The sequence below is a fragment of the Barbus barbus genome (genome assembly GCF_936440315.1).
Source record: "Barbus barbus genome assembly, chromosome: 3".
In the NCBI taxonomy this organism is placed as follows: Eukaryota; Metazoa; Chordata; class Actinopteri; order Cypriniformes; family Cyprinidae; genus Barbus; species Barbus barbus.
In genome coordinates, this window is record NC_136731.1 from 22,417,286 (window position 1) to 22,561,464 (window position 144,179).

At 40.8% G+C, this 144,179-nt stretch overlaps 6 protein-coding genes and 1 pseudogene across 9 annotated transcripts in view; 3 read left to right on the forward strand and 4 right to left on the reverse strand.

Moving 5' to 3' along the window:
- Positions 1-5,739: 5,739 nt before the first annotated feature.
- LOC306848132 (Fc receptor-like protein 5) lies at positions 5,740-27,560 on the forward strand. 2 transcript variants are annotated; one of them, XM_079382499.1, is made up of 10 exons: positions 5,740-5,948; positions 6,935-6,970; positions 20,743-21,015; positions 21,088-21,216; positions 22,246-22,422; positions 22,511-22,792; positions 24,967-25,230; positions 25,884-26,153; positions 26,230-26,343; positions 26,516-27,560. In XM_079382499.1, the coding sequence occupies exons 1-10, from the start codon at positions 5,918-5,920 to the stop codon at positions 26,551-26,553; spliced, it is 1,614 nt and encodes a 537-aa protein (XP_079238625.1). In that variant the 5' UTR covers positions 5,740-5,917; the 3' UTR covers positions 26,554-27,560. The 2 variants fall into 2 exon arrangements, with proteins under 2 accessions (XP_079238625.1, XP_079238626.1); XM_079382500.1 differs by lacking the exon at positions 25,884-26,153 and having other exon boundaries at positions 5,809-5,948; positions 24,967-25,236.
- A 6,818-nt stretch (positions 27,561-34,378) lies between these two features.
- On the forward strand, positions 34,379-68,443 carry LOC306858457 (uncharacterized protein; the record flags this gene model as incomplete). Its single annotated transcript, XM_079399017.1, has 13 exons — positions 34,379-34,421; positions 34,549-34,650; positions 36,709-37,427; positions 37,518-37,692; positions 39,876-40,187; positions 40,260-40,394; positions 41,293-41,463; positions 57,862-58,143; positions 58,386-58,655; positions 59,303-59,545; positions 59,625-59,738; positions 68,051-68,137; positions 68,370-68,443. 13 exons carry the CDS (start codon positions 34,379-34,381, stop codon positions 68,441-68,443), a joined length of 2,727 nt encoding a protein of 908 aa, XP_079255143.1.
- A 4,928-nt stretch (positions 68,444-73,371) lies between these two features.
- On the forward strand, positions 73,372-74,781 carry LOC306858464 (inward rectifier potassium channel 2-like; the record flags this gene model as incomplete). The annotated part of the gene is made up of 1 exon (XM_079399029.1): positions 73,372-74,781. Exon 1 carries the CDS (start codon positions 73,450-73,452, stop codon positions 74,779-74,781), a length of 1,332 nt encoding a protein of 443 aa, XP_079255155.1. The 5' UTR covers positions 73,372-73,449.
- A 5,071-nt stretch (positions 74,782-79,852) lies between these two features.
- Positions 79,853-85,358, reverse strand: btbd17b (BTB (POZ) domain containing 17b). The gene is made up of 3 exons (XM_079378227.1): positions 85,213-85,358; positions 83,198-83,483; positions 79,853-81,495 (listed from the first exon to the last, which is right to left on the reverse strand). The coding sequence occupies exons 1-3, from the start codon at positions 85,283-85,285 to the stop codon at positions 80,421-80,423; spliced, it is 1,434 nt and encodes a 477-aa protein (XP_079234353.1). The 5' UTR covers positions 85,286-85,358; the 3' UTR covers positions 79,853-80,420.
- A 1,151-nt stretch (positions 85,359-86,509) lies between these two features.
- Positions 86,510-97,386, reverse strand: LOC306858472 (coiled-coil domain-containing protein 137-like; annotated as a pseudogene). The gene is made up of 6 exons: positions 97,309-97,386; positions 95,195-95,312; positions 94,615-94,729; positions 86,926-87,020; positions 86,771-86,850; positions 86,510-86,687 (listed from the first exon to the last, which is right to left on the reverse strand). The product of its transcript is annotated as a coiled-coil domain-containing protein 137-like (transcript).
- Positions 97,387-104,873: 7,487 nt separating this feature from the next.
- Positions 104,874-128,227, reverse strand: LOC306853570 (platelet-derived growth factor subunit A-like). The gene is made up of 6 exons (XM_079391076.1): positions 127,582-128,227; positions 126,444-126,543; positions 120,593-120,718; positions 117,736-117,926; positions 107,777-107,906; positions 104,874-106,082 (listed from the first exon to the last, which is right to left on the reverse strand). Exons 1-6 carry the CDS (start codon positions 127,642-127,644, stop codon positions 106,069-106,071), a joined length of 624 nt encoding a protein of 207 aa, XP_079247202.1. The 5' UTR covers positions 127,645-128,227; the 3' UTR covers positions 104,874-106,068.
- Positions 128,228-142,640: 14,413 nt separating this feature from the next.
- Positions 142,641-144,179, reverse strand: part of prkar1b (protein kinase, cAMP-dependent, regulatory, type I, beta) — an 80,395-nt gene continuing 78,856 nt past the window's right edge. For both annotated transcript variants that reach the window (XM_079383253.1, XM_079383254.1), the window contains exon 11: positions 142,641-144,179. This exon is cut by the window's right edge and continues 847 nt beyond it. The gene's annotated coding sequence lies outside the window, so the exon portion shown is untranslated.

Here is a 144,179-nt window from a genome sequence, read left to right on the forward strand (position 1 = left end):
GACATAAGACAAGACTCATAACATTTACTGCTCCACTCCGATACTGTTCTCTGCTGCCAATCGATTCTGGGGTTGTGCTTGGTGAGCCAGGGGTGACCTAAAACAATGGGTGCGAGGGGGGAGTCCAGAATGTAGAAGGAGATGGTTTCAGAGTGGTTGCCAGATACAATGAGTGTGACGGGTCCGGTGGTGAAGGAAATGATGGGAAGGGCTTGGCCATTGAGGGCGTGAACTGCGATGGTCTGTGTGAGGGGTCGAAGGGGAACTTGAGTCCTATGTGCAAAAGCAGAGTCCATGAAATTACCCTCAGCCCCAGAATCCAGCAGTGCGTGACAGTCCTGAGTGTGGGCTGACCATCGTAGTCTTACCGGGAGGAGTGTAGATGTCGATGAGGTCTTCTCAGCGGAGATCCCACCCGACAGTAGCCTCAGACTTACTGCCGGGTTTGCCCTTTTTACTGGACAGTTGTAGGCGAAATGTCCTGCCGTGCCGCAGTACAGGCACAAGCCCTGGGATCTTTGCCTCTCCTTCTCCTCCCGGGAAAGCCGAGCTCGCCCGACCTGCATGGGCTCGTGATCGTAGACGGGACTGACCGCGTCCCTGCCGCTGGCTCGTGGTGTAGACGTCTCCCCAGGAAGCCGAGCGGGTAACCTCCGCCGCTCGACTCGAGAGAGTCGGGAGTCTACACGCAACGCCAGATCGACAAGCCCATTGAGTGTGGGGGGTAGGTCCAGGGCATAGATCTCCTTCTGGACGCGATCAGCCAGCCCATGCAGGAACATATCCCACTGCGCCTCCTCGTTCCACTGACACTCTGCCGCCAAGGTCCTGAACTCGATGGAGTAGTCAGAGACGGATCTCTCCCCCTGTTTGAGATCCGCCAGAATCCGCGCGGCTTCTCTCCCAGCGACCGCGCGGTCAAACACTCTCTTCATCTCGGCGGAGAGTGTCTGAAACGAGGCGCAGCATGGATCCTGGTTCTCCCACACCGCTGTTCCCCATAGTGCTGCTCTCCCAGTCAGCAGCGTGAGCACGAACGCCACCTTGGTCTGCTCGCTGGCAAAGGTCTTGGGCTGCAGGGAGAAATGCATAGCACAGCGAGTCAGAAAGGCACGGCAAAAGTTCGGCTCACCGCTGTAAAGTTCCGGAGTTGGTAGGCGGGGCTCTGACTGGGAGACGCTCTCCGGTGGTACGAAGGGAGCTGGCGGTGTGGGTGGCGCAGCGGGATTTAGCAGATGTTGCATTTGCTGGGTGAGCTCAGACACCTGCGCCACAAGAGCACGAATCGCCTGTCCCGACTCCTTCATGCTCTTTTCCTGGACATCCATCCGAGAGACGCTGGATCTTAGAAAATCCTCCCGCGAAGAAGTAGTTCCACCTGCTGCTTCCATTGTAGGTCAGATCGTTCTGTCACGATAAGAAGGAGGAAGCAGAGATGCAGGTGAAACAATGGCAAGTATTTATTGATATAGTCACATGACACGAACACAGCACAGTCTCTCGGATGGGTTGGTGGCGCAGGGACACGATGAACAGCGTGCTGGTGACGAGTGACGACGGTGAATCCAGTGCCAGACGAGACGAAACCCACGAAGACTCCAGACAGACGATGACCAGGAACACTGAAGCAGACGGCACACGGGGAATGACACAGAGGACATCAACAACGATCTGACAAGGAGAGGAAAGTGCGGTGAGACTTTATAGGGGAGTAGATTGGCAGCAGCTGGTGCAGGAATTGAGATCAGCTGCCACGCTGATGACTGGAGTGAGCGGTCACGCCCACTCACACACACAGAGAACAACAATACACGAGACATGAAGAAACCAGTGAATTCATGAACCGTGACATCCTCTTACAGCACAGTAAACTTGACCGGAAATGACTGAGCTGGCTTATCTACAACCAGGAAGTAACCGTGCATAAGGTCACCGGAAACTATAGGTTATAGTTGTCATTTTCCTTTTGTAAATATTTTTCTAGATGTCATCCATGTTTTCTATCTAAATGACATGCAAGCAAAGAACCAAATAAAGGATTTCAAGAGGTAAAAAAAAACTGTGATATGAGGCTGTCAACTTCCTACTTCCAATTTCTTTCTTGAGGGTGACTAAGAAGTCAAGATAGTCAAGCACACCAACACCATGGTCATTTAACCAACTTTTGGTGCTTTTGGCAGTGTGGGCAGGTGCCAAATCCTGCTGGAAAATGAAGTCAGCATCTTTAAAAAGCTGGTCAGCAGAAGGAAGCATGGAGTGCTCTAAAACTACTTGGTAAACGGATGCAGTGACGTGGGTTTTCAAAAAACACAATGGACCAACACCAGCAGATGCACCCCAAATCTCACAGACTGTGGAAACTTAACACTGGACTTCATGCAACTTGGGCTATGAGCTTCTCTACCCTTCCTCCCGACTCTAGGACCTTGTTTTCCAAATGAAATACAAAACTTGCTCTCATCTGAAAAGAGGACGTTGGACCACTGTGCAACAGTCCAGTTCTTCTCCTTAGCCCAGGTAAGATGCCTCTGACGTTGTCTGTGGTTCAGGAGTGGCTTAACAAGAGGAACACGACAACTGTAGCCAAATTCCTTGACACGTCTGTGTGTAGTGGCTCTTGATGCCTTAACCCCAGCCTCAGTCCATTTCTCGTGAAATTCACCCAAATTCTTGAATCGATTTTGCTTGACAATCCTCATAAGGCTGTGGTTCTCTCGGTTGGTTGTGCATCTTTTTTTTTTCCCCACTTTTTTTTTCCTTCCGTTCAACTTTCTTTTAACATGCTTGGATACAGCACTCTGTGAACAGCCAGCTTCTTTGGCAATGAATGTATGTGGCTTACCCTCCTTGTACAAGGTGTCAATGATTGTCTTCTGGACAACAGTCAGATCAGCAGTCTTGCCCATGATTGTGTAGCCTAGTAAACCAAACTAAGAGACCATTTTGAAGGCTCAGGAAACCTTTGCAGGTGTTTTGAGTTGATTAGCTGATTGGCATGTCACCATTTTCTAATTTGTTGAGATAGTGAATTGGTGGGTTTTTGTTAAATGTGAGCCTAAATCATCACAATTAAAAGAACCAAAGACTTAAACTACTTCAGTCTGTGTGCATTGAATTTATTTAATACACAAGTTTCACAATTTGAGTTGAATTACTGAAATAAATTAACTTTTCCACGATATTCTAATTTGAGATGCACCACACTTCACACATTCTTTGAAGGCATCTATAATATGATAGTGTAAAAGGTTTATCTGTAGCCCTGTATGAATTTAGCCTTGACAGACATGAATCAGGAAATTAGTTTGCTTCTCTTAGTCACCCTCAAGATCCTCCAAGTATTCACTCTTTTCAGCTGACCATAAAGAGACAGAGCAGTGCAAAATCAATAGGCATCAGCCAGCAAAAGCTTTAGCATAGATGCTAAGGCTAACAGGTATGCATGCATGTTTTTCTTAACATTTGATCTGTCTGTGTAATAATTTATATATAATAAATAATTTTACTAGTCTTAAATTGTCACTTGTATTGTTGTCATGTTTAATCAGATTGTCCAAGACAAGTTTTTTTGTTTTGATGAAAGGGTTAATTTACTGAAATCCAAGTAGTCATGTACTCACCCTCGTGTCATTCCTAACATTTCTGTCGCTGCATTGACAGTCTACACAAATACCACTATGATGGTTCAGAAAGTTCATAAAAAGATTGTAAAACTAATCCATATGAATGGAGTAATTTATTCTATATTTTCTGAAGAGACTTGATCGCTTTGTATGATGAACATATTGAATTTAGGCTTTTTATTCACATAAACATTTATCAACACACATCAGATATGGTAAATGGAAGGAACTGTTTTGAATGAAGAAGGACCTTTCACAGGAACTGTTTGTTTGCTGATCACAGTTTGTGAATAGAAGCCTAATTTCAATAAGACAACCATGTCTCATCAGAAAATTTGAGCAAAACTGCTCAATTCCTATAGATGAATTTTACACTCTCTTTATGAACTTTTTGAAGCATCAAAGTGGTAGCTGTGTGGACTCAATGGATGGACCTAAATCTCTGTTTTCACTAAAGTATATTCACTTTTGTTTCAAAGATGAGCAAAAGACTTACGTGCGTGGAACACAATGAGGGTGAATAAATGATGTCAGAATTTTCATTTTGGGTGAACTAACCCTTTAAAGTACATTTCATCATCAAAGTTTATACATTCATCATTGCACAGAGTAATTAACTTTTTCCATTTTTTTTTTCTTTAAACAAATTTTTGTTTTTGCTGTTTACAGTCCCGCACCTGCACCAGTATTGAAACCCATCTCAGTCAGAGGGAGGACCTGCCATACCTACTGCTACTGAGAAGGATCAAGGGCAGGATCACCATGTGGTCGGACAAGCTTCTCGTCCCTTCTGAAGGAACCAGCTCCTTGAGTACTATTGAACTCTAAGTCCACTATGTTTTCAACCTGTTGAGCAGGTCCTTTTCAATGTCTTTATTTTCCTGCTACACTAGTCTACAACATTGATGTTGGTCATACCAGTGAGTTGCCAAGAGTAAAGGAATTGCATACAAAGCATTGATAAACTTTTGACACATTTTTCAGAGCATCATGTATTTTAATTACAAATATATTTTAAGTTGAGTACTTCTAACAGCCAGCATTTTTAAGTTTTACAGGTCTTTTGACCTGCAGACTTCACGTGTGATATGAAGTTGTATCTTTGTTTTAAGTGTTCTTAAGTTTTTGAAAATAAAGGTTCAAACTGATACAATATACACATGCATTTGTAGTTGAACTGAATGCAGATCACATTTAATGACAAATCAGGGTTAATATGAACACTATATTAGTCTGGAAATAACTCCCTTGGTGTTATTGACACACCTAGTGTAGTTTTGACACTATTAGTGTTTTCCCTCCTTTTTTACACCAAATTAGTGTTGTTTTAACTGTATGAAGTGTTAAAAAAAGTAGCATTATTTCAAGTGTTAGTTTAACTAAATTTAGTGTGGACCTATATAAACACTGAAAAAGTGTTAATTTATACACTGCGAGTGTGAATTTGCTGTGTACTGCATCTTTAATTTCCTCTTTTTGTGTAATTTAGATGGAACATGCATGCCTTTTTATTGTTTGAGTCACTTATCAAAAGTTGCTAAAAGTTTCCAAATATAAAAAAATAGCTAAACTTGTTGCTAAGTGCTTTTGGAAGAAAAAGTTGCTAGGGTAGTCTGAAAAGTTGCTAAATTTAGCAACAAAATTGAGAAGTTGGCAACACTGTTTTTCACTGCGCGGGAACATGAGTGTAGTGTGAAAGCGACATTGCTCTACCCCTGATCCATCTCATCACCGGACCCAGAGCCCAGCCCACTGCCAACCTGGCTGCAACAGAATACAAGCCAAAGCCCACTGCAGACGGGGTGCATGAATGAGTGATTAGTGAATGAGTGAATGAATGAGCAATTTCCGACACAGCTTTAGTTTGTTTCATTTCCTGTTGCCTTTATTCTAGTTTCCTGCTCTCTTTAGTTAATGTGGCGATTAATTTGATCATCACTCCTTTTAGTATTTTAGTTTGTTATTAGTGTATACTTAAGTTTCCTTGTTTGGCTGTGACAGTACTGTGACAATATAAGGGTGAAACTCAGGTCAGAGGACTGATTAACACTAAAAGAGATGAGCTAAAACTTGTGGTTAGGAGGGGCAGCAGTTTTCACTAGTTTCTGCTTTCATTACTTCCCTAACGTTATAAATAAAAGCAGTAGCTTACCATGAAACCATCAAAAATACTGTTTCTGTATTCTTTAGACATGTATTCTTGTAGAGTATACGGTGTTTGACACCTCGGGTGCAGAAGACGTTCTGAGGTTTTAACAGTCTCTCTTCAACCATCTATGATCATTTAGTCAGTTATGGAGCTCTGGCAACTTCCATTTGTGTTCTGTGAGTATTATTTTCTTCCTAAGTATTTAATTAAATATAACATTAAATTATATTTATGCACTTTAGAGACACTTTTATCCAATCTTCGCTAAGGCACTGGATTCCAAAATTAAGTCCCTGAGTGCTGCCTAAAGAAATGGACTGATGTCATATAGAACGGTTGGGGCAATGCAACACAATTTCTTCCTCTCATTATTATTTTTATTCAGAAATCTTGTTCAGTGCCCCGTAATTCAGTATGGTCCTATGATTGAGAGTAATGGCAAATACAGTGATATCAACATTCAGTTGCAGTGCTTATGTGTATCATTGGTTAAAACAATATATAACTTTTCATTCAACTTTTTCATATTCAACTTTTCAAAATATAACTTTTCATTGTAAACAATAATGTGGCATAAGTCCATTTTGCCACCTAACGAAATCATCATAAAGCTCTGTCTTTCCCATGTATGTCAATTACAAACTCATCTGTGCTTTTTAATGTATATATTACACATTGATATAAACAGACCTTCCATATACATGAAATAATGTGCATGAAGAAAAACACCAGGACACTTAAAATTAGTCTTATGCTTGTGATCAGACTGCTGACTTGAGGTTCCATAAACAGTTCTCTGCTATGCCAAAATTTGTAAAATATCAGTCATTTTAAGGACACATATTCTTTCCCAAAAAAATATCTAAATAAGAATTATTTTCAATATTTGTCTCTGCTTTTTCAGACTCTGGAAGGCCTTCGGAAAACTTCCAGGTTCCTTAAATGTTTTCTACATCCGCAAATAATCATCTGCACTCATATAGACGCCTAGTTATATACAAATTAGACAAATCTTCTGCAAATTAAAAACAAATAATTTTCTTGTGGTCAAACTGAAAAACATTGGAGCATAAAATGATGGTGTTTTACATGGAAGGAAGAATATACATCAGTTGATCAGCTCCATGTTCACGCTGTAATGTTTGTCACTTTTTGTTTTTAGTGCTGATTTTAAACATCCACTCTGGACACACTGATGGTGAGTCAATTTGATTTATGTATTTCATAAGATATAGGTGATTCTGCAATGTTACAAATCAGCAATGAAAATGAGTCTTGCAGAGAAAAAGGTACTGCTAGGCTCTGGTTCTTGAATGTATACACCCTGGGTGTTGGTCAAGACACAAAGGACCAACACCCAGATCCTAATAGATCCTCTTCTGAATAATATTAACTCATCATTGCCATTAGGATATGTCCCAAAAACCTTCAAACTGGCTGTTATTAAGCCTCTCATTAAAAAAACAAAACTTGACCCCAAAGAACTAATCAATTACAGACCAATCTTCAATCTTCAAAATGCAGCAGCTAGAGTTCTGACTAGAACCAGGAAGTATGACGTATGAAGTCAGTATGAAGGAAGTATGAAGCTCTCAATGGTCTGTAGGCCAAAGTGAAAGCAATAGGCCCCAGTGCAATGTTTGTGCATTGCTATGCACACAGACTGAATCTGCTGCTGTCACAGGGGGCTAAGTGCTTGCCTGAGTGCAGAATTTGTTTTTGCATCACTCTCTGGGTTTGCCACATTTTTTTCAAAATCCACAAAGAAGATGTCTTTTCCGGAGTCTGCAGGCTGTTCAAGGTTGCCCAGAAACTCTTCTACTTGATGGAATTTCACATCACGGATAGTGAGCACTGTGGCAAACAATTATGATGGCCTCCTGCAGACATTTGATAACATCATTGCAGACACGACAATGGATGATGATACACTGGATTGTGCCAAAGGCTTTGTGAGGAAACTGGAGGTTTTGAGTTTGTGTTCATGTTGTACACATATGAACAAATCTTCTCTGAGGGTGCTTTCAGACCTGTAGATCGTTTGCGTTGTTCCGAAACAGGGATTCACACGGCAACATTGCAAAGCGTACCAAACTGTGTTTATGCAAGTCACATGTGAGTAAAGCTGTCCTCTTATTGGTCAGAGTTCACTTGCTTACGTTCCTCTGCGTCATTTATCAAGATGGATTGACAAGTTTGCTCCGCGGGCTTATTGCGGCTTTATAGCTGTCCTGGCAAATGCAAAACGAATGTAGCTGTCATTCCTCTCTAATATATCTCTCTCTATATAATTATATTTTCACTATATATAATCTGTGAATGCAATTTATATATATATATATATATATATATATAGCAGTTACAGCCAGAGGGAATCGAGGCTTCGTCAGGACAGCATTCTTGTAATGCACGGAGAAGAGTAATTAATTAATTAGAATTGGTTTGTTCGTCCGTTGGGTCGGATTGCTTTCTTACCACAAACGAACCGCTCCAGGATTCGTTTGAAAGCGTGCCGAGACCACCTCTTCAAGGAGGTCTCGGTACGCTTGTTTGGTCCGCTTTTGGTGCGCACCCGAGTGCGATTGCTGCTTTCTCACCTGCCCAAACGAACTGCTCCAGGGTTCGTTTGAAAGCGTGCCGAGACCACCTCTTCAAGGAGGTCTCGGTACGCTTGTTTGGTCCGCTTTTGGTGCGCACCCGAGTGCGATTGCTGCTTTCTTACCTGCCCAAACGAACCGCACCAAGAGGGAAACCGAACTAAATGAGCCAGGTGTGAAAGCACCCTGAGACTGATGTGGTCTTTGATATTGTCCAGCAGAGGGTGATGGATGTTCTGTACTGCAAGAAAAGAATTGAATCTCTTCTTGCATTTGTCAAAGAGAAGAGGTCAGAGGGGGCTTTCCAAGCTGTTTATGCCAAAGCAGCAGATCTCACATCAGACCCACGAGATGAGCCCATAAGAAAGCACCGTCTGACCCAATTGCAGGATCCCCAAGAGCGCTACAGAAATCTGTACATGGCCATCCTTGATAACATCTTGGAGCATATTCCTCGACGGTTTTCAAATTTTGAAAGTATGCTCTTAGAATTAGTCAATCCAGGGAAATTTGATGACACGAGACAAGTATTTCCCGAGGATGCCTTCCAGAATGTCTTGAAAAGTTATGGCCATCACTTTGATTCAGGGAGACTGAGGTCTGAACCTCAAGTCCTGTATTCAGATCAGGACTTGCAGGGTAACAGTGGAAAGCTGTGTGATTACTTGGTGTTCCTTAAAGACATGGAGTTGGACAGTGTAATGCCTCAGCTTTACAAACTGTTCTCATTAGTGGCAACAATTGGAGCTACATCTGCAGGTGTAGAAAGGAGCGTCTCAGGTTACGTATGTAACCCTTGTTCCCTGAAGGGAAGGCTGCGTCGAAAACGCTAGGGGAACGCCTTCAGCGTGACCGCGCTCTGAATCACATGTGTAATCTGTCTAATGGAAGGGTGAGACGTCACGGATGGGTGACGTAATCGACCAGGAAGCATAAAAGCACATGCGGTGGAACCGGCGTCAGCTTCTAGGAATGAAGCAACCGCCGGCAGGGATGCTGGAAGTATGGCCTTGAGATGCAGCGTCTCGTTCCCTTCAGGGAACCAGAGTTACATACGTAACCTGAGACGTTCCCTTCCAGGAACTCTAGCTGCGTCGAAAATGCTAGGGGAGCGAGATGCCCACGCCTCCAGACTTCCAAGTACCTGCCCTGTGTGTATCCCTCAGGAGCACAGCGAGGGCGAGAGAAAAAGGGCCATGAGTGGCTAAAGTGGTCGGGCCTATGTCCCAAAGGCCAACTTCTGAGAAGGTGAAGCATCGGAGTAAAGCATCCATTCCCCAGGCCTCGGCCCCTGTCTCGACAGGATGTCTGCTCCCATATTGAGATACCCAGGAATGTAGACGGCTCTCAGCGAGCAAAGTCTGCCCTGGGACCACACAAGGATCTGGTGCGCCAGCATGTACAAGGGGCGCGAACGCAGACCTCCCTGGTGGTTGATGTAAGAGACCACCGCTGTGTTGTCGGTGTGCATTAACACATGGTGATCTCTTAGGTCTGGAAGAAAGTGTTTGAGGGCTCGAAGCACGGCCAGCATCTCCAGGCAGTTGATGTGCCATGTGAGATGGCGACCACTCCACAGACCGCGGACAGGGTGGCCACTCATGACTGCCCCCCAACCGGTGAGGGATGCGTCCGTCGCTAGAATTATGCTAGAAGGTACATGCATGGTAATTAGTTTGTACATACAGACACGTGTGGGTAAGAACGGACACTTAATTATGAATTGCCTCAGAAATGCGGAAATGCTGTAGGTGACGTCAGACGCTGGAGACTTGGCAGAAAAACTGAATGAACAGCGAGGACAACGAGGAAAATTTGGAAACTCTTCAGGAATACATCGACTGGTGCTTCGACGTTATAGTCATGAAGAAAAACCAAAATGCATGTTCCCCAGCCAAAAGCGAGACGCCGTCTTCCAAAAGAAGTCGCCCGACAGACTCGCCTGAAACAACATCGCCGACAGGTAAAAGCTTTACCGACATCCTGGATTCAATCGACAAGCGGTTATCCAGCTTCGACGCGAGGTTGTCCCTGGTCGAGATCCTGCACCGTGAATTCAAATCCCTGAGGGAATCACTGGAATTCAGCCAGCAGCAGGTGGAAACACTTGCTGCTGAAAACGCATCACTACGGGACTCGGTCAAGTCTCTAACTGAGAATGTGACCCGTATAAGTGAAGAAAATAAAAAAATAAAAGAGACTATTATCGATCTCCAGGCCCGTAGCATGAGAGATAACCTGGTGTTTTCGGGCATCTCGGAATCTGCCGAAGAGGACGTAGAAACTACGGTTAAAACCTTTATCAAGACATACCTGAAGCTTCCGGAAGACACCGTGGAAAACATCTGCTTCGAAAGAGTCCATCGGATGGGAGCGAAGAAACCTGGAGCCCCGAGGCCGCGTCCTATTGTGGCCAAATTTGGATACTTCAAGCAGAAAGAGCAGGTGAAGAGTCGCGGCAGGGAGCTGAAAGGAACCGACTTCAGCGTAAACGACCAGTTCCCCAAAGAAATCCTGGAGCGACGCAAAATTCTGTTCCCAATCCGACGCAGTCTTATCCAAAAGGGCTCCCGAGCTGTCATCGCCGTGGACCGGCTCTACGTGGACGGGCAGCTCTACCGTAACCTCAGTACCACTCCGTGGTTATATTAACACCACTCCAGATAAGAATCCGTTATATTTTTCTTTTTTTTTTTCTTTCCTCTTTCCTCGCTTGTTCTTCCATTTACCTCTAACTATTTATGTCAATTCGCTAATTTAATATGATATCATAACAAACACGATACCGTCAGTCTCCGCAGCGTTTAAATGTTGTTGCAATGTTTTTGTTTCTTTCAAGTTTTTACTTGCATCCCTCTCTGCTTGCTTCTTTGTATATCTTTCTTACTTCTAACTCCTTTCACTGCACCGATCACCTGCTTTACTACACATACACACACAACACCCTATATCACACATCTGCACGGCACGACCATGTACATATACATTCAGCGTCAACGCAACCACTCCGACCTTACAGCGCACACAGACATGAAGGACATACTCGCATACAAGCGCGTACGCCCGCTCATATCTTATTCATTTGAGCATCACACGCAGCGAACAGCATTAGCTACACACACACATCTATGGGCGCACTGAGGTTTGTCACATGGAATGTGAATGGAGCTGGCTCCAGAGAAAAGAAGTTAAAAATATTTAGCCAGCTTAAAAAACTACAGGCAGACGTTGTTTTATTACAAGAGACTCATAGATCTGCCACAGCTACAGATCAACTTAAAACAACTGAGTTTCCTAATGTGTTCTCAGCCTGCTATAACTCTAGGCAAAGGGGGGTAGCAATTTTAATACATAAAAATGTTAATTTCACAGTACTCAACACAGTTATAGATCCAGAAGGTAGATTTCTAATCATTAAATTATCTATATTTGACAAAAAGTTATGTATTGTTAGTATATATGGTCCAAATGTTGATGACCCCTCTTTTTTTCACGGTTTTTTTACCGCACTCTCTGAACACCTAGATTGTGCATTTGTTCTTGGGGGAGACCTCAACTTTGGACTAAATAAAGAAATGGACAGGCTGAGTACAGCTGGAACTCAGCGCAATTGGGAATCCACAAATATAGTTAAACAGTACATGAGCGACTATGGACTTTGCGATGCATGGCGTTCTTTTCACCCCAACCGTAGGGAATATACTTTCTTCTCACATGTCCATCACTCTTACTCTCGTCTGGATTATTTCCTAGTCAGCAGCTCTCTGCTGAGTGACATTTCAGACACAGAGATAAACCCTATAGCTGTCAGCGATCATGCTGCTGTTTCTTTAACTCTAGTAAATAAGAAGGCCACTCCACCAAGTAATAACTGGAGATTCAATACATCATTGCTTAAAGACGATGATTTTATTAAATATTTTAAAGAAGAGTGGGCTTTATATTTAGACTATAATGACCTGCCTGGAACATCAGCATCTGTTCTCTGGGAAGCAGGCAAAGCTGTGATGAGAGGTAGAATAATCTCATTCTCATCGCATAAAAAGAAAAGAGAAAATAAATATATTCAGGAATTAGAAGAAACTATAAAAACTTTAGAAGAAGCCTACGTATCCTCCCAGGAACAGGAAATGCTGAAAAAAATACGTAAAGCAAAACTAGAATTAAATGAAATTATTAATAAAAAAACCCAATTCTTAGCACAAAGACTTCGCTGGCAAGAATTTGAATATGGTAACAAATCAGGTCAATTCCTAGCGAACCAGTTAAAAATAAATAAAGAAAAAACAACTATATGTGCTGTTAAAGATTTAACTGGGGATACAGTATATGACCCTGAAAGAATAAACAACACTTTCAGGGACTTTTACAAATCTTTATATTCTCCACAGATAAACCCATCTAAAGACGAAATTGACCAATTTCTTGACAATATAACTCTTCCGAAATTATCAGAAAATCAAGCGATGACATTGGATTCTCCACTGACATCAGATGAACTTCAGGAAGCCTTGAACAGTATGCCCAATAAAAAGGCTCCAGGTCCAGATGGCTTTCCAGCAGAATTCTATAAAGAATTCTGGGTAATTCTGTCACCAACATTCTACAGAATGTTGCAGGAAACCAAGGAAAATGGTAGACTTCCACCAAATATGAATTCTGCCAACATTAGTCTCTTGCTAAAACCAGGCAAAGACCCTGTATTGCCTACCAGCTATCGTCCAATATCCCTTATTAATGTGGACACTAAAATAATCTGCAAAGCTATCTCAAAAAGAATAGAGAAGATAACCCCTCTCATAATTCATTCCGACCAAACTGGTTTCATAAAAGGGAGGCACTCCTCAACAAATACACATAGGTTACTTAACTTGATAGACTATTCATGCAATAGAAACCTTCAAATTACAATATTGTCTCTAGATGCAGAAAAAGCTTTTGATAGGGTTAACTGGAATTTTCTATTTGCAACTTTACACAAATTTGGTTTTGGAAACTCTTTCATAAACTGGTTAAAAATATTATATAACTCTCCAACAGCATGTGTCAGGACAAATGGCCAAACATCCTCTAGCTTCTATCTTAAGAGGGGCACCAGGCAGGGATGCCCCCTCTCCCCCTCACTGTTTGCAGTTTTTATTGAACCACTAGCAGCAGCAATTAGACAGGCTACAGTGATTAAAGGCATTAAATGCAAGAATGTAGAACATAAAGTTAGTCTTTACGCAGATGATGTGTTACTTTTTCTTCAGCATTCACAAACCACTCTCTCTGAGGTAATTACATTAATAAACTCTTTCTCAAGAGTCTCAGATTATTCAATAAACTGGTTAAAATCAACAGTTCTTCCAATTAATTGCTCCTTCCAGAATTCCTCCACTCCACTGCAATCTGGAAATATTAAATATTTAGGTATTAATGTTTCTCCTAGGCTGACAGATTTGATTAAATTAAACCACATCCCACTTTTAAAGACGGTAGAAGATGATCTAACCAGATGGAAGTCTCTACCCATATCACTCATGGGAAGAGTCGCCTCAATAAAAATGATGGTTTTGCCAAGAATTAATTATTTATTTGCAATGATCCCGAGCAAACCATCACCTGACTGGTTTAGATCTCTGGACTCCTCCATCTCTAAATTCCTTTGGAAAGGTAAACCCCCGCGTATTAGCTTAAAAACGCTACAAAAGACCAAGGATAAAGGAGGACTAGATCTACCTAACTTTCACCACTATTTCTTAGCCAACAGGCTTCAACACATTTCAGGGTGGTTAAAACACACCCTCTTAGATGAGCCTTGGCTAGATGTAGAACAGGCATTATGCAATAATATAGAGATTTCGGATCTGCCATTCATTAGCTTGATCATCAAACGACACGTATGCTTCAAAAGCATCAGTATCAGCTCTTCTCTGACAGCATGGTGGGAGTTTCTAAAAATGACTGAGTCTTCACTAATCCCATGCAAACGTACCCCCATCTGGAACAATCCTGACATATTACTAAACAATAATATGATGAACCTCACAGATTGGAGTTGTAAAGGTATTAAATACCTGGAACATATATTAGAAGGGACAGACTTTATTCCCTTTGACAAATTAGTTAAACAATATGGGATTAACAAAAACAGATTTTTAGAATATCAACAAATTAAATCTATTGTAAAAGGGAAATTTAAATCTAATCATATCAAATTACAAATACCACCAAGTGTGGCAGATTTTCTTAATCTCAAAACCCCCAAATTAATGTCTAAAATATACAGGACACTTTCCAAAATAGATGAATCAGTATCACTTCCTATTGCAAAATGGGAGGCAGATCTAGCAGTAAACTGGGACCATAATTTCTGGTCTCAGATATGTTTAAAAACCTTTGAACTGATTAGAAATCCTGGTTTACAATTAATACAATACAAAATCCTGCATAGAGTGCACTACACAGGTCATCGGATGTTCAGGATGGGTCTTACAGCTTCTAACAACTGCTCACACTGTCAAGGCAATACACCTGACAATTACATCCACGCTCTATGGTTCTGTCCACCTGTTCAGAGGTACTGGTACAGGATTTGTGAAGATTTATCAAAGTGTCTTAAATGCTCTATTCCAGCCTCTCCTTCAGTCTGCTTGTTGGGCGACCTAGATGGTGTCACTACAGAAGGTAACACAATCCACATGGCTTTCACTGCCCTATGCATTGCTAAGAAGACTGTCCTCATGAACTGGAAAAATAAAAATAATCTTAATATCAACCAATATAGAAATTATTTGTGGGATTATATTAGTCTTGACACAGCTTTTGCTGCCACATTAGATCAATCTCTCTGGACTCCTTTGATCAGCTCCATCACCTAGTGTGAGTGGGGGTCCTGATTCTGTCCGGCTGTGGTTTTTGCTGTTGGGGTGGCCATATGGGCTTGGGGCATCTGGGAGTTCCCTGGGGGTGGGTTTCTTGGGGGGTTCGGCGCTGGGGCTGCAATCTTGGCCTGGATGGGGTATTGGTGACTCTTGGGTGCTGTTTTTCTGGCGGCTGCATGCGGCGCTACTGGGGATGCCTGTGCCGGCGGACGTAGGTTGCCGGCCTGGCGGCTGCACTATTCCAGGGTTGGTCCGGGGGGGGCTTGGGGTTCTGGGGGCGCTCTGCCTCCCGGTTGGGGTTACGGCTGGGCCTGGGGGGCTTGGGTCCTGGTTGGTGTGCCGCCGGGAGCATGGGTTGGTGCATGCGCTTGGGCCCGGCCCTGGTGTGGGGGTCTTCGATGCATCGGTGCCTCCGCGGGGGGGATCCAATAGAGGCAGGGAAAACGGGCCTAACCTGGGTGTCTTATTGTCTTATGTAGTCTGGGAGTTGAATGAGTGATGGGGTGGGGTAGTTTTTCCTCTGCTGTGGGGTCTGGTGGGCCGCCCCGGGCTGCCATGGGCCCTGGTCTGGATGGGCCTGGGCCCCCCGCCCTGGGCAGATTTGGGGTAACGGGGGTGCCTATGGGGGTCAGCGGGGGAGCTGGCTCCGAAGGGGGGGGTATTTTGCCCCCTCTGATGCTTTCCTCCCCATCCCTAAGGCTTCACTTCTCCCGCTCCATCACACCAACACATAGGTAGGGTTTTGAGGTGCGGGTGTGTCGCTGGGATGCGGGGGAGGTGGTACTCCTCTGTCTCCTCGTGGCCACCTGCATCTCAATCACACATTACAGCTTAGACATTCTCATTACTTACTGTCACATGACACATACATATAGGGCCTTGGGGGTGGGCACACTGAATGGCATCCGGAGGGCGGTCTGTTCATTCAGCCTTCCCTCTGGTGCCAGTGCCCACTTCTCAATTTTAAGTTGCACATAGACATTGAGGGCTCTAGGGAGGGGACGAGCTGACACAAGCTTGTGGAGGGTGCCCCTCCCCTGTTTTAAAGCACCCCTGTTTTAAAGCACCTTAGAACAACACACACCAACACTACATTTGAGCGGGTGAGGTGAAGCATGGGGTCTCTTTTTTTTTTTTTTTTTTTTTTTTATCTCAAACCCCTGTTCTCTGTTCTCTGTCCGGGGCCGGGGGCTGCGAGGATGAGCTGGCCGCCCGGTCGGGGTCTGGGCTGGTGGTCTTCTCTGCTGCTGCGGGGACCGGGGTGGTCTTCCTGTCCCCACGCCAGAGCGAAGGGGGTTCAGCTCCGGGATCGGGCGCTGATTACCCCTCTGGGGGTGGTGGTGCCTGGATCTAGGAGTATAGAGTGCATATAGGGAGTGTGAGTGTGGGTACCATGTCCATTTTTGTGTGTCTACATGTGGGGCGAGGGTGAGAATATTCGTTGCGTGCATGAGGGTGGGAACGTATGCTTGTGTATATGTGTGCTTGTTCGTCTACGTCTATGTGTCAGGTCGGGCCTTAGACTCCACCTCACTCATCATCTCAGTCGACCCCCACCCCACCACCATGCCCTGCCGGTGGAGGATGCCGCCGGTGCATTGGTGGTTTCTCGCGCCGGGGCAGGATGCTCGGGTGAGCGCTGGCCCACTCTCGGCGGTCGCTTGGCGGGGCCTGGCCCTACTGGCCTTGCTGGGCCCCGGTTGGGGGGTGGGGGGCCCTTGGATCTCCGGGCCCAGGGCTCGGTCTGCCCTGGTGTGGTCGGCTGCCGGCGGAGCCTGCGGGCTTGCCGCCACGGCACCCTGGGGTGTCTACACTGTGGCTGTCGGATGTCCCACCTTCGGGCTCTCCTCTGCCCTTTTCTGGGTGGGGGCCGCAGTTGTCCCTGCGGTGGTTCCCCTGGGGGTCCCGTGCCCTGGGGGGCCTCCGGATGTTTGGGGCCTGGGTCTCTTCCATGCCTGCTTCATGCCTTGCGGGATGGGGCTGTTGTTCCCCACACACACACTATTAAACATTTACATGGAGGAACCTTATGAACACAAGCGCGCTCACACACACAGGTGTACACTCAAGCATTCACATTGGTGTAAAAACGGGTGCTCACAGACACACATTGTTCTGATCTGCTGTTGCTTCAAAACTTATTTTGTAATATTAGTTATGCGTGTTGCTCAATAACATTTAACATTTAGAATTTATTGTGATTCATACAGATGTTGGTTGTTGCTGCAGTTTCTCTGATGTTGTGTCTTCTGTTGTGTCTTCTGTTGTTTTCTCTTTTTGTCAGCAGGTATCGAAGCAAATTGTCTGTTTTTTTTTTTTTGTTTTGTTTTTTCCTCTCTCTCTCTATCCCCCATTCTCTTTTTTTTCCTCTCTCTCTCTCCCCCTTCTCTGTTGACTTTATCCACAATTTTTTTTTTTTTTTTTTTTTTTTTTTTTTTTTTCTAATTCCTTTTTTTTTTATTTTTTTTTTATTATTATTATTTTTATTATTATCATTATAATTATAATTATTATTTTTTTATTATTATTATTATTATTTTTTTTTATTTTTTATTTTTTTTTTTTTTCTCTCTCTTGTTTTCTCTGTCCCCTGGTCTTGTCGGTCATAGTATGGTTAAATAAAAGGGTATATAAAATTTAATTAATTAATTAATAAAAAAAAAATAATATAAAAAAAAAAAAAAAAAAGGCTGTGAATGATGATAGCATAACTACACATACGTACTGTCATGTGTTATCTGTGTTACTGACAGGCCAAAAAAAAAAAAAAAAAAAAAAAAAAAAAGAATTATGCGACCGGGCCCTGAGACGAGAACCAAGAACGTCTCCACATGTCTAAGGCAAGTAGGCATCGCCGCGTGACCTTGAATGTGAAGTGGGTTTCCCCTCGGGGAGAACCCCTTGGTTCTGACCCACCACTGTATGGCTCTCATGTACAGCAGGCCAATAGGTATCACGTCGGACGCAGCTGCAATCAGACCCAGCAGTTTTTGAAACTGCTTGACAGTGAGCGACTGGCCTTCTCTCACTCTTTTGACTGACGTGAGGATCGACTCAAACTGAGCAGGGGACACGCGTGCTTGCATCGTGGTCGGATCCCACACCACGCCTAGATAAGTGGTTCTCTGAACTGGAGACAGCACACTTTTCTTGGCGTTCAGTCTCAACCCCAGCACTTTCATGTGCGCGAGAACGACATCTCGATGAGCCTTCCGAGAGCAAGCATACGCATTACACATGTGATTCAGAGCGCGGTCACGCTGAAGGCGTTCCCCTAGCGTTTTCGACGCAGCTCGAGTTCCTGGAAGGGAACTTCTCCTGTTTAAAGCGGCTCAAGTCCTACACCCGTAACACAATGGGCCAAGGCAGTTTAAGCAGCTTAGCTCTGCTGGCCATTGAAAGGACACTGGTCAAGTCACTGGAAAAAACGCCTAGTTGGTACGACAGGGTCACAGAGCATTTTCTTGAAAAGGAACATAGGGCAGAATTAATAACGTATAAATAAATGGACAATTTTTATGATGTAGGCCAAAAATGAGCTTCCCCTCTTTGAAAGACCAGCAGCTGCCATTGGTGTCCTCCCAGCGGGTCCATGCTCCTTGTTTGCCCTGGGAAACAGCCTTGATGAGGTAACGGTCCTGTTCCACTCGTGAGACCTCTTCCACCACCATGGACTTCCTCTGCTCCCTTGTGGCTTTGGACCAAAACTGGACTGGTTCTCCCCAGCCCAACCCTGGTTCTTCCCACTACCTCCTTATGTTGTAGCCTGTTAACGGCTTGGTCGAGCTCCTGCTGGCCCTCCATCTACGCCCAGTGCAGCTGGTCACCCCTGCACTCTTCACTGCTTCGTCCCTGGATTCCCTCAGCTCGAATACAAGACGGGTCTTCTCCTGCTTGTATCCGAGGTTAATGGACTTCAAAGGAAGCTGAAGGGCATTCTTGCTGAAGAGGCCTGCATCAGAGAAGCAGCGTGGGAGGACCAACCACTTCCTGATGTAGGTGTTGGAGATGGTGTCCATCCTGCTAGCCAGCTATGATGGTATTTCGGACACCTTCCAGGGTTTCTGCAGGATTTTTAAGCTCAAATTTAAGACTTTTTAAGACCTGGCCAAATAAAATTAATACCATATAAGCAGGGTAGGGCAATGTCTATAGTAGCATATTAAACTGTAAAATGACTGCCAAAAGCATTCAGATACAAGCTTTCACAAAAACAAAAAGTTTTATAAAATGATAAACTTTACATTTCAGACTTTAAACCATTTTTAAGAAAATTGATAAGTCAAAAGTATTAATTGTTTTGATTTTAACAATTATTATCAATAAATTACACAGAATGCTAACATTCAGTTACAAATGCATAAATAATGTTTTGATATTTGAAACCTAAAACATTGAAAACTGATGTTTGAAATTATTTTAAAAAATGAAGATACTTTAAATGTGAAATTAAAACCACCAGCAGGTGGCAGCGAGCCATCGTTAATAAGTGAGTCATTGCGATTGAACCGAATCATTTAAAAGGTTGATTCATTCAGGAAGGAATCACCGTCATGTTGCTCAGAGACGCCAAACAGTGCTGAATTATTTTAGTTGGAGAAATAGAGCAAAAGCAGGAAATATGGTGTCTAAAACGTAAGTCTCTTAATATTAACTTTTAAATTATGTGATCATTCTAAATGTATTTTAATAGCCTGAATCGTGCAGTGAAACTCGTACGCGCACTAGTTTAACCTCTGTTAACGGATTCATTCTCTGCCAGCAGGTGTCGCGTTTGGCTGAAATAAAACGGTTTTCCGGTAAAGACAGCAGGCTACACGAAGCAGCGCAGCACCAGACTTTGAACGTGCAGCAGTCATGTTTATTTCATGAAATCATAGCCTTTTGAAGTTTAATCGTCACATTCAGCCTTATCGCAATTCTGGACTTTCCGTCTCCAAATTTAAGACCTCTAGATCATAATTAAGACTTTCTTGTACAATTTAAGACTTTTTAAGGCCTTAAATTTGATACAACTAAATTTAAGACTTTTTAAGACCCCACGGAAAGCCAGACCTTCAGAGGCCACATCACACGCTGGAAAAGTGTGACTCGGTAGCACCATTGCTTCAACTTCCCAGGAAGCTGGCTGCTGTCCAGTTTTCCGAGCCCCTCTCTCAGCTGCATTTGTTCACATTTCCAGTGAACAAAAATTCTTCAGAAATATGTTCATACCTCTGAAGTCTTGAGATTGGACAAGATGATTTCAGTTTCTATCTCGATCATCAGTCATTGTAAAATGTGTTAACTCTTTTGAATTGTCCTCTCAATTTACACAACCATTAGCCATTTACAGCCTTGTTGATGAGTAAATAATAAGATGCTGCATTTTATGATGCAGAAGTCATGATATATTTCTGCAGCACATTTTCCTATAGAAATAAAACGTTGTAATCCAAAATCAAGTAACTGCAGTCATGCAGTAAACCAGCAGATTATTGTCATTGTGAATTGTTGTCATTTTACAGAAAAAACAAAAGCCAAAGTGAGCATCAAACCTGATCAACATGTATTCAGAGGAGACACGGTCACACTCAGATGTGACATTGATGGTGGAGGAGTCACTAGCTGGCAGTACAGCTGGTATAAAGATGGTTCAGTCAGTGCTTTCAGTGAACTACAGGAACACACATTGAGTTGTGTTACTGAGTCTGATGCAGGTAAATACTCCTGTTATGGAGCAGAAAGAGGAGGATCACGAACATCAAACATCAGTGATGAAGTTACACTGACAGTATCAGGTGAGTTTGATCATCTCTTCATAAATACATACAGGTTTAACATGTTATTAATGAGTCATTTGTCAATTCCAGATCTCAGAGCAGTTTTAAGTGTTTCTCCACAGAAGTGGATGACTGAAGGAGATCCAGTGACTCTGATCTGTGAAGTTTACTGCTCTACTGGATGGACATTCAGCTGGTTTACTGAAACGGTTTCATCAGGTATAAGTAATAATGTGCTTCATGTGGTAACATCTGAATGAACTGGTTTTATTCAAGCAAATTACTGCTTAAAGGGAAAGTTCAACCCATTTCATTTAAATGCATGTATGCATTCTTTCTTTCTTTTTCGGACCATATGTGCACACTCATCCACACTGTATAATGGCAGTGGGTATGATCAGCATCGAGCTTTTGAATAAAGACACAAATGAATCAGAGAATGGTACCATGCGACACGTGCTGTATATTTCAGGTTTTCTTGGGGTAGATGATATAGTTTGGTGAAAAACAATGCATTATTTAACAAAAATCCTAATGTGATTATTCTCTATAAATGACGTGAAGCAGCCAAAAACAAACCAAATCCACAAGAGATGAGGCTAACTTGTGACACATCAGTTCACCTTTACAATTGCGTCTTGAAGTTTATTTTATCCACTGAAAACTTTACAAACACTGAGGCATTACTTGATTGGATCAGAAGATTATTTAAATCAAGAACAAAATTCGAATGAATAAAAAAAAAAAAAAAAGTGTGCTCCCACACTCACCCCCTTCTTTCCTAATGGATTAATAAATCATGACATGAAATACAGTGCCTTGAAATCCCAGAAAGTATCCATGTACTTTCATCACAGCTGAACATCTCCAGAACTCTTGTTATGACAGTCAAAATGACAGTTGAAAGATGAAAGCGATAACTTGTTGCGACGAGCACAACATATATTCACCTCAGAAAAGAAAGTGCATGGATTTTGTGTCCGTTTTTTTCACAGTATTTTTAATGTAAACTATCCCTTTAATGTGACTGAATCAACCTGACTGTGGGTTACATCAATAACATTCTACCCCAAACTCTTACAATTTCTGTGACTGATCTGGATTTTCAAACAAACAGCAATGTTTTGATGACTACAGATGACTTCCGTCTCTGCATATTAGGCTGAGCTAGGAGACATTAACATTTAAAGCAATTACATTCACTTTAAAGGTCAGAATACTTAAGTTGCACATTCTCACTTTATACAGAAAGCAGCAATCATTATCAGCTGCTCTCAGACAGCAGCAGAGGAGCTGGAGGAAACTACACCATCAGTTCTGCTGCACTAAAACACACAGGAGTTTATGTGTGCAGAGCAAAGAGAGAAAACCCTACCTATAAAACAATCGACAGCAACAAACAACCACTTTGGGTCACCAGTCAGGGTCAGTATTTATTTATTTATTTTTTAATTTTTTAATGCACAAATTTAAAACATTTCTAAATTGTAGCTGTAATTTCCTTCTCCTCCAGCTGTTTCTCCTCCAGTCTCTCTGATCATCAGTCCCAGCAGAACTCAACACTTCACATATGTCTCTCTCTCTCTGAGCTGTGAGGACCAGAGTAACTCTGATAGATGGAGAGTGAGAAGATACACAGACCGTGGGCAGCTGGAAGATTGTTTACTATCACCCTGGGCGTCACAAACAGGATCTACATGTAAAATCAGCTCCATTGACCCAACAGAAACTGGAGTGTACTGGTGTCAGTCTGAATCCGGAGATAGCTATAATCTTGTTAATATCACCGTACACAGTGAGTATATGTTTCTGTATTTATTAATTTCACAGGCAGTTTACAGTCAGTGCATAAAGCTGGTTAGTACAGGAAGCAGGGGTTCTTATCATTTTTAAAGACACCAGTATTAGTTTTTTTAAGCATAAATAGTGTGATTAGTGTGTTCACACTGAAAATTCCAAAAAGAAAAAATGCACATCAAATACCCAAATGATGCACTTAACAAAAATAAGTGTGGGAATGTTGCTCACTTTATGTACTGTTGTACAGGTCATGTACTGTCACAGCTTTAATTACATACTGGAGGGGGTGTGGCTATGAGATTCTGATGTTAGATGACACAATAACCTTATAGGCTATAATTCATACACTAGACAGTTGAGTGCATAGTGCACAGACTAATAGTGAATAGTGTATTGTGCATCATTTGGGACACAACTTATATTAGTGGTATAAGTTTAGAGGTGTATTTTTACCTGGGATCTATACTCTTAAAGGGGACATATCATGAAAATCTCACTTTTTCCATGTTTAAGTGCTTTAATCGGGTGCCTGGTGCATCTACTAAGCCAGAAAACGTGAAAAAGGACAACCCAGTAACTATGTTTTGGTAAGAATTTCTCAGCAAGCATGTGAAAAATGAGCTGTTCAGATTTTGCTGCCCCCATGACATAGAAAGGGGATCTTATTATAATATTAACACCCCTTAACGATTCCACCCACGGAGCTACCATTTTGTTTTCGCAAGCGATAACGGTGTAGACATGAAAGAGAACTTAGTTTAGTAATTACATTCCGTGTGACTGCTGCTTTCTGTGCATGTGTTTCGGATGTGTGCGCTCAGAAAACCCTATATCAAAACTTTAAATATGGCTTTAAAAGACATGATTTCAGCAAGATAGACATGATAATCAAAACCATATAGGTCTCCTTTAAAAATAACTTGTGCAGCGCTTGGTGGGAACAAACATACTCTATTTATTATGGTGGCTGAGAGAGCTCAACGCGCTGCAAATAGAAAAAACACCTGCAAATTAAGAAAACAACTTCTTCAATTTTACAGCACACACGCTGCAAATGCTCACAACACAACCAAATAAAGAAAAACATTGCAAATACTCACAACACAACCAAAAAAAAGAAACGCGCTGCAAATAAAATTGTGTTGTGAGCATTTGCAGCACCTGCTGTCAAATTGATGAAGCTGTTTTCTTGATTTGCTGGTGACTTTTCTAATTGCATGTGTTTTCTGAAGTTGCAGCGCGTTGAGCTCTCTTGGTCACCGTCATTAATTAACTTTAAAGGGTTAGTTAACCCAAAAATTAAAATTCGGTCATTAATTACTCATAATTGCTGCCGACATAGAACACCAGCCCAGTCTCACGACAATTCATACATATTTTACAAGGGGGCTAATTCGTATGAATTCGTAGGACCGCACTCGTACAAATTCATATGATTTTTTTCTAAATCGTACCTATTTTACGAGTTGCCAATTCGTCTGAATTTGTACGAATGACCTAGACCTAAACCTACCCGTCACTGGGGTTTAGACAAATCAAACAAAATCGTACGAATTAGCCACCTCATAAAATACGTACGAATTGGTCGTGAGATAGTGTTGAGAACAAGCATGTGCTGCACCTTGTTTACGAGCAGGAAAATGCATACGCATGCATACTTTCGATAATGGAGGAGGACGGTTACTTGGAGGAGAATAATTGTTGAATAAAGTTGTCATTTGTTTTCTTTGCACACAAAGATTATTCTCATAGCTTCGTGAAATTCAGGACTAGTCTGCATGGCCTGAATAAATCAAACCAGTATCTTACCAGTAAAGTTTTGATGGAAGACAATTATAATAGAGGGAAAGATGATTACAATATCAGTTTAAGGCAACTGGTAATGGTCTGTTGCTGTGTTTCTGTGACTGTTTAAAGCACATGAATGAGACGTGATTGGGTGTTTGTTGCTAAGCATCTAACTGTAACATTTTAACACGGCATCATTTCACACTGTACAACTTTGGCACAGCAAAGCGGGGTTAGCGAGCTATTCACACAGAACACGTTTCTGCTTTAAAAAAGTTGAGACAAGGGCAGTGGACTGGGTATTTAACCATAACAGTGGTAGCTATACAGTGCAGTAAACTACTATGTTTACATAAAGTTTGTGTTTTCTCTGTTATGTAGTTGGTGTTATTCTGGAGAGTCCTGTTCATCCTGTGACTGAAGGAGATATTATGACTCTACGCTGTTTATATCCGTATACAAGCCCACCAAACCTCACAGCTGATTTCTATAAAGATGGATCACTCATCCAGAGTCAAACTACAGAGATGATCATCTCTAATGTCTTAAAGTCACATGAGGGCTTCTACTACTGCAAACACCCAGAACGAGGAGAGTCACCCAAGAGCTGGGTCTCAGTCAGAGGAGTCTCAAATGAATCCTGCTGTATACGTGAGCTGATTTATTTCTTCATATGCTCTTGTTCGGATATAGTGCTTAATAAATTTAATAAAGTCGTGAGATAGTGTTGAGAACAAGCATGTGCTGCACCTTGTTTACGAGCAGGAAAATGCACACGCATGCGTACTTTCGATAATGGAGGAGGACGGTTACTTGGAGGAGAATAATTGTTGAATAAAGTCGTCATTTGTTTTCTTTGCACACAAAGATTATTCTCATAGCTTCGTGAAATTCAGGACTAGTCTGCATGGCCTGAATAAATCAAACCAGTATCTTACCAGTAAAGTTTTGATGGAAGACAATTATAATAGAGGGAAAGATGATTACAATATCAGTTTAAGGCAACTGGTAATGGTCTGTTGCTGTGTTTCTGTGACTGTTTAAAGCACATGAATGAGACGTGATTGGGTGTTTGTTGCTAAGCATCTAACTGTAACATTTTAACACGGCATCATTTCACACTGTACAACTTTGGCACAGCAAAGCGGGGTTAGCGAGCTATTCACTCAGAACACGTTTCTGCTTTAAAAAAGTTGAGACAAGGGCAGTGGACTGGGTATTTAACCATAACAGTGGTAGCTATACAGTGCAGTAAACTACTATGTTTACATAAAGTTTGTGTTTTCTCTGTTATGTAGTTGGTGTTATTCTGGAGAGTCCTGTTCATCCTGTGACTGAAGGAGATATTATGACTCTACGCTGTTTATATCCGTATACAAGCCCACCAAACCTCAGAGCTGATTTCTATAAAGATGGATCACTCATCCAGAGTCAAACTACAGAGATGATCATCTCTAATGTCTTAAAGTCACATGAGGGCTTCTACTACTGCAAACACCCAGAACGAGGAGAGTCACCCAAGAGCTGGGTCTCAGTCAGAGGAGTCTCAAATGAATCCTGCTGTATACGTGAGCTGATTTATTTCTTCATATGCTCTTGTTCGGATATAGTGCTTAATAAAGTTCATTTGTGTCTCTTTTTCAGTGTCTCAGTCAGAATCTCAGATCTCTGTCCTCCACACACTCAGTTCTGTACTGGCAGTTTGCCCATATCTGCTAGTGACAGTCGTGCTGATCTTCAAATGCTACAAGATAAGAGGTAAAAAGTCTGACTGATTTATTTGAAGCCACTGCAATCATATTTTTATTGATAAACAGCTACCTCTTTTGTAGCTTTTAAATTAGCTTTAAAAGTTAAAAGATGACTGTAGCAATTAACACAGGAAAAAAAAACAAGTGAATGTTGAGATGTTTGTGAATTTAATTAACAGTTACATCATCTGTTGAAGAGGAAGAAACTTCTGTTTGACATTCTGTTGAGTGAGAAATGTCAACTTCATCCTGAATTTCTCTTTATTTCTCATTTCCATATCACAAGCTTTTACTTGCCCACTGGCAGTTTACTCACTGTAATGAACCAGTTTTGAGGGTGATAACTGAATTTAAATGCAAGAATGAATCCCATTAGTTATTGTAATCACTGTGTAAGGAATACAGAAGTCACTCTGTATCACAATGGCTAAACTTTTGCTGTTTCTGTGTATGCCTGCTTCACATTATAACCACATGAGCACAACAATGTAATTTGTATAAGCATGTATATTCCTTATTTTAGCACAAGATTCCTAACTTATATCGCTGCTATGCCCTGTAGGTCTTTGAGATTTACCTGTCCATGTTTCCTTGTTTTATATAAAGTGTTTTATTTTTTGTTTTTTTACAGTAATATTGAAGCATACGCTTTGTTAGTTTTTTGAAGTGTGACCTTGTTACTTGAACAGTAAAAGAAAAGGAACAATAGCCTCTTATTACAATGAATCATCTTTTACATGTCAATCTCTAAATATTTGTTGATAAGTTTGTTGTTTCCAGAGCCAGTGAATTCACATGCTTATTGTGCTTATAAAATCTTATACTGTTTTGACTGGTGTGTAAAAATGCATGCTAGTGTTCACATGGTGAGAGCTGCCTGTTGTGGTAACATTGTAATGTTTTTTAAATGCAACTGAACAGGAACACATGGTGTCAAATACTGAATTTGTGTTTAAATTTGTGAAACACAAGGATAGTGTTAATAGTTCTGAGAAATCTTCTAGAAAATGCTGTTATGTTTGTGACACTTGGCCTTTACAACAGATTTTAATGTCTAAGCAATTGAGAAAACTGTATTAAGGTTAGAGATTTATTAAAAACCTTAACCTCAAGAATGAGCAACAAGAAATGTTGCTTAGCAAGCACCATTAATGAAAATTGTTAAATGTTACTAACATTTCTCATTCTCTGCATGAATCGCTAATAAATCAAAATATGAAACCCACCTTTGAGCTTCACACACACACGTGTGTTTGTATGTAGGCATCAGTGGCGGCTGCTGGTCTTTCAAAGAGGGGAAGCTCATTTTCGGCCTTTCATTTTCAATTTTCATAAAAATTGTCCATTTATTTATACGTAAATTATTTTCAAGAAAATGCACTGTGACCCTGCCGTACCAACTAGGCATCTTTTCCAGTGACTTGACCAGTGTCCTCTCAATGGCCAGCAGAGCTAGGCTGCTTAAATGGCCTTGGCCCATTGTGTTACGGGTGTAGGACTTGAGCCGCTTTAAACAGGAGAAGCTCCTTTTTACACCTGCAGATGTAGCTCCAATTGTTGCCACTAATGAGAACAATTTGTAAAGAACACTGTCCAGCTCCATGTCTTTAACCCCCTGGGCTCTGAGGGTGTTTTGGGGGCCTGGAGAAGTTTTGACATGCCCTGACATTTGTGCTTTTTTCAGTTGCTTATAAATTGTAAGGTCCACACATTTGGCCCAAAGAAGGTATCCGATGGTGGAGAAGGTTTCCTGCGTGTTCGGTCTTTCCAGTGTGCAAAGTTCTTCAATTTAAGTTAAACTCTATAATCTGACTCCATTTTATTATTTAATCTGACTCCATTTTATTATGACCTCGTATTTAACTTGAAATACAAATTGATTGCTTGTCTATTTCTAATTAGTATTCTTCTGATATTTGATTATTCTAGTTAACTCTTGACTTTATATTTACTCGTTCATTCGGTTGCTCATGTCTCTAACAAGGATGCAACGTAATCTACTAGAGTCAATAATTACAGAGTAAAACAGAATAAGGTCAAATGTAACAATTTATTATCAGTCAGGTAAATACTGTATGTGCTATGTCAATTACACAGCAATTCAAAGAGATCAAATCATATCAATACAAAACATTGAATTCTCAAAGATAAATCTACGAGTAAAGGATGCATACCTGACTTTATAGAAATACATAGTGTGAGTATTGAGACACCACACTACGGGCTTCTGGCTACAGAATTTGCGCCGATCCTTTTGCAACATTTCCTTAAGTATACTTCAGACCAAGACCAATACCCCCGAGATGGAGACAGGAGCTAACAATTGTAATTTGCTTTAATCAAGTCGAGTTAACACCTTTAGGGACAGAAGGTAATTTGCATGAAAGGTACTGGGAACTGACCCACCCTCTACGGTGTGCAATACATCTCTAAACTCTTAGGATCTGTATTACCTTTTAGTTTACTTCTTGTAAGAATGAGACCATTGTACCAGACACCCTGAGACAATTCAAATGATATCAAACATGACTGTAAATATCACTTGCATTCACGTAGAACATTATATTCTACTATCGACCATTCTGAGTGAGCTGAGTGAAGGGAAGGATGGGTGAGGGGAAGAGGGGATGAAAAGGAACTGATGCATATGTGAGAGAGGCATTTTCCCACATTTTCTCTCAGTGGGATGTGGAGACAGATGTCTGTATGTTAATGCACTGTGTGTGTGTTGTCCATCTCAGGAGTTCAAAGTGTCTGAGGTTCTGTAATTCTTACAAAATATATAAATGGCTAAAGTCTAATAACACTGTAAACAGCAAAAGCAGGGCTACAATAATATGTTAGCAGCACTTATGTACTTGATTTTGTTTTTGAGAAAACGTTTATGCGTGGTTAGTGAAAAACTAACATTTTGAAGTCACTGAAATAAGGCCATAAAAAAAACATACAAAACATTTGTTCACAAGACTTCTGAGAACTGGATCTTGTAGCCTAGAATTTTTGCTTCAAAATAATGTGAAAATCATCTTGTTTATTTGCTCACAAAAAACAATATATTGATTTTTTGAGTAAAAAGGGTCTATGCGAGAAGGCGTCAACCTTCACATTCAGACCTGAGAAGACAGGCCTGCATAATGAGCTGCATAATGAGCTGCATAATGAGCTTCATAATGAGCTTCATAATGAGCTTCATAATGAGCCATTTAGTCAAGCATGTGACTGAGAGGAGGAGTTACAAGAAAGAATATGAGGACAAAATACATTTAAATATTTTTGTTGTTTGTAGTTTATTAAGTATATATTTAGCTATCACACAAAATAACTTGAGATTCACTTGTGAGTGCAGTTAAACATTTTATTAGGAACAATCAAAGCTGTCTTTCAAAGCTGACTTTTTAGCATCATTACTCCAGTCACATGATCCTTCAGAAATCATTCTAATATTGTGATTTACTGCTAAAAAAACATTTATTATTATGTTGAAAAGAGCTAAGAAGAATTTTTTTATTTTTTTGATTAATAGAAAGTTCAGAAGAACAGCATAGTTTGTAACATGATACGTGTCTTTATCATCACCTGTGTGCTAAATAAAAGTTTTAATTTCTATATGCTGACTACAAGCTTTTGCTCCTGGCATTTTGAGTGTATATTGTTTATGTGCTCTGAAGGAGAAAAAACAACAACACATTTAGAAATTCTGGGTTATTTCTCTCAGCAGATCTTCTTCCAGAAACAGAAAGTATCCGGGATGAACTTGTTTGTTTCCGCTGACAGCATTAGATATAATGAGTTGACATTGGTTTCATACGGATTACTTTAACATAGAATATTTGTTTTTGTATTCATGTTGTTTTATTTATGTGTCTGTGAAGAGGTGACAGAGACAGAGCACACTGTTTATTTTCTCTATTTTTTTAAAAGCACATTGTTTTGTTGTTATTATGACTATACACAAATAAAAGTAGACCCTTTGCAGTTTCAAATGATAACTTGCTCTTATCTATACGATCAAAACTCGTGGAGTATTTTTAGTTTGTTTCGCTTCATAAAGAAAAACGAGACAGCCCGCACCGGTGGGTTAAGGAACACCAAGTAATCACAGCTTTCTCCTGTTATGTTGAAAACTGGCCAGCAATTTCGCCAAGCAAATACCAAGAAATAGGTTGCAGCAGTTTGTCAATCCGCTATGGGACTGAGCTCGAATAGCTTCAGCATCAGCGACTTCTTATAGTACACAATCGCTGTCAATCAAAAGGAGATGCAGTCTTTCGACAGACCCTCCAATCATCACACAGAATCCCGGAGACATAATCGCAGCATTTATCCAATGACCGTCTAGTTTCGAAGCACTGAAAAAAACTGTTCAAAGCAGCCCCATACAAGTCAATGGACGCTAGGCTTCAACAGGGAAATACACTGTGACGCTACGGGAATATATGAGAAGGAAATCAAGTCACCTGCTATATGTAGCTGATTCTGAACGAACTTGTCTTCGAGATGAACGTGTTCTAATGCATTTTTAATCAATAAATGTTAACACAATAGTACATATTTGACCATTAATTTTTTGACATTATAGGGGAAGCCGAGCTTCCCTTGCAGTCTTAAAGAAATCCCCACTGGTAGGCATCATGGCACTATCAACTAGAAATTCTTAGTAACTTTTTTTATAGTACTTCCTCTTTCACCCTAAATTTCAGTAGACATTGTCTAGTGCAGCCTACATTTTTCTTTTCTGAGGAAAACAACTCATTTGCTACAGTTTTTACTGACTGTGTAGCTACTCAGTTTACAATGTGAAACAAACGAATTAACCATTATGAGACGGTTCTTTTTAGTGAATCAAAAACACGTATAAATCAGTGTAGTGATAACATTGTTAGAACATTACTCCCTCATGTTCTTCTACAGTTTTCAGCAGATAGATTTATTCTTATTCTCAGAATGTTCTCTTAAAGATAGGATAATGTTTTCTAAAATCATTCTCAAAATGTTTAGTGAAAACGTTCGAACATGATACCTTAATATTATTATAAAGTTTTCAGTTGGTAGTTTGAAGTTCCCAGAATGTTTTCCTGAAATGCTTCAGTCATAACACTGTTGGAACATTATGCACTAACAATCCTATAAAGCCCCCCTTTTTTTTTTTAAGATTAGAATCATAGTACATGCTTTACTAACATGAAAAATGTTTAAATGAATAACATGGAAATTTTATTAGCCTGCTCAAACATTTAAACATTTGTAACAGGATATAATAACTTTAAAAAATAGGGATATAAAAACAGGATATAAAAACTTTAAAACACAAATAAAATAAAAGCCTCTTAAGAAGCAACCGAATAAACAACATTCTGAAAAATTGTAAACTTTTGAATTTCAGCATTTAATAAGAGCCAGAAGATTCAAACAAGTCATCACCCTTTCATCCAGAGACGGTCCTTCATTATGCACCTGCATAGACAATATTATTTAAAATCTGAATTATTTAAAGAATTATGAAAAATAATATATAAAAAAAGTCTAAATAAGGATATATGATATAATGAATAAATAACGAAGATAAATACAATGTGAAAATTTATTTTTTTAAAAAGTACAAATAAAGTAAAAAAAGTTTCCAAAATTTAGAACTAAATTTAATTTAAAAATGTATTGTTTTGACAAACCATTTATTCCTTTAATTTATTCATATTACATTATTTATTTAAATTTTTGCAGGTTTGGTCTTTCATAAATAACAGAATATACAAATTACTTTATATTTACAAAAAAATATATACAATGCTTACAAAAAAAATTAAATCTAAATTATATACCACAGGGAACAATTGACACATCATTAAGGGCATAAAATTGGAAACGTATCTAAGTTAATTTAACTTTGAAATTCTTGCTTATTAACTGAACCATAGATTCTTCAGGTCTGATAGCTCTGAGAGGGATTATATTATAACTACAATGTCATAAAATATAAGAAATATATTGATATTGCAATACAAACGGCAGTGTAAAATATTTACAGTGCAAAATTTCAGAAGTAAATCCAAAACTGCTAAAATTATTAAATAATTAGTTATCTTACAAGAGTTAAACCCTGATATACTGTCAAATAATGCACATAAATGTGACTGGTGCTGGCAAAATGAGTCACAATTTTCAAAAATGAGTTATTTTTCATGTCACATTATCCATTAAAGGACCTTCAAAACAGAGTCAGTCGACAGAGTCAGCAAACTCAATTATGAGAAAAAAAAAAATTAGTTTCTGAAGGTGCCAAAGAAAAATCAACTAGCGACGTTGCATCTTTTCCTCCAATTCCTTTCTTATAATAAATAATAATTACTGCATTAATAACCACAATAGCCATTTTTATTTTATCTTTGTTATAAATAAGAACACATACAAAAAGCAACACATAAGAAAGAAACAAGTGATAGGTGTACATTAACGTTTCCATTTTACATCTAAAAAGCATTCAAGTAAAAAAACAAATGTAAAAAATCCCTTTAGTGTATTCCTTACAAATAAACTGATTATTAAAACTACAAAAGTAGTCCAATAAAGAGCAGCCTGTGAATCCCTCTTCTCTTTTATTGTTAGATTAACATTAATGCAACAGTTGGGAAGCCCTTTTGGGGCAAAAGACGTCGCTGAAGGAGGTATAATCTTAGGGGATGTCTACTGATTGCTTCTCAATTGGGCTTTCGATGGAGGTGGCTTGGAGTGGTATGGGTGTAGGGACTCAGTGTACAGGACGAGGCAGAATGGGGAAGCACCGAGGGAAGCAATTGTTAGCCCACTTCAGGACGTCTCCTGACTTCCAGGACAGTGTGGGATCATGGTTCACCAGCCAGGGACGGCCCAAGATGACATCCACTGTGGAGCCCTCCAGAACCAGCAAATGGATCGATTCATGATGAAGTTGGCCTATTCGGAGCTGTAAGGGTCCAACACAGAATTTAACCAGGCGACGAGTAAGGGGTGTACCTGTTATGGTTTGGATCTGGTAGGTGGTTTCTGTGGCGATGGTCGAAAGGTGGAGCTCTTTGCAGAGATTCCCGGAAATGAAGTTCCCCGCGGAGCCGGAGTCGAGGAGTACGGTAACTGTCAGAGCAGTGGTATCCGTGATCAGTTGGGCATGAGTGGTTAAGGGGTTCATTTTGGGAATAAAAGGCCGAATTCCACTCACCATCAGCCGTGTAGGACGAAGGGGACATGCCAGGATCATATGACCGTTACCACCGCAATACAGACACAAACCATTCATTATTCGTCGCTGTCTCTCTGCAGGCTCTAGACGATGCATATCAGTTTGCCTGGTTTCTGGAGGGTCTCTGACCGCTGGCTGGGAGGAGTGGCAATGGCAGTGAAGGTCGCTGGATCTGGTGGGCAAGCTCACATCCGATTCGAGCAGCGGATCACTAACTGGATGAATTTTGAGCCCATAGGTGTCATCAAATGCCGTTAGCTGTAACTTTAACCGGGGATTCAGCCCTTGGCGGAAAGTGGTCAATAATGAGGGCTCATTCCAACTGCTCGCGGCCGCGAGGGTGTGGAATTTTAGGGAATATTGGTGGATGGTCATTGAGCCCTGTCGCAGCTGATACAGTTGTTCGCCCACTGAAGAATCCCCCGGAGAACTACTGAACACTTCACGGAAATGGGCCAGAAATAGGGCGAAGGATTGGGTAGCGGGACCAGCTTGATTCAAGATTGTCTCTGCCCACTTAAGTGCGGGACCCATGAGTGAGGTTATAACAAATGCAATTTTGGCTTGATCAGTGGTGAACATCTGTGGATGTAAGTCAATGGTGAGCGAGCATTGCAAAAGGAAGCCATTGCACTCCTCCGGAGCACCTGAGTAGGGCGCTGGTCGGGCCATGGGACTGGCGTACATTACCGGAGAAGAAGAGCTGGTGATGTTGTTGACATGAGTGGATGTGGGTGCCGCTGCTGGAGGTGAAGAAGGATTGGTGAGGATTCTCTTGAGGGTGTCGACGAGTTCCTGAAAGAGGTCAGTGGCACTCATCCTGTATCCAATGTCGGTCCGATCTTCTGTAACAGTAACTTCTCAACACGGAGGTAGGTGTAACAGAGGTGATGTTTATTTTTACAGGATGAGTGGGGACTGTGAATGGTGAGGGGAGTCGTGAACTTGAGATGTCTTGCAGGTGATGATTCATGCTTCTAAAGTGTCTTATGTCTTCAGGTGCTGGCCGAGGCGGTGATGTGGAACACAGGAGAGCGGGGTTATCCAAGGACACACAGGACGGTCTGGAGACGGGGAAGACAACGAGAAAGAGAACAGGAGGTAAGTTTCAACAGGTAAGGATTGCAGAGATAATACTCAACGTCTGGAGATTGTCGGGGAAGAGTCCACGTTGCGATAACGAGATCGGACACTGAGTGAATGGAGGTGAGTGCTTTTATGTGGTTCTGGGTGATGATGGTGATGGGGTGCAGGTGCGTGTGATCAGAACTCAGGTGACGTGGATCGTGGTAATTGGCTGACGGGAGAGCCTGGCCGTTCTGTGACAAATGCATGGATCTAATACAATTGTAAGAGGGGCTGTAGACCATAGGAGGAAACTCCAGTCTCTTTAGAATGGGTCCGTCGAAATAATGCAGGCATACACATAAATGGGAACTTGACTGCCTTTTATTTTCAGAACTCAGGTATGAATTCAGCTCACAGCTTGCATCACATGTCTTTTTCCACTGACACACTCCCCGCGAATGCCCCGATTCACATGAGAACCACTGCGCATGTCATCGCGCCAACCTGTCCCTTATGTCACATATATAAACAAACCAGATTATCCCCCTTATATAACAATTTACACACAATATAAAATAATCAAAATAAATCTCACATTATGTTACACAGCAGAGGTTTTTTCCCCAAACGTTCACTTAAACAAGCTTTTAACATGTTGTTGCTCACACCATGAGTGTTACCGCGTATCAAGACTGCGCCAAGTTACCCATTTATATATGCATAAAAGAGATCAGATGTCAGTTGTGTTTTGTTTCTGACCACCTATTTCCTCAAGATGTGTACATTAAAATTGTTTGTTTGACTCGGTGGAAGATCTCAGTCTCCCTCTAGAACAGCAGTCAGACATCGGAGCAGAACCAGAGTGAAGCAGGAAACAACACACTGCTGTCTGATCAGTCTTTACCATAAATAAATACTTAGCCTCTAGTTCATTGTATTTTCAGTGTCAACAATATTTTCTGTTGGGCAGAATGAATTCATAGTTTTCACACCCCATTTTGTTGTGTTTTCTGTCCCCATGTGCTCCCCGTGACCCAGTTTCTCCCTTATTTGATTGTGATCACTTGGTTCAGGTGTGTCTCGTCAATTACCCTCGTTTAGTCCAGGGGTCATCAAACTTGATCCTGGAGGGCTGGTGTCCTGCAGAGTTTAGCTCCAGCTTGCCTCAACACACCTGCCTGGAAGTTTCAAGTATACCTAGTAAGACCTTGATTAGCTACTTCAGGTGTGTTTGATTAGGGTTGGAGCTAAATTCTGCAGGAACACTGGCCCTCCAGGACTGAACTTGGTGACCCCTGGTTTAGTCTGTAAGGCAGCGGTTCTCAATTCCAGTCCTCATGTCCCCCCGCTCTGCACATTTTGTATGTTTCTCTTATCGGGTCAGGCGTTTGTTCTATTCGAAAGTAAGTGCCCTGCGAAGTGGACATAACAACATATTCTGCCATGATTCCAGTTCGAAGTGAACGTATATGTTCCATTCAAAGTGCATTGAAGTGTGCGAGACGTGAATTTAAATTGTATATATTTACGGAGGTATATTATGTCACACTCGTCCGTGTGTGAAGACGTTGCACAGCGCAAATCCATTAATGAATGTTCCGAAGTGAAGTAAACTTCAACGGATTTCCCCTGCTCAGGGAGTAGGGAGCAGTGAACACTGGGTAGGGTCCATGTCAATCGGAACACAGCTCATGCACGAAGCTCACTTCTAACGAGAAGATTATCTGAATCAGGTGTGTTAACTAAGAGAGACATGCTAAATATGCAGAGAGGGGGGACTGGAATTGAGAACCGCTGATTTAAGGTGTAGTCTGTCCTGTGATTCCTTTGTCCGGTGTCCTCCATGCTATGTGCTACGTGTGTGTTTCTGCTTGCCTTGTGTTACCCCTTGTTTTGGATTATTAAAGATTGTAATTCATATTTCTCCTTCATCTCTGTGCTCCTTGAACTTCTCACAGTAGCACCGTGACAGAACACCGGACCCACAAAAAGCATAACTGCGTGTTTCCTCTCCGTTTGTTTTCCGTGTTTCGTACAGTATTTTTGTTTTGTTTTCTTCCACGGACCCCTTCAACTCCTTATCCCGCCCAGGTTACCTCCTCCTCCTGCTGGAGCAGGGGGAAAGGTCACTCAAGGGACATGCCAGACTGTCTCTGGACATCGCTTGCGAGTCCGCCGCAACCGACGAGCTATCTCCTGAGAGAGCGACAGGGCTGAGTATTGCCCCAGAGCCCAAGCTTGTGCCGTCAGACCAGGCGCGAGAGCCGGCAACGGAGCACGCGACGGTGGATGATGCAAGGGAGCATGAGGGCTTAGAGAAAAGCCCTGTCCACTGCACCACTACTGAGGGTGAGTGTACCCTGGACTCTGGGGACCAAACAGACTGGGAGGCAGATATTTATGCGGACATGCCTATTCTCCTCCCACATTCCTCGGACTTACCAGTGTGCCCTGAACTGTCTACTAGCCCTGTCGTTCCCCTGTCTGATGTGTTCCCGGTGCTGGGAGTTCCAGTTTGGTGTGTGTGGGCAGCGCACACCAGCCCTGAAAGCCTGGAGGCTCACAAATTCCACTCTGCTCACCCTAAGCCCACCATCTGTGTGGTGGGATCACCACGGTTCTGCCAGTCTTCATCGGCGTCATGGCTGGAAAATCCCTTGTCTATGCCTCCAGCCACTGAGTACCGTACTCAGTCAGCCTCGACCCTTCGACCCATTGGCTCCACCATGGCTCCTAGCTCCCTCCTCTCCACCGTGGGCTGTCAATCCAATAGCTCCGCCGGGCTCCCTCGTCCCTCCGGCTCCGCCTTGGTCTATCGTTGACCCTCCGTCGCCTCGGGACTCCACTTCTCTGGCTGCGCCTTGTACCTCCGGCTCTGTCAGGCTCCTCCTTCTCTTCAGCTCCATCTCGGTACTCTGTCTCTACGGCACCACCCCGGCCTTCCAGATGCCCGCCTCCGCCTTGGTCACCTGAGCCATCTGCTCCGCATCGGCCCTCTAGATCCTCCCCGTCGCCCTGGCTCATCGGCTCTCCGCCTCGGGCTCCTCCATCACCGTCGGTCTGCCCCCTGGAGTCGTCAGCCCTGAAAACGAGGCTGAAGGATAGAATTACAGTATTTACAGTGGCCCACATTTTATAAAGGTCCCCTAGATAATGTAATTTTCGCAACTTTCAAAAGTGTTCTATGGTTTTGTTTACTGAGAGCGTTTTCTGTCCTCAGAAAGAAGTTTTGTCAGCTGAATTTTGACATCTTACACTGTATCAGTTATAGGGAAAATGAAATCGGAGGAACTTATAGTAGTATTGTCGTTACTGTAATTTTGTTCCAATGAATGTACATAGACTACGTTTTTAAGTGTGTGATCTGTAAAAATGACAATAAAAGACTTACAATCTTTTGAGTTGAGTAAAATAAGGACTGCATTTCTTTTTCCCCAAAAAGAACAAAAATAAGTCAAGTCAAGTTGAGATTTATTGTCATTCCGCTACATGTGGGGACATACAGTGGAACGAAATGTCGTGTCTCGCAGGACCACGGTGCAACATAAATACAGACATACAACAATGAAGTAAAAAAACACTATAAACCTATACACTACTAACAGATTTAACTATAAGTATACTATATATAAGTATTTACCCTATACAAACTAAAAGAATAAAGGATAAAAAATGCAACTATACGAATGCTTCACATAAATATTACCCTATACAAACTAAAAAATAGAAGATAAAAAATACAAACTATACGAATGCTTCACAAATACTGTACATGTGCAAAGAGAGACATTTGAGTCAGCAGCTGGTTGGGGAACAGTGCAGGATGATTTGTAGTGCATGAGCATGTAAACATACATATATTGCGGAGTCTTTTGTGAGATTGTGCACACGCAGCAGTGTGTGTAAGTGTAAGTGTCCATAGTGCACATAGTGTAAAGTGTAAGTGTCCGTAGTGCACATAGTGTAAAGTGTAAGTGTCCATAGTGTAAAGTGTCCATAGTGCACATAGAGAGTGTCCATAGTGTAAAGAAAAATAAGAATAAAATAAATAAAAAAAATAATTAAAAGAGGAACTCAAAACAGAATTGTTACATTACATTTCATGATTCCCATCCTTTGTCTTGGTGTATGGATATTAAACTGTGTTCACACCTACAGATAACCTGTAAAGAGGTCTAATAGAAGTAGATGAGCTCATAATTGTGCTTTGGTTTGTTCTATTTCAGTTCAGTGGCATTAACTAGTGTGAGACAAGCAGCAGTTGTTCACTAGTTTTTGCTGCTTCCATAAAGTTATGAATGCAGAAAGTACATTACATTAATGAGCCATCAAAATATTGTTTGATTTTCCTTGTTCTTTAAACACACCAAAATATTATTTATTCTCATGATGCCAAATCTGAATTTATCAAATTGATAAAATGTGATTCATGGCAAAAATTCTGTAGAAACTTGCATGATAGTCATTGTGAACTTTTTTGAAAACATGTTAACACAAGATTCTCAACATCACCAAACAATTTTCTGCAAGATATGAGGTATCTTGTCATGATGCTCCTAAAGATCAGACTGCAGGTTTGGGGAAGTCTTGAGGCTTTAACACTGTCTGTGTCTTTAACCATCTGTCATCATTCAGTCAGGATGAAGCTCAGTCAACTTCCTCTTGTGCTCTGTGAGTATTATTCTCTCTTTGTATTTCAGTTGATGAAAAATGCTTTTATAATATGAATTAGATCAAGTGATTCAGTGTTCCATTAATTTTTTTTCAAGTTTCAAATCCACAATATACTGTTTGAATCAACAATTAACTTTAGAGAGCAAGTGTGCTGTTGTGCTATTTGTGGTAGAGAAATGTTCTGTTGTGTTTACTGTAGGTCAGTCTGTTTTTCAGTCATTCGGTTTTGAGCTTTGTAATGGTGTTGGTTGAATCAGTTCTGTAGTTTTGTTTTGCGTAGTCTGTTGCCTTAGATGTTCACTAGTACTTTATATTTAGTAAGAACACATTTTAGTCCACTGCTTGTTTTTAGAAATTCCCCATAAACAGTTTTCAGAAAATAAACAGAAAATATAATTGTTTATCTAGATACGTATATTTATATATGCAGCCCTCCACAAAACAAACTATAGCATGAAACACTTCAGAATGAAAATGGTGTTTCGCACCATTCTCTGTGAAATCTAAAAGCACTAAGGATGAGAATGAGATATTCTGCTGAAACCCCTTCACAACTCATGCTACTAGTGATTTTCTACTGACAGATTTTACCACACCGATTCTGACTGTGCTGCCAAAGAGTTCAAGAGTTCATGCCAAAGTGAGCATCAAACCTGATCAACATGTATTCAGAGGAGAGACAGTCACTCTCAGATGTGACATTGATGGTGGAGGAGTCACTAGCTGGCAGTACAGCTGGTATAAAGATGGTTCAGTAAGTGCTTTCAATGAACTACAGGAACACACATTCAGTCCTGTTAATGAGTCTGACGCAGGTAAATACTCCTGTTATGGAGCAGAAAGAGGAGGATCACGAACATCAAACATCAGTGATGAAGTTACACTGACAGTATCAGGTGAGTTTGATCATTGCTTCATAAACACATACAGGTTTAACATGTTATTAATTAGTGATTTCTCTATTTCAGATAGACCCCAGGCAGTTTTAAGTGTTTCTCCACAGAAGTGGTCGACTGAAGGAGATCCAGTGACTCTGATCTGTGAGGTTTATGGCTCCTCTACAGACTGGACATTCAGCTGGTACACTCTAACTGCTTCATCGGGTAAAATATAATGTGCTTCATGTGGTAACTTAAAATTAAAGGGATAGTTCATCCAAAAATTGACCCATGTTGTTCCAAACCATTGACTTTCATAGTATTTGGCTACCAGCAACTGTTTGGTGAGAACTTGAGGGTAAGTAGCCTAAATGAAAAGAAAATTTTAGTTTTTGTGTGAACCATCCCTTTAAGAGATTTTTTTTTTTTTTCAAATCAAAATTATTATTGAATATAACTAAGTCAAGCTGATCTAATTACATCCCGACCCAAGCTGATTTTGATGCTCAAACAGAAGCAGGATTGTTTTGATATTGCTACAGTGTTTACACATCCCTGAGAAGTCAGCCTACAGTATGAATGGCTAACCAGGCCCCACCAGTCCCACTAAAGAAGCCTTGAAGGCCGATGAACGTAAAAACTATAAGCAGCCTACGTATGAAATGAAACTGCACTTGTAAATATGAAGGCACATTTCTGCAGCTCTGTTTGATTTTAAATTGTAATTTTGACAGCCCTTGAAATGGGTCGTACTGATATTAGCTAAGCAGTTGAACTAATACACTATAGCACTCATTCAAGAATGAGCATTTATTGTTTGGAAGGAGCAAGAAAACACAAGTGTCTAAAATGAGTTCAACTGAGTGAAAAAGTTCACCCTCTTTAAGTTAATGCTGTTGAACTGAATGTATGAAGTAAACTATTTGCTAAAATTGCTGAGCTGCAGACAAAGCAGACATAACCCCAAATATCTATATATCTGAATATCTATTATATGATTCTATCAAAAGTATTACTGAGATTAAAAGTATTGAATTAATACATCAGATTAAAGTGGAAGTCATTCATAAAGTGCATTTGGTAGTTCCTTTAGTGAACATTTGCACATTCTCACTTTATACAGAAAGCAGCAATCATTATCAGCTGCTCTCAGACAGCAGCAGAGGAGCTGGAGGAAACTACACCATCAGTTCTGCTGCACTAAATCACACAGGAGTTTATGTGTGCAGAGCAGAGAGAGGAAAAACAACATATAAAACAACCTACAGCAACAAACAACCACTGTGGGTCACTGGTGAGTTCAAACACTTAAAGGGGTGATGAACTGCCTCTGATTTTATTTTTCTGTTCTCTGAGGTCAGCTTAATGTTATCAAGATTTTTACACCAAAAAAAAAAAAAAACATAATTTAGAATGTAATAGGCTACTTTCTGTCCTGTTTTGACCCTCCTCTTCAGAACACTGATTGAATAGCTGTGGTGGATTGTAGACTCAGAAGTAAACACCTGCTATGATTGTCTTACACACATATCTTTGACAGTTTACACAGATGGATGGACGCTGCTGTGATTTAGGTTAAAAATTAATAATATCTATCTGTTTAACAGACAAAGCAGTAGTGATCATATAATAAAACAGTTATTCACACTTGTGTGTTGCGACATTAATGTTGTATCCAATATTTTCGGCACAGCATCATCTTTTAGTTTTAATCTTTCTGAAAATCCCACATCAAATCGTGCCTTGTTTGTAAACAAATCTGTGGTAAAATGAAGTGAACAAAGGACAGAGTTGTTAATGACACAATCTGGAACTTCATTAAAAATAAAGTTGATCCACTCTTTCCTAACGCTGGGATAAGAAAGAAGGCAATGCAAACACTTTTTTTTCACAACTTGGAACTGCACAGATTCTTGTTGTCTTCTGAGCATCTTTATCATTTGGTTTCTGCGTAGACCTGCGTTCATCTCTATTTCTAATTATTTACATTACATGCATGAATCAGTGGGCAGGGCTAAATGGGCAGTGATGTAGAAGCAGGCGTTGATCTTCTTCTGCGGAGGCAATGTTTACCCACACTATTACATTATAGATTAGGCCTCTGGTGCTCCTTATTTGGGAGTCACACTTGTGATCTTCACGGTCAAAAGTGACCGGACAATGGTCACTATAAAATTTTACTTTTTTTTTCGCCCCAGTAAAATCAATGTAATATATTTTTGTTCAATAATATTTTTTCTTATTTCTTTTGTATTTTGAGATAATTTCATGGCACTAATTCATATTTACGCAATTATGATCAATTTCTGCCCATTGAAAATAATAGTTTTTTTTTTATATATATATATTTATATTACTTTTCAATGAATGCAGTATTTCATGTTAAAATAGAGTCTATGCCTTTAAAATCCAATTTTTGAAGCCAGATTAGTGTCATCTGGTGGGAGTAAAATAAGAAAAACATCTGCAATTCCATGGTGTAGCCCATAGATTCCCATATAGCTCTATATAAAAGGCCTATAAATTCTCTAATTGTTTTTAGACATAAATACTTATTTTTATTAAGTTGTGGATTTGGATATATATTTAGACTTTCTCAAAGACAACTTTTTGTATAGGTTTATATTTTGGTTTGAAATTTTGATTTGAAGCATCAGTTTTTGAATTATTATTACTACAGTCAAACCTGAACACAGAGAAAGCATTTTGTTACACAAAACATTAAAATTCTATAAAAATGTAACAAAAATTAGTAGGAATGTTTTATCATAGCTTAATTCTTCTGGGTCTGATCTGATTTCAACCTCTTATTTCAGTTTTCTAACTCGTTTTGGCTATATGGTTATAGCATACCAATTCATTTGAGTGTGTATAATTGTGTATGTTTGTGTGCGTCTGTGAGTGTGTGTTTGAGTGTTTGTGCCTGTTTTGCACTCTTGATGTTTTAGAGTGTAACCTCTTTCTTGCTGTCCACTTTTACTGCATTGTAGTTTAATTATTGCTTTTATTTTACATATTTCCTGTGTTGCAGTCACACCAGTTCATAGGTGTGTGTGTGTGCGCGTGTGTGTGGATGTGTTGGTTTTGCACTCTTGATGTTTTAGAGTTTCACACCATCATTGCTGTGTACTTTTTTTCTGCATTGTGTCAGATTTGTAGATTGTACACACAAAAATTCTCAACATTTTTGTGTTTTTGTTTCCCATTTCCCATTAATTTCCTATGGTAAGACCACAAGTGTGAATTTTTTTTTTTTTTTTTACAACCACTTAGCCTGCTCCAAACATGCCCTCAATGTTTTGTGTGTTCACATTCCAAATGCCATAAAAGTCACCAAATGAAGCTGTGATTTTTAAAAATTAAAAACAGAAAAATTTCTGAAGAGCAGCAGAGGGCTTAGAACATTCAAGCTGTCGTTTTGGCAGACTGCCTTCATTATAAGCTGTTTTTAGACTATGAGAAACTTTTGAGTTCTGAAACTTTCACACCTTAGATCTGAAAAAGGCTCCAGAAATGGGCATGCAACTGTGGAAAAGAGGATGTGAAAAGGGGGGTGTTTTGGAGCTGATCTAGGATTGTATTCTAAGGTGGTTCTGATTTCTCTAGCCTTCCTCTTAGTGTGTCGATTAGAACACAGGAGTGGATCAAGCGGTTAACTTCAATCAAAGGAGTTTATTGAACACTGAAGATGGATTTGGGGGGTGTATGTGGATGTGTGTATGGTGTGGTTCTACAATAAAACAGAAATATAGAAATAATCAGCATAACAATATTTGACTTCTGTATCAAAGCAAATCACATTAATGTATACAAGGTAGTAGTGTGTAAATACAATATACAGTATCGACTTTCAGTGGTAATATACACACAATCTTGCGTTGTGCTCTTTTATGCAAACATAATTGGCACGTTAAACTGACAGTGCCCAAATACTTGTAATAAACCTCACAAGTCAGAACAATTAAGTACTCTTATATAAACTTCACCGTAATAATTACCAATGTAGCAGCATGAAACCGGATAATACTAATAGTGATAGCGTATTTGTAAGCACAACTCGTGCGTGCGCTGAATGCGCTAGCATAGCCTTACATTCATTTCACACGTTCAATCGCGAACAGTGGACAAATACCAAAATGTCTCAGATATGATTATTAGAATAAACAAGAACAGTCCCTAGAGCTGAGCAGATACTCACAATTAGTCACCGACGCACACAATAACACACAAAAGGAGATTATTTCTCTCGCCCTCGGGACAAGTCTCTCTCTCGCTCTATTCTGCTGCGTCCTGGCGATGATTGACAGGTGCACTAAGCCCCGCCTTTCCAACACTGCCGCCCCCAAATTTAGTTGTAAATAATTTGCTCCGTGGGAAAGTGATCGTCTCGGTTACGTATGTAACCCCGGTTCCCTGAAGGGAACGAGACGCTGCGTCGAAGCGCTAGGGGAACGCCCACAGCGTGACCGCGCTCTGAACCAGAGTGTAACGTGTCCAATGGAAGGGCGAGACGTCATAGGCGGGTGACGTCACTGACCGGAAAGCATATAAGCACGTGCGGTGGAGCCGGCGTTTGCTTCCAGGAATGAAGCAACCGCCCGCAGGGATACAGGAAGTATGGCTTCGAGACGCAGCGTCTCGTTCCCTTCAGGGAACCGGGGTTACATACGTAACCGAGACGTTCCCTTCCAGGAACTCGAGCTGCGTCGAAGCGCTAGGGGAACGAGATGCCCACGCCTCCAGACTTCCAAAATACCTGCCCTGTGTGTATCACTGGGAGCACAGCGAGGGCGAGAAAGAGGAGAGCCGGGAGTGGCCGTAAGATCAAGGTGATAGAACCGAACAAAGGTGAGGGGCGTGGACCAACCCGCAGCATTGCAGATATCCTGCATCGAAACCCCTGCCAGAAAGGCCTTGGAGGCCGCCATACTCCTAGTTGAATGGGCCTTAAGCCCCAGAGGCGAAGGGATGCCTGGAGTTTCATAGGCCAAGGAAATAGTATCCACAATCCACCTGCTAAGGGTCTGCTTGGAAGCAGGCAGACCCCGCTTAGGAGGACCGAAGCAAACCAGCAATTGGTCCGTCCTTCTCCACAGGGCAGCTCTGTGGACGTATGCGTCCAGTGCTCGCACTGGACACACACAGTTATGCTTTCGCTGGTCAGGCTCCCGAAAGGGAGGAGGACTGAGGGCCTGCAGCACGACAGGCCGTAGTATAGAAGAGGGGATCTAGGAAATAACCCGCTCGAGGGTAGAAAAACGCTTTGGCCAGACTAGGGGCAAAGACGAGATAAGAAGGGGCCATGAAGGGCCTACAAATCCCCACTCTCTTAAGAGACCACAGCCAGGTCCCCGTAGGGACACGTCGTACAGGAGGCCTCAGCCTCAGCGCACCGTGGAGGAAACATGTAACCAGGGGGTGTCGACCCACTGTAAGGCCACCGAGAAGGGCGTGGTAGGCCGATAAAGCCGCCACGTAAACCTTCAGGGTGGAGTGAGTTACCCCTGCGGAGAAACAGGCCTGCGGGACCTGCAGCACTGTACCAAACGGGCAGTTAACTGGGTCAAGGTGGCGGTCTCCACACCAAGAAGTGAAATATTTTCACTTCAGGGCATAGTTTCCTCGTAGAGGGAGCTCTGGATTGGAAGATGGTCTCAGCAACCTCGGTTGAGAGACCGGAAGCTATGAGCTGCGCCCCCTCAGAGGCCAGAACTTCCACACGTAATGCGCGCATCGCCTCGGCAACGTGCGCTGCAACAGCGAGCACTCACTCAGAGGGGGAAGTACCGCACACGCGGGCTTCCACGAGCGAGAGCGCTAGATCTGGGGAATGTAGGAGGAGATAGGGCGAACCCGTCTCCAACCTGTTCACCAGATCCCTGTTGCCATCCAGAACTCCCGGGAGCAGAGCAATCGGGGAAAAACCGTACAGACGAAGCCTCGGCCAGGTCTGTACCAAGCGTCCAGTCCAAAGGAGCTGGAGGAACTAGAGGGGCATAGCGCTGACTCTCGAGTCGCACAGCCAAAAACCTCCATATCTGCTTATCCATATCCATTCCCCGGGCCTCGGCCCCTGCCTCGACAGGATGTCTGCTCCCACATTGAGATACCCAGGGATATCGATGGCTCTGAGCGAGCGAAGTTTGCCCTGGGACCACACAAGGATCTGGTGCGCCAGCTTGTACAAGGGGCGCGAACGCAGACCTCCCTGGTGGTTGATGTAAGAGACCACCGCTGTGCTGTCGGTGCGCACCAACACATGGTGATCTCTTAGGTCTGGGAGAAAGTGCTTGGGTGCACGAAACACGGCCAACATTTCCAAACAATTGATATGCCACGTTAGATGGCGACCGCTCCACAGACCGCGGGCAGGGTGGCCACTCATGACCGCTCCCCAACCGGTGAGGGATGCGTCCGTCGCTAGCATTACGCGGCGACAAGAGGCTCCCAGCACCGGGCCCTGAGACAAGAACCAAGCTTGGCTCCACATGTCTAAGGCACGTAGGCATCGCCGCGTGACCTTGATCATGCGAAGCGGGTTTCCCCTCGGGGAGAACCCCTTGGTCTTGAGCCACCACTGTAGGGGTCTCATGTACAGGAGGCCAAAAGTAATCACGTTGGACGCAGCTGCCATGAGCCCCAGCAGTTTCTGAAACTGCCTGACAGTGAGTGACTGGCCCTCTTTCACTCTCTTGACTGAGGTGAGAATCGACTCGCTCCGAGCGGGAGACATACGTGCCTGCATCGTGGTCGAATCCCACACCACGCCTAGATAAGTGGTTCTCTATACTGGAGAAATCACACTTTCTTGGCGTTCAGTCTCAACCCCTTCATGTGCGCGAGAACGACATCTCGATGCCGAGTCGCCACCTGCTCTGATCGAGCTAGAATCAACCAATCGTTGATGTAAAAATGCGGGGTACGAGTGCAGGGCCAACGGGAAGAACCCGAGATCGGTAAGCTTTGCCCCTAAAAGCAAACCTGAGGGACTTCCCGTGAGAGGGAAGGATGGAGACGTGAAATATGCGTCCTTAGATCCATCGTGACAAACCAGTCCTCGGACTTGGTCTGAGACACAACTGATGAGTGTAAGCACCCTGAACTTCAGTCACATGACTGAGCGGTTCAACTGACGCAGATCTACCATCCTTCCTTGGAACAATGAAGTACCGGCTGTAGAACCCGGACTCTCTTCCGTGAGGAGGGACCACCTCGATGGCCTCCTTCCCCAAGAGAGTGTCTACTTCCTGTTCCATGATCAGAGCCTGCTGGGGGCCCACGCACGTGGGAATCACCCCGTTGAAAGGCGGTGGCGGAGCGCCGAACTGAATACAAAAGGCCTTTCTCTACAGTACGCAGGACCCATTGAGATCCATTTGGCAGTAGTTTCCACGCTGCCTAAATGGTCTACTAAGGGAACCAGTCTCTCGAGACTGGCCTCTGATGTACCCAGAGCTGCTGGCACGGTGCCCTGAAGCGGAGGACCGGCAGGAGACGGCCGAACCAGGAGCTCTAGGGACCCCCGCAGGGGTGGCGAGCTTCTTAGCTCCGCTACACTTCGGGGCGGAAGAAACTGAGAACACCGCTCGCTGGAGCCAGCTGCGCCCTGGAACTCTGGCAGGGTTGGCAGACTGTTCTCCCGAGGGCGCTGGGGGAGACGGACACCCGATCTACCCCAGAGGGGTCTGCCCTCGTAAGTCCTGGGCACAGCACCAGGACTGCCTCAGCCTCAGCCTCCTAATGAACGACGGTCCTCAGACCCGCGTCATTCCTAGGAAGACCAAGCTGAAGAACCAGACCCTGCAAGGCAGGACCCAAAGAGACACATCGGCAGTAGTTCCCACGCTGCCCGATGGTCTCCTAAGGGAACCAGTCTCTCGAGACTGGCCTCTGGCGTGCCTAGAGCTGCTGGCTCGGTGCCCTGAAGCGGAGGACCGGCAGGAGACGGCCGAACCAGAAGCTCTAGAGACCCCCGCAGGGGTGGCGAGCTTCTCAGCTCCGCTACACTTCGGGGCGGAAGAACTGAGAACGTCGCTCGCTGGAGCCAGCTGCGCCCTGGAACTCTGGCAGGGTTGGCAGACTGATCTCCCACGCCCGTAGGCTTCTTGGCCGAGAACCCCCTTAGACTTAAGAACGGTCCGCAGATCCGGCTTAGCCTTAGAGGTCCCCGACCCAGAGCGTTAGCCGCCACGGCCCCACCTCGGTGGGGTGCGAGTAGCCACGCTCTGTTTTGCGCCTCTCTAAAGAGGGGCTGGCACGCGGCGAGGGCTGCTCCCGCCCAGCAGCCCCCTGAGCTAGAGACAGGTGAGGGAGAAACCGCTGAAACGCCGCCACTTGTCTACGAGCCTCCTGGTACCGGTTGACGACATAATTGACGGCGTCGCCGAACAGGCCAGAAGGCGCAAGCGGGGCGTCCATGAGGAAAACCCTATCTTCTCCTTCATGTCAGATAGGGTCGACCACAGACAGCGTTTCTAGGGAGCTCAGAGATCAACTTATATTTCAATCAAGTTGAGCCCCAATCCCTCATCCAGCTCTCTAAGCAGGTACGTCAGCTTGGTGCGCCTGCAACACTCTCTTTCTTTCTTTTTTTTTCGGTGTGCAGACACGCACCAGCCTGACCTGCAGCCGCGAGCCTTCAGAGACAACGCCACGCAAGTGGACAGATAGCTCGCGAGCGTCTGTTCCACCCGGGGCATCGCTCTGATATGAATGAGAATACGTAACGCACGCGTCGCCTCGGCAACGCGCGCTGCGATCCCCGCACTCACACTCGCCGCCGTGCCTCAGCAGCGGCGGGAATGCGAGATGTACAGCGGAGAGAAACACAATCAGCCCCCTTTCTCCTTTTTTTGAGCTGACTGCGCGCCGTTCTCATTCATAATATGCTTGTGCAAACACTGTTTCATTGACGCGTCCACCTCCTCGGAGGAAGACAGGTCTAGGAGGAAGAAGACACGGGCTCGCCCGTCTTCATTCAAGGCTAGTGAAACTCACTCCTCTCTTTTTCAAAGAGAGCCTTCAGAGAGCAGGCGTAGAAAAGAAAAAGCTCACAAACGAGCAGTCAGCTCCCTCGAGAGCTGAATCTGCGCGCTCTGCTCTCAAGCAGACCACACACAGACTGCGTGTATCCCAAGCAGTGATATAATGTGTGCAGGGAGGAACACACAGCCCGAATGCGATCTGCTATCGCCCCAGTGCTTGCACATATTGCTGGAGCCTATTCAAGTGATTGTGCAGGACAAACAACACTAAATAAGACTCACAACATGCAAAGACAATACACACAGACAGAGAAGCGGTTGCTGAATGACGAAAAGCAAACGCCGGCTCCACCGCACGTGCTTATATGCTTTCCGGTCAGTGACGTCACCCGCCTATGACGTCTCGCCCTTCCATTAGACACGTTACACTCTGGTTCAGAGCGCGGTCACGCTGTGGGCGTTCCCCTAGCGCTTCGACGCAGCTCGAGTTCCTGGAAGGGAATCAGGTTTCCTGTTGTTTGTCTTTACTTCCAGGGAGCTCATCCTCCTCAGGGATTTCAGGAAGCACAATCAGCCGAGCAATAGGCCGGGTATACGTCTTGTCCTTTATCTGGATCTCCACTGTTCTGACATGTCCATCTGCTCCCGGTTAGACTTTTATTACTCTTCCAATCTGCCACAAGGACCGAGGTAGTTGTGGGTCAACTAACATGGCGACAGTGCCAGGTTCAATGTCAGGAGAGGATCTTTGCCACTTGCCTCTTGTCTGCATTGTTGGTAGGTATTGCCTTATGAACGCAGTCCAGAATCTGTCGGCTAATACCTAGGAGTGCCTCCAGCTCCGCTTTGTGAGGAGTTCAGACTCTGGGAACACCACTTGAGGTAAGGAACCATCTGGCCGCCCCATCAGTAGGCAACTTGGTGTAACAGCATCTGGATCGGCCAGATCTGCTGAAACATATCCTAGAGGCTTTGAATTTAGGATGGCTTCGACCTCGATCAAAACTGTCAGGAGTACTTCCTCAGACACGGTTTCTGAGCCTAAAGTGGCACGAAGAGCAGCTTTTATCGACCGGATCTCCCTCTCCCACACACCTCCAAAGTGTGGAGATGCCGGAGGATTGAAGTGGAACCTTATCCTTTGCTTGGCTAACAGCTGTTGTAGGTTTGGACTGAGTTTGCTGAAAGCTTCTCGGAGTTCAGTATCTCCACCTCGGAAATTTGTGCCTTGGTCGGAGTACAGTTCTGCAGGCTGGCCACGTCTCCCAATGAACCTTCTCAGTGCCATCAGGAAGGCGTCACTGTCCATAGAGGTTAGCAATTCTAGGTGCACAGCCCGAGTGGTGAGACACTTAAACAGGAGACCCCACCTTTTTTCCGTCCTGCATTCCAGTCTTACTATGAAAGGTCCGAAACAGTCCATTCCTGCGGAATAGAACGGAGGCTTAAATAATCTGAGTCTTGGAGGGGGAAGATCGACCATCTTCTGAGTTGCTGGTTTTGACCTCCACTTACAACACTCGATGCATGACCTTTTGTGTTTCTTAATGGCCTCTCTGCCTCTCAGAAGCCACACTCTCCTCCGGAGCTCAGCAAACACCCGCTCAGGTCCTGGGTGATGAAGTCTCGTGTCACAGTCCTTAATAAGCAGTTGGGTGTTAGGATGATGAGGGTCGAGTACGATAGGGTGCACTGTATGTGGGTCAAGGTCTTCTGCTCGCCTCAGTCGTCCTCCGACTCGTATGAGTTGATTTTCTGCGTCAAACTCTGGAGAAAGAAATAGTAGCCGACTATCTGAGCGAACTGGCTTGTTGTTTTTCAGCAGACGATAATCCTCAGGGAAACTGTCCATCTGGATCCTTCTCAGAACAACAGTCTCTGCCTCTCTATAAGTACTAGCTGGAGGGGAATTATCCTGGGCGGCCGCCCCATGCAGTTCCTGTGCGACTGCCTCCACCAAATCTTTCCAGCTACTGTATTTCTTTCCATCAGGAATCACTGGCGTGGTGATAGTTATCCCACAGAATGTTCCTCCTTTAAGTTCAGTGGTGTCTTCAGTCTCAGAAATGCGTGAGGTGGGATGAGAGGGACACTTCTCCTGAGGTTGTAGTAGGAACTCTGGACCCTGAAGCCATCTGTTGGGGGCAATAAGATCTTGCAGGTGCTTGCCACGAGTCAGATCGTCGGCAGGGTTTCTTTCCGAATTGATGTAATGCCATTTTGCCTGGTTGGTCAACTCCTGAATCTCCGCTACCCGGGTGCCTACAAAGACCTTGTATCGGCAGGACTCGGAATGGAGCCAGTGCAGCCCAATGGTGGAGTCAGTCCAAAAGGTGATTTTGTTCAAATTTAAAGTGAGCTCATTTGCAAGCAGCTTTGCCAACTGTGCACCTATCAGAGCGGCGCAGAGCTCAAGCCTCGGTATTGACTGTTGCTTTCGCGGGGCCACTCTGGATCGCGCTAGAAGAAAGGCAAGGTGGGGTTCCCCTTGGTGACCTTCTGAAAGCAGGTAAGCCACAGCCCCATATGCCTTCTCCGAGGCGTCACTGAAGATGTGGATTTCCCGTCCTATGTCAGGCTGATCCATGTATGAGGGGTTATAGCATCTGGGGATCGTTACTTGGGGAAGATATTTAAGCTCCTCCTCCCAGGTTATCCATGCTTGCCGGAGCTCACCAGGGAGTTGTGGATCATCCCAGTCCCGGTGGGTGGCCCAAAGCTGCTGCACGATCACCTTGGCTCGGGTGGTATATGGAAGGATGACTCCAAGGGGATCGTACTGACTCGCCATCACGCGGTAAATGCTCCGCATTGTCAAAGCATTGTATGTGATAGGTCTATGTTTGAACCCTAGCTGGTCTGACTCACAGTGCCAGCTCAGGCCCAAGGTTGACTCTCTGGGGTCAGCTTTATCTTGAGAGAGCCACAACTCCAGCTTAGTGGACCTGGCTTCAGGAGGTAGGTGACTGACAACTTCCACGACATTACTGGCCCATTGGCGGATATCGAAACCACCAGAGGATAAGAGGGCCCGTAACTTATCCACTAGCTGACGTTCTTCTCCTGCAGAAGGTAAACTTTGTAGACAGTTGTCCACATAGAAGCATTTATCGACTGAGAATCTCACATCCTCTTCAGGAGTACTGTGCTGAGCCACGTGTCGCTGGAGGGCGAAGGTTGCACAGCAGGGGCTGGATGTAGTCCCGAAGGGAAGGACTCGCCACTCATAGGTATCTGGTGGCTCATTTCGTCGCAGGTCACGCCATAGGAAACGTAACAGTGGTCTGTCCTCAGGTAGTAGTAGGACCTGATGAAACATCCCCGTATATCTCCACTTATGGCTACACAATGCTCCCTGAACCGCAGGAGGATGCCCAGGAGAGAGGGGCTTAAAACTGGACCAGGTAGCAAGAAGTCATTAAGGCTCAGCCCCTCGTATTCAAAGGAACAGTTGAACACTAGGCGGTTTTTACCGTTGTGAGTGATCAAATGGTGTGGAATATACCAGTTCTCTCCTGCAGGTCCCTGTCCCTCCTCTCGCAGTTTAACGGTAGCACCAGTCAACTCCAGCTTCTTTATCTCAGACCTATACACCTCTGCCTTCGCTGGTGTCCGAGCGAGCTGACGCTCCATTCCTCTGAGATTAGGCATGACTGCTTCCTTTGGAGCACAAAAGAAGGGAAAATCCCTCCTGCGCAATAACGGTGTTGCGTAGCGGAAGATTCCGTTGACATCGACCCGCGTAGTCTTGGCCTCCAAGAGACTGATAGCCTCTCGATCCTCCTTGGATCGGGTAGCTTGCTTCTCACAGCGGTATGGCAAGACATCGATCTGCCAAAGCCTTTCGACATCCCTCTTCAACTGTAGTTCGGAGGGGGTAAGGGACAAGAAGAGACACTGTTGTCTTGATAACTGATCTTTCAAGAGTCTTACAGGTCCCTGCAATGTCCATCCGAGCCTTGTCTGAATAGCTGCAGGTCCTCCAGCAGGGCCTAGACGAACAGGTGATATAGGGGTAATGAGGTGAGTATTGTCAGCTCCGATTAGCAGCAGTGGGCGTACTCCCTCGAAATCCTGTAGGGGTAGGTTCTTCAGGTGCTGATACTTCTCCAGGATACTCAAAGAGTAGGAATGGTCTGCAAGTCCGAGGCATTCAGCGGTGAAGGCAGACGAAATTCCGTATAGCTTCTGTGGTTGAGTCACTGGAGAAATCTGGAAGGAGACTGAGGCTCCAGTCACAGTTTGTACATCCTGCCGGATAGTCCGCAGAGCTAGGCTTTCTTCAGGACCATAGATTCCGAGTTTAGTTGCTGCAGGGGAAAGGAGAATTGTCCTCTCCGAACCATCATCAAGGACGGCATAGGTATCCAGGGTTTTGTCTTCGTTACGAAGCAGAATTCTAACAACTTTTAGGAGAACTTTCCTACATCCCGTAGGTCTATCTAAATACAGAGTCTCGGTCGCTGAATTAACCAGACAAGAACCTTCAGTCACGGGTTTGGAGTTGACTTCATGAAGGATCTGCAAATGCCGGCCTTTACAGATACTACATGGCTTCTTGAAGGTACACTTGGCTGCTTGGTGTGCACGCCCACAACGCCAGCAGCGGTGATTCGTTTGAATCCAATCTGTGATTTGCTGTTTATTGAAGGTCTTGAAAGTAGGGCATTGACTGAGGTAATGATCGGTCTTGTCACAATACGGACAGAAAGCTTTGGCCTGTACTTTGAGGACCCCTGAACTGGTTAATGGGATCGGAGCTGGTCCAGATGGTGGTTTAGCAGGGCCCTCGTCTGATCCATGGAGTACAGTAGTGGAACGGCTAGCAGGGTTCCCGGTTCTCCCCCAGACTGTCTTCTGCTCTACCCTCCGTTTGCGGTCTGATATCTGACTCTCCCTGCTCTGACACCAGGCCTCGTATTGTAACCATTCTGAGAAGTCCAGGAGGTTATACACCGCACCGGGACGACGAAACATATGTCTTCTGAACTCCGACCTCATTTCAGGAGGAAGTTTGCTTAGCAGCCTCTCCACATGCGAACCACACCTCAATTCAGCCTGACCTTCATGGCCCAAAGTCTCCAGCATACCAACCAAGGATCTGATTTGCAAGACGAACTTGTCAAAGCCTGTTGTGTCACCTCGTCGAATGTCAGGCGCATCCATCACTTTCGCTATCCTTCTGAGGGCTAGCTTGTACGGTTGTCCAAACCGCTCAGTCAGAGCTGCCATAGTATCCCTGTAAGAGAAAGGTGAGTTAAGATAGGAGTCAGCTACTAGACGAGCTTCATCTAATCTCAAATGATCCATCAAGATCTGATAGCGGAAGAGCTCAGTAGCATCAGGAGGTAGAAGGTTCTCAAGAGCAATCTTTAGTCTGGTAAACTCACTAGCGTCCCCTGTGGTGAAGTCTGGAATGGTTGGAGTAGGTCCGCGATAAGTGCTCTCTCTCTCAACTGGATGTAAGGTAGAAGCTCTGTGCCTAGGCGTCTGATACCCAGGTCTCCTTCGCTCATTGCTTTCATGAAGGGGAGGCAGGTGGGCAGCTCTAACAGGCTCAAACTTCTGCTCCGGATACCAGCTTGGATCATGAGTATAGTTACTGTAGTCGGTAGGTGGCGGCGCTAATCGGCGGGTAGTTGGTCGGACAGAGTCATCGGGATAGTTAGCAGGAATGGAATCAGGATAATTAGGAGGCTGAACTGACTGTGTGACTTCCCGTTTGGCTGGCAGTTCCGTCTGTATGTGGTCTCTCATCACTTGCAGCTCACTGAGCATCTTACCCAGGAAATCTACCAGCACATGCTCTCTCTGCGACTCCTCAGCATTCTTCTCTGGTCGTCGGGGCAAAACAGAATGATCTCTATAACTCACAATCTGCTTGGGGTTAGGTAATGAGCTACAATCATCTTCATGGGATGAAAGAACTGAAGTTACTGGTGCAGCGATTGTACTGGCCAACGGCAATGCCTGACTGATGGCAGATGAATGAGGAAGTGGCATGGGAAGAGACTCGGAGCACACCAGAGATTGATTAGGCCTGTGTGAGGTATTAACGACAGTTTGTGGAGATGACTGACACCCAGTCTCTTCCCAAGGCCGGTGAAATGGTGAAGACTGAGCAGGTTGAGTAGATGGCATGGAAGCTCTAGACTGTGACGCTTGCTGTCTTTCATAAGAACGCTCTCCGTCATAGGCAGCCAGGGGCCACTCATCGACCACTTGCCATGAATACTGACTCACCGGACTGGAAGCTCTGTCAGATGGGGAGGGAGAAATCCTGGCAGCATCTGAGGTGCCACCTCTCCATGACTCCTCTGCAGCGTGAGGCAGTGTAGGCGTACTGACTGGTCTACGACGTGTGGCTGTGAGATCGTAGTCCTCAAGGTAAACGGGAGGATGAACATGACGTTTAGGTCTGGCACCTTCAGGATTCACCCCTTCTGGTTGCATATTAGGGCTGATAGATCCTCTAGGTCCAAGAGCAATGGCTGAGATCCGGCTCGAAGGACCAATTTTGTTTTGGAGCTGATCTAGGATTGTATTCTAAGGTGGTTCTGATTTCTCTAGCCTTCCTCTTAGTGTGTCGATTAGAACACAGGAGTGGATCAAGCGGTTAACTTCAATCAAAGGAGTTTATTGAACACTGAAGATGGATTTGGGGGGTGTATGTGGATGTGTGTATGGTGTGGTTCTACAATAAAACAGAAATATAGAAATAATCAGCATAACAATATTTGACTTCTGTATCAAAGCAAATCACATTAATGTATACAAGGTAGTAGTGTGTAAATACAATATACAGTATCGACTTTCAGTGGTAATATACACACAATCTTGCGTTGTGCTCTTTTATGCAAACATAATTGGCACGTTAAACTGACAGTGCCCAAATACTTGCAATAAACCTCACAAGTCAGAACAATTAAGTACTCTTATATAAACTTCACCGTAATAATTACCAATGTAGCAGCATAAAACCGGATAATACTAATAGTGATAGCGTATTTGTAAACACAACTCGTGCATGCGCTGAATGCGCTAGCATAGCCTTACATTAATTTCACACGTTCAATCGCGAACAGTGGACAAATACCAAAATGTCTCAGATATGATTATTAGAATAAACAAGAACAGTCCCTAGAGCTGAGCAGATACTCACAATTAGTCACCGACGCACACAATAACACACAAAAGGAGATTATTTCTCTCGCCCTCGGGATAAGTCTCTGGGTGCTTCTCAATATCCCTCCTCGCTTCCTCACTCCTCCGTCCTCCATCCTATGACCCGGAAACCGATCGAGCTTAGCCATCTTGAAGGACATCTCAATTCTCTAATTGCACCGTGAGGAGGTGAGGAACGAGGAGTGAGGAGCCTTCCAAAGGAGCTATGAGCGAGGATACACAGGTGTATCCTATGCGGAAGTCTTTTTCATCGAAAAACCTGACGCACGTGTAAATTCTCCTCCCCCTTCTCATCTGTTGTAATAATTTTTAATTTATATTTTACCTTTGCAATTTAAATAAACCATACATGTCATATATTTCAACAGGGCATCTTGCTTTATTAATGTTTATTTTGAAAGTCTTAAAAAACAAACTTTAACAACATAAGGGCAGATCCATTTTGCGCAGCTGATGATACTCTAAAGTGATGCTAAAGGGAGTGAGGATATATCATTTCACTTGATTCAATTCCTCCATCCTCGCGTCTTTTATGTGCATCCTTCCCTCGTATCCTGAAGGGGTGGAGCTAAGATGCGAGGAAAGGAAACGAGGATGCACAAATAAGAATTGAGAAGCACCCTCTCTCTCGCTCTATTCTGCTGCGTCCTGGCGATGATTGACAGGTGCAGCCCCGCCTTTCCAACAGGGAGAAAGCAAAAAATAAAACAACACTCGTGATACAGACAAATGCATATTAAAATATATTTAAAACAGAAAGAATAAAAGCATATTTACTTTTTGTTTACGCTTCTTTGAATTCTCGGTGTATCGAATTTGGTGTGTACCACAATAATCCGTTATGTCATGGCGTACATGATCAGATGTACCGCTGTATCAGTGCCCTTATTTGTGCATATTTCATTTGAAAAAGACATATGTACGCATACATGGTGCTGGTTCACGTTTGGTGCACGAGAGAATATGAAGTATATTCACAAAACTTCAAACGCACTTGCTCCTGTCCAGATATGATCCGCGCAGCAAGTGTTAAACTCATTGTCGCGTTTAGCGCAGAAACCGCTCTTTCGTGCGCGCTCCACGTGTTGCTACATAGGCCTATTAAATATTGTTATGGTCGTGTTTACAGAAATTAACTGACAGCGCGGAAGCTCTTTCATGAGATTTGAATTCTCTGTAATACGACCTCATGCACAGCGCAGTGATTGGATCAAGAGTTCATTCTCATGAATAAGACTTAGAAAAGCTAGGAAAACTGATCACTCCAAATTAACGCATATACATAATTTTCCCATGACGTTGGTTCAACTTTGCTTTTTGAAGAACAAAATTGCTCCAAAAAATGAAAAAAAAAAAAATCACTTTTCCCTTAATAATAGACATAATGAGTGCTATTGTTGTTTTCACTGATGTGCAACCTGTTTGTGTTAACATCTCAATAAATGTGTTTTAGGGTTTCATGACACTTTAACATTTATTTAAAAAAATAATTTCTAAATGCTTAACTCTAATTGTCTTCTCAGGTGTTTCTCCTCCAGTCTCTCTGATCATCAGTCCCAGCAGGACTCAACACTTCACATCTGTCTCTCTCTCTCTGAGCTGTGAGGACCAGAGTAACTCTGATAGATGGAGAGTGAGAAGATACACAGACAGTTGGGGGCTGGAAGATTGTTCATCATCACTGTGGGGATCACAAACAGGATCTACATGTACAATCAGCTCCACTATCGCATCAGATACTGGAGTGTACTGCTGTCAGTCTGAATCTGGAGAGAACAATCATCCTGTTAATATGACTGTACACTGTGAGTGCTTCTGAATATATTTATTTCACTGACAGTTTACTATGAATGTATAAAACGAGTTGATTAAACTAGTGCAGCAAGCATCAATGGGCAAAAAAGAAGAAGAAGAAGAGAAAAATATAAGTATGCAGGCTGTACAAAAAATTTAGTTTTGTCATAAAATATAAAAACAATTTTTGTTATCATATTTATCATATCGTCTAGCTATTTACAATCAGCTCACGCTTCCTCTGTTTCTGTAGCTGGTGTGATTCTGGAGAGTCCTGTTCATCCTGTGACTGAAAGAGAAACTCTGACTCTACGCTGTTTATATCCGTATACACGCCCACCAAACCTCAGAGCTGATTTCTATAAAGATGGATCACTCATCCAGAATCAAACTACAGAGATAATCATCTCTAATGTCTCAAAGTCACATGAGGGTTTCTACTACTGCAAACACCCAGAACGAGGAGAGTCACCCAAGAGCTGGGTCTCAGTCAGAGGAGTCTCAAATGAATCCTGCTGTATACGTGAGCTGATTTATTTCTTCATATGCTCTTGTTCGGATATAGTGCTTAATAAAGTTAATAAAGTCGTGAGATAGTGTTGAGAACAAGCATGTGCTGCACCTTGTTTACGAGCAGGAAAATGCATACGCATGCATACTTTCGATAATGGAGGAGGATGGTTACTTGGAGGAGAATAATTGTTGAATAAAGTCGTCATTTGTTTTCTTTGCACACAAAGATTATTCTCATAGCTTCGTGAAATTCAGGACTAGTCTGCATGGCCTGAATAAATCAAACCAGTATCTTACCAGTAAAGTTTTGATGGAAGACAATTATAATAGAGGGAAAGATGATTACAATATCAGTTTAAGGCAACTGGTAATGGTCTGTTGCTGTGTTTCTGTGACTGTTTAAAGCACATGAATGAGACGTGATTGGGTGTTTGTTGCTAAGCATCTAACTGTAACATTTTAACACGGCATCATTTCACACTGTACAACTTTGGCACAGCAAAGCGGGGTTAGCGAGCTATTCACTCAGAACACGTTTCTGCTTTAAAAAAGTTGAGACAAGGGCAGTGGACTGGGTATTTAACCATAACAGTGGTAGCTATACAGTGCAGTAAACTACTATGTTTACATAAAGTTTGTGTTTTCTCTGTTATGTAGTTGGTGTTATTCTGGAGAGTCCTGTTCATCCTGTGACTGAAGGAGATATTATGACTCTACGCTGTTTATATCCGTATACAAGCCCACCAAACCTCACAGCTGATTTCTATAAAGATGGATCACTCATCCAGAATCAAACTACAGAGATAATCATCTCTAATGTCTCAAAGTCACATGAGGGCTTCTACTACTGCAAACACCCAGAACGAGGAGAGTCACCCAAGAGCTGGGTCTCAGTCACAGGTGAGAACGATTAAACACTATTAAAGTATACCTGTATCAATTACAGCACTAATCTAAATGTAAAATGTATGCATCTCAGCTTCCTCCAGAACATCAAGATCTGGTCACCTCTGTCTCATGATAACTGGAGTGACTGTCATATTTTTGATCATTGTCTTCTTGGTCCAGCTGTGGCTCTACAAAAACAACAAAGGTTCGTCATCTGCCATATTGACATTCAGTAGCACATTTGCAGACACTAACTCTGTTCTTAAACCTTTTGATCTGTCTCTCCTGCTCAAAATAAGCATTTTAAACCATCCTAAACTGGATTTATATACAAGTAAGCTTTGTAGTATAATTTATTCATTGCTGAAAAGTATTGGTAAAAAGAGTTCTAAATATTCACATAGTCTGTGTTGAAATCAAAAGTCAAACCCTCCATCAAGTTCACCATTTATATGATGCATATTTAGGTTGCTTTAAATTAACTATTTGTGTGTGTGTGAAGTGACATACTGCCAAGTATGGTGACCCATACTCGGAATTCGTGCTCTGCATTTAACCCATCCAACGTGCACACACACAGCAGTGAACACACACACACCGTGAACACACACCCGGAGCAGTGGGCAGCCATTTATGCTGTGGCGCCCGGGGAGCAGTTGGGGGTTCGGTGCCTTGCTCAAGGGCACCTCAGTCATGGTATTGAGGGTGGAGAGAGCGCTGGACATTCACTCCCCCCACCTACAATCCCTGCTGGCCCGAGACTCGAACCCACAACCTTTGGATTACGAGTCCGACTCTAACCATTAGGCCATGACTTCATTTCAATAATCTTCTGCAATGTCACAACATTTATTCCCATACAGAGTTGCATAAATTTTTCGCCAAAATCTTGTATTGATGATGGGAGAGTCGGACCGCTGCGCAAAGTCTTCTCCAGCACATCCCAAAGATTCTCAACGGGGTTAAGGTCTGACTCTGGACTCTGTGGTGGCCAATCCATGTGTGAAAATGATGTCTCATGCTCCCTGAATCACTCTTTAACAATTTGAGCCCGATGAATCCTGGCATTGTCATCTTGGAATATACCCGTGCCATCGGGGAAGAAAAAATTAATTGATGAAATAACCTGATCATTCAGTATATTCAGGTAGTCAGCTGACCTCATTCTTTTGGCACATAACATAATCATCCATGCAGTAATTATCCAATGGGAGGATCTTACCTATTTGCTTAGTTAAATCCACTCTCTTTGTCAGTCTAGCTTTGCATTTAGTTCTCTTGAAGTTTATTAGGATTTCTTTGCTTTTGCTATTTTGCTCTAGTCTAGTTCCTGTCTTTATTTTTGCTTTAGTTTCACACCGCTCACGGGTTGTGTGTGTGTGGTGAAGAGCAAGCGCGTTCAGCTCTCGAGGGAGTTGAATGCACTCGTGTGCTCATCGTGATGCATTTGCAGGACTACTGAGAAAAAGGGAAGGTGAGTGCTTCACTTTTTACCCAAATTGTAATACCCGTTTCTGCATGAGTGTGTTTGCCTCTCGCTGGAATAGCGACGCATTCATGGGCGGCTCCGTTCTCGCTTTATTCATAGGTAATCTTGCGCATGGGTGGAGCATGTTTAGCTCCCGTGGGAACTGAATACATGCTGCACGTTGCTAGTGCAGTGAGAATTATCTGACCATTGCCCACAATTCGCGGTTCATGGGCAGAACAGGGAAAGGACCTGACAGGAAATCTTCCCTATCAGTAAGGAATTATGATGTGGGTATCTGTCTGCAGTTATTGGGCAGGTGATTTATAACATGTTCTAACCACATTATACTGCACTCCGAGAGCCCTCTCGATCCTGTGGATATGGTCTCACCTGTCAGTACTAGATCCAGCCTGGATGATGGCCTATATCTTCGGCCTCATGCTTGCTGGATCATGCAGCCAAGTCGCTAGGCTTCTGCGGGTGCCTCCTTGGCCTTCAGGTCCCAGTATAGCACTGCAACCCAGGACTTGCGGGTCCTCCATTCAGGCTGAGCCTTTTTCGGATATTATTGCTTCGTGATGTGCTCCCTGAGCTCCTGGCTGAGTGTTTGCTTTGAGAAGCTGCCCCAGCCAGGATGCGCTACTCGTGTCTCGCATCGAGAGGCTTCCTGAGATTTAAATCACACTGTCCTTATTGGCGAACCAGTGAATCGCCCCTCCGTGGAGTGGGCTTGAGTACACTGCTTTCCCGGAGGTACGAGTGAGAGATGTTTCTGCGGAAACCCTTCCTGAGTGCTTTAGCTCTGAGGAGCGATAGCTCTTCAGACATGTATGGTTTTTGGCTATCCCGTTGGTCTATGCTCTCTATCAAGATGGAGAGCGTAGGACTACGTTTACCTACTAACAGATGATAGTCTCCCTTTGGGTGCTGCTGGACTGTCCTTTTATTCTGGCACTGCCTTCTGGTCGAGCTAGGGTGTGCTCCCCTCATTGCGAGAGCTAGCTATGCACCTCCTGTTCCCAGTTTGATTCGTAAGGACCGCCTCAGGACCGCTTCTTTATGAGCTCTGTGGCAGTGACACCAGGATGTTGGTTGCTTGCTGCCTCCCTGTTGAGTTACCCTGTTGGTCAGGCCTGGCAATGCTCTCCTCACCTAGAGGTTACTTTTGAGCTTGCCACTCCCGTTCGAGGGTCTGTGGACTCCTCTCACTGGATGCTGTTCCCCCTGGAGCTCCGTTGAGCAGCAACTTCAGGTTGTTAGGCTCCTCTCTGCCTCCCTGTCAGGTTGCTGTCCCTGTCAGATGAGCTCAGCAGTGCTCCCCTCACCCTAGAGGGTCACCTATAAGCATGCCACTCCCAAAACTGAGTGTCTGAGTCCCTCTCCTATTTTGAGAGTTAGGCCTCCGCTCTCTAGAGCTCCGGTTAACAGTCATGCCAGGTTGTTAGGCCACCTTCTGCCTCCCTGGCAGGCTGTTTTTTGGTCGAGCTAGCATTGCTCCCCTTACCGTAGAGGGTTACATATGAGCATGCCGCTCCTTTCTGAGCATCTGAGTTCCCTCTCATACTGAGAGTTGAGTTCTCCACTCCCCAGAGCTCTGTGAGTTAGCAACTTCAGGTTGTTGGGCCACCTTCTGCCTCCCTGGCAGGCTGTTTTTTGGTCGAGCTAGCATTGCTCTCCTCACTATAGAGGGTCACCTATGAGCATGCTGCTCCCTGCCGAGCTCTCCTTGTTGGTCGAGCTGGCATTGCTCTCCTCAACTTAGAGGGTCACCTATGAGCATGCTGCTCCCTTCTGAATGTCTGAGTTCCCTCTCATGCTGATAGTTAAGTTCTCCGCTCTCCAGAGCTCTGCCTTGGTAGAGCTAGCATTGCTCCCCTCACTATAGAAGGTCACCAATGAGCATGCTGCTCCCTCCCGAGCTCTCCTTGTTGGTTGAGCTGGGATTGCTCTCCTTAACTTAGAGGGTCACCTATGAGCATGCTGCTCCCTTCTGAGCATCTGAGTTACTCTCCAGAGCTCTGCCTTGGTAGAGCTAGCGTTGCTCCCCTCACTATAGAGGGCCACCTGTTGAGACAGTTCCTTCAGCGAGCTCTTGCATAGCAAGCAGTAGCCCCTGGATGACAGGCCAAGACTTAGTTACTAACCTAAGCGCTTGGTCGTATCCCCTTAAAGGAATCTCTTCTTCTGATTCCAAGCCTTTGAGCTCTATCCTGGGTCCAGGAGGCCCGGCCCTAACAGGTAAGTTCTGGGGTATGCAACTCAGGCCTTTGGCCGAAGGGGATAATGTCACTGACAGCCATCGTACAGTCCCAGGGGCAACTCCCTTAGCCCGGTAGAGTTGGTACTTAGTGCTTGGCTTTTGTGCTTGGCTTGCACTCCCCTCAGCATGGTGGCGTGGGTATTCCGTTCCCCATAGCGACCCCTAGAGGACGCAGTTCGAAGTTCCCTCGAAAGGGAACGTCTCCGGTTACGTATGTAACCATGGTTCCCTGAGAGTAGGGAATGAGACACTGCGTCCTCTAGGTTCGGTGCCATGCTTCGGACGCAAGCTTCAGACGAAGAAGTGAATGACGTATTTTCCCGGCGCCCCTTTATACTGCGGCCGCGCAGGTAGTAACGTCATAGGCTGTCGCCGGCCAATGTTATTGTCGTGATTAGATATATGCTTCAAGACACCGGCCATGCCAAGGCGTTCTCCATAGCGACCCCTAGAGGACGCAGTGTCTCGTTCCCAACTCTCAGGGAACCATGGTTACATGCATAACCTGAGACATTCTTTCTTGTGGTCTTGTCTTGTGTGTTGTGTTTTGTCAAGTGTTTGTTTCTGTTCTGTGTCCTGATTCCCCCTCGCTGCTGTTCTCAAGACCTGGCTATCTGACTGGACTGGTTTCACTACAGCTCAATGTATCAAGCCCTGTTTGCTCAAACTGCTGCCTGATCTCCAGTGTTCTCATTGACTGGTAATGCTATCATTTGTTCTCCAGCCAAACTTTGTCCATGTCTGACTTCGGCCATCCTCCTGTTCTCCAGCAGACTGCCCTTTCCTTCTGTTTGGACTCTCACATCAGCCCTGTTAATCCTAGTCTTGTCAATAAATCTCACTCCCTTGATCATTCTGCATCTGGGTCACTCTCTAAACTGCTGTGACAAAACCCTGTCAAGATACAACCCGGATTCCAGAAATGTGACTTTTTTTTTTTATTATTTGAATTAAATGAGAACTAAAAGAATTTCAAATCATAAGAGACAATGTTTTATTCACAATAGAACATAGATAAATTAACATGTTTAAACTGAGAAAGTTTACAATTTTATGCACAAAATGAGCTCATTTCAAATTTGATGCCTGCTACAGGTCTCAAACTTGTTGGGACGGGGGCATGTTTACAATGGTGTAGCATCTCTTCTTTTCAAAACAGTCTGAAGACATCTGGGAATTGAGATTATGAGTTTAAGGAGTTTTGGCGTTGGAATTTGGTTCCATTCTTGCCTGATATAGGTTTACAGCTGCTAAAGAGTTTGTGGTCATCTTTGACGTATTTTTCGTTTAATGATGCACCAAATGTTCTCTATAGGTGAAAGATCTGGACTGTAGGCAGGCCAATTCAGCACCCGGACTCTTCTACTATGAAGCCATGCTGTTGTAATATATGTCCTGCTTTGTAGGGGAATTTACTATGTATTCTTGGAAGATTTAAGAAGGAAAGGTTCTTGGTCCCCCACCCCAGTGCTTTGAGTCTCGGAATACACTATGTGTGTATATGTTTTAGCTTGCACTATTGTAAAACAACAGAAATAGGAAAAATAGGCTTCAGGCAAGCAAGTGTCAGTACGGTGGCTCCCTGAAGTGTGTTCATGTGAGGTAAAACAAATCATTCACAATCCAACACTCCTAAACCTAATAGTGTAAGTGAGACGCCCCTACTCCAAGTAAACTTGCACAAATAACTGTAGACTGAATGATCCGTTAACAATTAGTAATTTATTATTTTTCCCTTTTTTTAGGAAACTGAACTTTGCTTTGAAAGAATTGGCTTTGATTAAATGAAAGAAAGAAATAAAACAAGTAATTGATGACAAGTTCTCTGAAGTTTTCTTTTAGTTTTGGTAAACCGTTCAACACTTTAAACCTTCATATACACAAGTTTCCTAGAATTAAATTCAATACCAGAGCACACAAAATGATTTTCAAACAGCATTGGGAATCTCAAATGAAACTCTGAAACATGTAAATGACTCTTGCAGTTGAATTCAAATAATTCACTTCAAATGAACACTGAAATAATTTGACTCAATTCAAAGGAACTCTGGAATAATTATTGACTCAGTTCAATTGTTTGAACTCTTATGAATCAATGTACGATTAAATTCTCACACCAACCCAGTTCATTTGCTTAGTTCAAGTTCACAGTACAGTTCAATTTACATCAGTGAAGAGTTCATGCGTGTGTATGTGCAAATAACATTTTTACCAGTCCTTAGCAACGAAGAATTTGATGAGATGACTTGAAATGACGTGCAAGGATGAAACGAACAGCTGGGGCAGCACAGCGACGAGATGTCGTCAGGATGGCAGGGTAATAAGAATAAAAAAACAGGAGCAAAAACTCAGCGTGGTCCAAGAAAAACTTGAAATGGCGCAGATCAGCCACAGGATGCACACGGCACACCTGAACAGGGTCTGACTTGCGGTGTTCTCAACCGCAAAATGTAATCGTAGACGATTGTCAGTCTCTCCAAAAATGCAAAAATCCAGAAACAAATGTGAAAAAATTAAACACTCCGTGAAAATCTCACTTTCATTTTATACACGTATTCTCGTACACTGACAAATGCACTTGGATGACATGTAGGAAGAAATTACTCTCTTTACAATTACAAATTACAACTCTCTCTCGTGCTCTCAGCCAGTCTCTCACACCGTTCTCTGTTCGATGACGCAATCAGCCGAACTTCTGCAACAACTCCGTCTCCAGTCTCACACGATAGCGTTAGTGTTCACTGGACTCAGTTGGGAACACTTAATTTCTAGCGATTATCGTCGATTTGATTGCACAGATACTATTTAAACTAAACTGAGCTTGACAATGGCAATTGAAAGGTTACTAGGTAATAGGCTTTAACTACTTATTTTATTAAGTATAATTGTTAGGTTAACATTTGTATTCCTTTATCTATATCAGTGGCATTAAAATTTTATTTTTGTAAGAAAATGTAAAAATCTATTTATTGTTTTCCTGCTTTTTTCATAATTGGTAGACAACAACATCAACACTTAACTAAACTGAATCATACTGAACTGACTTAAATAATGAGCTGAATAATGACACTATCTTTTTTAAAGCTGCTTTACAGAAGATTTTGAATATGCCTCATGCTTAAAACAGTTTTTTTTTTTTTTTTGCATCATTGATTCTGTTATTTTTATGTTTAATAATGTGAAGCTTCTTTGAAACAGTCTGTATTGTAAAGCACCAAGGGCATAGAATTAGAGGGGGAATGCTAGGGACATGTACCTAGACCCTACCAATATCCAGCAACTACCAAATTGTCCCTAGCAATAATTTTGATCAAACGATTAAATAGGCCTATATATGTATATATAATTTTGTAATTTCAAACACATCTGAAATAATTCATAGGGGTACAATGTGGCTAAGGGCAGTAGTAACAACAAATTATATTTTATTATATGATATTATTAATATAATGTTATCAAATAGTCCTATGATATATGAAATTTAGCCTATATATCTGAATCTAACCATGTCATGTCAACAATTGCAAAAGTCAGCCATCTATTAATTATCATGTTAGTTATTGTACCTTTAGCCCCAAAAGCAGGGGTGCTTTTTACCCCAAATACCATACTTTTGTCAGTCCTCTGTCGTGTGTGTCATGTGTTCCCGCATCATGTTTCCATATTTGGTTTGTTTCCCGTTAAATGTGATCATTAGTTAATTCTTGTCCAGCCGTGTTCGTCTCATTATCTATGATTATTCTGTGTATTTATAGTCCTGTCTGTTCAGTTTGATTTCGTCTGGTCTACTCGTTACTCCCCGGTGTTCCTGTCTGTGTCTGCCTTGCCTTGTCTTGCACTGCCTTGCCCTGCCTTGCACTGCCTTGCCCTGCCTTGATGTCTTCAGTAAAGACTGTTATTTTGCGTTACATCCTCGTCTGCGTGTTCCTTGTTCCTCCCTGCTAGGTGCACCGTGACAACTTTTACATATTCTTCTGTTATTGGAAAACTGTTGATTTAATGAGTTAAACTAAACTAAAAGTTGATTTAATGAGTTAAATTAAACTAAAAATCATTAAGAACTTTGTCTAAAAATATATTCAATAATTAGCGATTCTCATTTTAATACGTTAGAAATCTGTGCGCTTTCAAGGACGCACGTTTAATACATGGGCGAAGTAAGAATAAGGCTGTGGCACACCCAAGGAGAAGCACAGCTCAAAAGTATTCCAAAACAGTAGTCAGCAGTCCAAAACAGCTAATACTGTTATAATAATAAAGGTTACAATAATAAAAGTTCACTTCAGGAATTAAGTTGCGTCGATGAGTATAAAGTACAGTTTATCTGTCAATCAGATACACCTGAAAGTTGTGATCGTTACTATAGCAACAGTAGAGTTTTCTTTCAGAATCATTCTGGGTCCAATTGACCATTCGCAAAGAGCTTGATTGACAGGCGATCTGACCAATTAGAATGGTGACCGAAATCATATGGATTAGAGTGAATAAAAGTGCTTTATTCCTTTCTTTATTAATTTTATAGTAAAGCACATTTATTCACTCTAATCCATATGATTTCGGTCACCATTTGACATTTTTTTCTCTTCAAATGGTAAAAACACATGGTGTTTCTGTAACTGTTCAAATCACATGGATTATGGATGAGGCATGTAAATGGTGTCTGTAGTATCTAACACCAAATTTTTTTCACACTGTACAACTTTGGCAACGAATTGTTGCATTAATACCTCAAAAGTTGTTTAAGATGCCTATTAGTGTTTTATTCCTTTTTCTATTTTCATTGTAGACAGCGTAAGTGCGCCTGCTGAACTCATCTATGCTGACATTGAACTCAAATCTACAAAGAAACAGGAGAAAAATCAAGAAAACAAAGGTAAACTGAAACAAAAGTTGTGAACTTTAATGGTCATTACAGACGAATGATCACAACTCTAAATAGCAACATAAACCACAACAATAACAGTTAATACTGGTTTGTGGCTTTGAACTGAAATTCACCTAATCCAAAAGGTCATTGCATGCAGATTACGGTATGTTGATACGATATGTATACATATGTAATTGTATTTTCATACTTATATATTCTATCATTTCTGTATTTTCAGGTGTTGGATCTAGTGATATGACATATGCTCAGATTAAATTAATGCCTGAGAAACTTTCAATCCCAGGACGCTGATGAGTTTAGGTTGAGAAGGGCTGGAGAATGACCATCAATGCTTCATCTTCTTTGTGATACTGAGCAATTGATGGCAATAGATGTATTAGTACAAAATATTAGTGATGCAATCCTTCATCTGGGATTAGAGACTATACATGCTAATCTTTGAAAATACAATGAGCTGATTAAAAAAAAAATGCAGGAAAATTTATATATTTTTCATTCGATAAACTTTTTATATTTGACAAATGGGATATTCCGCTTAAGGCTTGGTTGTTATCATTTATATATCATATCATTTATTTAAACCTAAATATTTTATTATTATTATGTTAATATGATATCTGCCTGACCTCACTGCCCTATAGGCAATGAGTTTATATGCAGTGTTTGCTTACTATACAGCATATATGTTATATTACATTTTGGACGTTTCTGTTGTGATTAGACCGGCTGCTGGATTTACATATGTTCATTAAATTGACACTCTAAATTTACTTTGAGCAACAAGAAACAAACTTGCATCTGTAACCGTGTATATATATTGGCCATGTGTAGAAAAAAAACAAATTAAATAAACTTCTTGAGCATTTTTAAAGTGTAAATGCATCATTAGTGCACCTGCCTCCAATGACGACTATGATGAGAGCCACTCTGGGCTGCGTTTCCCGAAAGCAGTTAGCTGTGGTCGTTAATTCCATTGAACTTTATAACAATGGAACTTGCGACCATCGTTGCTTTGAAGAAACACACCCCTGTGGGCTGTGCTGAACCATACTCACACCCAGGGCCGTACGCAGGTTTTTATAAAAACCGAGGAATCAAAATGGAGATTGGTAAGGGGGTTCGGGGACATGCTCACCCAAGAAAATTTCGATTTTCCTGTCCTATATGTGTGCATTTTAAGATGTTTTAAAGCTCGTAAATTGGATAACAATATGGGTTTAAAACCAAGTCAGTGGGCAGTAGTAGCATAAATTATTTTTCAAGATAACAGATTCTTAAACATGAGAATCAGATTAAATGTTGCAATGAAGGATCCACGCTACTGGAAATTGAGAAGATATAGGCCTAGTTTGTTTATTTTTGACAATACACAATAACATATCCCAAACATTTTATATGCCATATTTTGAATGGATGTAACAGTATGTATGAAATGTGCAAACACTGACCAAGGAATAATACAAAAGTGGAAAATGCCAGATCTACTGCTGAAATATCAGCATTCTTGGACCGTCTCATGTTAAAACTGATCAAATGTACAAAAATATATTTATTCAATAATAGTATTATGAAAAAATATATATAGGCCTAGTGTGTGTGGTGGTGTTAAATGTAGCCTACAGTTTCCAGTTTTCAATTTATCTTTTTTACCCCATTTTAACATGGATTTCTATGGAGACCGGCCCATAGATGTCCGGCAAGATGGATAGCAGTGGCAGCACATAATATCTGTGTTCTAATTGGTCAGATCGCCTGTCAATCAAGCTCTTTGCGAACGATCATATGGACCCAGGATGATTCTGAAAGAAAACTCTACTGTTGCTATAGTAACGATCACAACTTTCAGGTGTATCTGATTGACAGATAAACTGTACTTTATACTCATCGACTCATCAGTAACAGAGTATTGTATACATTGTTGGTCGTCGCCCCCTAGCGTGCAGGCTTGAATTAGCAGAAGGCGAACATACGTTTCGCGCTCGGTGTGAAAGCAACATTCGCGGGCGATTCGCCTTGCTTTTTAGCATCGCGCTTAGTGTGGAAAGGCCTAAATGCTGTCGCGCCCATCGCGCTTTTCAGATTCAAATATCCACTTGAGGCCCCGCGAATGTAAACGCCCACATCGCCACCGCATAAACAAACAAGTTCATCCCTGCTACTTTGTTTCTGGAAGATCTGCTGAGAGAAATGAATTTCAAAATGTTTTTTTTTCCTTCAGAGCACATAAACAATATACACTGTGGAAATGCCAGGTTTTGTAATGTTTTTGTAAAGAATTCTCTTCCTCATTACTCCAGTCTTACTCCAAGTGTAATATACCCTATACCATTCAAAAGCTTGTAGTCAGCATACAGAAATTAAAACTTATATATTTTAGTTTTTCACTGACCACGCATAAATGTTGCTTTCTCAAAAACACAATCATGTACATAAATGCTGCTAACATATTATTGTAGCCCAGTTTGTGCTGATTACAGTGTTATAGACTTTAGCCATTTATGTTTATAAGCAAATGAAAAAAGCACAAATGTCAGGGCATGTCAAAACCTCTCCAGGCCCCCTAAGTCTAATAGCATTGTAAACAGCACAAACTGGGCTACAATAATATGTTAGCAGCATTTATGTACATGATTGTGTTTTTTAGAAAGCAACTTTTATGTGTGGTTAGTGAAAAACTACAATTTTGAAGTCACTGAAATAAGGCCATAAAAAAACATACAGAACATTTGTTCACAAGACTTCTGAGAACTGGATCTTGTAGCCTAGAATTTTTGCTTCAAAATTATGTGAAAATCATCTTGTTTATTTGCTCACAGAAAACAATATATTGATTTAAATTTTTAAAAACATGTTTTGTGATCGAAAGCCTATTTTTAAGCAGTGAGCTGATGATAGGCCTACATCATTTAAAAAAAATAACAATAATAATAATAATAATAATAATAATAATATATATATACTTACACACACACACACACACACCATTGCAAAGTTTGGTGTAATTAGGTTCTTAATTAGGTATTATTATTATTGTATAATTATTATTATAATTTTTTATCAATTATAATTTTATCAATTATAATTTTATTATAATTTGAAAATGCATCCTTTCATTCCAGACAAATGAAATTGCTTGGTTGCTATGGTGCAGCATGAGCGTGAGGATTTGGTCGTAGAAACTGCAATGATATTCGTGCTTATAGGCTTTTTTTTCTTTTAGGCTTTTTGTTATCTCTTTAGGGTATTAACGTATCAAAAAAGTGTGATTAATTTTTTCTTGAGAACTTAATAAATATGAACAGAAAAAAATAATAGTCTACTAATTTATTGTATCAATGATTTAAAGCTGATTATTGTGTATTACATCATGTTATGGAGAGGGCTGCCTATGTGACTGTCATGACCTGACAGCAGGGCGGAGATTAAAAGGCTTTTTAAAACTATTCTTCGATCGGCTTGAGCTTTGGCCAGCACTGAGTGAGATGATCGAAACCACCATCAAGCCCCATCATGTTTGACTGATCTTTCCCACCGGATAACAACAACTGCTATCTGCAGAAATGTGCTGATCTAAACTCCTGTTGCTCTTGAACTGTACAAGGTAAGATTTACTTTTAGTCATGTATCAGTATCTTTATATAAAACTGTAAATCTAAACTCCTGTTGCTCTTGAACTCCAGAAGGTAAGCTTCATTTTAGTTATGTGGCGATATCTTTGTTTACCAGTAGCTGAAACTGTTAGTCCAGTCATTAGAGTTGAGCAGATATTTATGCCATCAGTTTGAATTGTGGTTAATTATGTGGTTATTTATTGTTAGATTAATTATCTTTCAATGTGCAGTATCTTTCAATAATATTTTGTGGTAACATTTTCTAGATTCATAATTATATATTTATATTATATGTATATTACAAAATGACAATAATAAAATGTATTCATGTGTAAAAGGTCCATACTTTCCGGTTGTCTACTTGGAAACAGACAGTCATATTATAGCAGACAACACTGTATTGATCTCCACAGAACAAAAGACAATCGAATGTATTTATGTAATGTATTTCCATCCACCTATACCTTGTTCTAATTCCACCTGACCAAAACAAATAAGAGCAAGCTTATCTTAACAAGTTAAAAAATAATGAAAAATATATTCATATATCTTTCATATATCATAGATATAACTATATCTGGGATGAAGCCCCTTCATAATATGTATTTTTATTATTATTTATCAGCTTTCTCAATGTGTCTCAAATATATCATGCTATTTAGAGAGTGTTGAATAGCACATGGTCATTAAATAATTATTTTGTAGAACTTTTTTCCTTTGTAATCACATACTGAATTTTGTGTTGTTTTGTTGCCTTTCACAGTTGTAACCTGTTATTTAATGTTTATTTTTATTGTCTTACAGTGTGACACTTTTAATTTAGTTGATTTAAGAACTTGTTTCTATTAGTGTATTGTATCTTTTTGGATAATACAAATTACATTGAGGGAATTGAAGGACAAATGCTAATCATAAGCGTTATAGCTATGAAACATCATCTCATTTTAAACTGTCCCGATATGCTAAACTTTATCTAAAACTTTTTTAATCAGCATTTTTTCCCCTCTAATTTGAATAGAATTACTGTGGATGCTGTTTTCATGACCTCATGTATATTGAGAAAATAAATGGAACATTTGTACTTTTAAAATGTATTTGTCCATGTCCATTTGTCAACTATATATTCCTAAAATTGTCATTATATATTATATATTTGATTTCATATATGTGGTGTATAATTCGCTGACTGAATATGCAGCTCTAATCTGTACATCTGTGTTTCTGGATAGCTCTGTCAGGTCATGTCAGATGTTACATCACTCTTGATATTAATGTCGCCCAAAGGAGAAATGACCTTACATGCATGGAAACATTTATCGTGATCTTGACAGTTAATCTTTAAAACCCTGTAATGTCACAGTTCATAAATAATAATGTTCTTTGTGCAAACTGAACAGCTTGGCTTCTCATTTCTTCAGATCTCTTACTTTGTCTATGTGTTATTTCTACAGCCCAGCTTTGCCAATGAGGTCCAATCATTCCACGGAAGAGGAGATCTTTTTGTAGCCCCAGCAAAAACGTTTTTGTGGAGTGGCCATCTCAACACATGCTTGATTTCAAGGAAATACAGATTTTTCTTTGTGTTGTGGTGCATGTGAGAAGTCGAAAGTGTTTCTCCAACGCGTCCTCCAGAAACTCAGACTGTTTTCCAAAGCAGACGAGTCTCAACCCCCTCTTACAGCAGTGATGGGAAGTGTGAGAACACACCGGTACAGCATAGTTTCCTCTGAGGAAGGCAGGATGAAGCTGTCCCCCATCACTATGCAAAATGGCTATGGCAATGGAAATGTGGGCGGCAAAGCGCACACGCAGCAGCAAGCACAAACCCGCTTCGTCAGCAAGGACGGACACTGCAACGTGCAGTTCATCAACATGAGTGAAAAAGGTCAACGCTACCTGGCTGACATCTTCACGACATGCATTGACATTCGCTGGAGATGGATGATGGTCCTCTTCTGCCTCTCCTTCCTATTGCCCTGGCTGCTCTTCGGACTTATATTTTGGTTCGTTGCACTTTCATCTGGTGACTCAGAGAATCAAGAGCAGATATGCATTTCGAACGTTGACAGCTTCACGGCAGCCTTCCTGTTTTCTGTGGAGACGCAAACAACTATTGGTTATGGCTACCGATATGTAACGGAGGACTGCCCCTTTGCTGTCTTCGTGGTGGTTTTCCAGAGCATCTTGGGATGCATCATTGATGCCTTCATCATTGGTGCGGTCATGGCTAAGATGGCCAAGCCTAAGAAAAGAAACGAAACCCTTGTGTTCAGTCACTATGCGACAATAGCCATGAGAGATGGTAAACTGTGTCTAATGTGGAGAGTTGGGAACCTCCGGAAGAGCCACCTGGTGGAAGCTCACGTTCGTGCCCAGCTGCTCAAATCACGCACCACGGCTGAAGGCGAGTTCATCCCACTGGATCAGCTAGACATTGATGTCGGATTCGACACTGGTATTGACCGCATATTTCTAGTGTCTCCCATCACCATCGTGCATGAGATTGATGAGGACAGTCCTTTGTATGACATGAGCAAACAGGAACTGGAAAGTTCGGAGCTGGAAATAGTGGTGATTTTGGAGGGCATGGTGGAAGCTACAGCCATGACCACTCAGTGTCGCAGCTCTTATGTGACGAGCGAAATCCTGTGGGGCCATCGCTTTGAGACGGTCCTTTTTGAGGAGAAAAACCATTACAAGGTGGACTACTCACTCTTCGAGAACACCTACGAGATTCCCAGCACGCCTCAATGTAGCGCTCGAGATTTGGCCGAAAAGAAGTACAACAGGTCTAGCTCCAACTCTTTTTGTTACGAGAACGAAGTAGCCTTCATGGATAAAGAGGAAACGGAGGATGATGATGATGATGATGATGATGATGAAGAAGACCAGAAGAACATCAAAAGGGACAGTGTGGCCTTGGAAGGATCCAATACTGATGATGTCAAAAGCACAGCTTCCAGTCAGGATACTTTACCGCTACAACTCAAACCTTTAAGACAACAGCCTGAGTTATGACCGCTCTAAAAAAGAAAAGATGCATGGTATATGGTGACTATATGGTGTATAGCATAAGAAAATGCTGTTTTGCTGCTGTTTTTGAGAGCAAAATTTAGCCAGTGGTTTAATAGGAACACAAGTTTGGGTTGCAGATGTCTTGTAACTTGTACTTGTGCTTGTTATCCAAGAAGACAGATCAACAAACATTAACATTCAAATCTGCTCCAACTGTCTATACGTAATCAGTTTATAATATGGACAAGAACAGCACATCTAGAAAATATAAACTCTGTTTCAAACCGAGGGTAGATTACACCACACAAATTTTGCACAGAATTTTTGCCTGATTTACAGTCTGGAAGGGTTGATGCAAGCTGTCTAAAGTCAGAGTCGGTAGATCTTGGGCATTCACCATTCAAAGTTGACATATTTCAAAGAAAACGACATATATGATGTTCACAGACAGTCATGTAGCCTAATAGCTGATTTGAATTGGGTAGAGCTAGTTTTCTAATTGATTCTAACTGAGTAGAGCTAGTTTTCTGTCCACCATATTTTTTTTTGTCACAATGCATTCTGGGATTACTTTCTCCATTAAGAATACATTTGACAAATATAAAGTAGGCTACCTTGGGTCGTAGCATAATGTTGCTACCTACATACTTTTGGAACAGCTTAGACTGAAGCCAGTCTTTGAGAATGTCTATATGTAGCTCACTGTTTTGGAGCAGAGCTATAATGTAACAGATCCCAATGATTCTGGAGGACAGACAGTTTTGTCCCGATTGTCCCTGCACACAGGCTACTTGCAGCACATTCAAGATAATACCTTGTGCAAAATCCAATGTCATGATGAAATCGTGTCTTTTTAAAGCAGAAGTGGTACAATGAAGGATGGAGAAGATGAGAACCATATGTTTCCTTTTGATCTGGTCTATGCCATTAAATCTACAATAGAGGGACATTTTTAACACTTAAAACTCACTGCAGTGATGTCTTGATTTAGAATAAATGAACAAAACACAAGGTTAGAATCCGAGCCTCAATATTTCACATGTGGCTGTGACTGAAAACAGGTATTTTTATGGTGGCGGTATATGCCCATGTGAAGTACTGTATGTTCACAGATGGTTTGAAAACCTGTTAATGAGCTGGTCTCTTAACAACATGGTATTTATCTCCTCTTTCTATAAACACTATTCTGTATAAAAGAAAATAATGTTCATATACAGTACATAATTGACTTGTGTTAATTATTAAGTTATAATATCAGTATTGAAGATTAGCCATACATTTTTAATGAGAGTAAGTGTTAATGCTAATCTAGGACACTTAATGTTTTCACGTAGTGAACGTACCGGAAAGCTCCTCAGTGCATGAAGTGAAGTGACATACATACTGCCAAGTATAGTGACCCATACTCGGAATTCGTGCTCTGCATTTAACCCATCCAACGTGCACACACACAGCAGTGAACACACACACACACCGTGAACACACACCCGGAGCAGTGGGCAGCCATTTATGCTGCGGCGCCCGGGGAGCAGTTGGGGGTTCGGTGCCTTGCTCAAGGGTCTCACCTCAGTCGTGGTATTGAGGGTGGAGAGAGTGCTGGACATTCACTCCCCCCACCTACAATCCCTGCCGGCCCGAGACTCGAACCCACAACCTTTGGATTACGAGTCCGACTCTCTAAACATTAGGCCACGACTTCCCCTTTTTTGTTGTTTTTTTTTATTGTTTTTTTGTTTTTTTAATAATATGTACTGCATCTTCTGTGATCTGTCAAAAATACACTTAACATCTCAGGGTTTGGATGAAATCTGGCATTCATACAACATAAATAGTCAAAGAGTTGTAAATATATACACTGTGCAAAGCAAATCTTTGAAAAATATGTAAAGAATGTCATGTTCATAGCAGTATATGTGCTTTCGATGTGCAATAGAGCTTCAGTGACTGAAGACATGAAAGTTTATGTTTATGAATGAACTTTACTTATCTGCCGCTAAAAGATAAATCTTGATAAAAGGTTAAAAATACTATTTTGTTTTGTATGACAATGTGTTACAACCAAAGCAATAAAGACTTGAATTGCTGGAAGGCTTTAAAAACCCCAAAAATTAGGGAACCAATAGCTGATTTAAGGTTGTTATATATAAAACTGTGACAGTAGCCATCACATTCAAACTTACCAGTGATTGAAAATATCATCTGCAGTGTGATTTTAAATTAATTTGAAGTTTTCCTTGGTTTGTTCTGTATCAATATCAAGGTGAACAAGTCCATATTTTAAAATGTAATGCAGCATATTTGTATATTTTACTGAGATAACTCTATTTCAATCACTTCACAAATTATGTAATCCTAATAGATAACATTCCAAAGTATGACATCACATACACATTCAGAACCTACTGTACATTTAGACAGAAGCAATTCATTCATTTTCAGACTGTAAATAGTTGTCATTGAGATCATCCAGACATAGCTTGTCTGGCTGGACTAATTTGAATCCCTGGCCCTAGTTTGTGTAAACAGAGAATTGATTGGACACAGGAGATACAATGAGAGGATTGGATTTTGTTTTGATGAAAGTTTGATTTAACCCTGAGGGAATTTTCCACATTGTTCAATGACATGTCCTCTTTACTTGGGGGGGGGGGGGGGGGGGCAGTTAAATTACTTCATTGGGCATCAGATGCTTGATGAACAATCAAAACAGAAATATAAATAGGTGTTTATGTGCACAAATACTTACTGTATTATGGAAGCAGTCTGGGAGAAAAGTCACTCTCACCTTTAAAATGAGTTCAAATCCTTAATAATCCCAGCTACAAATTTAAGTAGGCTATAGTAAGTAATATGCACCAGCTGTTGCAGTGAACGTTATCAATTCAGGTGTGTTCTCTACAGTTTAATCTCTAATGTTATTTTTGATTAATGAAGTCTGTTTGTGAGATTAGGATTATCCCTCTATCTGTTCAGCAGGGGAATCTATGATGTATGGTGAAGTAGAGTCAATAGGTTTCAGTTCAAGCCAAACGAGTTAAAGAATTTGCATCAATATGTTTCTCACTCTTGAATTCGAATCGATCAGTTATCTGATTTTTGTTTGCAGTGAGTCCGCAAACAAAAGTGTTGAGTGAGTTGAATTACATCAAAGACTAGGGACTTTGGTGACATATGGCGCTGTGGGATGGTACATGTAATAGGCGGTGCTATTACGGTTTTAAAATCGACAATTCTTATCATTCAGAGATGCATGCTCGATAAATCAGGCATAACGAAGAATGACTAACCTAGCCTGACTAGGTTGAATTCATGTTGTGGTCCATCAAGATAATAATATAATATAATATAATATAATATAAGCACCAAATATTTCTCACTCAAGCGGAATAAATGGTTGCACTTTTTAAGAGCTTGAAACACTTGCGGTTCCTGTAAAACTCACGTCACGATGCCATGTCGCACGAAAATCCAGCAAATACGTTTTTGTTTTTTGTCTTATATATATATATATATATATATATATATATATATAAAGAAGAACTTAACTAGTCTGCTAACTTCTAAACACTGATTAGCACCTATGGAAAGCATAAAGGGACATACTTTTTAACTACTGTGTTTTGAAGTGGATGTTGAGCATGTCCGAGACAGAGACAGTGGGATCTTTTAATTTTAATAATAATCTGAAATAGGCTATATAAAATACATAAAATTATATATAGGCCTATCATAGCCTAGTCAATATAGCAAGAATTTGTCAAATGAGTTTGGTCAACAATATGATTGGTGGTTATCTATTTGGGCTATGATCTTCTTTAAAGCTGCTTCATGAAAAAAATAGTTTAAAGAGATATAAAACATAAAGCAAAATTGGTCTAAATTGAAATGGCATTCTTGCACAAACTGTGTATAGTTCCATGGCATAGGCCTACAGAAATTAACTTATGAATTATAAAGATTAAAATAGCCTGTCAAAACACAAGATGAACAGACGGTTTCTTTTCCAGAGACTGTATTATTGTCTCTGTCGGTCTGACATTTCCTGAGTGAGCAGTATTGACAGCTAACACATTCCCTCCAACACTGATTACATAAAGCTGTTTCCATTAATGACCTCTAGCCACACTGAACCAAGTGTTGTTGACTATCACAACACTAAAACTATGCAGCTTGGACATTATGGTTTACCTAATACATTTACCAAAATTTGTATTATTCAACAGAGCGCTCTCTGTGTAATGTTTGTATCCCACAATGCAATGCACTTGGCCCAACCAGTGTGATAACTAAACAATAAAACAATATTAAACAATATTAAGCATGATTTTAAACATCTCTTTCTTTACTAATTGATCAGATTGCCAAAAGTTATGATATTATCGCACTAATTTGGTTAAATACATATTACAGACCTATACATTTTTAAATGTGTACCCTTGCATCTTTCACTGTGCTGTTTAACCTTTTTCTATAGTCTGTAGTATACAGTGTATATATGCTGCAATAAGATTATATTCCAAACATACTGAAGCCTGAGCATCATATTTCTTTTCCCAACATGCACCTGCCCAGCATCCATAATCACTGCAGCAGCTGCTTTAAATGCTCCATTCGCACTGCTGTGCTCCAGTTGGCTTTCTAATAGTTATCTTCTGATAGCTTTACTCCAGTCAAATGGCATCATGAAACCTGTCAACACTAAAGTCAGCATCTGCATACCAGCGGCCAGCCTTTCAACCACTCTCTTAATTCTAATAGCTCAATGGCTCGAAAGGATGTAGCACTTTTTGACCACCAGAGGGTATTGAGAGAACAGATGAAGTTTCAATTTGTGACTCACTGGTTCCAGTTTCTTGGGATTCAAAGTCTCTAACAACCTCTTGATTTTTTTTCTGCCATAAATCAGAGAATGCTGTCAACTAAGGTGAATGTGATATGAACAAAACATCTGTAAAAACCTTTAGAAAACAAAATGATAGGAATAAAACTTAAATGTCTGGTGTAATTAAGTGATACTGAAGTAGAACCATTGCACAAAATAGCCTTAATCTTGGTAATGAATAGACAGTAAATTGTGGGTTCATAAATTGTGATTTTATTGAAAATTAACATGAATTGCAACATAAGTGAGCAAAAGATCAATTTTACATAAGACAATGTGTGCAAATGCATTAATCATCAAAGAACAATTTTGAGTTTTTGAAAAAAAAAAATTATTTTCATTTTATGAAAGCAATCAGCATGCTCACTGTAACTTAATGGATGTTAATTTGAAGTCAAACATGGCAATATTACAAATGTGACTATGGTGATTTCCAAGTACTAATAAATTAGGGTGAGCTTTCATGCATCATGGTATAAAAAGGTTACTAAAGCAACCATTCACAACCCATTTTACCTCTGCAATATCCTATTTCCAAAGTGAAATAGGATATTAAATGAGACTAAGAAGGGTGAACGTTGATTTTATCCATTGGGAATTGACTGAATGGTGAAAAATGGGTGTTGCACACCAGAATGCAACAGAAAAATCTATGCAAATTAACATCTGCCAAATCCACTAATGTAAATATATTTGTGCATGTAAAACTTGCTTTCAAAGCTATTGGGCACCAGAAACCATTGGTAGAGGAGCTAGACTTTTACTTTTTCGCCACTATGAGGCTGTGATAGAGGGGCTTCACAATAATGTGCAGGTAGAGCGAGCTGTCAATGAGGTACTCAGATGCTCTACGCTGCAGGTCCGCTTCCAGCAGGAAGTCTCCCGCCTCCTCCGTGCTCTGGTGGAAGTTGTAGACGTGACGGACCACCACCTTCCCCTGCTTCCGGGCCGAAACGATGACAGTCTTTTGAAAGCTGACGCCAGCAAAGTCTGGGCTGGAGGTGGCCGGTGTTACGATGATCCGCGGACGTCCTCCATCGGTACGAGTGGGCTGCAGGGACCCCTGCTCCGGATAAGCGGATCGCACACTTAGAGGAAGCCAACGAGGAGAGAAAAGAACATTCCAGGTCACGCGTTTGCTAGTGTCATAGCCGCTCGGTCCGAGTTGAGTCTGAAAACTGAAGCTGCGGTCGTCCCGCGTTGGGTTGTTGATGACCCACGGAGAGCCCCATGCTGGCGACAGATAGTTACGAGGCGTAAAGAGGCTGCAGTTCACGTCGAAGTACTTTGCGAGCTGGACGGGTGAGGCTGCGTGGAACTGGAAGGCTAGGAAGAGCAGATCGCGTACCGATTCATAATACTTCAACATCACAGACGACTTCTTCTGCAAGTGGAACAAGTGTTGAGGTGATATCATGGCGTAGCGTATTGCTTTGAGCGCGCTCTCGGCCGTCTCACCTGAAGGTTGGTTCTGGTTGATCCAGGTCTGCAGAGCTTCGTACAGCTCCAGTTCACTCTGCAGAACCAGATCCGAACGCTGCAGCAAAGTAAGCAGCAGTTCTTCGCTCACGGAGCTCCATTCGGCACTCTGTAGAACCGACGACAGGTTCCAGGACAGGTACTGCAGGCAGCTGTTCCGCAGGGTCATGTCCCCGATCTGTGTGGCGTATTGGTACCAGCTCACCACGTGACCCGTGGGCGAGTCGCTGGACAGGTGCTGGATCATGTATTGGGTAAGGCCCTGCTGGAGGTCCCACACGTGGTACTTGCTGGCGAGCTTGTGTAGAGGAATGGCCTGGTTCAGACGCACTGTGATGTCACCACAGTATAAGTACCTGCAGGGAAAGAGGTTGTGTTGGAAAAATCAACCTTACTATTAATGTTTTCCCAGGTGAAAAACAAGTGCACTTCCATAATGTACTTAAAGTGCTCTATTTTCGCGCACTAATTTTGTACTTAATACACTAAAAATGATCCTTTAGTACTCCTTAAAATAAACTTAAGATCATCTAAGTGTACTCAACTGTGCTATTTTGAGACACCATGAATATGAACTAAAATGCACTTTTAGCATACTATCTTTGTATTTAAAAAAATGTATTTAGCTACCACTTGTAGTACACTTGAACCCATCTTTCATACACTAGTACACTCAAGTGTACTACAAGTGGTAGCTAAATACATTTTTGAAATACAAAGATAGTATGCTAAAAGTGCATTTTAGTTCATATTCATGGTGTCGCAAAATAGCACAGTTGAGTACACTTAGATGATCTTAAGTTTATCTTAAGAAGTACTAAAGGATCATTTTTAGTATATTAAGTACAAAATTAGTGCGCGAAAATAGAGCACTTTAAGTACATTATGGAAGTGCACTTGTTTTTCACCTGGGTGACCTTGGATAACTTTGATTACCCTGAAGCTTTACCTCCATAGCCTGTGTAGAATGATAACGTAACACAATTGAATGCTACACTAAAACAGTGTTTTTCTCTCTTCGTTATCAATTTATTTATCTGACAAAATGCGAGGTCTAGTTCTAGGTTAAAACATGAGGATATTTGTGATCCATCACCATTGTGTCCAGTGTACTTTGATTGCAATAGTTGTATTCCTACTTTTGTCATAATATTCCCTAATATACTAAAGTATTGGAAAGTATTGTTTAAAAACTCAAATTAAATTTTCCCCTCAAATTAAAATAATAAAAAATAAAAACAACAATATATAAACAAAATAAAAGCATTTTGTTGAAAAGCTACAATATAAAGCAAATACAAAAATTACAAAAATAGGATATATAGATCAAATAAAAATAATATTGACTACTATAGTATAGTAGTGGAATGTAATGATTAAATACTTGGTTTAAATTTCCCTTCAAATGAGATTAGTTAAATCTACAATATAAAATAGAATTAAAAAAAATTATTAAATAAAACAAAAAGTAAAAACAACTGAATATATAAATAACATAAAAGAAAAATCTACAATAACAAAAAACTAAATAAAAACAATAAAAATATACAATATAAAATAAAAAATAAAACTAAGATATATAAATATAATAAATGTATTTTGTTGAAAATATACTATGTCAAATAAAAAATAAAATAAAGGAAATAAAAAAAGAATATACAAAATGCAAAAATATAAAATAAAAATAAAAATCTTTGTTGACAATCTATCATTTAAAATTAAAATTGAAATATAACATTGAATCTTTTGCTCTGCTCTTCACAGTAAAACTCAACAAGAGGAAGTCAGTCCAACAGAATGAGTACATTACGAGGGTAAACGATTACATCATAGACTTTTTCCTAGAAACCCCAGTTGGTTGCTGCCTGTTAGTGGAGTGTTATGGTTTATTGATTATAGATTTAGAATGGTAACTGTAAGGTTGTAGGTTCAAGGGTAACGCATGAACAATCACCTCAACCCTATGTTGCTCCATTGGGGTTGTACTTGTAATAAGTCTTCTGTAAATCACTTTCGATAAAAATTTGCTAACTGCCAAATTGGTAATGAATCACTCACCTAATGAACTTATCAAAGACAGCGGCACAGTCTGGAGTCTCTCTGAGGATCATCGCAGTAGAGTTTCTGGTCTGTAGGAGCTCATCAAACACATCGCTCTGTAGAGTCAACACCAGCGAGTGGACCTGGATGACCTTCACCTCGTCCGTGTTTAAGGTCTGAACGCGCAGGATCACGTCGCTGCCGTTTCCCTGGGTCAGCAGGGCCTCCATGCGCTGCACCAGTGCCATTGAATGGTTCAGTGTGGTAGCGCTGTTCTCCAACACCACATCTGACTTCAATGCAGCTGCAGGACAGAAACGGGACATTTGAGAGCAGAATGCATGAAGAAAGTGCTCCTTTTAAATATCTCACAACCAGTGTTGGGCAGTAACTAGTTACTGTAATAATATTACTTTTTGCAGTAACTAGTAGAGTAACTAATTACTAATAAGATTTCAGTAATAATATTATAGTTACTATCCATAAAACAGCATAGTTACTTAGTTACTTTTGATGCCTCAACCCCGCTGATTTAAAATCAACAATCAAATAATTCCTAGATTTATGTTCATAATTTTCACGACTCACACATGCATGTGATGTCCCCAGTACAACAGGCAAGCTTGGAATATAGAAAAGCTTACATTCAGCAGATAGAAATATTGCATTATATTGATTTTGTCAGGAAAAACATATGATCTGAACACTGTTGTGTATATTGTAGCTTTACTTTACTCTGATATTACATCCCACCCACATCCCTCTGATCAACATGTACATTATATTACTATAATTAAACATCTTTTTGGAAAATTAAACAGTTTCTTACAAACTTATGTGATTTGATAAAATACAACGAAATATATCGCATATGGGAAAAGGAGAAATTACAGTTAGCTTCAAGCTACACATGACAGTTAATGCGATTAATACAACACTTCTGCTTGAATGTCACTATCAATCACTATTGAGTGTTTGTAATAACTTCTGACTGCGATCCAATGTGGAGTTTGATCAAATGATGAGACAGAAATATGTTATTAGTAACATTCTAGAAGAATTTTATGTGGAAGATACACAGTTACAACTTCTGTGGGGCGTGAAGAAAAAGTAATGTAACTAGTAGTGTAACTAATTACTGTTGCCAGAAAGTAATAAGTAACAATATTACTTTTGAAAGGAGTGACTAGTAATGAGTAATATATTACATTATTTGAGTAACTAGCCCAACACCGCTCACAACTTCAGAAGAGTAACAAACTATTTTTGCACATTCAAAAACAAGAACAATGCCTATTATGAGGAGTTTAGATGTTCTTGTATGCCTTTGCACTGCATATTTTATCAGATATTGAATAATGCATGAGCACAATCTTTCAAATAATTGTAGCCATTCTTGCTTGTATGTCATCTGTGTACAACACACCCGAAAACTGGCTCTCCATCCAGTTCTTTTAGGCACTCAACTGAAAATTTTCCTATTTCCAAGTAATCAGACTCATATAAAATTAAGTGTTAGAGCAATTGTATTGCATTTCGGCTTCCAAATGCACTTTAAGTGTGGCTGAGAAAAGGAGGAAAAAGTCTGAATACAAAATCACAAGCAAGACCTTAATGAAAGGCTCCAACTGCCACTTGCTGCTCTTCAAGTCATGTGACTCATTCACTCGCGCCTGACAGTTTGATCAGTTCACTCATTTGAAAGCTACTGCATTTCCTGTAAAGATGGTGACTTCACTTATAAATGCAATTGAACTGTGCAACAGTATGTCAATATTAAGAGATACTTTTCAGACATTTGGAAGCTTTTAGTTACATAAATCATGTTTGTAATCCATATTAGATATATCATTGTGCGTTTGTGCACACTATGCAACTACTGCATAGAAAATGACAAAATAAAGTCCTAATCTTTGCTCTAATAAATGATATAAATGATGGCTTTTGGAATAAAAATGGAATATAACAAAAATATGAATGGAAAGATCTCATAACATACAGAAATACATGGCTATTAAAATCTATGATCTTACCTCCTACACAAAGTGCAACACAAAGGTTGGCCACATAGACCACAGCAGGAATGCTTCCTCCGGAGTTCACCATCTCTCGTCCTGTATTAATGTCGTCCTTCCCTGGCTTTTTTCACTCCAGCCTCTCTCTCTCGGTATGTGCTGCCCAGTCTCCCTGTCCCACACTCTTTATGTAGGACGCTGGCACATCGCTCAGCATCTCTCAGCCTCATGAAGCCTACTGATTGGTGGACTCCGGCTGGGCCGTTGCCATGACGACCGCTTTGATTGTGAGTTTCTCCTCTTTCAATGTTACATGATATCGATCTGTGGCACTGGGCCACGTGTTTGGACTGAAGTGGGCGTCTGGAGTGGGATGCGGTCTACACATGGGGGCTATTGCTACTGTATTAGCTCAAATAAAGGAAAAGAACACACTGGAAGATGAATATTATTGCACGTTGTTGCACAATGGTGGATTCCACAGAAGATATCCATTTAGTAACATATTAAAAAATAAACACATTTACTTATCACTTATTGGCTGAATTAATACCCATTCTATGCAATATAACCACTTTTTAACCCCAAAATTAAATGGGAAAGAATTTTTTTTCCAAATTTTGCACTTTGCTTTTTTTTTGCACCCTTTCATGCAAAATATTAAATAATTATATAAATATATATATATATATATATATATATATATGTGTAAAATTTATTTAGAACAAAAAATATATAAATTAAAAATAAATTCTGATTACGATGGCTAGATGTTGCTATGAGGTGGTTTCTAATGTTTTCTGAGTGGTTAATTACTGGTCCATGTCAAAAGAGCATATTCTGTTTAGTATCAAATTAATACTTTGCTTTTTTCCCTTTTATAATCTTTCAGGTGACATGATCGAAAAAATATAATGTAAAAAAAAAAATTATGTAACAGCCATCATCAAGCCACACTGTTTCAAGTATAATTCCATAGCACAAAAAGTGCAGGATGAGAATAAAATACCTAAATTTATATTATACACCTTTTTTTATAGACAAACATTTCTTTTTCAAATGTAAATATTTATTTAAAAAAAAGTCATTTTGAATATTTAAGAATGAAATGCATGTGGATTCACTGTGCATTACATAAAAGTGTGAACTTATTTATTTTGCCTTATACACAGTCCTGCTACATCCACTTCTAAATATTTAATCACAAAATCCATCAATATGGTATTGTTGACCAGCAGAGGAAGCAAAAATTTACAGAAATATGAAATGTATATTGAGATACAACACAATACTATATAATGCAAAGAGCAGAGCATCATGTGGAGGTCATGGCAGCCCTGTCCTGCTCATGTTTGTCTCTCTGCTTCATCTGTCTGTACAGCTGCACCACTCTCTCCCGCTACCATCATCCTCTTCCTCACCATAGAGGGTTTGCTGACCGACATAGGACTGTGGCCCAGGAGGGAGTTCAGGAGAAGACCTTTGGTTGCCCCCTGGAGGAAAGATCAGGATGATAAATGAACAAACAGCATTAATTAGCATCTCAAAAAGGAGTAGAGGCATGTAAACAAGTTACCTGGGGTTTGACTATGGCTTTCTTTGGTTTAACACTCAGTGATGGAGGTGCCATGGCGACCTCTCCAAACGGTACCTCATCTAAGAGAAACGGAAATGATGGAATATGAATATGTTTTGTGATTTGAAGTTTGATTTTTACAGAATAAAGCTCACAAAAGTAATCCATGCCTTTAAACATCTCCTCCTCCTCACGTTCCTCTAGCTGGATTATCTTATTTTTCTGTTGCAGAAGTTTCCCTTTATGGAGCCTAAAACAATGACAAAGACACTTTAACACACTAATGCAGCGTTGGAAATTAATACAGTCTTTATTTATAGAAAAACTTGCATAATTACCATGTGCATTTGTCCTGAAATTGATTACTCAAACACTGATAGGCTTAACTGATTAAATGATAACAATTAATTTGATTAGCTATGAATCATGAACATTAATGCATATCGTTGTTTCTGTATCATTGATGTATTCTTATAGTTTTGTTATTTCGAATCAGACTTTATTTTTATATTTTGGTTAAAGATTTAGAAATGTTGCTGTATGTTTTTGTCATTGTTAGTTTTATTCTTATTTATTATTTATTTATTATATATAAATACACAGTGCCCTCCAAAAGTATTGGAACAGTAAAGACAAAATTGCTCTGTTGGCTGTGGAGTCAAGACATTTAGAAATATATTTAAAAGATGAATATGAGACAAAACTACAGAATGTCACATTTTATTATTAGCCGTTTCAACACATAGATGCTTTACCAGCTAAGAAGTTCAGTACTGTTAGAGTTTCATCCCTCTATCTGATGTGAGCATAAGTATTGAACAGTTGCCTCACGGGTCTTTCTAAGTGATCAGCTGTGTCCTGTTGCATTAATTCTTCAGATATTAAAAGCAGGGAATGTGTCGTATCAGTTATATCCATTACTTCTGTATTCTGAATCTTGCATTCGATGACGACACACAAACCAGGATGAAGATGAGGGAGCTGACTTTGAGAGAAAAGCAAGCAATTTGGATGCTAAAAGAAAAGAGGAAGTCAATTAGAGCTCTAGCAAAAACAAAAGGTCATGGAGAAATCAAGAGTTTGGAAACCACCAGCAACCAACAACTACCTGATCAGCTGAGAAAACAACAGTAGTTGATGACAGACAAATCATAAAAGCTGTGAAAATGAACCCTAAAAGACTGTAAAAGTCTGTAAAATCACCAACAACTTCCAGAAAGCTGGGGTGATGCTCTGACAATCTACTGTCCTCAGGAGACTTTGACACAGAATTACAGATGCTACACAGCAAGATGCAAACCTCTGACCAGCACCAAAAATAGAAAGGCAAGATTAGAGTTTGCAAAAAAGCACAAAGGTGAGTCAGAAGAGTTTTGAAACTGTGTTTATGGACCGATGAGACAAAGATGAACCTTTATCTAAGTGATGGGAATGTGGAGAAAAAAAGGGAACTGCAATGATCCCAAGTATACAGCCTCATCTGTAAAGCATGGTGGAGGTGGTGTCATGGCACGGGCATGCATGGCTGTCTCTGGAACAGGCCCTCTCAACTTTACTGATGACTTAATGTATGATGACAGTAGCAGAATGAATTTGGAAGGGTACAAAACCATCTTGCCTACAAATCTTTTTATTTGGTAAAACATGTATGTGTTGAAACGGCTAATAATAAAATGTGACATTCTGTAGTTTTGTCTCGTATTCATCTTTTAATCATATTTGCAAATGTCTTGACGCCACAGCCAACAGAGCAATTTTGTCCTTAATGGTCCAATACTTATGGAGGGCAGTGTGTGTGTATATATATATATATATATATATATATTTATTATAGTGGGGCAAATAAGTATTTGATACACTGACGATTTTTCAAGTTTTCCCACTTACAAAGAATGAAGCGATCTGTATTTTTCACTGTAGGTACACCTCAACTGTGAGAGACAGAATATATTTTTTTAAAAATCCAGAAAATCACATTGTATGATTTTTGAATAATTAATTTCCATTTTATTACATGAAATAAGTATTTGATACAATAGAAAAATAGAACTTAATATTTGGTACAGAAACCTGTTTACAATTACAGAGGTCAGACGTTCCCTGTAGTTCTTGACCAGGTTTGCACACACTGCAGCAGGGATTTTGGCCCACTCCTCCATACAGGTCTTCTCCAGATCTTTCAGGTTTTGGGGCTGTCGCTGGGCAACACAGAGTTTCAGCTCCCTCCATAGATTTTATTGGGTTCAGGTCTGGAGACTGGCTAGGCCACTCCAGGACCTTGAAATGCTTCTTACGGAGCCACTCCTTAGTTGCCCTTGCTGTGTGTTTGGGGTCATTGTCATGCTGGAAGACCTAGCCACGACCCATCTTCAATGCTCTTACTGAGGGAAGGAGGTTGTTGCCCAAAATCTCGCGATACGTGGCCCCATCCATCCTCCCCTCAATACGGTGCAGTCATCCTGTCCCCTTTGCAGAAAAGCACCCCCAAAGCATGATGTTTCCACCCCCATGCTTCACGGTTGGTATGGTGTTCTCGGGGTTGTACTCATCCTTCTTCCTCCAAACACAGCGAGTGGCGTTTATGCGTTTATATAAAAACAGGGCTCCAAACTGCGACTAAAATGTCAAAAATATTAATTTGCGAGTGAAGTTTTTGCTGAGGTCGCCACTGGCGACTATATATAATTTGCATGAAAGGACTTTTTTCCAGATTGTTTTGCGCTCACATCTTTTGTTATGTTCACGTATTAAACATAAGACGAAGCGCATCAAAGTTTTACTGGAAAAGAGTTTCAAACAGTCCTCGTCTCTGCCGCACACAGTCTGCTGAACGCAGTGAGAGAGACCTGAAAGGGCCTGTTTACACCTGGTCACTTCATGCATTTTCTCTGATCGGATATCTATATGATTTGTTAAAACGTTTCCCCATTTACACTTGGCCACATAAATGTGTCTTCGCAAAACGGATATAAATCCGTTCTTCAATTCCCGCTTCATATGCAAATATATACGGAGTTCACGTCAATGATAGCAATGGATAATTTTATTAATTATCAATTTCAATATCAGAGACCGCGATAAGAGAGCGCGCGGCATCAGCACTGGAAAGATAGGCTAGTCTCGCTACTTTTAATGAAGAAGATTGTGTGTTGAGCGTCTGCGACTTACTTTCAGGTTCATTCAGTTTGCACGTCGTTTCCTGAAGAAATACTCCGCTACTCATCCGCGGTGATGCTTGTTGCATTGCGCTGTCATATCTGACTATAACATGCCATATAGCCTATAAAACGCTCTCACACGTCTGTTATTTTAATATTATGGGAGGAGTAAAATTACCATATGTGGTTTCAACAACCAGATGCATTTACACTTGTCCGGTCGATCTTCTTATCGAGATCTTAGTCTATATGCTGTGTTCTGTTAATGCGTGGACTTCCTGTTATTTGAAGCGCACTTGCCATCCAGTAATCGCAAAAAGCTTTGTGCTGTCTTACTTTTTAATAAACAAAGTATCAGCTTTAAAATGCTACGAAATTCAAATGATGCGGTTTGGGTGCTCTTTAATGCGGACCACAAGCGCACACTTTGAGTAATATAAACACCAGCACCCCGCGTCCACACGGTCCGTGTATGCGTCCGGATCGCGCGAGCGGAGAGTATCGCACTTAATGCTCAGGCGCGATCTCTTTAGCACCTCAGTTAAAGCAGCAAGTGAACCCATTATATATTTCGATTTACTACTATAGTATGAAATGAACATGATCAAAAGGTAGGCAATAAGAAAGCCTATAGTACAACTTACTGAAATGTTTTATGTAAAAGCTCATTCAGTGTTTCAAACTGAGGAAATGTATAAAGCTTGTAAACATTGCATTGTAATACATTTACCTCAGAATAACCACTCAGTGTCCATAAACTCATCAGTCAGCTAGAAAAATAACTATAAAGAGGAGCGTTTTGCTATATTCATGCACTGTTGCATATTAATATTTTTACTTATTGTGTTGTACATGATTCAACTCCTCCTATAAAATTGCATTTTACTAATGAAGAAAAACAGACTGAATGTGTGAAAGACGTGACAACATTTATAGGATGCACTGCACTCAGTTGCCAAGTGATGCTTATGGTCCATGATATTGGTATAGATTCTGTGTAACGAACAATTCTTTGTGACTGTATATTTCAAGTTGTAAAAGACATTTAATTCACACTTTAAGTGAACCTTAGTCCCCCGGTCGACCTGATCATCTACAAGATGGATTAAAATGCTGATAAAGCCTAGAAAAGATAAGACATAAACACATGACAAAATGATTGAAATGTTAAAATAGGGGGGAAAAATAAAATGATAATAATAAAATAAACCACTTTTATTCTGTGGCACCTAAAAAAATAATTTGGCGCCTAAGTTTTTCTTTTATAGGAGCCAATGGCTCCTTACTCGATTTTTTTGTCTGGAGCCCTGCAAAAAGGTCTATTTTGGTCTCATCTGACCACATGACCTTCTCCCATGCCTCCTCTGGATCATCCAGATGGTCTTTGGCAAACTTCAGACGGGCCTGGACATGAGCTGGCTTGAGCAGGGGGACCTTGTGCGCACTGCAGGATTTTAATCCATGATGGTGTAGTGCGTTACTAATGGTAACCGTTGAGACTGTGGTCCCAGCTCTCTTCAGGTCATTGAGCAGGTCCTCCCGTGTAGTTCTAGACTGATCCCTCACCTTTCTCAGGATCACTGATACTCCATGAGGTGAGATCTTGCATGGAGCCCCAGTCCGAGGGAGATTGACAGTCATCTTGAATTTCTTCCATTTTCTAATAACTGCACCAACATTTGTTGCCTTCTCACCAAGCTGTTTGCCTATTGTCCTGTAGCCCATCCCAGCCTTTTGCAGGTCTACAGTTTTGTCCCTAGTGTCCTTAGCCAGCTCTTTTGGTGCCCATAGTGGAGAGGTTGGAGTCTGATTGATTGAGTGTGTGAACAGGTGTCTTTTATACAGGTAACGAGTTCAAACTGTTGCAATTAATACAGGTAATGGGTGGAGGATAGGAGGGCTTCTTAAAGACAAACTAACAGGTCTGTGAGAGCCAGAATTCTTGCTGGTTGGTAGGTGATCAAAATACTTATTTCATGCAATAAAATGGGAGTTAATTATTTAAAAATCATACAATGTGATTTTCTGGATTTTTTTTATATTCTGTCTCTCACAGTTGAGGTGTACCTACGATGAAAATTACAGATCTCTCCATTCTTTGTAAGTGGGAAAACATGAAAAATCGGCAGTGTATCAAATACTTATTTGCCCCACTGTGTCTCAACCCAATTGTTTGGGCAGTCCTTCAGGAGGCTTGGAGTAATATACAGTATCAAGTCAATGTTTGAATAAACTGACAACTCGGATGCCCAGATTATGCAGAGCTGTAATAGCTGCTAATGGTGGATATTTGTAGAATATGGAAATTTAAGTTTTTTCTATGTCTAAACTGTTTTTGCAATAAAATATGTTTTCGTTGTTTGTGTTGTCCCTTATCAGTGCAAAATTAGGGCAGTGTGTGTGTGTGTATGTTTTTTTTTTTTGGAATGAAATATATATATATATATATATATATATATATATACACACACACACACACACAGTCAGGTCCATAAATATTGGGACATCGACACAATTCTAACATTTTTGCCTCTATACACCACCACAATGGATTTCAAATGAAACGAACAAGATGTACTTTAACTGCAGACTGTCAGCTTTAATGTGAGGGTATTTACATCCAAATCAGGTGAACGGTGTAGGAATTACAACAGTTTGCATATGTGCCTCCCTCTTGTTAAGGGACCAAAAGTAATGGGACAGTTGGCTTCTCAGCTGTTCCATGGCCAGGTGTGTGTTATTCCCTCATTATCCCAATTACAATGAGCAGATAAAAGGTCCAGAGTTAATTTCAAGTGTGCTATTTGCATTTGGAATCGGTTGCTGTCAACTGTCAAGATGAGATCCAAAGAGCTGTCACTATCAGTGAAGCAAGCCATCATTAGGCTGAAAAACAAAACAAACCCATCAGAGAGATAGCAAAAACATTAGGCGTGGCCAAAACAACTGTTTGGAACATTCTTAAAAAGAAGGAACGCACCGGTGAGCTCAGCAACACCAAAAGACCCGGAAGACCACGGAAAACATCTGTGGTGGATGACCGAAGAATTCTTTCCCTGGTGAAGAAAACACCCTTCACAACAGTTGGCCAGATCAAGAACACTCTCCAGGAGGTAGGTGTATGTGTGTCAAAGTCAACAATCAAGAGAAGACTTCACCAGAGTGAATACAGAGGGTTCACCACAAGATGTAAACCATTGGTGAGCCTCAAAAACAGGAAGGCCAGATTAGAGTTTGCCAAACGACATCTAAAAAAGCCTTCACAGTTCTGGAACAACATCCTATGGACAGATGAGACCAAGATCAACTTGTACCAGAGTGATGGGAAGAGAAGAGTACGGAGAAGGAAAGGAACTGCTCATGATCCTAAGCATACCACCTCATCAGTGAAGCATGGTGGTGGTAGTGTCATGGCATGGGCATGTATGGCTGCCAGTGGAACTGGTTCTCTTGTATTTATTGATGATATGACTGCTGACAAAAGCAGCTGGATGAATTCTGAAGTGTTTCGGGCAATATTATCTGCTCATATTCAGCCAAATGCTTCAGAACTCACTGGACGGCGCTTCACAGTGCAGATGGACAATGACCCAAAGCATACTGCAAAAGCAACCAAAGAGTTTTTGAAGGGAAAGAAGTGGACTGTTATGCAATGGCCAAGTCAATCACCTGACCTGAATCCGATTGAGCATGCATTTCACTTGCTGAAGACAAAACTGAAGGGAAAATGCCCCAAGAACAAGCAGGAACTGAAGACGGTTGCAGTAGAGGCCTGGCAGAGCATCACCAGGGATGAAACCCAGCGTCTGGTGATGTCTATGCGTTCCAGACTTCAGGCTGTAATTAACTGCAAAGGATTTGCAAGTATTAAAAAGTGAAAGTTTGATTTATGATTATTATTCTGTCCCATTACTTTTGGTCCCTTAACAAGTGGGAGGCACATATGCAAACTGTTGTAATTCCTACACCGTTCACCTGATTTGGATGTAAATACCCTCAAATTAAAGCTGACAGTCTGCAGTTAAAGCACATCTTTAACATAGGGGAGGTCGTGGCCTAATGGTTAGAGTCGGACTTGTAATCCAAAGGTTGCGGGTTCGAGTCTAGGGCCGGCAGTGATTGTAGGTGGGGGGAGTGAATGTCCAGCGCTCTCTCCACCCTCAATACCACGACTGAGGTGCCCTTGAGCAAGGCACCGAACCCCCAACTGCTCCCCAGGCGCCGCAGCATAAATGGCTGCCCACTGCTCTGGGTGTGTGTTCACGGTGTGTGTGTGTTCACTGCTGTGTGTGTGCACGTTGGATGGGTTAAATGCAGAGCACGAATTCCGAGTATGGGTCACCATACTTGGCTGAATGTCACTTCACTATCTTGTTCGTTTCATTTGAAATCCATTGTGGTGGTGAATAGAGGCAAAAATGTTAGAATTGTGTCGATGTCCCAATATTTATGGACCTGACTGTGTATATATATATATATATATATATATATATATATATATATATATATATATATATATATATATATATATATATAAAAAAAATTACTTATTTCAAAAAAAATTTTAATGGTTTAGTATTAGTTAATGATAATAGCCCTGTGTTAAACTAACCTATTTTTCTTTTTAGATTTATTTTCCTCGGTCTCCTCTTCTTTCTTTAGCTTGACCTCTGAATGTCGCTGTACCTGACTGTTTGTGAGGAAGAGGACATGCGCTGCACATAATCCCTCTCTGACTCCTGTCGCCCTCTGTGGAAGCGTGGGATAGGAATATCTCCTGAGAGCATCTTTGGCTTGGAGGCTAAAATAAGAAACATATATGAACATAGAGCAAGATGTCCCCTCCTCTGCTGCTCTTGCCACTGGCCGTGTCATTGTGCAGTTTTTGTGGGTCACTAGCTTGTCTGCAGACAAAACCCAGACAGCATGCAGCCCACATGACGCATCTCAATTTTTATTAACTAACTGCATTCAATTGTTTTAACAGAATCCCAGTATGACTACACTCCCCTCAATAATAAATGAGTAACAATAATGTGCGTTGACAAATAAACATGAGTAATAAATTAATAAAATAAACAGACTTATTTTGATCTACTTCTTTTTTTTTTCAAAATTAACTTTTATATGTGAACTTCAGGAATTAAAATATTAAATATTAATATTAAAAAATCATTAATATTGAAAAAAATGTCATGCAAGTGTAAACCGCAACACTTATATCTCACCCTTACATTCAACATAATTTTAATAAATTGTGTAAAACTGGCAAGTCCTTTTTTCCTCTTTTGGGAGCCTTGTTTCATCCTCTCTTGACTCTTCATGATTTCACGCAGTCGATGAGGAATCTGCTGGAGGTGATCATCTGATGCAGGGTCAGCATTTTACTTTGACTTCTTTTTACTAATAAAAGACAAAAAAAACTTTACAATTAGATATCAACCTCAATCGATTTAGTAAACAAAAGCAATGTTTTCTAAATAGTGCAACTGTGAAGGAACAAAATGGTTTTCCACAAGGATGCTGGGGACTGAGCCAAGATAAAATTAAATAAACTAACTATAAACTTTTTTGTAAATGAACAAGAAAAACTACAATTAATTACTTTAAAAAAATAGAATAAAGTATAAACAACATATATATTCAGAACTTTACAATAGTACCACAACCAAAATACAGTTCCATGACTTTTACAGTCATTTATGTCTATGAATACAGTCTATGAAGGTGGCATTTTCACATTCCTGTGGAGTTTTAGGCCGTGTAATAAGAAATTACAAATTCTGAAGGATGCAAAGATACTAGCATCACATCTCTAGGCATAACCGAAAAAAAATCTGCACTGACTTTACCATTTTTGTCAAGCCATATGACGTATATGGTTATAATAATTGTAGATTCTGCTCGTTAGTTTTCCTCATTTTATTTAATGTTTACCACTTGACACGATTTCCAAACATATCTCGAAACACCGTTATTGCAGACGTTTTAAGCCACTGATTTACCTGAAATGTTCTTCTGTGGTTTGAGTTGTTTTTCTGTTTTCATTGTGCACTTTTAAGTAAATAGCGTCCCCAGCTGACTGTAAACTCACGTGGTGTACTGCTTGTCCTGCTCGTCTTCTTCTACGCTGCGGAGATCGGCAGCGCGTTACTGCCGCGCTCTGGTGAAGAAGGAACTCGCACCGTCAGCGCAGGCTCTGAGGTAAATCATTTTTCTCGATGTAGTCCGGTCAAAAACACACATTTTATGGCTTTTTGGTGAGTTTCTTCTCGGTGCCCATTTCTTGCTTGTGATTTAAAAAAAAGGTGAGTATCCCAGTTCATTAACTTATTTATTTCATATATTTCCTCCACTGTTGCCATAATATGGCGATTAACGCCAATATTATTTACCGCTCAAGAAGACCACGTGTCAGATCTTCACCGTAAACTAACAAATATGTTGCTGAATTAGTTGCATTATGTTATAATTAAGATAAATGTAACTGTGTCATGACCACAAAACCAGATTCAGTCACGTCTAAATCAACAGGCTAAATAAAATCGCAGCTGTCCTGTGTTAATAGTAATTGTAACTCTAATGTCGTTGGGGGAAAAGCAATATCATTTTAATAGTGCTTTAGTTCCTGTTCCTGACTTTGTTGACCTATCTTTCTGGACTTGTCTGAATCGCATATTTCCTCTTTCCTTTAGGTCTATTCTACTGTTGGAGCAAACATTGTCTTTGGCTCTAACGTTTTAATCAGGAGCAACTACCACACCTTTCCTTCTGTAGTGCATCCACATTCGTTATAAAAAAATAGTTCTGAACATGATTTTAGAATCATGAGGTGCTATATCTTGGTGAAGTTCAATGTGCTATGAATTTATGACCAACTAAGCTGACAAAAGTTTTGAATGCACAATATAATTGTCATCTGGGGGAAAATAGTTAAATGTCAATGTCTTCTTTCATATAGGCTTTATCCCAAACTTTTACCTAACTCTGACAGTGTTCTTTAGAAATAAATATAGGTGTAAAACACATAACGTCTGAATGTTTGTTTGTAATTCTAAATATTGCATATGAGACAAAGTGTTTTCCAGGCAATGCTACATGAGGGAGAATAAAAGCTGCATTTTGCAAAGGTGTATCTCCACAAAATCGGTTTAATAATCCGGGTTCCACTCTTACCATTACATTAGTTTTATTTTCCAAAGCCTATACACTCAGAACTCAGGCTCATTCAAACAGCCTCTCAAAACCAGCTGTCTAAACCTTTCCATGAGCCGGGGACACCCGGATGACCCTCAGTCTCCACCTGAGGGAACAACATGCTCTTTGAGTCCAGAAAGCGGACAGATGGATTGTTGATGCATTCAGAATGGCCTGACTCACCGTTTCCTGAGAAAGCTCCACTCCCAGGTACCCACAGTGACCTGCCTGCATAGCAGCCTCTTTGTGACCTGTTTGCATGCTTATTCCTCAAATATACGGTATTTTTATACTGCATTTTTAATTGCAAAGCACTGATTTCCTGGATTTATTTTTTTCAGTGCTGAACTGGCTGTCGTTCAGGGGTAGTCACGTCTTTGTGGTCAGTTGGCGCCATGTACAGCTGAGAAGAAACAAAGGCTTTCAACAACACGTGAAGAGACCTAAATAGGAATTATCCTATGCTTTCTGTCAAAATAATTTGTGACATAACTCTGGGGGCACATTCAAGGAAGGGTCACCCAGCTTGTTGGGAAGCACCAGTCAGGAAGGGGTTACAAACACCATAAGGGGTCATCCAGTTTCACCCAAGCTAATCCAAGTTTGGTATGAGTTTTTACGACTGACGGAGCACTTGTGAGAGTGATATGTCTGGGTGTTGGTGTATTTAGACATACCGGTGGATGATTTTAAACATTAGCTCAGAGCTTACACTCAGAATGTATATTATGTGACTAGCATTGTTGTCTATATCTACAGTAGGCTTGCTGCGATAGACGGTGTTGGCGGTGATACCGGTGTTAAACCGCAACACCGGTTACTTCACTTGCCCACCGCGGCACCGTCCCTCACCGTAATTTAGATTTTTTTTTATAGTAATAAAAATCATTTAGTTCAGTTAGAGAACAGACACTACAATTAAAACTGAACACGGCTGCTCAATGCAACACATCGAGCGAATGACAGTCGCGCATCACAGATCAGATTTCACTGAACACGTGAGGAGAGTGAGCCGAGGTGAGACAGACAAGAACAGAATTTCAAAACGAAATGTAAAAGCGCCTGTTTAAAAAATTATTTAAGCCTGTTGACCTGCCATTTATCTAAAGTGATATTGGAAGGTTTTTTTAACATTCGTTTCTCATTTATTTGGTTCCACAGTATTTGCTAGTTTTTATTTTATTTAAACTGTGATTTTCCCCCCAAGTGAAAGTAAAATGTGCACGTGCTTTTACAAGCAAAAAAACACAGTGGGAAAAAAAAAGTGGGAAAACACAAACAAACTAAAAACAAACAACTGTTTGATGCCGAATTGCCGCAAATTCGAGGAAAAGAGGGAAAACTCAAACGACCCCACCACCACCACGGTAATAGCGGTATTACCGGTGTTGTCACACGTCGATTAACCGGTGGGAAAATTTCCTCACCGTCACAACCCTAGTCTACAGAAAGCTACTGAGGAACCCCTGAAGATTCTTCCACCAAACTTAACATTTTCTGAAGTGGACATCTGTGATGATCCAATCACCTGGCTGTGTTTATTGAGGAACAAAGTTCTGGAAAAATCAAGAGAAAGATGCTTCATCACATTTCCTGTCTCAACTTAATCTTAATCTCTATTCTTTTGAGACAGCATTGAGTCATGGACAGAAAAGTACACGCAAAGCAATTTACACAGTTGGTATTGACAGAATGAGTCAGTAAGTTAAAAAACCAAGAGCAACAGAGGTTTTGTCTAGAGACTTACATTTGAAAATTCCACCTCGCTGAACACTCTTAACTCATAAAGAAGTGTTAGATGTTTACTGCCAGCTCAGCGTCTCCATTGGTAGTCACAGTGGTGCTCTGGAAATGAATCTTTGTGAACAAGAAGATAGAATCTAGCATGAGTAGATGGTCTAGTCACGCACAGAACAAGCTCATCAGTCCACAATTTGCATGAGTCTAGTTTTTAGAGACGAGCAAGGACAAGATGTTTTGAGAGCTACTACAGATATTGTTACTACTTTAGCACAAATGTAAAAGTATAAAAAACATAAAACAAATAAATGTATTTTGCAATTCAGATTGGGGCGTATAGTGGTGCAGAAATCGCACACTTCACCTTTAACTTCTGAAGGACCTCAGGTCCATTCTCAATTTGAATATCCACAGGAATGCTTTAACTGAGTCAGTTTCGTTTGCTTGGCAAATAATAAATATCCCCCAATGCCAGAAGCTTCATTTAAATGGATTCCTTATCACTGGTGGTGGCTGCCTTTCAGAAAATTATTTTATTTCTAAAATAGTCTTGAGCTAATATTTACAGATGCTAAAGAAGGCAAGTGTGGTGAAAGAGAGCACAAGATGAGCCCTAGCTCTCAGGCTCCAGATACCACACAGCTCCAAAACGGATGAAACTGGCCACTGACGCAAATCCTGAGAGACAGTGTGCAATCCAAGACACCGCCACATATTTCCCTCCTCTGTGTGTCTCTGTCTTGTATTTTTTTGTCTCTGTTAACAGGACTTCTCAGAAGTGAATGCAATGTGTCATTATGTTACATTACAGGTTCTTTAAATAGAGTCATCATGCATCTTTGTTTGTAAGTGGATGGATACAGTGGCAATAAAAAGTTTTTGGACACTAAAGATGGAATTACAAATGTATAAATGTCTTTGCATTATATAACAAAATATTAAAACAAGGGAATTATAACAAAAACTTTTTCTAGTAAAACATTTCACAAAAGGAAGATTGTTGGGTTTCAAACTATGAATAAATCAGCAGATATACATATTTTTGTGCACATATGCATATGTTCAAAATAAAGACAAAAAGTCTTGGAACACTTTCTGCTTGTCAGAGTTTGTGAAACATGTTCATGTGTTACAGTAATATATTGACACCTGTGCGAAATTGAGGGGATCTGATATAAAACCACAAAAAAGACCAGTTGGTTAGAAATGTTTGAAAAGGTGACTCAGAGAGTGAAGCCAGTTCTGAGATAAACTCTAGCATCATTTGTTTACACATGCCACTTGGTATGACAATTTGTGTCTAGTGCAGTGAAATTGAGACATTTTTAAGTGTGACTTACTGGTGTCCAAGAGTCTCCAAATACTTTTTTGAGGCCACTGTACATGCTGCTAATTTACATGTGTACACGTCTGCACTTTTTAATTCCAAGAGGAAGTGATGATTAGCAGACATAGGAGGCGAACACTGCCATTGATTAATCATTGATTAATCATCTTGCTATAAAGGTAATACCTTCACCACTTCATTATTCAGCATACTCAGAGGCACCAGGGAGGTTATTGGCAATAAATAGTTGTTGTCACAGTGTGAGGTCTTGGGGAAATGACACCTCTGTGTGTGTCCTCTCACATTTACATGCACTCATATTCACATTCCAGGTTTCATACAGACTGTGCAGAGGCGCTGGAGCCGGGATGTCTTGACCAGAGTCTCATGTCCACTGTCCAGTGTCCACTGTTCCTGTCTAGGACAGGCCAAAGCCAACCACAGAGAGAGAGAGAGAGAGAGCGAGAGAGAGAGAGAGAGAGAGAGGGAGAGAGAGAAATGTATATCAGCAGAATGAAAGATGCAATGAAAGTGGGAGGATTTACACATCACCATAGAATCACAGTGGAAATTACACACTTTAACTTCCAAGTGTGTAATTTCTGTGCCACTATCAGCACCAAACAGACTTGCAAAAATAATGACTATTTTGAAACAGTTTGTCTGACCCTCAGATTGCCTGGAAAATACCTGTGCCTTTGTATTGTTTGGTGTTAAAATGATGTTTAAAAGGGTGTAAAATAGAGTCACTCTCTCGTTTATGATTTTACCTCTTGGCAACCTTTATATACTCAAGGTTCCCATAATCTGTCAGCAGCAGGAAGGGGTTTTGAGCTTCACCTTCACCCGTGTACACTCTTTCAATGCACCCTTCATGGTGAGCACTGCCAAATTCCCCACCTCGCAATTATGGTCTGTAGGAACAAGCTTCTTAAAATGTAATGTAGCCAGGTCACCAGGTCAAATCCAGCATGGCAGTCTCTTAAGTTTGAATTTCCACAATTAATTTATACAATTTGGAGTAGATTCTGGTTTAAAATACCTGTTCAGACATCAGTTTTCAATACTTAGTGTGTGGGTTTACCTCAGCATGCAAGAAATTCACTTGTAGACCATGATGTGAACAGCCTAAAATGACCTAGTTCAAAGTCTCCTACATAACACTTACTCTAAGGGACAGTGAGACGACTTTGTCCCTACAAAGGGATGTGCCAGAGAGTGAATTAGTGGCAGATTTCCATGGGCAAATTGGACATAATTGAGAGGCTTTTTGTCTTACAGAATGCTTTCTTTAATGACATCTAGATACTACTTTTACCTCTGGACTCTCTATCGTGGTACGTAATTCCTATACAATTTACCCAGCTTCCAACAAATTAAAGGATTATTGGTAGTTGGCCTTGGGTAACCTAACGCCACAGGAGTGGGTGCGATAGAGAAGGAGAAAAATGGATTCAACGTAGAACAATCAGACTTCTTTTCCTATAGTGTGCAGGGCTTTTATCTCAGCTGAAACCCTATTATCTTAATTATTTACTCGAAGTGTCCCCTGAGTTTCAGGTATGTTCTAACCTGCTAATAAAAATAATTAATGTATAATTAATAATAATACATTTAACAACTGATTTATTTAATGTAATATTCATTTATTTACAAACCCGATTCCAAAAAAGTTGGGACACTGTACAAATTGTGAATAAAAACAGAATGCAATGATGTGGAAGTTTCAAATTTCAATATTTTATTCAGAATGCAACATAGATGACATATCAAATGTTTAAACTGAGAAAATGTATCATTTTAAGGGAAAAATAAGTTTATTTAAAATTTCATGGCATCAACACATCTCAAAAAAGTTGGGAGAAGGCCATGTTTACCACTGTGCGGCATCCCCTCTTCTTTTTATAACAGTCTGCAAACGTCTGGGGACTGAGGAGACAAGTTGCTCAAGTTTAGGAATATGAATGTTGTCCCATTCTTGTCTAATACAGGCTTCTAGTTGCTCAACTGTCTTCTTTGTCGCATCTTCCTCTTTATGATGCGCCAAATGTTTTCTATGGGTGAAAGATCTGGACTGCAGGCTGGCCATTTCAGTTCCCGGATCCTCCTTCTATGCAGCCATGATGTTGTAATTGATGCAGTATGTGGTCTGGCATTGTCATGTTAAAAAATGCAAGGTCTTCCCTGAAAGAGACAACGTCTAGATGGGAGCATATGTTGTTCTAAAACTTGGATATACCTTTCAGCATTGATGGTGCCTTTCCAGATGTGTAAGCTGCCCATGCCACACACACGCATGCAACCCCATACCATCAGAGATGCAGGCTTCTGAACTGAGCGCTGATAACAACTTGGGCTGTCCTTGTCCTCTTTAGTCCGGATGACATGGAGTCCCAATTTTCCAAAAAGAACTTCAAATTTTGATTCGTCTGACCACAGAACAGTTTTCCACTTTGCCACAGTCCATTTTAAATAAGCCTTGGCCCAGAGAAAACCCCTGCGCTTCTGGATCATGTTTAGATATGGCTTCTTTTTTGACCTATAGAGTATTAGCCGGCAACGGCGAATGGCACAGTGGATTGTGTTCACCGACAATGTTTTTTGGAAGTATTCCTGAGCCCATGTTGTGATTTCCATTACAGTAGCATTCCTGTATGTGATGCAGTGCCGTCTAAGGGCCCGAAGATCACGGGCATCCAGTATGGTTTTCTGGCCTTGACCCTTACGCACAGAGATTGTTCCAGATTCTCTGAATCTTTGGATGATATTATGCACTGTAGATGATGACTTCAAACTCTTTGCAATTTTTCTCTGAGAAACTCCTTTCTGATATTGCTCCACTATTTTTCGCCGCAGCATTGGGGGAATTGGTGATCCTCTTGCCATCTTTACTTCTGAGAGACACTGCCACTCTGAGAGGCTCTTTTTACACCCAATCATGTTGCCAATTGACCTAATAAGTTGCAAATTGGTCCTCCTGCTGTTCCTTACATTTGTACATTTAACTTTTCCGGCCTCTTATTGCTACCTGTCCCAACTTTTTTGGAATGTGTAGCTCTCATGAAATCCAAAATGAGCCAATATTTGGCATGACATTTCAAAATGTCTCACTTTCAACATTTGATATGTTATCTATATTCTATTGTGAATAAAATATAAGTTTATGAGATTTGTAAATTATTGCATTCCTTTTTTATTCGTAATTTGTACAGTGTCCCAACTTTTTTGGAATCGGGTTTGTAGTTTCATTTGGCATTTCAATCACAGTCTCACAAACCACCTGTAATTCCATCATACATCCCTAGAGGCTCATACACCCCTCTATGCTCAGCAGGTAATCATTGTTATTTGTACAGCTAATATGACTCTGGAAATATTTTCATGCTTCTTCTTACACTTTCTTACTATAACGTTTCTGTATTTCACGCATAACTGCCCATGATCCTACGTCCTGTTATTGTACAACTCCAGACATGCAAGCATGCCATGTAGGAATGTGCTTTAAAAAACAGAGATGGAAAAAGTCTATGGTCGGGATGTACTTCCTATTGGGACAACAGGAGAATGTGCGTGTGACCAGAGAATCCAACAATTTAAGGATACGACAGAAGTGAATTGCATCGTTGAAACTTATAAGCAGTTCAGTACAGAAACACTGAACAGACGAGCAGGTTCCAGCACCTGAATATAACAATCTAAATCACCCAGCTGCCAAAGCGAAGATTGCCACGAAACAATAACAAAACCGCAGTAGCTACAGAGCTAAATCAGGTCATACACCACTTGACAAACAAATATACAACCAGCCCTACAAATTTGGTTAATCGTGTTGAAATTGAAACCACAAAATGGTAACTTCAGCCCAACTGTATATATTTTAGTCAAATATGATGTTGTAGAAAGTGAATATGGGTTGTACCAGACAGACTCATGCTGCATGACTCATGGTTATAAATACAAAACAAACATTAAGGCACAAAGAATAAAACGAGCCAAAGCTTTGCTCCACCCCCTCAACTGTCTCCACAGTTTGTTGCTGTGATTCACAGTGATTCAGATTGCTCTTTGGATGGCCAGACATGCCACTTGGGGGTCAGGATTGTGACAAAGTGCCGAATTCTGTTGTAGAGCCAATGCCAGGACTGCTCCATCTGTCTGGCATGTGTCAAAAATGACAAGAACCAGTGGAGTCCCTGCAGCAAGACACAACTCGAGCCAGAGTCAACAACCGGCTGGGAAGAACATGAAAGCTCTTGCTTGAGCACTTTTGCAACAGACTGTAAATGTCATAAATACAGCCCTCAGAGATTTCAATGCACAAACTGATGGTGTTTAAAGGTCCCTTTAAACACCATTTAACATTTTGCCACCCTAGAAACATTGACTTTATTTACATGCACAACAATATGCAAGAAAATCACATTTAGGATATTAAAACATTTCTCCATGTTGACGAAAACGAAAACAGGGTCTTGGGCAAAAATCTAGATGTGGCAATCAGGTTTTACTTAAACAGCTTATGTCCTTTTCCCCAGTAGAAAAACTCAGTTTTAAGACTCAAGGTCTGAAGGTAAGTGTGTATCCTTTAGGAATCAAATTAACAGGATCTAAAATTTCTGATGTCTTCTGTGTGCGAATATGATAAAAATGTACTCTTTATTTGTTTTATATCTTTATTTATAAAAAAGCTTCATACCTAAGGTAAGTGTTTATTGACTATTTGAATGATCTTTGTCTCTCTTTGTATGTTAGCATTAAATATTGTGTTACAGTGAGTAAAGAAGCAAATTATGAACCAACATCTTGTGACTAATGATGCTTGCGTCATGGCCAACCTGTTGATACTGTATAGCATTTACTCTCAATGGGCCATCTTATCCCATCACACAACCATTACACCACAATAACAGAAACACATGCACATACATAAACATACTTCCTGCTTGATTCTACATTAGCGTTATAAATATATTTTTAACAAAAATAAAGCATCTTTCCACAACGGTCTCTTACATGTCTTCCTAGGACATATATTTCCAGGACAAAAACCTAGCATTTTTGCTGTAAAATATAAGCAAGAATGAATAAAAATATTGAGAAAAATGTTACTGATAATACTTCCAGATCAATGAAGGTGAGCTCTTCTTACATTGGACTGAGAAACGAAGAGTGTGAGAAAGAGAGAGATCGCATACATAAATACTTTATTCTGGCATAATGACTGCATTACACTGCCTTCTGTAAGTCTTTGTTCACGGACAGGCAGTTGAACTCTTCGGAAGGACAAAACTTTATAGAGGCACATTGGGAATAGCAGTTTCAATGTTCTGGACCCAAGAGGACTAAGGCAGAGAACAACAGAAAATTGCGTCTTCCGTTTTAGCAAGGTTATATGACAGCACATCCTTTAATATGTTCATCCTCTTTTTGAATGACTGGAGTACATTAGTTAGTCCATCCTTCACGGGCATCTAGACTCCTGCTTGAGCGGATCCAAACACAAGCATGTGAAGTTCATGGTCTCTACAAACCTAGTGTTCAACAAAAGACTTTCTCCTCATCTTTGACCTTTACGAGAGTCGTACACACAAACAACAGAGAATCGAAACAAACATCGTCCTTTTCAGTTTCGTTTCCACCCAGTGTTTGACCACTTAATAATTAACTGAATACCAATCTTGTTTGTCTTCAGTGTTTGACAAGAGTACATAGAGAGCACCTTTGGTGTTGTATTTGTGTATAATGTTCCTCTGGATACAGTATCTTTTCTGAACAGCAATGGGGTCAGTAGGGTCAGAGTTCAGAGGTCAAAGTCCCAGTGCTGCTGGAGCATTACATAGCCACTGTTGTCCTTCAATCGCTCATTTGATGTGGTTTCACCTCATGTCCACTGGAGGGAGAGAAAGGAAACAAAACTGTTAACAAGCAATCACGTTTTTGTGGAATCTGGTATAGTTTCAAAATTATTTGATTGTGATTTTTTTCTTTAGCGAGACATGCGTTTTGTTTGATAAGTGACACTTATCCACCATGCAGTGATTTTAATGTGTATTACTGGAAAGTCTATGCACACTTAAGAAAGAAAGAACAATGTGAAAGGAACAATTTTTGTGATCAAGTTCACCAAACCATCAATCCTCACATTGCCATTCACAAACACTCAAAATTATGCCAACCAAACAAGCTCTGTTCCAAAACCTACTGAGCTGCCTAGCATTTTAATATAACAAAATATATTGGAATAAATTGGAGTGGAGTCTCTGAGTGGGGAGTGGAGTTGCTGTCTATGAAAAGCTTTCCAAACCAGTCACTTCCACTTTGGCATGGCTTCTCTGATGACATCAGTTTGACGACTTGGGCAGAATATGCTTAACCACGCCCCTCCAACCATTTATTTGCTTTGAGTGAGAGATGACAGGAGGAGTGCAAAAATAAAACCCCAGTTTTTCAGTTGGAAATATGTCACCATACTGAAATCCAGTCAGCAGCAACTTCCGGTTCACATGGACTTTAATGTTGTCTTAGGGTGTCAAATTCAGTTCCTGGAGGGTCACTGTCCTGCAGAGATTAGCACCAACCCTAATTAAATGGAACCACTTAATCCAGGTCTTCAGACTCACTAGGCAGGTGTATTGGAGCTGGTTGGAGCTAAACTCTACAGGACCGTGGCCCTCCAGGACCAGAGCTTGGCACATGTGCCTTAGAAGGTAGATGCCTAGGTAGGCGGTAGACACCAAGGCAGCTCACTTGGTTTTGGAAAAGAGCTAAATTATATACATGATGAACACAGTTTGATTTCATAAAATAAGTTGCATCAAACAGACAATCCCATGCAGCAAAGCGAAACACAGCACAGTGCAAACATCTCTCTTGCTCAGTGTTGCGTGTCTCTGATTGAATGTCTCGCTCTTTCTCCTGATCGGTTCATGCCAATGATTGGTTGCGAAGTGGCAGGGGTTCTGTCCATAGCTGTCCTACCTGCAGGATATTTTGGTCCTCTGCGTATTAGGAAATGTTTGCCTTTTATTGAATATCCTTGTTGGTCTGTGCTGCCACTGCTTGCTTTCTGTGTTTCCGTTTTTTACCATTTTTAACTGTGCGTGGGCCTGGAAACACAAGTTTGGGGAAAGGTGCAAGCCCGTTGATGGGCAGAATGTGGTTGAGTAGAAAAAAAAAGCAAGAGGGAAAGCAAGCAAGAAAGATTAAAAAGTAAGAATTGATGGCCTTTGGGAGCTGTAAAACAGACTGTAATTGCACTTCATAAATATTTGAGCCTCATGAGCTTCCAACCCTTTTATCTCGGCGCAAGGTTTTTTTACACAGGAGAGCAGAAACCTGTTGAACCTGAAGGAGAACCTTCAGACACACTTCTATGCGTTTCAGCATTTGCACACACCTGTGGTCTTTCTTATCCATTCAATTGCATCATTGCCCAGCACAGTAAAACACAAGCTTACACAGGTGTGTTTGTCTGCGGTGACAGCACAATGACACAGGCCACCAAGTGCACAATCCATAGCCAAATAATCATTCAAGATCAGGCCAAACATTCAGTGTATGCATGTGTATGCATGACATATGTACCTGTGTCTGCTTCCGCGGGCTCGATCACGTGATGCTGTGACGTGCACACGCATTCCAAATGATCCTCTAACCGGACAAGCACCTCCTTCAATTTTGCTTTCTTACGCGATGCGAACTCTACCTTCGCCACCTGGAAGAAGAGAGAAAGACCAGGTTAGGTTAACGATGAATAGTTTTTCAGAGAGTTGGTGTAGCATACATGACGACAGCACAGATTCTTAACTGTTAAGGTAGTACATGCTCAGTTAGCTCTAAACCCTGCCAAATGGGCAAAGGCAACTATGGAAAAATTTGTCGAACAATTCCTGGGCAATAAGCCCAAAACAGTTACATGTTCCACAGTTAACGCCCCACTGCAGCACACCAAACTCAAAATAACCACCCAACCTTACACAGGGGTCGACTTGTGTCGTTTGTTGTGCTAATTTTAATGCTTAGGCCTCTATTTCTTGCTTGGCTGAATATTCTTTGAAAGCTGTTTGGAGGTGGCTGTGCGCAAGACGTGGAGTATACCCGGTCCGCTGAACGCTGAAAGTGGAGTATACCCGGGCCTTAATGCAGTGGTTCCTGAAAAAGTTCCTGGACCAGTCCTCCCAACTCATGCACATTTTGCATGTCTCCTTTGTCTAACACACCAATTTCAGGTCTTGGAGTCTCTACTAATGAGCTGATGGGTTGAATCAGGTGTGTTTGATTAAGGAGAAATGCTGTGCAGAGTTGAGGGGGGCTCCAGGAACGTGGTTGGAAACTACTCTGAAACTACTAGATGGATGATTCTGACTTTCGTATTGATTGTCTAAATAAGTTGAAAATTTAAACTTTTGGAAAAACAATATTGAGACTTTTTCCCCATGCCATTGCCCACATCTCACATTGTTAAATGCAAAAATATGCTCTTTGTTAATGTCCCCCTGTCTTTTTTAGCAGCGAAATACATGCTTAATTTGGTAAAAGTTGGTTTTATGGGTTGCTAAAGAGGTTTTTTTTAGTGCGGTAAGGAATGGTACTCCCCTTGCTCCGTTAGAAATGACCTAGAAAGCGATCAAACCACCACAGTTTGAGTGTGCACAATGGGACTGCACATTTGCAATGCGTTGGTCAAACATTCAAGTATGCATTGGTGTGCTTCCATGGAGTATTTTTCTGGCTCAGAACACAATCACTAAATTCAGTGCATGACTCACAGAGTGCAAATAAAAACTCAGTCTACCGTGCAAGTGCAATTGGTTTAGCATTATGGAACAAATGATGCAACACTTGGAAACTCCCATAAACCTATAGAGAATCGTCAAAATAATGGTAGGGAGCAAGAGACAATGAAACGGGCCTGTTTCGGTGACTCCGTCCACCCGGTTATACCTCTTTCCCTCTGTCTGCTGCCCACCTCTCCCTCCTCTTGGACATTCTTGTGCTTGGTTATATTTACAGAGCCAAGTCTAAAACAGCCTGTGGCGTGCAAGAATGTTCTGCGACTGAGGATGAAGGGTGAGACAGACTCCAAGGGGCTTGAGAACTAGTCGGGGGGTTGGGTAAGGGGTTCAGCAAAGGGTCATAATAATAATGAAAAAAAAAAAAAAAGTGTCCCCACACCATCCTTTGCTGCCCCCTGCCCCAATATTCTCTTTCAAATTCAATTTATCATTGCTTTTGCATCTCGGTTTCAAGTCCGAACTTCACACATGCGCTCGCCCACATACTCGAATGCACTTTATAAAAAGGCCCAAGTTTCTCAGGAGGCCCTTCCAAGCTCTATTTATAAACTACTGTGCTTTACACCGCAATGAAAACCCTGCGAAATCCCAGCGCAGCGCACTAATGGTGTGACATCTGATCCAGCCCCGGCTCCAGCAACCCCAACCCCCTCTGACTCGCCAAACTCTCTATGAGGACTATTGTCCGGGGTCTGGATAATTGGCATTGGGATTTCCCCGCAAGAAAGGTCAATAAAGAAAGGGTGAGAGAAAGAACGGGCATCAGGAGAGGTGCATCATGGGTAATTAGCATGGGAACAAAGGGAATTGGACACGTAGCCAAGGGACAGGCAGTTTTTCTGCACATCTGTCAGTGGGTAAATCGGATGACAAAACGATGCGGATAAAGCGAAACCGAGAGCCGCAGAAAGAGTGGGGGTCCAATGGCAGGCAGGCGACTGGTGGGGCGACCCAAAAAGAAAGAGGGGTGTGGGGAGCAAGCGTTCTTATTGAGTGAGTGACAAAGAGAGGCCTGAACAGGAACAAGGGATGCTGGGAGGGGGGAAAATAATGGAAACTTTTATCTCATGACCTGCATGTCTAGAGTTACAGAAAGAGTATGGGTGAAATCTCTGCTGTAAAACACCTACACTGGCACCCAGACAATCACGAAGATAAGGAGAAAAGGTGATCTAATCTGTGCACTTCCTGTCACAGCCCTAAAAAAAAGTCCCTAAACACCAGCAGAAAGGCAGAGAGAGTGAAAAGATGGAAAGAACACGGAATTATAGAGATGACAGCAATTACAGCCCACCACATGCAAAGAAAAACAAACAAAGAAGAGAGAGAGAGAGAGAGAGAGAGAGAGAGAGAGAGAGAGAGAGAGAGAGGAGAAATGTCTTTTTTCCTTTTTTTTTGGATTTTTGAACAATCTTTCAATGATTCTCATTTAAATCTCATGCATTCAAACTGATGTATGAGGCAAGGTCTTATGATGTATGAATAATATATTATTTAAGCACTTCAACAAACTTTTTAAAATCCTCTGTAATGCCCATTTACTTATATCGTACTTACAAGTGCATTACTGTAATCATACAAAGAAATTAAAGTCAAAGACTGCATGCTTTTGTCAATTTATAGATTATATATTATTATATAACTTCACAGGCAGATTAATAAACAATCAGATGTATGAGACAGTGTTAGCATGAGCTTACTGTAAATGTTGAACACAGAGCTATGTTGTTCAGTTTTTGTTAGCTACATCAGCCTTTCCACTCAAATACAACAGGCTCTTTTTGAATATTTTGCTGTATTTTCTATATTAATACGACGTTCATTCGATTTAGCACTATTTGTGTTTCCTCAGTGTTTGCGTCAGAGATGGGGCCCGTATTCTCACTAACCTGGGCCATTTGAGGCTCTTTAATACCCAAAATCAACACTTGCAACACACCTCGTCCTTCCAGTGCCAGTAAAAACCATGTATGATTTCCCTTCATACCAACCTCTAAAGGAGGAATCCAAATCCGGCTCATCCAAACACATAAACACTTGCCTTTTGAACCACATCACATGCTGTATTCTTACACTCGCTCACAAACATTCCAAATCAGGAATATCCTCACTTAGTCTCTTCATTAGGAAAGAACAGCGGTGTGCTGGATTTAGTAACTTTAGCAGTCCAATAACCAGAGATGAAAATAAAATAAACATCATTCACACACACTCAGCTGCCTATATTCCTACTTTAAGGAAACCACAGTGACCTTGTTCATTGTTGATGCAAAGAAAAGTTTTCCTCAGGTTGGGTTCAGGTACGCTGATTCATAGATGGAGCAATATGACACCTTAAAATCTCTCAGCAAACCATATAACAAGACTTCAAGAAGAGACATAAAAGGATAGTGAAATAATGAACTATAAAAACAATATCGGACTCCATTGACTTTCACTGAATAAATTAAAAACAGAAAAAGGAAAGTCATACAGGTTTGTAAAGACATGAAGACTACTAAATGATGCCATTATCCATTATTAAGGTCCCTTTCAGCTTTCTATTATGTTAACAGATGTTTAAATGTGACCTCTTCTCACACTTGCAGGTCTGATCTGAATCTCCTCACTGTAAGACGAGGTTTATTCTGTCTGGGGTCCAACTCCCCTCCCCTCCCCCAGAACTTCACTGCAGCACCTGTTGTTGTAGTACTGTGTGATGCTGTTTGCATGCAAGTGTGTGTGTGTGTTTTAGCAAGGCTAATAGACACAAACTGCAACAGCAGTTCTGGGAAAATCATTAGTACTGTACACCGGGACGATAGCAAGAGAGAAAGTGAAGGGGAAATGAGGTCAAACAGAGACTGTACAGAAGAGAAATGAACAGAAGAAAATGTAACTCATTATGGTGCCTGTAGGAATGGAAATCTTGATTTCAGTTAAAAAAGGCAAATATCTTTTTGATCTAACCTGAAAATTTTCATTTTATAGCCTGATTTGAATTAAAGCTGCAACATTTATGTCGTATTTTATTGCTGATTTGACATTACTGAAACAGCCAAAAGGTTTGGAGATTTCAGTCCCAACTCGAGCAGATAGGAGTTGTGCTAGCATGATAAGAACGGCTGATGAGTGAACTGACTTGCCTTAAAGCTATCAACTCCTGTTACACTTTACATAAGAGCTCAATCACTACTGAGAGAGAGAAGGAAAGAGAGAGACAGGCTAAATGCCAGAGAAAATTTGAAGAAATATAAGGCCGTGACTAGGGACACTTTTAACCTTGTGAAGTTGAATAAAAAAAACATGTTCAAAAGTCACCTAACACAGTCTCATAAGTTTAAATAATTTGTCTAGTTTTAAGGTCTGCAATGAACAAATGTCACTTCCACCCCATCTCAATATACAGCTATTATTTAAATATAGAATAACTTATGCCACTCAAGATTTGTCTAAGATAATTTTTGTAACTAGTTTTACCAGTTTTTCCACAATGTACAATAATTATACATTTGTCAATGAGATAAATTAACTGCCCTAAGGACCAAATGATTAACTGTACACCTCACTGTCACACTCTGAAATTTAATATTGGTTTGGGTAACAGCTTATTAGAAAATAAATAACTTGCATTTGTATATTAAGTACAGCATGATCTCATAAATTGTGCATCAATTTTTAATGTGTGATGAGAACGTTTTTAATATTTAAAAAAAAATGCGTGGTGATGGAAATGACAATGAATTAACGTGAATGTAGAGAAACAGCAGAGATATTTATTAGAAAAAGTCTTAAACTCAATTCACAAAGTCATTAAACCCATCAATTGTACTTTGAAACCATAAATGTGATTTCAGAGGGCAGTGTGGTGGAAATGACATTTCTGTAGTTTTTTTGTGGAAAAATGGAAGATAGCTTCACTGATTAGCTTTGAATTAATACTTAGCATTTCATGTCTGCAAAATACTCTTATTTAACTTAAACTTTTTAGCTTTTTAAAAAAACCCATGAAGGTACAGCATGTTTGGAAATGACATAGAATAAATATATTAATGTTACATGTCTGGTTTTCTGTTTTCCCCTGTGACCTAGTTTTCCCCATTCAGTTTAATTAGTCATTCAGTTCACCTGTGTTTGTAATTATCTCATTAGTCTCCTATGTTTGGCCCATCCTTTATAAGTCTTCAGTTCTCCCTGTGTGTTCGTCCGTACTTGTCAATGTAAGCTTGATTTATTGTCTACCTTTTGATATTCTAATTAAAATACCCTTTGTTTGTATCTCCGTCGTCTGCCTGCAGTTGTGCCTCATCAGCCTGTGACAGAAGTACGGACCAATACAGTTTTTTTTGCGGCATTTTTTGTTCCCCTATTTTTTCCTCTCCCTTTCCCATGGATAATCCCAACATTGCCCTGCTATGCCTGGAGCAGAGGGACCGCTCCCTAGAAGATTACACCAGGGATTTTGTGGAATTGGCGTGCCTAATGCACTATCCTGACCGCTCGCTTTGTGTATTTTACATCGCCAGCCTTAGCTAAGGCACGCCTCCCTGGGAGCGGTCCTCGGAACAACTTTGCCGCATATGTGGAGTGGGTGCTGGAGAACAATGGACTATTCTTCTCCGTCTGCCCCGCTGATGAGGACTTCTCCAGCCCCACTCCCAAACCAGTGACCAGCCAGCCTTTCTCCTACTGCACGGAGATTTCGCCGGAGCCCACTCCAGATGGAGAGCCTGTGCCTGCCGTGACACGTGAGCCAGATCCGAGACCCGTGATTGAGCCTATCGTCACCCCGGAGCCTGAGCCCCAGGAGTGGTCTGACCAAGTGCATGAGCCGGCAACATCGTCCGTCCCCGAGGGAATCCTAGTGGAGATCGAGGGCTTAGAGGGAAGCCCCGCCCATGCTGAGGGTGAGCTGCAACTGGCCACTGGCAATTATTCCGAAAAACTTAAGGATATCTTCATGTGGGATCTTATTGACTGGTTTGGGGAGGCATTACCCAGCCCTGTATCTCCTGTGTCTCCGCTGGTTCCGTCCAGCCCTGAATCTCCTGTGCCTCCGCTGGTTCCGTCCAGCCTGGAATCTCCTGTGTCTCCGCTGGTTCCGTCCAGCCCTGAATCTCCTGTGTCTCCGCTGGTTCCGTCCAGCTCGAATCCTCTTGTGTTCCCTCCCAGCCTCCCTCTCCCGCCTCCTCTCAAGCCAGTCAGTTCCTCTACCCTAGTCCCGCTGGTGCCTGTCAGCCCCTCAGCTCACCCTCAGTCTGCGCCAGCTGGGCGCCCTGAGCCAGCGCCTCGGGACTTCCACCCGCCAGCTCTGCCAAGGTGTGAGGATCCCCTGTCTTCACCTCCAGCCTCCGAACCCTGGACTCCATCTCGGCCCTCCGAACCATCGGCTCCACCTTGGCTCATAGCTCCATCACCTCCACCGTGGCCCGTCCTCCCACCTGCTCCACCGGGCTCCCTCGTCCCTCCGGCTCCGCCTTGGTCAGTCGTCGACCATGCGCTGCCTTGGGGCTCCATTCCTGCGGCTACACCTAGTCACTCCTCCCCTTCGGCGCTGTCAGGCTCCTCCTTCCCGTCAGCGTCACCTTCGTCCTCCGTCACTCCGGCTCCGCCGCGGCATTTCGGATCCCCGCCTCCGCCTCAGTCGCCTGAGCCTCGGACTCCGCCTTGGCCCTCCGGATCCTTAATGTCACCCTGGCTCTCCATCTGCTCGGTTCCATCCTGGGCTCCCCTTCCATCGGCTCCATCTCCGTCAGTCGTCCCCAGGGTGTCGTCAAGGCCTTCTCCACCCTGGCTCCTCCCTCCCTCGACTCCGCCCTGGGGCCTCTTCCTGGCTGGTCTCTGGATTTTCATCGAACTCCTCCTGCTCCTGGCTTCCCCTTGGCTCCTCCCACCCTCCACTCCCCCATGGACTTCTTTTTTGGACTCTCTCTCTCTTGTTTTTTTTCTGCCACCCTCCTGCTCCACATCCTCCTCCAGAGCCCCCACCCTCCCTCCTCAGTTGTTATATTACGGCATGGGGGCACGCCTTGCCGGGAGGGGGCGAACTGTTACATGTCTGGTTTTCTGTTTTCCCCATTCAGTTTAATTAGTCATTCAGTTCACCTGTGTTTGTAATTATCTCATTAGTCTCCCATGTTTGGCCCATCCTTTATAAGTCTTCAGTTCTCCCTGTGTGTTCGTCCGTACTCGTCAATGTAAGCTTGATTTATTGTCTACCTTTTGATATTCTAATTAAAATACCCTTTGTTTGTATCTCCGTCGTCTGCCTGCAGTTGTGCCTCATCAGCCTGTGACAATTAACTGATCAAGCATTATTTACCTTGATTTTTCTTCATTTGTTGTTGATCAAGCTTTTTTAATTCCCTCCATGTCCAACATGTGCCCTGATGTCACTGAACATTTCCATACAAACCACCTAAACAATCTTTCACACAAACTTTTTAAAAGGACATTACATTGTTGTGGTGGAAATGACACCAATACTGTGCGACAACTATGTTTTGTATAAAAAGTAATACTGCTAGTGGTCTCACATTAAATACTATAATTTTTTATAATTTTAATTCTTTTACTAGTGCTTAATTCAGGTACATTAATAGTTACCAGATATGTCATTTTTAAACTGTATTTTAATTGTTCAAGTTTAAATGTCAAGGTGAATTTTGACACCTATAAGGAGGTTTAAAAGTATGAAAAAATCATAATAGAAAGGGAGTAAAAAGTTTTTAAAGGTGGTTTTATTGTTAGTTTGACAAAAAAGAGGAATTTGTCAAATTATATGTATTTTTAAAAATATGACCAAAGAACATAAAAGTGCCCATAGTCTAAGAATCACCCATAAATGGATTGCAAAAAAGAAGAACATGGAGGAGAAAAATAGACAGACAGATAAGGACGGACAGACAGACAAGGACATACAGACAAGGACAGACAGATAAATAGATAGATGGACAGATGGACGGACAGACAGACCGACAGATAGATAGACGGATAGATAGATGGATAGATAGACGGATGGACAGATAGATAGATAGACGGACGGACAGACAGATAAGGACAGACAGACAAGGACGGTCAGACAGACAAGGACAGACAGACAGATAGATAGGACAAGGACAGACAGACAGACAGACAGATGGATAGATGGATGGACAGATAGATAGACGCACGGACAGACAGACAAGGACGGACAGACAGACAGACAGACAGACAGGGACGGACAGACATACAAGGACAGACAGATAGATGGATAGATAGAGGGATAGATGGATAGATAGACGGATGGACAGATAGATAGACGGACGGACGGAAAGACAAGGACTGACAGACAGATAAGGACAGACAGACAGACAAGGACGGACAGACATACAAGGACAGACAGATAGATGGATAGATAGAGGGATAGATGGATAGATAGACGGATGGACAGATAGATAGACGGACGGACGGAAAGACAAGGACTGACAGACAGATAAGGACAGACAGACAGACAAGGACAGATAAGGACAGACAAGGACAGATAAGGACAGACAGACAGATAGATGGATAGACGGATAGATAGAGGGATAGATAGATGGATGGACAGATAGATAGACGCATGGACAGACAAGGACGGACAGACAGACAGACAAGGACGGACAGATAAGGACAGACAGACAGACAAGGACAGATAAGGACAGACAGACAAGGACGGACAGACAGACAAGGACAGACAGACAGACAGATAGATAGATGGATAGACGGATAGATAGACGGATGGACAGATGGAAAGACAAGGACTGACAGACAGATAGATGATAGATGGACGGACAGACAAGGACAGAAAGACAAGGACAGACGGACAGACAGACAGACAGACAGACAGACAGACAGACAGATAGACAGACAGACAAGCTAGGTGAAGTTTAACTCCAGTAAGTGTTGCTAGACTCATTATCTGCTGTTATGTTCCACACCCAGCAGTGTTTCCTTTGAAACGAGCTTATCACTGCAATGAACCAAAGTACAGCATAACTATGGCCAAGCACACACACAAACACACACGCACACACACTCCCTGTGCAGCGAGGCCTATTTACGGTCTGTCTTTTTTATATCGCGGCTCTGAACAGCAGTAGCTTGTGCAGACCTGCTCTTTTTTAGGATGAGAAGGAAAAAGTGAGAGAAGGGTAAATAGACCTCTTAAGAGTATTTGCTCAAATATATACCACCATAGCTGGAAAGAAACACACATAATATATTCTAGTCCCATCCCTGTGCTCAGAGCTGGAAAAAAAACATGCAAGTCTAACATCTGTATTCATTTCATGCAGAAAAATGGATACAGAACATCCAACTGAACGTGGCGGTTTGGAAAAAAAAAATGACAGAATAACACGACAAATATCGCATTTTGCATAAAATAAAAAAAATAGACTTTTCAATACCGACCAGATACGATACTGATTTTTTTTTTTTTAAATGGCGTTTATCGCGTTTTGGAACCAAATCTTCAAATACATACAATACACACTACTGTTGAAAAGTTTGTGGTTGGTAAGATTTAAAGCAAAGTCTCTTATACTAACCAAGACTGCATTTATTTGATTAGCATTTATTTGAAATACAGCAAAACAGTAATATTGTGAAATATAATTACCATTTAAAACAGGGATGTGGCTCTGGAGTGGGTTTGGCCCTGATATCTATACTGCTTAAGATATAAAGTCACCATTGTCTTCCCAACATTAAAATGGCTTTACAGGACTGTTGATGCATTGCTCTTACCTTGACAGTACGGTGCTGTTTTTTGGAGGGGTGACAGCGCATGTTGCCGGTGTTGCAGCACCCTGTACAGCGTTTCACCTCCACACACGGAGGCCATATTAGGAAGTTTGCAGCAGTGGGATCCACTTGACTGCGGGGGATCTCGTAGATCACTGTCCGTGTCTTGCACATGGCGGGCACCGCTTCCTCTACTGGATGCAAGAAATGAGGATGCATGGATAAATTCATACATTTGAACAAATTCAAAGAACAGGCAAAGAAATATTCAAGATATTACTTATTAATTACTTCAAACAATTGCACTAACCTATAAAATAAAAGCACAACACACTAAACTAAAACAAAACAAAAAATAAATAAAAATAAGATCAAATAAAATAATACTTCATGGCTTATGAATATGGTAATCATTAAGTACTATGGCATTATGCTTTATTAACTAGCTCAAGCCTCACAAAACACACTAAAATAAGCTAAATAAAATAAAAACATGATAAAATAAAATGGCACATGAATGACAAAATGGCACATGGATATGTAATTATTCAGTACCACTGCATTAACATTTGATGCCATCATTATACCATGGTATAATTATACTTTATTAATTAGCTCAAGCTTAATCATACAAACTAAACTAAAAACATAATGGCACATGAATATAGTAACCACCATGGCATTAACATTTAATGCCATCATTATACTATGGTATAATTACACTGTATTAATTACAATTAACTCAATCATACTAAAAGAAAATGAAGTAAAATTAAATAAAAAAAAACGACCAGGTCAGATGATTAAGGTAATCATTCAGTACAACTGAATTACTATTTTCAGTTCATTTTTGGGAGAAACTGACGCCATCCAGCAAAACAAAAAGGCCTTTAAAACTGCATGAGTGGCAGATATTAAAGAGGGTTTTTAATATCTCTGAGCCTCTGTATTTACCTAGACTAAATTAAGACCGACCACAGCACTGAGATCGGCATTCGATCTGGAGGTTTACACTCTTTCAGAGCAACAGTTGTAACAAAAATGGCACACAGCTACTCTGAGGCCTGAACAGTTTTTCTGTGCATTTGAGTGAATGATTGGAAGATACAGGTACAGAGGGGCCAGAATATCCCAACACACACATCGCTGCGCTGCGCTCCACGCTTGATGTAAAGGGGAAGGAAGAGCGCATGTCAGAGCTCTATGTGCCAGTGTGAACTCTGTTCAGTTCAACGAGCTGTGACATGAACTATGAATGTTTAGAATTTCCTGGCTTGGATACGTTTGTGACCTCACAAGTACAACCAATCAAAATACTCTCACGTACAATCAAATAAAGAGGTGCCCTCCAGTCATTGTGATTTCCTAAATAAAACTGACATTCTCTCTGCTTTTTATATTGTCAACACTGGAATTGCACCAATCGTAGAGGTTTATGTAAAATAAAATCCTGACTATAACATTATTAGGAGAGTTCTGCGGTTTAGCAAATCAATTCAGGTGAATTCAATAATTTAATATTCTTCTCTTCTGAAATATTTAGCATGTATTTAAATAAAGCAGGTATAAAAGATCAAATCACAATTTATTTAAAAAAACAAAGCAGTTGCAATATTCAAAAAGATTTAGTTTAATTTTAAATATTAAATTTACACTACAGTTCAGGGTCAATTTGGGGTCAGTAAGTTTTTTATTATTATTATTAATAGCTTTATTCAACAAGGATGCATTAAATCATAAGATCAAAAGTGAGAATAAAGACTTTTACATTGCTACTTCTGTCAGGACCACTATTGTCAAAGATAAGAGCAGGGAGAGCAGCGATAACCCCCCAGGTTAAACAGAACAGAACCAACAAAAGTATTGCAGATTTGTTAAGAAGTTCAGTAATTTTATGTACACATTTTTCAATTTGTCTGATTCAAAAGAGAATCAGAAGGTTGGATCCTGACTGACAGAGGAGGAGTTGGGGATGGAGAAGGGTAATTTGCTATTGAGCAATGCGAAAACTGCTGATAATACTGAGGACCTTTTATATGGATGCTTAGATAGGTGTCGTATTCCTATAGGTAGATGGGGATCAGCTGAGAGTCAGCTGATGCGAGCTTGACTAACGTGACCTGCCAGAACAAACGCTACGCTCGATTTTTCTTAAAAAATATATCAAAATAAATTCTGTTCTTTTGAACTTTCATCAAAGAATCATGAAAAAAATGTATCCGTTTCCACAGAATATTAATCAGCAAACTGTTTTCCATAATGATGATAATAATAATAAATGTTTCTTGAGTATCAAATCAGCATATTAGAATGATTTCTGAAGGATCATGTGACACTGAAGACTGGAGTAATGATGCTGAAAATTCAGCTTTGATCACAAGAATAAATTACATTTTAAAACATTTTCAAATAGAAAACAGCTATTTTTAAATTGCAATTATATTTCATAACATACTCTTAGTATTGTATTTAAAAACAAATCATTAAAAATTGTTGTAGTGTATGTGTAGTATTATATTTACTCATGCAAAATTTGCATTTACAATTCTAGGATGTTTGTTGCCAGATTGTTGTTCTTAGGCCTTTGCTATATGGTTGTTAAGTTGTTTTTTGTGCGTTGCTATGCACAAATGCAGGACAAGTTAAGCACTAAAATTACAAGTGATACCATGGCAATAGCTTAACTATAATCAGTGAAGCACCATAAATGAACAATCATTCTGCCAAGCAACACAGTTCATGAACTGTTTATGGTTGCCAAGCAACTACAGAACTGATCAAATAAGAACTGCTCATTTACAAAATACTTCTTAAACTGAACGTTGTCAACAGTGACATATCTTTAAGCGGCAAGTCTTACCAACACTCCTCTTCCGTCTGTGGGACAGCTGCAGACTCTTGAGATCTGAGGAAGCAGCCTTGTATGAGTGATGGCTCTTCTGATGGTGCTTCTGTTTGACCTCCTCAATCACCTCATTTCCAGGACCTCATCAAAACACAGGTTATCCATATTACTTTCATGTTACTCAGCGAAAAGACAATCACTTTTTCCCCCGTTTAAAGCCAAGATGAATCCACAATGAGGCTATTGAAAGTCTCCAGTAGATGCCCCGAAGCCTTCAGAGGCGACATGGCACTGCCATGAGTGGCACCAAAGCATGAAATAATTTCCTTCTTCAGAAACTCATTTTTCCACAAACAATGGCTGCTTTATTCACAAGCTTAATTGGAAATTCATCACAATGGATTTCTGTAAGAACGATGTCATTTTGGCCCGGAATGTGGTTACCAAGTTTATTATAAATGTCTTATGGAGCATTGACATGCCCGATGAACAAATCTGAACTCCTGACAACCTCAATGAGTAAGACAGCCATTCTAGACTATTTAAAGAAGAGACAGGACTGTAAGACTCCTGAATACAATATCAGTCCAGTGTTTAAACAACCCATGATGCATATGAAAGCTTCACGACTAATTCAATACGATTTGAATTAATCATGTGACATGACCGACAACACCGAGTGTGACAACTAATACACAAACCGCTTTCCATGTATGAATTAAGAGTTTGGTATACAGGTATAGGGACAGTTCACCCAAAAATTAAAAGTTTGTCATCGTTTACTCACCCTCGTGTGGTGAGTATTATTTTGAAATTCATTTTTCTTCAAAAGATATTTTGGTAATCAAACAGCTGCTGGTATTCACTGAATTCACAGTATGGAAAAAAAAAATACTATGGATGTCAATGGCTACCAGCAACTGTTTGATTACCAACATTCTTCAAAATATCTTCTTTTGTGTTCAACAGAATCTTGCACAGGAGTTTGGAACAACATGAGGGTGAAGAAATTACAGAATTTTAATTTGGGGGTAAAAAAAAAAAAAAAAAAAAAAAAAAAGACAAAATAAGAAGATCCTTATTTTGATCTCAAAATCATTTTCTCTCATCAGTTCCCCTGTGAAACATGAACTAATCTCCTTTTATTTCTACAGATCTAAACTAGTTGCACTTTGAGATGTAAACATTCAGTTAGCGTAAGCATATTTATATTTATCGTTATCTGATATTGTTCTACAGTTATTTCAGCTGGGTTTAGTTTACCCAAGCGTGCAGTGCGGTTAAACATCAAACTGGCTAATCTGTGAGCGGCTGAAGAACTGCGCCCAGCTCTGAGCCGTGAGGGTGTGACCATCTGGAATGCTGAGAGAGCAAAGCACCCAAACACACTCTTTCGACTTAAAAGACTGCATGACCACACACACAGTCCTGAAGCAGGAAACACAAGTGACATGTCAACAAAAGCCCCACTCTGTTCTGTGTCTATAGTTTGTCTCATCTTTCCTACCAAATGGAAGCCCATTGTTTTTAAGTTGTTTTTCAGACTCAAAGAGTGCACGCTGACCCGCAGAGAGAGAGAGTTCAGCATTTGATCCTGCACAACACACCTTATCTCATGTTCACATCAAAACTCAGTGTTATGATGTCAAACTCAAGAACTTTGTTCTCTCACACACAAAAAAAAACAAGACGACCAACCGAACAAATGCTCGGCTGTCAAAGCACACTTAAAGGAACAGCTCACCCAGAAAGGACCGTTTTGTCATCAAATGTTGTGAAGCAAGGAAATTGAGCAACATTGCTTCATCTTCTTTCAAACCTATATGCAAATGAGCAAAGGAGATTTGAGATCTACAGCAGAAAGCATTTCAGTGAATAATGGCTTAAAATTTGTTTCTTTTTTTATCTTTTGATATGTGTACCTTCTATTTATTTGGGTTTGTCAGTGGAATAATAATAAATGTTTTAATTTTAATTTATTTATATACAGTACAAACATATTATTGCTTATACAGATGAAAAGTGTCATTTATTTATTTGTTTGTATATAGATTACTTACTGATATTTATTTTATTAATATATTAATAATAAAGAAACGGTATATTAATAGATAAAATATAACAATTATTAAATAATGTGATAATTACTTGATAGCAAATAAGGAAATGTGTTTTATGTAATATTTACTCACATTTTAACATATACATGAAAATACTAACATTTAATTTATTAATATATTCTATCTATATAGACAGATACAATATAATAGTTAGCAATAAAATAATAATAATTATTTAATGCTAGCAAATAAAAATGTATCTTTATGAAATGCCTCTATATATGAAAATAATAATATTTAATTTATTAATATATCCTATCTATATAGACAGATAGATAGATACAATATAATAAAATAATTATTAGTAATTAAATAATTTGATTGATAATAGCAAATAAGAAAATGTGCCTTATGTATGAAATGCATCTATTTACTCACATTTTAACTTATTAATAATAATAATAAATTATTATTATTATTTCTAAAACGGTTATACAAATTTAGCATTATCTTTCAGCAGAACCAAAATTTCACAGAGAAAATCAAATGAAAATATGTATTTTGCAATATTTACTCATATTTTGTTTTATTAAAATTACATTTATAACATTTACTTGTATTTGTTTATTTAGCTATCAGCATTAAGTAGCATTATCTATCAGCAGATTTTGAACCAAAAACTTTGCTAAACATCTCATTTTCATCTCTTATTCTTCCACAGAAGAAAGAAAGACATAGACGTTTGGAAAGACAAATGAGTCATTAAATCAAGACAGAATTATCATTTTCAGTGCATTATTCCTTCAACTCCTCTGTAAAACTGACACATTTCCATCAAGTATCATTTGGCAGGTGATTTTTATCCACATTAGCTTGCAGCACAATAATTACAGGTATGATCTACCTGCAGCAACCCACTTTTTTGTGTCCTCCTCACAATTGAGCGCTGCTGATGAGCATTCTTCCAGTAACTGTGTAAATTACAGGTTCTGAACTTATAATCTTTGCATTACCAGCGCAGATCTTTAACCACTAGGCCTCTATCACCAAACCCCTCTGTCTCTGACTATCTCTCTCTATGTGTGCGCTTTCTCTGAATCAATTACAAATGACAACATTAGCCCTTCTTCACGGATTGACAGCTGTCCTTTCATCAAACAAAAGGACGTCCCTCCATCTGTGCCGTTTTCTTTTGGATGTGAAAGCGCAGGGCGACAGGAGAGGCAGACAGATGGATGTTGATAAGTTAAAAGGCTACTGGGAGGCGCAGAACAAGTGTGGCCTGTTCCAGGTGAGCGAAGAGGTCACGTGCGCTGACCTCAGAGAAAGAGAGACACCGTTTCCTCCCTAAATCACTGTCACTGTTTTTATGACCTCTAATTATCCGTCCATTAGCGGGAGATACCGATCTGTGCCTTCCTCCTCTCATCATTCGCTCCTCGTATGGACAGTTGATGAGGTTAGCGCTCTGATCTGAGGCACAACAGCCCGGTACTGTTTCCTAAATGAGATTAATCAGGACGGAAAACAGGAAAATGCTCATAGCAATAATAGCAATGATATCGATAGTCACACAAAACACTTCTGATATCTATGGAAGCCCATTTCCACCACAGATTTAAAAAAACAAGAAAGGTTATGACGACTTTTTTCGTCATTATTCTGTGTTTATATCTCATAATTCAGACTTTTTTCACACAATTCAGAGAAAAATTGTGACATGTAAAGTCAGAATTGTGAGTTTATATTGCGAGTTTATATAAGGATAAAATAGGAATTGAGATGTGCAATTGCGAGTCTATAACTTGGAATTGTAAGATATGAACTCACAATTCTGAGAAGAAAAGTCAGAATTGTGAGAAAAGTTGCAGTTATGCCGTTGCGCTATGGGCTTCCCAAGTTCAAATCCTGGCTCGAGGACCTTTCCCAATCCCCCTTCGCTTCCTGTTAGATCTAAACTGTCCTATCATAATAAAAGGCAAAAACACCAAAAAATAAGTCTTTTAAAAAAACATTTCAATTACTTTTTTACATTTTTCCCCCCAATGGCAGGAAAAAAAAAGCACAATTGTGAGATGTACACTCAGAATTCTGAAAAAAAAGTTAGAAGATAAATTGAACTGAAAGAAACTCAGAATTCTGTCTCATATCTCATTAATTCGGACCTTTTTTCTCAGAATTGTTAGTTTATATATTACATCTCTGAGAGAGAAAAAAAAGAATTGTCAGATACAAACTTAGAATTGTGAGAAATGTCAGATTTCTTTTTGAGGAGGAAACAGGTTTTCATATATCAGTTCAGTAATGCACAGAAATGTAAGAATTAAAAACTCTGCTATTTTATTTTTTTACATTTTATAAAGAGTTTTGATCTTAACTTCCTGAGTGGTTGAGGTTAAGAAAATAAACTTTATGATTACAGTGAGCACGAAATAACTTATTCAAGTCCTTCTCTTTGACTGACATGCGACGGCTTTGAACAGTCTGACTTTAAAAAGATCTGAAAATATACCATCACTGGCGTCAGGCATCTTTTACTAGACAGACAGCCTGATTTATGTAGGCAATAAAACCTAAATTACTAGAATTCTATATCCTTGAAATTTTGTATATTTACAGCATATCAAGGGTATACTTCACCCAAAAATCAAAAGAAAAAAAAAGGGGGGGGGGGAAATAATTAGCCTATTTTTAGGACTACTACGAATTTTCTTGATAATATATTTTCATTACAGTATTTTTTACTGCGCTTAAATGAGTGTGCTTAACTGACTTTAAATAAAATATAAAATATAAATTAAATATAAAATAAAAATACTCTAAAAATATCTTGAAATAAGAATAAAACAAATTATTAAAGTATGGAATTTAAAATAAATCTTAAATATTAAAAAGATAAAGAAAAATGTTCTTGACAGGTGTGGTGAGATTTTAAAAAAAAAATCACTGTTTTATGCCAATGCATTGCACACTAATTATAACCAATGGAGCCAAAAAGCCCAAACATTTTTTAAAGGCAGATCTTTCATTTCAAACTTCAAAGAAGCCCCGCCATTTGATATATTACAAGTGCTTGTGTAAATACCAGCTCAACCGAACTTGGAGACGGCTCATGTTAGTGATCACTGTAATATTATCCAAACTAAAAGAGAGTGAAGAAGACACAGAAGCAGGAGGAGGAAAACAAGCAGCAGAACTTGAGATTTCAACCCTGCACAAAGCATATTTTACTCATGCGTTTACTGTTACTATCAACACTCCTGTTGCAACATCAAATGCCCAGATGTATTTATTTGTACTTGTATTTATGAGGTGATGCTCTGTTAGCATTATTCAACTCGCCCCCCAGCACACCTATCACACCTATGCTCTTACCACAGAAACCAGACTGGTTACACTCATACCTCTTGCTTTTTTTGTGTGTGTGTAATTACCAGTAATTCCCCTGTAAATGAAATGATGTGGGCAAATGAAACCACTTGTGGACAACTTAAGTATAGGAAAACTTGGCTTCCCGTTCGCCATGACGTAAGTCTGGACATAAGATCCATGCGTTGCTCTAAAAACAGAAGCAATTTGCAAAGAACTATTTATGACTCCACCCCTTGGCCAGTATAAACGATACCTTTAAATTGTTTTGTGCCTCTCATAAAACACAGCTTCACGGCTTTGTGACAGGTACAACATTGCACTTACACCACAGCAACTACAACAAACACCTGTAAACAGCCCTGCCATGCAGCACATGAGATTAGCTGTTGAACAAAGTCCACAGAGGTGTCAAGAAGACAATGAGCAGAATTTACCTGGGGAATTTACCTCCAGTAGCCGCTGGAGGTCGCTGATGCTGTTGATTTCGCTGTTGGACAGTCTGTCGATGAAATCTTGAGGGATTGCAAACTCCTTCTGCCGACATAAAAAGAGATCAGTTGCGGCATTTGACAAATCTAGTACCAGCGTATCAGCAGCGTCAAAGTCATTCTGAAGAGGCATTTTCTAATCACATCAACAAAAATCGAGTTGGCTACATGTGGAATATTTTACTGTTACAAATAAGAATAATATATAGGATATTTAGCCCGTATGGAAACAAAATGTGACTAAAAGAAGAAATAACATCGGTTCTCCTTATATTTGTAAATGTTGTCTTCAGATTTTAGTGGACAAAATATATTACATCTACATTCTCCCTTATTAAAATGATTGATAATGCCATAAAAAATTATATGGAGTTAAAATTACAACCTCTTACACACCTTAAATGACAAAATCAAGCACAAGCCTCCTCTTTTTATCATTCATGTGATATTTTATTAGGTTTGTCAGTAGGGGGCGATCTTCAATAGTCAACCCTGTTACCACGATTTTGTACAGTAAACCAGCTGTTATTAAAATAGTTATTTGTATAAATATCAGCGTATGCACATGGGCAGTAATGAACTAGAAAAACCACCGAAAGCCCTCGAAGATTGTCAACCCGGTTTTATTACAGGCGTATCTATATCCCAACATACAAATATATAGCTATATAAACGTAAATTTAAGATGAGATGACAATGCATTTCTTCATCTGATATAAGTGTTTTATAAAATTCTTAAAGAACCACCGATTTTGTAGAAGTACCGTTAAAATCGAATAAAAGAACGCTGTAAATATTCCAGAGAACAGCTGATCTACTTATCACATGTTCACTCGCAACCACAATTCAGTTGACACCATAAAAAAATAAATGATGATGTGGATCTAAGACACATTTAACACAGATCATTAATCCACTCAAGAAAAATACGGGGGGGATTAAAATTGACTTCATTATGATGAGACGGATTTAAAGCTCTATGATACGGTGAATTATATAGCCTAAACCTGCCCTGGTGTAACAAGCTACAACTTTTCTATGGATCTCACAAGGTTCCGTTTTAGTGGGATCTTTGGCACTTTACCTCAGCAGTTGCCAGCAGAAGGTGCGAGGTGAGGAGCAGAAAGCAGCAGAATAAGGTTCTCATCTCCTTCCAATGTCAATTTTCCACCTAATAAGAAAGATGCAGACTGTAGGAGCCTTGGAACCGCTCCTGAGCGCAGAGAGTCCAGAACCATACCTTGAAGAGATCTCCCTTTAAATGACCCGAAGCACCAGCTCAAGTCTACAGAGGAGAATCCAAACTGCCCTGGTCTTCCAGGTGCTGGTATTGGTCCAAGCGCGCCCTGTATCGAATCTCAAAAGTGATTTAACTCGCAAAAGGTCGTCATGGCTGTCCAAGCCTGAACAGTCCAAACACAAAAACCCTTTTGCTTTACCTAGGTCAGTACAGATTAAAACTCAAAGTGAAATTCTTAAAAGTTTAGAAGTGAGTCCATGCACCTCATATAGAGATCAGCACTGGATCTTCAAGAAATATGTCGTCATGCAGTGAAAGTACAATCCCAGGTTAGTATCCATGAATAAAGCAGAAGGAAAGAGCCCAGAGTTGGTCTTGTTCTCTAGAGTTCGTGCACTGAATACTGCCTCATGCACGTCTGATCTACGGTATATATGCGCCTCCCCTCGTGCTCCGGTAATCACCGATGAGCGCTCGAGGAGCTGCATGTGAAATTTAACCCTTCAACCCCTTACTGAGGCACTCAAATCTCAACCTGCGTCCCAATGTGCATATTATCCATCCTAAATTCTATGTGATAGTCATTTTCAATACTATTTAGGGCAGATAGGGTGGATAGTATGAATGCACATTGGGACGCAGGGTCAAATTTGCTTGTAAATTGTATTGATTGTATAAAATCTTAATAACAGCACCTGCAACCCATTCAGCTCTGATTATTCAAAATATAGCTAGCATGACCTCGAATTACGTATTTTTTATATAAAATTCTTCATTTATAAAATGTTAAGTAACAAGGAATAAATCAAATGCACAATTTGTCGCTAGAAGATATAGTTCCAGCATGCTACGATAAGTCGCGCGTAGTGGTACAGTAGTAGCCATGTGAACAATTTCATGTCGTAACTGTTAATATGTTCATTATAAAATAAATAGTTTGGGTACTGTCTAAAACTAGGCCAAACGAAACGTCAAAACACCTGTTTACCGAAGCGAATCAGTGCATCGCCCATGGCGGAGCGCTAATGAAATCAGAAACTAGATTTTCTAGTGGAAGGATACTTTTTATTTATTTATTTATAACTTTTCGTAAAACTAACTAATAAAATAGTGTATGTGCATTTCTAAAACAGCAAAAACAGAGGTACTAGTTTTCCATTTATTTTTTAGGATTTATAGGCTAATGGTTACGATAAATATGAAGTTGCTTACTTGTTTTATACTTACACAATAGTTTATTCTTGTTACCGAAGGTCTTCCTGTATTACTCAATTTTCACTTGTGCTTTCAGCAGAATTCTGATTAAATGACGTGAGAGAAAAAAAATCCTGCAGTCCAGCTGTAAGACTTACTCACCCATTCTAAAACAGAAGAGGATCAGATCTTGATGTACACTGAGCCACAGAATGACTGTGAGCATCTGAAGAAGGAACAATGATCAGAGGAAATGAAACTTGAATGATGCAATGAGAGGACCGAACAAGTATTGTGAAGTTTTGGAGAATGAAAAGAGAGGAAAAAACAGAAAAGACTGAATGAAGATCCATTTCTGGACTGATTTTCTCTCTCACATTTTGTTTGTTTTTCCTTACCCTTATATGTTTCACTTTCTGTCAAGCATCATAAAGCCACCTTAGTTTTATAAAAGCACTTTAATAAACTCTTTTATGACATTATTAACAGAAAGTGCAGTCAAATAAAGAAAGTGAGAATGAAATACAGTGAGCTGTCTGGCACCTGAGAGGGATTCCCCATTAAAAAGTGCTTTCACTGGCAGCTGAGCAGTATGCTCCTATAAGAACATCATGCCCAATAAAAACTTCCACAGAAGCTGGCATGCAGTAAAAACAGCCGTAAAGTTGTGGAATATGTTCTAGAAGTAGAAGTAGATGACTGTTTGTTTCCACAGGGTACATGTAGACCAGAAATTGTTAAGTCGTAATGACAGAAGCCTAGCGAAAAAAAATGTGAACATTTCAGTTACAAAGTTAGTAACAGAGCCAAGGAGTAGGCTACTAAAAAAATTTTAAAAAGGTGCAAAATAGAAATAAAATGAGGCATGAACAAAGGGTAGTGAACGACCACAAGACTATAAGAACTTGATAGAACATCATGATAGATGGCTCCCTGTCATTAAAGCACTCTGTCAAGCTATTTTTAGACTTACGTTTTATTAATATGACCAAACCACGCAACCAGTAAACAAAACAGAACTTCACCTGCAGACAGACTCACACGCTCGTCTGCTCCTCCACTGATATCACTGTGAGTCAGAGGTGAAGGAAACTGACTGTTTCTCCATGAGCCGAGACGCTTTCAGTGATGACACAGCACAAGCTCAATCACAGCATATCTGAGCAGTGCACACAAAAAGGCAATTAAAAGATTCTTGTCCAAAGGTATATTACGTTACTCCACCATGGAATCTGCCCTCTATTTAGTGTGTAGTACACAGTCATCTGCTCTCAGACACTATCACAGTCGAAGAATGTACGCATGGAGATATTGCTTTCTGTCAGTCTGGCGTTATCACATGGTTCCGTTCCTTTACTTTGCCAGAAAATTCACTGGATTAATCTGTCTACATCAGCTATACCAGCAGTAGTAGGATGTTTTCTGTAACTATTTTGAATTCTTGTTTGTCTGACCTTTGAATTCAGTGGGGTTTGTTTAATGCTCATACTTACATTTGTGTGGCTAATTCAGGAGAAATAAAAACTTGTGCCATATCTCATAACCTTGACAACCACAAAGCAAAATCCTGAAAACACTCTGGCTTTTTTGCATGCAAACTTTGCTCCACTTGCATTTCTAAAATGTTCAAATGAAAGTGTGTTCTTATACAATTTTCAACCCTGTTTTCTCTCAAACCATTCCAGGTGCCTCTACTGTCCCATGGCAGGTCAAACACACAAAGAGAATCATTCGGTGTATACTGTAGCATTCCCCCTCTTTTGCCACTTATTCATAAAAATCTTGAAATGCTCAAAAGAGTCAACGATATCAGTGTGATTTTTGGATGCTGTTTCCTCAGTTAAAAAAAAAAATTGGCATGTATACTTTTGCATTTTCTGAAGAAAATGTTAATGGTGCATGGCACTTGTCTGTGCAAAACTCAGCAGCTTAATGCTAGGGTTTTCTGGGTGGTTGCATACTTGCCCAAGTCAAAAGGGCCCACCCACCTCGGGTCTCTTCAGTGTAAATCTATGGGAGTTTTTTTTGGGCATGTTTTATTGTCTGCCAGGCCAAGGTCTGATCGCTTAGAAAAAATAGCTACCCTAAAAGGTGCCATTTGAAGCAATACAATGCAACAAATGCAATAAAATAAAATAAATGCAATGAAAATAAAATAAAATAAAATCCACCTCAGTGGTGTTACAGACCTGCCAGGCTCTGCCACCTCTCAATCACAGCGATCACTCTCACCTGAGTTTTGATTCCACTCACCTGCTCCTCATCACGTCCCTCATCACAGCGTCCTATTAAGCCACACACCGCCCAGCACTTGGCGTCCGGTCTCGTTCCCACGAAGAAGGACTGCTAAAGCTTCCACAAGCCTTAGTTGCTGTTGCATTGATTGTACTTACCTGCTTCTCTGCTCTCCTCCCTCCTCTGTTCCTAGGATCCTGTTACAAGTCAGCTCCCGAGTCTCTGTGATTCTGCTACTGGTTGGCGGTGTGTGTGTGCCCACAGATTATCTCTGTGTCAACCGCTACTCCTGCAAAGGAAAGGACAAGACACAAGCTGAATTCCTATCGTACCTGTCAAAGACTTTACGGTTCTTTACTCACCTGCCATCTCCTCTGTCTCCATATTGGTGATCAATAAACTAATCTGAACCTTCCCTCTGCTTATGTCCTTCTTCCGTAACAGAAGACCGGACCTACATACAGACGATCATCAATATGAGCACTCCCGATCCCTTCCAAGAATTGGTCGAAATGCTGAAACGAGCACTCACCCCAGCACCATCACCAGCTCCCACGGTCTTTTCTGGCATCAATTCTTCTTCGATGGTCACCAGTCCCATGGCCAAACCAGCGCCCTACTCAGGCTCGGCAGAGGAGTGCAATGGCTTCCTATTGCAATGTTCCCTCTCCTTCGAGATGCAACCACACCTGTTCCCTACCGAGAAATCCAAAATCGCTTTCATGATCACTCATCTGCAAGGCAAGGCATTACAGTGGGCAGAGACCATCTGGGCGCAAGGCAGAACAGTTGCTCAATCCTCCCAAGATTTCATCCAACATTTTAGAGAGGTATTTGGGAAACCAGCCTATGATTCTTCTATCAGTGACCAACTTTATCGTTTACACCAGAATTCTCTATCCATCAAAGAGTACGCATTGCAATTCCAAACCCTTGCCGCTGCCAGCGGTTGGAATGAGTGTGCCCTCCTTACCGCTTACCGTCAAGGTCTGGAACCCCATCTTCGCTTGCAATTGGCAGCCTTCGATGATTCTCTCGGCTTAGAAAACCTCATACAACACTCCATTCGCTGTGCTACTCGGATGAGCTCCTGTCTGTCTGAATTAACATCAGAACCCCGCCGTAGTTCATTCCTCCTCTGCCCAGCCGATAAACGCCCTCAAGAATCAGCCCAAGAACCCATGCAACTCAATAACTCTCGCCTCTCAGCCCAAGAACGTGCCAGACAGTATGCCCTAGGTCTCTGTTTATACTGCGGGGAAAAGGGACACCTCCGAACCACCTGCCCTGTAAGACCACCTCACCTAGCGGTGAGTGCAGTCGATCCCGACGTACCTAATATAAAGCCCCTAACGACAGAAGTGCTTCTCACAGGCCCCAACTTTTCTCTTCCAGTCATTGCCCTTCTTGACTCCGGGTCAGTCGGGAACTTCATCGCGGGCAGCCTCTGTCGCCAGCTCGGCCTCCCCACCACAGCCACTCTACGGGACTACCAGATCCAATCAGTAACCGGCAATCCAATAAGCCACAGGTGCGTAAACCAATGGTCAGTCCCCGTGCATATGACAGTAGGGGTGCTGCATGAGGAGGACAACCGTTTGCTGGTTCTTGAGGGCTCAACCGTGGATATAGTCTTGGGAAGACCGTGTTTTATACAGCATGAGCCTATCATCTCCTGGCAGACTGGGGAAGTTCTTAAGTGGGGAACACCATGCCATCATCAATGTTTTCCCAGAGCCCCAAGACCAGTTCCCTTGCCCACTGATAATCTTGCACTGACTCGCCACATCCGTTGAAAGTCCCCCAGAAAAGCAATCCATAGAGATACCTGCCTGTTACCACGACTTCCACAATGTTTTCTGTCCCCAAAAGGCCTCACAGTTACCACCACACCGGCCATGGGACTGCGCCATAGACCTCCTTCCGTGTGAGCCAGTGCCCCGCGGCAAAATCTATCCTCTCTCCATACCTTAGCAGAAGGCCATGGAGGAGTATATTGAGGAGGCCCTCAAGCAAGGCTATACGTCCCTTCCACGTCCCCTGCTTCCTCCAGCTTCTTTGTGGCCAAAAAGGACGGCGGACTACGGCCATGCATAGACTATCGTGCCCTCAACAAGATTACTGTTAAGTTCCGCTACCCACTTCCCCTCGTCCTAGCTGCTTTAGAACATCTTTGAGGTGCCACCATCTTCACCAAGTTGGACCTCCGCATCACCTATAATCTCATCCGAATACGTGAGGGGGACGAGTGGAAGACTGCCTTCGTGACTCCTACCGGCCACTACGAATATCTTGTCTTGCCCTATGGTCTTGTCAACGCCCCCTCCGTATTCTAGGATTTCATGCACGAGGTACTCCGGGAGTTTCTCCATAAGTTCGTGCTAGTATATATCGACGACATACTCATCTACTCCCGGGGTATGGCCGAACATCGTCGCCACATTGCGGAGGTCCTGCAACGCCTGAGGGAGTACCATCTGTTCCTAAAGGTTGAAAAGTGCTCCTTCCATCTTCCCTCAGTGCAGTTCCTTGGCTACAACATCAGCAGGGGTGGTATCCAGATGGACGAGGGGAAGGTAAGGGCTATCCGGGAATGGCCCACTCCTGATACCATCAAGGGACTCCAACGTTTCCTGGGGTTTGCAAACTTCTATCGTCGATTTATCCAGAACTACAGTTCCATAACCAGCCCCATTACCAACCTGCTCCGTGAAAAACCCAAAACCTTAGTCTGGACTTCAGCAGCCACCCGAGCTCTCCAGGAACTAAAGGAAGCTTTCACCAAAGCCCCAGTCCTAGTTCACCCAGACCCCAGGAAACCGTTCATTGTCGAAGTCGATGCTTCCACGTCAGGAGTGGGCACTGTACTTTCCCAACAGCAGGGGACGCCAACGAGACTCCATCCATGTGCCTTCTTCCGTAAGCTCAGCCCGGCGGAACGTAATTATGACATCGGCAACAGGGAGCTTCTTGCCATCAAGCTTGCCCTAGAGGAATGGAGGCATTGGTTGGAGGGCGCCCAACATCCCTTCACGGTCTATACGGATCACAAGAACTTGCAATATCTTAGGGAAGCTAAGAGACTGAATCCCCGTCAGGCCCGGTGGACGCTATTCTTCACGCGCTTCAACTTCTCCATCTCCTACCGCCCTGGATCCAAGAATATTAAGGCTGACGCCCTCTCTCGCCAGTTTGACACTCAGGATGAGTACGCCGAGAAACCTGAACCCGTGATTCCTGAAAGGATGTTTGTTAGTCCCATCCAATGGGACACCGATCCAACTGCCTCCACCAATGCCCCCACGAATCCTCCGCCGGGCTGCCCACCTGGTCTGCAGTTCATTCCCCGATCACAACACACCCAACTTATTCACTCTGTACACACATCTCTGGGCACTGGCCACCCAGGGGCCAACAACACCCTCTCACTGCTACGAGACCGCTTCTGGTGGCCCAACTTCCAGCAGGCAAGCTACTTCTTTTGCCCGTTCCGAATCGTCCCTGGTCACACCTAGGAGTTGACTTTGTCACGGACCTACCTCCCTCTGAAGGTAATACCTGTATACTGGTCGTGGTTGACAGATTTTCCAAGGCCTGCCGGCTACTCCCACTCAGGAACCTACCCACCGCCATGGAAACGGCAGAACTAATGTTCAACCATGTCTTTCGTTACTATGGAATCCCGGAGGATATAGTATCGGATCGTGGACCCCAGTTCATTTCTAGAGTGTGAAGATCATTCTTCAAGCTCCTAGGTGTGACCGTTAGTCTCTCCTCAGGCTATCACCCCCAAACGAACGGGCAAACGGAACGTAAGATCCAGGAAGTGGCCCGTTTCCTCCGAACCTTCTGCCATGGTTACTAGGACTCCTGGAACCAGTTTATTGGCTGGGCCGAGAATGCCCAGAACTCACTCCGCCAGCCAGTCACCAGTATTACCCCATTTCGGTGCATACTCGGTTACCAGCCACCGATGTTCCCCTGGACAGGCGAGCCCTCGGATGTGCCGTCTGTGGATTTCTGGTTCTGGGAGAGCGAGAGGGTCTGGGATGCCGCTCACCACCATCTTCAGCGTGCAGTGCGTAGGCGCAAATTGACAGCCGACCTTCGTAGATCTGAAGCTCCCATTTACCATCCTGGTCAGAAGGTCTGGCTGTCAACGAGGGACATCAGGATGCGCCTACCCTGCAGGAAGCTGAGTCCCAGATTTGTTGGTCCCTTCCCCATTGTCAGGCAACTAAATCCAGTCACTTATCAGCTTCAGCTCTCTCCTCAGTACAAGATCCACCCCACTTTTCACGTCTCTTTGTTAAAGCCTTTTCACCCATCTGTCTCTCTTCCCGCAGAGCCTGGCCCCACGGAGGAACCCCCTCTCCCGTTAATCCTGGAGGATGGAACCATCTATCAGGTCAAGGAAATTTTGGACTCCCGACGCCGAGGCGGCCGACTAGAATACCTCATTGACTGGGAGGGTTACGGCCCGGAAGAAAGGTCGTGGGTACCCCGAGATGACGTTCTTGACCCAATCCTCTTAGAAGAATTTAATTCCAAGCATCCTGATCGCCCGGCACCCAGACGAAGGGGTAGACCGCCACGGCATGGGGGTCCTCGGCCCTCGGGAGCGGGCCATGGAGAGGGGGGTAATGTTACAGACCTGCCAGGCTCTGCCACCTCTCAATCACAGCGATCACTCTCATCTGAGTTTTGATTCCACTCACCTGCTCCTCATCACGTCCCTCATCACAGCGTCCTATAAAGCCACACACCACCCAGCACTCGGCGTCCAGTCTCGTTCCCACGAAGAAGGACTGCTAAAGCTTCCACAAGCCTTAGTTGCTGTTGCATTGATTGTACTTACCTGCTTCTCTGCTCTCCTCCCTCCTCTGTTCCTAGGATCCTGTTCCAAGTCAGCTCCCGAGTCTCTGTGATTCTGCTCCTGGTTGGCGGTGTGTGTGTGTGCTCCGTGTCAACCGCTACTCCTGCAATGGAAAGGACAAGACACAAGTTGAATTCCCATCGTACCTGTCAAAGACTTTACGGTTCTTTACTCACCTGCCATCTCCTCCGCCTCCATATTGATAATCAATAAACTAACCTGAACCTTCCCTCTGCTTACGTCCTTCTTCCGTAACAAGTGGTGCCATTTGATGCAATGCAATAAAATAATAAAATAAACGTCCAACTACATTAGTTTTATAAGGTCCTATTAAAATAAATAACATACTTACCTTTCCTGGCTTAGCAAAAACCCCTCAAAATCAAAAGCAGAAATGAAACATTGTTATAAAAAAAATGTGAGCATACAATTTTCACATAGATTCACAATATCTCCAAGCCTGCATATAAATCCTTGGAAAAATTATGTGAATCATGTGATTTCTTTGAAGATCACAGTATCACTCAGAAGTACATTGGACCTGAACATAAGAAACACAGCATCACATCAAACAACACAACCCACTCATGCACATATACATGCACTTAGGGTGATGGATCTAACAGTTAAGCTCCTGCCATCTTAACATACAGATTATAGGTTTGATCAAACATTTAAGTGACCCAGGAACTTCTCTCATCTTTGTGACAGACAACTCGATAAAAAACACCAATAAGTTGCTTTGGATTAAGAGTGTCTGCCAAATGACACTGAACTCACATCCACACACACCGTGGACCAGCCTGAACATGCAGGCCTCGAACAGATTTGTTGTAAAACAGTGCCTCTTTATTTTCCCTCTTTAAAAAAGCAGAGGAAGCGGGGAATTCGGGGAGGAGGTGTGCTGGGGTAATTGCCTCTGCTCTGCTGCCTGTCATATGCACGACTTCTTAACTTTTGAGAGCAGCGTGGAATGTGGGAAAGGAAAAAGAGGAAGACAGGAGTCTTACCACGTCGTGGTGGTCTGACCTTGGCCCCCGCCGGAGGCCAAACACTGTCAGTGTCGTCCATTTAAAATCAATCCACAGAATATACAATTTCGGTGCTTCACGTCTCTGAATGGGTGAACATATTCGAGATGCACTTAGCTATGAAACAACAGAGTATGTAAAGAAAAGGAATGACAGTCTTTTTCTCTGAGTTCTCTGAGTTCTCTGACTCACAATGCCCAGGGGTGAGGAGTTTGAGAAAACAAGGAATTATTCAGAAGACAAATCTGTAGGAAAACCTGAGGGAGAAAGTGTTTAATTTCAGTTGCTCAGTTCACAATCAGTTGTCAAATTGTCAACATCAAAGCACTTTACTGGCATGACTAGTGTTTGAAAAAATGCCATTAATATACAAAGAAAACAAAAAGGTGCAATGTAATAAAATAAATGAATGCAATGTGATGTGATACAATAAAATAAAATGTAATAAAATAATGAAATGCAATACAATAATAAAACAAAAAGCAATGCAAAAATGCAATATAATAAAATAAAAAATAATGCAACAATAAAACAAAAAGCAAATCATTGCAATAAAACGAAACAATGCAACAAAAATGCATTGCAATAAAAACAATGCAAAAAACAAAAGCAAACCATGCAATGCGATAAAATAAAGCTAAGCAATGTAAATAAATAAACAAATAAATAAATAAAATTAAGTAAAGCAATGCAATACAACAAAACAACAAAACAAAAAATGCATAAAATGAAATAATGCAACAACAACAACAAAAATTCAATGCAATAAAATAATAAAACTAGGCAATGCAATGCAATAAAATAAAACATCTCTAGTATCTCTACAGTATCATATTGGCTCTGATGCTTCTTTAATTTAGTGAAATTGAAAAACAGCATCAATACAGCCTTTGTCATTATTACTTTCATTTTTAAAAATAACTTCATACTTACAATAAAATAAAATATTATAATATGAAATGTTATATTCTAAATATTAAATATTATAACATAAAATATATATAAAACACAGAATAACATATGCGGCAGAATATTAGATTCTGCCTCACCTGATGTAAGCGATCCACAATAACAGTTCACACACATCGAGGCATTCATAAAATGCTGTTAAAAGCCCCCTCCCATGATGCTTAGCAGCTCCTCTGGAAGCCACAGGCAAGCTGCCAGCTTTTAAAAGAAAATTAGAGGAGTTTGGCTCTTTACTGTTATATGAAAGCAATAAAGCGACAGGTCCAGAAGCGGCTAAGGAATTCATGAGTCAGTGAGAAGAGACAGAGAGAGAGAACGACAGAAAGAGAGCAACAGAGAGAGATTTTGCTAAACAATAAATAAGTAATAAAAAAGTAGTGACATGAGGCGAGTAAATGATAACCAAATTTCATTTGAGGGTGAACTATCCCCTTCTTTGAACTGTCCTTAAAAACTTCATGCAATCAGGTTAATTAAGTAATATCAGATTATATATTTAAACATGTTATTATAACATTAACATGCACATGATTTAGATTACCTGACAAAATATTTAAAATATAAAATTAGCATCTAGAATTTTTTCTTTTTCTTTTTAGCTATAAGCATAACCTACTGTAGCATTAACTTCAACATATTTATCCATGGCAGCGTTTATTGATAAAATTAGCACTTTTTTCAGAGCTTCCTGTTATAAAATACATTTATATATACCCTTGAAAAAAACAAGTGTGCTTATTTTATTAAGTGTGCACTTGCAGTGAACTTAAAAGCGTAAGTATATTTAAAGAAAAACTGTAGTTGCAGATAGAATTAATGAAATGAAATGAAAGCCTACTGTGCTTGAAGTCTACTTTTATGACTGTTTCTTAACACACTTAAATGCACTTTAAAAAGTGCTTTTTTCAATAATGTCATTAAAACATTTTACTTTAAAATGCATATTAATTACATTTTAATATGCTTATGTGCTTAAAATAAGTACTTTTTAATATTAAAGTTAAAGCTAAATTGCAACGTAATTTGTGTAATTAAAAGTATATTTGAATGCATGATATACTAATAATTTTAATAATTAGTTTTAATAATAGTTTTAATAATCATATTTTTTTATATATGTATTAGTTTACCAGAAATGGTTGAACATTTGGCAGTAAACTAAAAAAAAATTAGAAGCAATTATGAAATGACATAAAGATGCCCTCTAAAGTTAAACTGTAATACATTTTAAGTGCAAATAACACGCAATTACGAGTACAAAAATATTACATTCAGTTCACATTTAAGTACATTAACTTAAATGATATTATTTTTGTAATAAATGCTCTTTTTGAAAGTCTGCTATAAGTGTACTTCTTCACAAGGGAACAAATAAATTCAAATAAAGATTGTGCATGTAAGTTTTGATCTAAGTGGCTTCAATCAGCCCTGTCACATGCAGCACTTGATGGAACGGCCATCTGCATACCACAAATCACATAAGCCCCCTGGAGTCAGAATTATCTTGTGACCTTAAGTATGGGTCAGATGTGATTGAGGACAACAAGCCATCGATCAGAGAATTCAAGAGTCATTTAGCTGAAGTAATAATGGACTGTTCATTTCTCATGCTTGTGTTACAGCACAATACTGTCTGAGTGCTGGTTATTGGTTAATGACACCCTTGAGACTCTTCCATCCTTCCAGCAGATTAAAGTGTTTGTGTGTGTGTGTGTGTGTGTGTGTGTGTGTGTGTGTGTGTCAGCAGCTCTCAGTGCCAGTGAAGTGCAAGTCTACTTAACACCGGCCACATTTGAAATGCATCAGAAGTGCTATGCTAAGTGCATACTGTGCAGTACATACTGCATACTTCAACAACTCTGGGATTAAATAAATAAATACCTTTGTATTTCATTTGCAATTACGTTTGGCAGTCTGATCAGATAATCCAGATACTATGTTTGGAAATGCATACAGCACTATTCCTGACTTTGTATTATATGTGTTGTGCACCAATTTCCTAATCTATGAAATTTAACACAAACACAACATGCATTCCAATTTTTTATGCTAACTCCATGCCACCTGCTAAATTAAACATGCAACCTCATGAGGTCATGTGACCACCAATGCAGCACACTTCTAATTAGAAACAATTACTTCTTCATAATGCAGGTTTTTAATGCATATACTAGCATACAACTTAAAATATCTCAAACTAAGTCAAATAAAAAATCAGCATTAAGTCAAAAGACTTTTTCAAAGGGTGGATTGTGAATGACTCATTAGGACAATTGCTTGTGCGGTTCCTCTGGGACTAAACTGTCATTGAGCTGTTTTTCTAATTTACAAGGGCAGGTGAATTTTGAATGTCACTATACAGGAAACACATCAAAGTGAATCCTGTCTAATGAAGTGTCTGATGTCCTGTGGGAATTTGGTTACATTTCATGTTTGATCTTTAGTCATATACAGTATGTGGAAAAATAATTAGATGGTCATATATATATATATATATGTTCAGAAATTACTCGACTGTCCATAGTAATTGAGTTTTTTATGATTTTATGAAATTTGGACTACCTACTTCCCATCTTCCCATGATCATATTACTAGTCGAGATCTCAATCTGTCAGGCTATAATTATATTTGAGGCTTTGAGTTCCGGCTGAATTTTAAAAACTCCAAAAGTCGGAAGAGTGTTTGAGCTGTAATCAGATCATGGCTTTATTTCCTGTTCCATTAACTCCTTTGAATTGTGGAATTCCATTATTCAGAGAGATTGTGATCTGCTGCTCTCCTGATTGACCTTTGCACCTCCTTTCCTCTTTTCCTCTGATCCTTTCATTCTTGTTTTCTCATTAGAGCCCTCGACCCGAGCAGGTTGGGATTGAACTGTAGTGTGGATGTTCATGCAATGATACTGCCGTACAGGGATTCGTTTAGGACACAAAGATGGCAAGTTAGCAGTTACACAGTCTAAGCTTGAATATCAAAGTGTTCTCACATAATGGTCAGGGGCAAATCTGTTAAATGATTCATGACGGGGTGGGGCGGTAAAGGCGGGACGCTGGTAATGAAACTCTACTGAGACTCCAGTTGCTCCGAATAAAAACAAAACGACTGCAAAAACACAAGAAAATAAGGAAATATTAGATTTTAGTACAAAACAAACTAATTAAAGGATTAAAGGAACATAAAAAGCAAGATATTAAAAATTTTAAATTATGCAAAGAATTTACAAAGTCTTGTAAAAATCCTCGTTAGTTAAAAATATAAAATTAAAAACTAAATTTAATTTAAAAAATGCTAATAAATTAATATACTCCATTAAAAAAATAAATCATGCAAAAATAAAAATCTAGAAATTTTGTATTATTTTAATGCCATTAAAAACTGAAAATTAACTAATTTAAAAGCATGCAAAATAAAAAGTTTAAGATGTAAAAATATAAATAAAAAGACTAATGTCATTAAAACATGCATAAAAACAATTAAAGCAGCATCAATCTTATTAATAAAGTTACATCTAAAAAGCTAAAATAGACAAAATTCAAAAGTTGGTAAAAAGATAACATTTAAAACATGCAAAAACAAAAACATTCCATCAGTAAAACAAAAAAGCATAATAATTAGAAAACAATCAAATAAAAATTAATACCTTTAAATCATGCAAAATATTACAATGCTATAAAAAAAGAAAGAAAATTAAATTCTTAAAAGTATTCCAAAAAAAAAAAAAGATTAATTTGCAAAAATGGCCACACTTTATTTTAGGTTCACTTCTTGCGACTCAACCATTAACTACGACTTTTGCCTAAATAAACTCCTAATTTGCTGCTTATTAATAGTGAGATAGTTGTTAAGTTTAGGTATTGGGTAGGATTGGGGATGTAGAATATGGTCATGCAGAATATGTGCTTTATAAGTAATAATAAACAGCCAATATGATCATAATAGGCATGCTAATATGCAAATATAATGAGAATTGGTCCCTACATACTAAAGTGTTACCGTAAAGAAAAAAATAATAAATAAATAAACATGAATGCCCTTAAAACATACAAAACAATTGATATGTAAAATATAATAATAAAAAAACGTCCTTAAAATAGGAAATTAATACCTCTGAGGCATGTATAAAATAATGAAAATAATTATTAATAATAAAAATGATCAGTGACATTAGTTACAACTGAATTTGTAAAAATGGAAAGATATAAAAGCTTATATAAAAAGCTTTTATAATCAAGTGTTTGTGTTTGTGTGTGTGTGTGTGTGTGTGTTTGTGTTTGTGTGTGTGTGTGTGTGTGTGTGTGTGTGTGTGTGTGTGTTTAAAGTGGTTGACTGGCAGGCTTGAGTAGCCTACATTCCCCAGTTGATTTAGTGTGGTTAAGATCAGATGGAATGTGTCAAAGCCAAAAGCTCCAGTTTAATCTTGCTGGCCTCCCCTTCCTCTGACAACACAAGCTGACATCTGACTGGCAGTGTGAGTAAAAAAGAGAGAGATCCGGGGTGAACAAGAGTCAAACAGACAGGAAGAATGATAAGGTGATCTAGAAAAGATCAAAGGGGGTTTCAAGAGACAAACAGATGCATTAAACAACAACGAGACATTTAATGGTGTTCAGAAGCTTTTCTTTATTGGCCTGAAGATTTGAGTGACAGAATGTGTGTAAAAGTTGGTGTGTGTGTGTGTGTGGGCATATATTTTATTTTGTAAAAACCAAGATACAAAGCATGCACAATCGCTCCTTCCAAATTCACTCAAATAACCAACTTATTCATCTAAATAAACTGAACTGCAAAAAAACCAACACTCTCCTTAAGTCACAAAAATCAAACAATGAGCCTCATCTGTGAATTATACAGGTACATGTTGTGAACACACAAACAATGGCCAAAATGCTGTTGTAGGCAGGTACCAAGAACACATTTGATCAGTTTTGATTCATTTTAGAACATATCCATTAGTACCTTATAGTAAACTGGTGAATTGCACAAAAATAAAAATAAATGTAAACCTATTTTTAAGATTAATTTTGCTTTACATTTTCATTATTTTCATGATGACTGCATACATTTCTCCCCCATATTCTCAATACTGTGCTACAAAAATATGTAATTCCCATTTCTCCCCTTATTTTTAGTTTTGTATTTTTATGTACTGTTTTACCATTTCTGACCAATTTTGTAACAATACCTGACAATAAGTTCTGACCAAGTTCTTTACAATAAACTGATGAATTGCACACAAAATTGTCGCTTCATTCAAAATTGAATTAGATTTTTCCTAAATTTAAACCTATTTTAAGACCTTTTTGGGACATTGTTGCTTTATTTTCAAACCAACCGTATACATTTCTCCACAATATCTCCACAATACAAAAAAATCTTATTCCCATTTATTTCCAACAAATTTACGTTAGTTTTGATTCTCAATTTTTTTCATTTACTTTTTACCATTTATGATCAATTTTAGAACATCTATTAGTACTTTATAGTAAACTGATGAACCATAAACAAACTTGTCACATTTCACCCCAAAATTGAATTATATTTTTTTCAGAAATCAATTTAAACACATTTTTAAGAGCATTTTTTGGGACATTTTTGCTTTTTGTTTGTATTATTTTCATGACAATTGCATATATTTCTCCACAATATTCTCAACACTGTACAACAAAAAAATATTAAGCTAATTTAAATTTAATTTAGATTAAACTAAAGGTAGTACAAAAAATACTATTCCAAATCTCAATGGTCCAAAACTAGGCTTCATACAGTATATACTGCACATATATATATGAAGCCTATGATATGTGTGTGTGTGTGTGTGTGTGTTTGGGGGGATCGGGGTGAAATACGACCTGGAAATATTTTTGACAGGTTTCACCCAAACATGTCATGGCCTCAGGATGTAAGAGCATGTGTGTTGATGTGCATTTGTGTGTAATACAATTGCATTGTAACGAATAAAAGAAAAGCAACAGCATACAGATTCAACTCTTACAACACATTAAAACTTCAGCGAGACTCCCATGAAAACCCCCTTTTTTAGTTGTCCTATATTAAAACTCGTGTCTTAAAATGTAACAAACCCCTTCCCATTAATTCCAGCTGCAGAAGCACAACTCAGAGAAGGTTAAGGGTGGATG

Excerpts from the sequence above, each read along its gene's own strand:
- btbd17b (XM_079378227.1), bottom strand. The coding sequence starts at position 85,285 with ATGGTGAACTCCGGAGGAAGCATTCCTGCTGTGGTCTATGTGGCCAAC. Across the intron at positions 83,484-85,212 it reads TGTTGCACTTTGTGTAGGAG|CTGCATTGAAGTCAGATGTG; the intron begins GTAAGATCATAG and ends TCTGTCCTGCAG. Across the intron at positions 81,496-83,197 it reads GTCTTTGATAAGTTCATTAG|GTACTTATACTGTGGTGACA; the intron begins GTGAGTGATTCA and ends CTTTCCCTGCAG.
- LOC306853570 (XM_079391076.1), bottom strand. The coding sequence starts at position 127,644 with ATGAGAACCTTATTCTGCTGCTTTCTGCTCCTCACCTCGCACCTTCTG. Across the intron at positions 120,719-126,443 it reads ACTGGAGGTAAATTCCCCAG|GTCCTGGAAATGAGGTGATT; the intron begins GTAAATTCTGCT and ends TGTTTTGATGAG. Across the intron at positions 117,927-120,592 it reads CAGACGGAAGAGGAGTGTTG|TAGAGGAAGCGGTGCCCGCC; the intron begins GTAAGACTTGCC and ends TCTTGCATCCAG.
- LOC306848132 (XM_079382499.1), top strand. The coding sequence starts at position 5,918 with ATGGAGCTCTGGCAACTTCCATTTGTGTTCT. Across the intron at positions 5,949-6,934 it reads GCAACTTCCATTTGTGTTCT|TGCTGATTTTAAACATCCAC; the intron begins GTGAGTATTATT and ends TTTTGTTTTTAG. Across the intron at positions 22,423-22,510 it reads ACTTTGGGTCACCAGTCAGG|CTGTTTCTCCTCCAGTCTCT; the intron begins GTCAGTATTTAT and ends CTTCTCCTCCAG.